The sequence below is a fragment of the Cydia splendana genome, unplaced genomic scaffold, assembly GCF_910591565.1.
Source record: "Cydia splendana unplaced genomic scaffold, ilCydSple1.2 scaffold_10_ctg1A, whole genome shotgun sequence".
Taxonomy (NCBI): domain Eukaryota; kingdom Metazoa; phylum Arthropoda; class Insecta; order Lepidoptera; family Tortricidae; genus Cydia; species Cydia splendana.
Genome location: NW_026946835.1, coordinates 2,739 through 146,917, shown reverse-complemented (window position 1 = coordinate 146,917; position 144,179 = coordinate 2,739). Strand labels below are relative to the sequence as shown.

At 39.7% G+C, this 144,179-nt stretch overlaps 3 protein-coding genes across 3 annotated transcripts; 2 read left to right on the top strand and 1 right to left on the bottom strand.

Moving 5' to 3' along the window:
- Window positions 1-74,068: 74,068 nt before the first annotated feature.
- Window positions 74,069-78,168, top strand: LOC134805435 (uncharacterized). The gene is made up of 2 exons (XM_063778741.1): window positions 74,069-75,071; window positions 77,933-78,168. Exons 1-2 carry the CDS (start codon window positions 74,252-74,254, stop codon window positions 77,944-77,946), a joined length of 834 nt encoding a protein of 277 aa, XP_063634811.1. The 5' UTR covers window positions 74,069-74,251; the 3' UTR covers window positions 77,947-78,168.
- Window positions 78,169-85,805: 7,637 nt separating this feature from the next.
- On the bottom strand, window positions 85,806-117,321 carry LOC134805424 (uncharacterized). The gene is made up of 3 exons (XM_063778731.1): window positions 117,236-117,321; window positions 87,034-88,075; window positions 85,806-86,834 (listed from the first exon to the last, which is right to left on the bottom strand). Exons 1-3 carry the CDS (start codon window positions 117,319-117,321, stop codon window positions 85,806-85,808), a joined length of 2,157 nt encoding a protein of 718 aa, XP_063634801.1.
- A 12,339-nt stretch (window positions 117,322-129,660) lies between these two features.
- Window positions 129,661-131,376, top strand: LOC134805423 (uncharacterized). The gene has a single exon (XM_063778730.1). The coding sequence runs from the start codon at window positions 129,661-129,663 to the stop codon at window positions 131,374-131,376; it is 1,716 nt and encodes a 571-aa protein (XP_063634800.1).
- Window positions 131,377-144,179: the final 12,803 nt, after the last annotated feature.

Genomic DNA, 144,179 nt, shown 5'->3' with positions numbered 1-144,179 from the left:
TTTTCTTGGTATAACTTTAGATTCTAAACTCCAGTGGGGTCCCCATATTGCTACTCTTTCGAATAGACTGAGCTCTGCAGCTTTTGCAGTGAGCAAAATCCGTCAGTTAACTGACGTGAAAACAGCTCGATTAGTATATTTTAGTTACTTCCATAGCATTATGGCATATGGTATTTTACTGTGGGGCGGTGCTTCAGAGATAAATACCATTTTTGTTCTGCAGAAGAGGGCTATTCGAGCAATATACAAAATGAACCATAGAGACTCACTTAGAGATAAATTTAAGGAAATTGACATAATGACAGTGCACTGTCAATACATTTATGAGAATATTCTGTATGTACATAAAAATATTGTAAATTTTAGGAAAAATTGTGAAATTCATAATATTAATACTAGAAATAAACATAAGCTCGCAGTGCCCTTCACTCGGCTCCATAAAATTAAAAAATCATTCATGGGTAATTGTGTAAGATTTTATAATAAACTTCCAAACCATATTACTGAATTATCTATTAATAAATTTAAGAATTATGTAAAGCGTAAACTTATTTCTAAAGCTTATTATACCACACAAGACTACATGAATGATATTACAACGTGGGATTAATTGTTATTCGAAATGATTATTTATTTATTAGGTACATTTGATTATTGATGAGGAAATGGATATTCCGATGTAATACTATCTACTTCTTTTGTTACTTATGCTTTTTTTTTGACATTTAGATTTTATTCTAGATTTCTAGACTAGTATTTTTTTATACAATCTTTTTAATGTTTGACGATCCTTTTGTGAAATTCTTAGTGTTAAATTTGATATGTATAATAATCCAATTTTATTATGGAATAATATTAACATCAATAAATTGCTCTGATAATTAGATTAAGATTAATTACGATTCATAAGAGCTTGTTGCTAGGCCTACATGAATAAAGTATATTTTTGATTTGATTGATTGATTTGAGATCTTGGCACCCTTCCGCCTGTGTTGGAGCAGCGGGTGGGGCTTCGGCTGCGGCTTTTGTGCTGGGGGGGGGGCGTCTTATTCTTCTTCTTTTTCTTTTGGGCCTTGGAGCCTGCAGGCTGTTCTGGTGGTGCGCCCCTTTGGGTGGGGGCGTTGGCCGGCGCCATAAGTGAGGCCGGCGCCGACTCTTCCACTGTGGGCTTCTTCACGCTTGCTTTGGTCTCCGGTCCCGCCTTCTTAGGGACCGTGTGCGCATTGGTGCCCGCCTTCCAATTACGGGCCTCTCTGACGAACACGGGACATCTTCTGTAGTTGGCCGGGTGAGGCCCCGCACAGTTGGCGCACGTGCAGGGCTGGTCTCTCGGCCGGTCACACTCTGATGCTGGGTGGGGGCCAGCACAGCGCACGCACTTTTGCGGCCTGTGGCACCCCTTGGAATGGTGCCTGATCCCCTGGCACCTATGGCACTGCGGGGGGCCAGACTTTCCTCTCCATGCCTCTATTTTAATACAGTTCAGGTATAGTAGCTCGCTGACCCTGTAGATTGCGGTGTGGTCTCGCGGGGGCCCGGCCAGCTGCAGGAAATAGACGCAGCCCGGCCTGCCTCCTCTGGCGTTTATCTGCTTTGTGTATTCCACAGGGAACCCAAGCTCTTCGCATGCTTTCTTGATGTCCTCGAGCGGGGTGTCAGCAGGGAGGCCTCGAAGCGCCACCTTCATCTTCTTTTCGGCGTCCAGTGCGTACACGTGCCACTCGATGGCTTTCTCAAGACGGTCAAGGTGGTCGTAGACCGTCTTGTACTCCTCCTCGGTCCTGGGCGTGAACCGCAAACCGCGTCCCACCGGCTTGGCGTTGACGGCTCGGCCCAGTTTTATTGCGATCTCTTGCACTATTGCTCCCCAATTTGGCAGCACCGGCGCCACGATGCTGGGGTATTTGGTCTTCTTTGGGGGCGGCTGCTGGGTGCTCTCTTTTGCGGCGGGGGCATCCTTTTGTTTCTTCTGGGTGGGTTGAGATGCTGTGGCCGCATATGATGTCTTGGTTGGTGGGGGCTCCGCTGGTGCTGGGCCCTGCGGGGTTGTGGCCAGTGTGATTGTGGTGGCCTGCTGCTTGGAGGTGGAGGGGGGCTCCTCCGACGGGGGCCCCTGTTTCTTTTTGCTGGGATGCTCAGTTGCGGGCTCCAATGGCTTGGGTCCCGGGGTTTAATGCTGTCTCCTGGTGGTGGCTCGCTGGGGCTTGGGCTCCCCCGGTGGGGGGCCTTGTTGTGGTTGTACGGGCTCCTCGGTTGAGGGGCCCGACGGCTGTTGCTGCTGTAGCTCCTCTGGGGGGGGGCTAGGTTGGGGCTGCTGGACCTCGCTGGCGGGGGCTTCCTCTTGGTGGGCTTCCGCGTGTGCGGGGGCTGGGGGCTCCTCTGGTTGTAGCGGGAATACGTTCAGCCTCCTCTGGACTACCCCCTTCAGGCTGCACCTCGCCATGATTGAAGTGGGAGATGGGGCCTTCCAGGGGGCTATCGTTGGTGCGGGCTGTTGGTGTTCTCGTGCGGCTGGTGGTGCGTCGCCTCCTGCCGACCTGGACCGGCGGCGCAATCTTGAATCTTTCGGTGGCGTAGGTTAGCTGCAATGCCTCTTTTCGTGCTGCCCCTGCTCGGGGCTCTCGACGGGTCTCTTTGGCGGCCTCAGGACGGCCGGGTTGGCCCTCAGGAATTCCAAAAACGGAAGGTCCTCGGGCTGGAGCTCGGTGTGCATCCCCATACTATGTGAGGAGATGCGGATGTAGGCGGCCATCCACGCCTTCAGGCCCGCCGATGCCAGTTCAGTCCCCATCATATGGGCTACTACAATCGTGTCTGATTGTAGTAGGTCAATCGGGGACTCGGGGGAGCCGGCGGGCGACACGGGCGAGAAGGGCCGCGTTGTCGGTTCCGGAAGTAGCTGGTCCGCTGTTTCCGTGGTAGCTACGTGCTCAGGCCCCGCGGGCGCGGGGGTAGCAGGTCGGGATGCGGGGGCGTCGCCGGCGGTGAATTCGGCGAAGTCGAAATCCACGCTACCCTCCAGTGAGCCGGGGTCAAATCCGGGGGGGTAGTGGGAAAAATCCCGCTCCCAGACTACCCTCCATGTCCACCGGCGGCATCGGTGAGGCTCCCCGCCTCCGCGATGACGATCTTGATGTTGCGGGTAGACCGCGAGATCGAGATCGCGATCTACCCACATGTTTGCTTCTCTCTCCCTCCATGCGAGGGCTCTTATTTGGGGACTCGTGACGCTCGTCGCCGCCAGCTAAGCCAGTCTCCGCATTCCCTAGCCCGGGGCGTCCGTTTTAGCGGGACCGGGATCGGGAGATGCGGCGAGGGCACACCGACGACGATGGTTCTTGATTAGGAGTAATCCCCTCCGGCGGCTGCCGGGCCGAATGATTCAAAGCCTTATTTCCAACAAATAGGGTTTGAATCTCGAAGTTGTAGTAGACGTCCGAACGCTGCTGTTTCCAAACGCTATCCCAACCCCGCGACCCCTAGCCTGGTGCGTTATATAGGCGCGCTCCCTACCGTAGGCACTTAGGCCACGCCTATTGAAGGCGTGGGTGTTACGTGCAGAGTCAGTAATTGCTTTATTCAACCAATGAGCTTATTCTATTACATGTTTTACATAATTAGGGAAAGGGTAATATGATTTATTAGGAACAATGATTGACTTAAAATTAGGCACATAAACACAAGTTACAGTGATAAAAATAGACACACATTAGTACAATAATTAAATGGGCACACAAAGTAGAAATATAAAAACACTTTAAATTAATACAAAACATACATGATTAAGAGCTATATACGACAATCTCCCCCACGTGTGTCAACACCGTCTATATGCGAGGAGTATATAGGTATAAGCCTGGAAACTGGGCGACGGACGTCACCTGCGCGGGTGCGAACAATGGCTACTCTTACGTGGCCATCAGGGCCGGGAAAGAGTTGTGCGATTACGCCTCTAGGCCATGTTCCTCGTGGCATGGAGCTGTCCGCTACGATGACTACGTCGCCTACATGTAGTTTCTTCACGTTCTGATGAGCACCGGGCCGAGGGAGGAGGCTGGGTCGGTATTCTCGTTCCCAGCGCCTCCAAAAATGGCTAAGGTCTGCGCTGTTTTCCACGACGAGAGTGACATAGTCGCATCTGTGAAGACGCCCAGTGGTGTCATGGAGCTCGATCGACCGATGAGAAAATGGTTCGGCGTCAGCGCTTCGCTGTCTAAGTCTGGATTCACTGGTGTCAACGGTCGAGAGTTGACTATGTGCTCGGCTTCTAGCAGTAATGTATGCAGAACTTCTTCGTGAGGTGCTCTCTCTTTTAGTGTTACTTTTAGTGACCTTTTCACGCTGCCCACGAGCCGTTCCCATGCACCGCCGGCGGAAAGGTTGCCGGGCGGTATCTTTTTCCAGGTTATGGCTCGCTCGATCAAAAATGGCTTTAAAGTGTCGGGCAGCGTCTTTTTGGCCTCTGCCAGTTCCCGTTCTGCGCCGTAGAAGCTGGTGGCGTTGTCAGAGTAAAGAACCGTAGGCGTGGCGCATCGCGCTATCATTCTGCGCAAGGAAAGTATCATAGAGGATGCCGAAAGTGAGGCGGCAAGCTCTAAGTGCACAGCGCGTGTCGTGAGGCATGTGTATAGTAATACACCCCATCTCTTTTCGCGGCGGCGGCCTATAGTGATTTGCATAGGGCCAAACAGGTCTACGGCTGCAGGTACTGGTAAATGGCGGTTGATTTGCCTGGAGCCTCTCTGGCGGGAGGTCGCCTACAGGAACCTTGAGTGTGGTTCCCTTATAGGTCCGACACCATTGGCACTTGTTCGCTATATAGCGAATATTACCGCCAGCCCGATAAAATAATATCTCTGCTTCAACTCGTTGATGACGGTTGCGTGGTTACCGTGGTCGAAGAGCGCATGAAAATGATGTATTAGCAGCTTGACGAAATCTTCTTTCGCGTGCAGAACATGTGCACGTCTTTGTCAATTCTAGCGTTTAGCACGATGACTCTGTTCTTATCAAGTTGTACTGCTATCTTACGCAGCGGAGACTTCTTCGGTAGAGGCCGCCCAGTTTCCAGTAGCTTAATCTCCTCTGGAAATGCAGCATGTTGACTCCGGCGAATTAGCAATATCTCTGCTAAATTTAAATGCCCCTTATTTATTTCTGTATCTGTTTTCTTAGATAGCAATGAGGCTTTGAAAACCTCGGCGGCAACCAGAACCCTGGCGGTGGCGCGAACTAGTCGTACGAACTTTGAGAACCTACATACCTCCGGCAGGTACCCAAACTTATTTTTCGCGACAACTACTGAGCATACGAGTTTGCTAACGCGTTCTTGGCCCGTATCGGCGACGGGCGCAGGCGCTTTCTCGGTCGGCCAATGCTCTTCGGGTTTACGTATAAAATCGGGCCCTATGAACCACCGGTGGTTCACTCCGAATTGCGCAGGTATACCGCGAGTCACGTCGTCAGCCACGTTAGCTGCACTCGGCACCCAGCGCCAGTTGGCGGGGGTGGTAGTGTTCTCGATTTCCGCTAACCTATGTGCTACGAACGTTTTATACCTACGTGGGTCCGAACGTATCCACGTGAGCGCCGTTTTAGAGTCAGACCAAAAATACTTGTCCTTTATTACGTAGTCTGACTCCTTGACTACAGTTTCCGCTAATTTAGTAGCTAGTACGCAGCTCTGCAATTCCCTCCTCGGAATGCTAACTACCCGGAGAGGCGAAACGCGGGCCTTAGCGGCCACTAACGCGGAGGTTCTAGTCTCCTCGGGGTTCACGCTAACTAAATACACGGCCGCGGCATATATTTTTTCGCTCGCGTCGCAAAAAACATGCATATATGCCTCCCTATTAAATGCGGGCACGTGTCGCGGAATTTCTAAGTCTCGTAATGGTTGTACGTTATCGATGAACTATCGCCACGCGGGTGCGAGTGAGACGGGTATAGGCGAGTCCCAACCGATTCCTGTCCGCCATATCTCTTGCATTAACGCCTTGCCTAAGACGGATATGGGGCTTACGTAATCGATTGGATCGAATATCGACATCGCGCTACTCGTTACCTGTCGCTTTGTAGGTAATTTCTGACCGTTAAGTACGTCTTCGGGCGTATTACGAAAGTTCACATTGAAACCTAAGGTGTCACGCTTGTGATTCCATTTCAAACCTAAGGTACTTTCGCTCTCGCTCGCGCCTAACAAAGACGTTTCCTCTTTGCTGTTAACTACGTCAGCAATTACCGCAGGGTGGTTCGAAGCGAACCCGCGGAGTTCGAATGACGCGCGCATGTTTAGCTCGTAAATATCGTTTACTACGCGTCTGGCTTCCTCCTCGGACGTGTCGAGGGCGATTAACATGTCGTCCATGTACGTATTTTTAATTGTTTTTTCAGCTGCGATCGGCAATTCAGTACTATGCGTTTTTGCGTTTTCGTTTTTGACATATAACGCGGTTGTCGGCGACGCTGCTGATCCAAATATAAGCCGCTTCATTCTATATTCTTGCGGTGGAGAGGTGCGGTCCTCCCCCCGCCAAACGAAACGTAACGCATCGCGATCTCGCTCTATAATTTCGATCTGCAAAAACATCTCTTTGACGTCGGCTACCACCGCGATTTTACCTTCGCGGAAGCGCACTAATACGCCAAAAAGTGACTCTAACAGATCGGGGCCGGCCAACAGCGCGCTATTCAGCGAACGTCCGTAGGCTGTGGCAGCCGCGTCCCAAACTAACCGCATTTTACCGCGTTGCGGGTGAAGAGTGGGGAAATGCGCAAGGAACCACATCCGGGGTGAATCGGGGGGCGGTGCATGGCTAGTCCATTTTCTCCGCGTAACCTTTATCGAGCAAATTGTTCATATGTTTTGCATATTCGGCTTTCAACTTTGCGTTGCGGTCTAGTTTCCGTTCTAGACTGAATAGCCGCTTTAATGCTTGCGCTCGGTTATCGGGGAGTTTTTCGTCGTCGGTTCGCCATAATATTAAGCCCGCTCGATACCTATTCTCCCCTGGTATCTTATCACAGGTGGCTTTTAATAAGTCTAGCGCGCGTTGGTCGGGATCGGCCCGAGGCAACTTTTGCGAAACGCCTAACGATTCTATGTCGAAATGCTGTTTCATAAGCTCTAAAGCTTCGTCGTCCGCGGTTTTAGGACGCGTGCCTAGGGCTTGCAATCCGGATATCCGGATATCCGTTTTATCCGGATATCCGTACAATTTAGTATCCGGATTTAAATTAAGTTGATATCCGGATAAAACGAATAATTCGAATAATATAATTTTTAAGAAAACTATTTTAAAAACGTTGAGAATTATAATGCAAACCACGTTGTCGGTTGACTTTATTTATTTGGATACATTTTTACGTTATAAAACTAATTATTCGTTACTCCTTGATTGCCGTCTACTCCCTTATTTCCACAATCGTATGCAGATCAACCTAGCTCCGTAAAAGTAACTTTGAGTGTACGAGTACCGTGTTCCTGTCAAACATTACGTGACGTGATGCGCTGTCATTATTGTTAGCATCCGAATACATTATTAACAAAGTGCGAACAGAACTAAAATGAGTCCAACGGAGGAAGACTTCGGTTGATATTAAACTGCCGATCGAAATGCAGTAGGGTTTAGCAGAATGATGAAGAAGGTTTTAGCATTTTGTATTTGAATAAATAGAAGAGGAAAAATGATCGGCCACCTGCTACGAAACGACCACTTCATCAGAAACATCATAGAAGGGAAAATAAATGGAAGGAGGGGGAGGGGAAGACCAAGAAAGAGTTATATGAGCCAAGTAAAGGAGCATGAGGGGCCGTGTCTTACCAGGACATTAGGGGCTGGCTTCGGATCGACCAAGGTGGAGACAACTTCATCACGCTGCACCGACAAGAGCCCAGCTCTTAAATTGAATGATGATGATTTGAATAAATCTGTAATGGAAACCTTGATTGACTTTAAATGCAATGTAAAATCTCAACAATAAGAGACTGTTCTAACAGTTAGAAAATGTTCGATTCTCTAAATATTATCAAAAACTCTGCCAAGAAATGAATTTCGCAGCGCAGACTGCCAATATTAAATGGAGGGTTGAAGTATCGCCATAACATAGTAAATTATTGCAAATATAGTTTGCGTCACCCGTTCGACCATATCTAATCAAGCAATCAAAGCTTGTGTAAGAAATCTTTGCCGAAAATTATTTTAGTTCTTGGTGAGTATAATTTTTTGACGACCTTGTTAAGGTCGCCGGAGGACGCTGCATGCGGGTCGCTTCCAACCGGTACGAATGGAGGTCCAAAGGGGAGGCCTATGTTCAGCAGTGGATGTCTTATGGCTGAGATGATGATAATTTTTTGCCTAATGGCATTTTGCCATTATCACGTCACGTGGCAACTCAACACAATAACTCGTACCAACTTAACTAACCTAACCTAACCTCACTGTTACATCAGCTGTATGTTTGCACTTGCACATCAACTTAAAAGCATCGGCGAAAAGGTAGAACACCAAAAATAGCTTAAGTACTTGCTGTTACATAGCCTTGTATACGTAAAATTGTATTATATTACACTTTTTATTGAGTTCATGAGAGATTTCTTAAATAAAAAGTAAGTATTCGAATTATCCGTTTTATCCGGATATCCGGATAGTAAAATAATTAATATCCGAAATATCCGGATACGAAAACTGGGCGGATATTGCAAACCCTACGCGTGCCCTACAAAATTTACCGGGGCGCGACGCGTTCGGTCTGGTCTGGGCCATGTAGTACCCATCCCATACCCATCCTAATCTGGTTAGACTCGCGACGGGAAGGTTAGGCGGGCCGTCCATTACTTGCCGAGAAATGATGAGGTGCCAGTTATCTTGGCCTATCACGATAGTAGGTACTGACGTCGGGTAACTTAACTCGTCCCCGATTTTTGACAAATGTTCGCACTTGTCGACTAAGGCGTACCACGTGACACGCCTTGCGAACCTATACCTATATCGCCTATCGTGAGCACCGCCATTAACTCCATATGTCGGCTACAAAAACCCCTAATTGCGTCCTGTAGCGAGTACGAATCGGGGTCTCTAACTACGTCGCCTATACCTTCAATTTCTAACGTCTCTCCGCGTACGCGAGGCGCGATTTTATCTGCTGTCTCGTGCAGTATTAAAGTCATTGCCGCGCCTTCGTCAAGTAGCGCGAGGGTTTGTACGGTACCTAAAGGTCCCGACACCTCTACAGGCATGACTTTGAGATACGTTTGCGGGAGTCTAATATTGTTTACAGATACGGCCGGAGTACTATTACCGTTCGCGGGCGCGGTCGCGTTCAGTCCGTGTAATAGCTTACTATGTCCGGCTTCGTACTGATTTACACCACACGCGACGTACTTGCACTTAAACGGCCTATGGTGATTCGCGTCTAAACATCTATAGCACAATCTAGCACCCTTCGCTAAATTCCATCGCTCAGATATCGTCGCAGCTAAAAACTTTGAGCACGTACTAACTTTGTGCTCGTTCCCGCTCTTACATATGGTGCACGTACTGCGCGAGACAGGGACGGACGATATCTGTTTGGGTCTAGCTCCGATTGACGCGGGTTTTTTTTTATTGTTAGGTATTATTCTCGCGTGGCTTGACTAGTGCGATAGTAGGTTTACTGCGCGATCTAATCTCCGTTTCGCGTGGGTAATTTTCGTGGAAATCTGACTCCGAGTCCGTGCTACAGTCGCGGGAGAACGCGGGGGCGCGGGACCTAGAGGGAGCGTTGCTCGACCGCCTAGGTTCGCACTCAAAAGTCACCGTGTTCACTACAGTTCGCGATCTATTAGCCGGTCTACGGTTTACGCGTTTGGCCGCAGTACTAATTTCGTTGAGAAACTCAGATAACGCGACTAAGCCGTGAGTTTCCGAATTAGTCTGCCTATACTTGGCCCATTCGTAACGCACTATAAAATTTAATTTGTCCACTATTTTGTTCACTAGTTCAGGCGCGTGCAAATATTTTTCTTGACTTAATGATTTTATGGTGGCGACGGCGTTCGCGATATGCGCGGCGAATGACGAGATATTAGCACTGTCTTCAGAGAAACGCGGCATGCGTTTGATATTATGCAGCTCCGTAAGTACAATTTCCTCGGTGTCGCCAAATTGCCGTTCTAGCGCTTCCATAATTTCGTATGGATCCTGAACTGTGTACATTATTGATTTTACGGCCGTCCGGGCCTCACCCTTAAGTGCGCGCCTAATTCGACTTACGTTATTGACGGCACTAAACATGGGCGACGTGTCCTCGAACTCTGCCCTAAATGATATCCATTCGGTGATATCACCGCCGAATGCAGGTAACTCTGGCGGTTTGTGATACATTGGCGAGTAGGTACCGTGCGGTACCTCTAAAAATCGCGGTTGCGGTTTGCTAGCCCGCCGGTCGGCGGCGGCGCGCGGCGCGGTCTCTTTCGGCGGCGGGATTTTAACGTTTTCATCTCGCGCTGTAGCCTAGCTTGTCGTTCTACCCAACTTCTAGTTCGTGCGTCGGCTTCGGACGCGACACTGCCGCTGACAGACTGCGCCTTAACTTGGGCAATCTGCAGCTTCAACTTGGCAGTATCGGACTCTGCCTTAGCGACGACTAGAGCGGCTTTACGAACCTCGAGCTCGGCCATAAGCACGGTTAATTCGTCATCGCGGTCCCTATTTACCGATTCGCGAACAGACCTAACTGAATCGCGAACAGACGGCGCTCGCGGCGGCGGCGCAACAACGGGTGGCACTAAAGTATTCGACCGACTGCGAACTACCACTGTATCGTCATGACGCTTGTCTGAGTGTAGCGACTCATTTTTGTTTTCACCACTAGTTGTCCGGTTGCCACTGGTGCCTTTGCTCCACGTATTGGTCTCGCCGGACGTAGTTTTGCCCGACGAGGGGGTAGGCGTGGGGACAGGCGGGTCCCGCTTGCGTGAGCGAAGAGTTCTTCCGTCCTGTAGCGACATCTTCTTCTTTCTTGATTTTTACGCACACAACACAACACTTGAAACACGCGGGGGGTCCCTAACTATATACAAATTTACCTGCCTAACGCCTATGCTCTGACGCTACCGAGCGCAACGTCAGTGCCCCTAAGCGTGGATCCCTCGGTGCACTGAATCTCCCGCAATGGCTAAGTGCAGTGCCTAGAGCGTTCGAAAGCAGTGTGATGGTATCACCATGTGACAAATACAACGAAAGTTGTCAGCAACGAAAGTTGCCAGGACACTTGAGTGGAGGAAAACCTACAACACTGCACGGTCCGCCGGCAAGCCGGTAATGGTGGGTTATGGAAAGGTAGTTAGGTAGGGCCTGAGCCGAAGCGAACTTCGGGAGGCTCAGCGCGTTCGTTTTTCTTTGTTCTTCTGAATCAAGTATAGCTTTACTTAAAATTCAGCGCGTACGTGTTTCTTTCTTCATTCGGCAACGAAGGACCATAATTGTCGAGCGTAGACTGTATTTCTCGATGATTTCCGAAGTCAGGAACGTACACGGCGACTGGACACGCTGGCTGGACTGCTGCAGGTTACCTCCTTGTTACCGCCACCATTACCGGGATGTGTTGGGATTTAATGATAACACATTATTTAGTTATAAGAAAACTTGTAGAGTGTTGGGAGGCTGTTGCCTCTGTTGATGCTTGTAGATGAGTGTCTAGGCACCCAGGGTGTGGGCGTTATATAGGCGCGCTCCCCACCGTAGGCACTTAGGCCACGCCTACTGAAGGCGTGGGTGTTACGTGCAGAGTCAGTAATTGCTTTAGTCAACCAATGCTTGCTTATTCTATTACATGTTATACATAATTAGGGAAAGGGTAATATGATTTATTAGGAACAATGATTGACTTAAAATTAGGCACATCAACACAAGTTACAGTGATAAAAATAGACACACATTAGTGCAATAATTAAATGGGCACACAAAGTAGAAATATAAAAACACTTAAAATTAATACAAAACATACATGATTAAGAGCTATATACGACATGGTGTATGTGGCACTAGCAGCCCATACAAGCATTATACAAATCTCTGCGAGAAACAGGGTTGCCGGCCGCGTATCCCTATCCGTCTATATCTACTTGGCTTGCAACCCTTCGTTTCCCGGCCTCTATAGTAATGTACTATAAAGTAACATGGTGTTTTTTGAAACTTTCAAGATTTCTCGAGATACTCGAGAAACTCGAGAAATCCTGGTTGAGAATTCCCGTGTCTCCAGAAATAAATAATTGGCCAAGCACGAAGTCAAGACTACGGTGTTCAGAGCACCGTACCACGAATCCCTAGGCGGTTTTAAGTTTGGATACTAATACTAATTGATCCCATACATTTTATTCACGTGGAAATAAGTAATGTCTGGGAGCTCTGGGACCTTGGAGTTTGGATTGTTATTAAAGGCCTCTGGGCTAGGTATGGTATATATAGGTAATGTAGAAGTTATAATTATAAAGCTTCTACCTTAGATATATTTTTTAGAGATTAGAGATTTTATTTACCACCTTGTCGGGTTGATTGATTTATATATCCATACCAAATTACGGCTTTCCAGCACTAATGATCAACCTCATCTTGGAGGTAAAATGAGAAAAAATCGTAAGAGTCCCATTTCGGCCAACCGAAGTCAAGAACGTTTATATAATATAATAGGTCTACCGTTTATCTAAAACGTTCGGTGAAGGCACATTTCTAGTAGAAACAAATTATTCTGAATTTCTCTGTAATTTGTACAAACCATTTCGTAAGCTGACATTCCGCTAAACTGTTGTTTTTACATCTTGCTAGCATCCATAACATATTGAAGTATATTCTTCCACTTGTCTGAACATTTTCAATATTATCTGATACTAGACGGGCCCGCACAAACACAAGCAGGAACTGCGTGTCACGGAAATGAAGATGCTACGGTGGATGTGCGGAGTTTCACGCAAGGATCGCGTCCGAAATTCGGGGTAGTCTTGGCGTCCGTGACATCGCAGACAAACTGCAAGAGTGCCGCCTTCGGTGGTATGGCCACGTCTCGCGCAGACCGGCAAGTTACGTGGGTAACAAATGCCTGGCCATGCCGCCTCCTCCCGGTACGGGAAGAAGAGGCCGGCCCAAGAAGCGATGGCTTGATGTCGTTAAGAGGACATGCGTGCCAACGGACTCACCACCAGGGACGCCGAAGATTGGGCAAAGTGGACACGAAGGAGTCGGAAGGCGGACCCCGGGTCCTCGCGCCCCGCGCGGGGGCACAGCCGGGATTGACGCCAGGATGATGATGATGACTAGACGGGCCCGCAGCTCCGCTCGCGTAAATGAAATAAAAAGTTTGTCTTATGTTTAAATACCGACATTATTATGTATTCAACCCTGCCAGGGTTTAAGTATAAGTGTGATAGGGATTTCTTATTTGTAGCCGTTATTTGGATAACTTAATTCGCAAATTTCTCAAAAAATTATGTGATTTGATAAAAGGCAAGATTGTATTTTTTCATCTACGTAGGTATTTATTTAAAACTTGTTTCAACATAAAATTATTATTTATTTTTATAAGCCTAGTTGCAAAAACGTTAATTAGATTAATTTCCGCCTTAAGACGAATATGGACGACCACCGATCATAAATCGCCTTTTCATACAAACGTAGGTAGTCCCCATTCCCCTTTCTGGATATTAACATTACTTACTACGGCTACGGTGACGCAACGACCCAAAGTGAGTCCTGGCCTCCGACACCAGATCACGCCATGTTTCTCGGTCTTGCGATAGCTCTCGCCAGTCGCCAACGCCATGGTTGAGGTTGAGCAGGTCTTGAGCAACTACGTCGTTTCAGCGGTACCTAGGACGTCCACTCGGGCGTCTCCCATTTTGTTGTCCCAAGTACGCTCTCTTCACGGCACGATCCTCTCCCATTCTCTCGAAGTTTCCGAGCCACTAAAGCGGCTAGCTTTGGTCTCTCAATATTTCGCCACTATATCGGAACACATCCTTGTTTCTATGGCAACAAAGTTATATTAAGATATTTGGCTGACTGCTGACTTTACATTTGCTTATTTTCATCAGGTCGCTCAAAAATATCTGAATCTTTCTTTATCTGCCTACATTATAACTTACTAACAACTTTGTATTTTTGGCCCATCTCGGCAGCCCGTTCCCCGGACGAATAGCAAGTGAAAGTCAATCTGAATAACATAACTTAAAAAGAAATTTAAAAGAACAAAATACAAATTATTAATAATATGATAATATTATTTGATTGATAATGATAAGTCATATATGGCATAAGTCACTCGTATATTAGGCTATAGACTAAGGTTGAGGTTGACGGCACTTTTTATTTTACTTCGTGTAAAAAAACGCCGAAATAACTGTATACCAACATGACAAACATAATTTAGGTTACTTTAACTTACGAATAATTTGGTCTAGTCTGTAGCACCACAGAAACGAAACGAGAAAGAGTTGCCGAGAAACGGCCGATCGTCGTAAAATAAGTAAAATAAAGATTGTTATGAAAATTTCTTTAGCTTATTGTAAATTAAATACGTATCGAAAGCGATAGTTTTTATGCTCTAGTCTATTCCCATATTTAGATAATAGATTGAAACAGTTTTTTCTTATCATACGTGCGTCGTATTTGAGAAACGTGTCAAAAACTTTTTTAGAAATTTGTAAGGCGCCATCTCGCTTCTTCCCTCGTTTTTTATCCCGTTCTGGTTTTTCGATTTTATATATATGATGATTATTGATTCTTTCAAACACCAAAATAGTAGACAATTTAATATACGTCAGAGTTGACAAGCAACTTCGAGCATGAAAAACTAAATCCGTCAAAAATGTATACATACAACCTCATGATAATCTTTGATATAGTCGCAATTGTTGTATTTTAAACTTGTAGACTGGGCAGGCACGACTCAAAAAGGAATAATATTTCAATTAAGTGTGTGATTCGGCATTTCTCGGTTTTTGATGTTTAGGCTTGTTTCTGATACAAAATGTAATTAACGTAAAGTATTACCTAATCAATTTGCTCATGTTTCATATAAGTCACAGAAATAAGTAATAATAAATGTCTAAGTTTTAGTACAAGTAGGGTAATTGCGTCAGTTTACCGTCCAGTACCTGTTTTCGTCCACTTGGCGGAGTTGCTACAAAGAATTGCGTATAATTTGAATATAAACCTACTTTACCGCACAATTTTGTACTTATTGTAAATCAGTTATTAAAAGAAAACATATTTTAGTAGAACTGGGATTCATAATAGTTACTGTCTGTTGTAAAATTCTGAAGTATTTTCTTGCGCGGAATTATTTGTAGTCTCGCCTAAAGTAGGCGGATTGTTGTCTTCAATATAATTCACGGCAGGCTGCCTATAATTACCGCGATAGATGCCACGCGAGTAGCGATTGCCTCGGTACACGTGTCCTCGATAGTGCGGACGCCCGCGGCTGCCCGTACTATTTGTCGCACTCGAATCATTTCGAGTTATGTGTGAGTAGGCGTACCCTGGTTGACCCCTACTTATTTGATTGTGCCATGTGTTCCTGCCGCGGCCTGTAAATGGACGAGTGTAATACTCACCTGGTGGTCTTCCTCGGCCTCCCAAAAACATCTCCTCCTGTGGCTGCGCCCGTGAAGTTGACAACTCCTCGTCCTTGGCAGCTCTTATGGTGTCCTTTAGGGATGTGTAGTCGCGAGCTGTTAATATGAGACTTAAATTACGTGATCTCAGGCCGTCAGTGAAGCATCTAATAGCTAATTTTTCATTAATTGGTTTCAAGACGCTGTAGGCATTGCTGTCGCCGTCGGCCTGCGATATTGTTAGATCTACAAATATTTTTTCTACTCTCTTACCATACTCATCTACTACTCATCATAGTACTGGTCCCCTGCCTTTCTTTAGTAAGTTGAGAGTGAAGCGCGGTTGGGGATTTCTTTGTCAATAGATGCACTTTTATGTCAGCTACGAGGTCCTTACATGAAGTATATGAAGACGATAAACGTAATTTTGCGCTTTCTGTGAGCCGAGTCTTTAAAATGAATTTAATTAAATGTGATTGACTGTCTGCGTCAATCATTTCACTGTATAATTCTATGGAATCGATTAACTTTTTAACGCTGTCCTCGTCGTCTGTTATTTCAGGCAACAAAGACACCGCTGTTTTAAGATTAAATTTCTCCATCGTGTTTTCGCTTTCAATACCCTGTTTCGTACAAAATTCTTCTATTTTATAATATAAGTTTTCTATTCTAATACATATTTCTTTAATCAGAATTATATCACTGCCCTTTATTAAATTTTTTGATATTTGTTTATCTACAGTCTCAGAACATATAAGGTATGTTTTATACAACTCAGTGGCACTTGTTAAATACTTCTGTAATGTTTTAAATGTTCTTTTGTCCTTTGCTAACTTTGAAGTATTGTCCTTAATTTTTTTTAAACTCTCGTACACACCAGAAAGTTCATCGACCATTACATAACATTAGTTTATTTTTTGTATTGTAAAAAAAAAATATTGATTCACTAGTCCGATTAGATTTTTAATTGAGGCACTAATATAAATTGATCACTCACTCACTGTTATGACACCATCACCTGCATAATCACTGCAATCGGGGCGGGTGGGCGCTGCTGTCCTTAAACACCGTCGTCGGCTGATCGCTTGTCTCTCCTTAAAGACCTCCGGAACATGACATGGTGGTTCACTTCTCGTTGAATCATCTTCTTATGACATTTTCGATAAATTTTGTAAATTCCGTATAGCATCACCAACAATGCAATTAACAATATGATGGCTAGTATAATGTTGGTGGTACAGGCGTGAAATTTTAACTGTTCCAAATCGGCATTATTGCTGCCCCCTGCTGCGTTTTGGGCAATAATTACTTCCTCTTTTTTATCCGTCGAAGTCGAAGAGCCCATCTTCAATAGTACGCTGAACAGTTTGTATTTGCGACGATAACCCTGAACACAGTCTATAAAGTGACGCTGCCGATGTTCCACTAAATATCGCCGAAAATATGAATTGTTCTAATGAGGCTGCAAATCGTCTCAATATCTGATCACTCGTGGTGCACATATTTAGTCCGATCACTGACTTTTAAGGGTAACACGCGCGACGCTGTATATGGTCCGATCACTGACTTTCTAAGGAAACACGCGCGGCGCGTGGCGACTGGCTAAGGGTCGCCATGTACGGATGGACGTTTTAATAAATAAAATAGAATATTGATTACATGTGTTTATTGGTCAAACACAACTTACAGACTAACTCGATTACATGATTGATACATAGCTTATATAATAAGAATAAGTACATAAGTACACATACACCACAGTACTCATGAATCCCAGTTCTACCATAATACCAAATCTTAACTGACATTTTTGTCGCTGGCTGTAAGGTTGACGAAATATAAACTTATAAAGTTAGCCGATCTCTCAAACAAGTGTGATCATTGAGATCGGCCTACTTTATATTTCGTCAACTTTACCTTTGTTCCCAAAAACTGAATTTTAACTGTCATATACTATACCGGTCATCCAAAATTATTTTTTCGTCACAGAACTAACAGAACAAAACTACTACTATCAGAACTAACAGGTATAAGTATTGCCTGAATAAAGAAACATTCATTCATTCATTCAGAACGGGATCTGGTTGCTGCTCTCACCGATCCGTTCAAAAATATACAATTATACATACTGTATACAATAATTAATACACACTGTATACAATTAATACATAAATGTAATGGTACCTACTTAATGAAAAGGAATATTGTTTCGATGAATCAGATACTCTCAGTAAAATTTATAGATAGGCCATAGCTGTTAATAAATATTAAATGACTTTATTATCTCTATACGCTTAATAACTCTATGTGCTCTATTGTGAAAAAAAAAAACACAACGACAGTGAAGAACGGAATTCTTAATTTAAATTTTTACAGATAAACTCCAATAATAAATATGATTCTTACTGAGCACACTGAGATAGTCCATTGGTTGGAAAGCCCGTTCGAAATTTAAACTTATTTGCATTATAACAAGGTTGTATTTTGTAGATCTTTTTCTCTTTCATACTTATAGTAGGCTATTCAGAAAAAAAATGAAATATCCCACAAAAGTAAGTAAGTAGAATTAAACTTTGTATCAAACATCAAACATCAAACATCAACATTTATTCAGCAAATAGGCCACAAGGGCACTTTTACACGTCAACATTGAATTTACATACAAGCAAAAATAATAACATCAACAATTTTATAAAATAAAACTAACAATTCAATCTAACGTATTACAATTACTAAGAGATGTATATGGTCTCTTAATGTCGAATTACATACAAAATACAGATACAAAACACAAAAAAAAACTATAATATTTAGAGGTGTAAATGTCTCTAGGTGTCAGAACTATAAGATTATATAGTTTATCAAGTTATCCTTAGAGATGTATAGGGTCTCCAAGAGTCAATATCCTGTATAATTAATACATTCATTATGAGAAAAGAAACATACGAGAGCAGAATGAGGCGTCTCACTGTAATTAATTAATAAAAATAAAGTTACTAAGTATAATAGCTTGTGTTAGCTTAAACAGACCAGTCTCCACAAACAGCACCCGTTCACGAGTATGACGCGTATCTCAGCCATCGCCTCCCTCAACCTTCATTCGGGAAAGTGGCGACCCGATCAACGACGCCACCGTAAGCAAAGACTTTTAAGCGAGCATGACATGTTCAAGCTACCGGCCTATATTAATATTAAAATAGTAATAACATGTAGCTGTAAGACACGGCATTTTGTGCTCGTATGTTACATGTTACATAAAAAGACAGTATAGCTTCACATAATTACTAGCCTAAGTTGACTTAGAGATGTAAAGGTCTCTAAGTGTCAGAAACATTAAAAATATAGGTATGTACAATCAAAAATAAAAATAAAATATATAAATAAATACTTAGAGATGTATAAGGTCTCCAAGTGTCCAAAACTAAAATTAAATTAAACAATTTAATCAAGCGAGAACATGATTGTCTCATGTGTCAATTCTACTGGACACTAGCATATTTAATTCACAATGTAAAAAAAAATCAATATTTATTTAGCTTTTATTATACTAATGAAATCAAGCTACCGGCTTAAAGGCATCTCTATCGTTTATAAAATCATTTACAGTGTAGTACGCCTTACTTAACAAGAAGCGCTTAATGTGCGACTTAAATTTGTGAAGTGGTAAATTCACTACATCAGTGGGGACTTTGTTATAAAAACGTGTACAGTTCCCGACGAAAGACGTACTAACCTTACGGAGGCGGTGGGCGGGCACAGCAAGTTTATGTTTGTTTCTAGTGTTGTTAATAAGACTTAAGATTGTGATTTATGATTGTATTAATACTTGACATCATTTGTTATGTAGGTAACATAGGAAATATTTGTTTGTACACCTGTAAAGGTAGAGTCTTGGTGATTCCGTGAAATATTGTTACAATAGTAATTACTGGCAATGTAACCCATTTCTCACAAGCAATAAAGATTATGATTATGATTATTATGATTTATAGTTATGGATATCACTGTTAACCTTGAATTCGTGGATGTTTTTCCGAACATACATAATATTCTCTAGTATGTATTGAGATGCAACGGTAAGAATGTTAACTTCTTTGAATTTCTCTGTTAGGGATACTCGAGCGCCCAGTCCATAGATGGAACGTACAGCTCGTTTTTGCAGCACAAATATTGTCTGAATGTTTGCCGCTTTTCCCCACAACAGAATTCCATACGACATAACACTATGGAAGTAACTAAAGTACACCAGCCTGGCCGTCTCTACGTTTGTTAGCTGTTTGATTCTCCTCACTGCATAGGCTGCTGAACTAAGTTTTCCGGCTAGAGTGCCTATATGTGCATGCCATTGCAGTTTGGAGTCTAGAGTGACTCCCAGGAAAACAGTTCGATCCTCAAATTCCAGCGTATCACCTTTTATTTTAATCTTGCTGTTATTTACCTGCTTGACGTTAGGTAGCGTAAACTTGATGCATTTGGTTTTCTTGGCGTTCAAAAGCAAATTGTTTGCCGTAAACCAGTTTACTATGGTAGATAGCGCGTCATGAATGCTCTCGAAGCTATTTTCCTTTCTGTCCACTTTAAATATAAGGGAAGTGTCATCTGCAAATAACACTATATCATGTCTATCTTGCACAACTTTTGGTAAGTCATTAATGTATACCAAAAACAGGAAGGGACCAAGAATTGAACCTTGAGGCACTCCGAGGGCTACCGGGGACCCCGCCGATTGAGTTCCATTAATAACTACTCGCTTAGTTCTATCCGAAAGGTACGATGAGACCAGGTCAAGGGCACTAGCTTTTATCCCATAGCGGCTTAATTTTCTCTTTAAATTTTCGTGATCAACGCAATCAAATGCCTTTGACAGATCACAGAAAATTCCAACAGCATCTTGAGCTTTTTCCCAGGCATCAAATATGTGTTTTAGAAGTACCGCACCGGCGTCAGTAGTTGATCGACCTTTGGTGAAACCAAATTGATTGCTATCAAGCAGTTTGTTTCTGTTGAAATGTGACAATAGTTGATTCAGAATAAGTTTCTCGAACACTTTGCTTAATGCCGGTAGTATTGAAATCGGTCTAAAGTTCGTGGGGTCTGTTCTTGTTCCTGATTTAAACAGAGGAATAATTTTGCTATGTTTCATAATATCTGGAAAAATTCCAGCATCAATGCATCTGTTGAAAATCTCAGCTAAGTATGGTGTAATTGACTCAATAATGGAATCTAATACTTTGACAGACAGGCCCCAAAGATCTTCTGTTTTCTTTAAATTTAAAGACCTGTACAATCGCCCTCGAGCAGGGAAATTGTATTTGGCGAAAAATTAAACGATCTAATGCCAGTGAAAGCGAATCAATCGAAAGCCAACTCACCCCGTCTCTGCACGCCGAACTGCTGGTCGATACCGACACTCTCCATTGGCGAGCTGATGCTGGAGCAGCTGGGGCGAGGGTTTTTAGCACACAAAATCGACAGTTTTAGCGTAATTTTGATTAATCACGACGAACGAGCTTGCGCATACGGTCATGACCAGCCATCAAATCGATCTACCTTCAACTGGCTTTTATAAACGTCAAAATATTCGATAAAACTACCCTACCTACTGTCGTTAATTAATGCGTTCCATTTTACGATATATAGAAATGACATGTATCAATAAACTAACAAATAAAACTAAACTAGATAGGTATGGTGTCCGGAACCATCATTCCGCCCACCAATATACGAAGTATTTTACGAATAAACTAGTCTATAGGTAAAGGATACAACTTTACCAGAGGTCTTTGCATTAGACCTGATTGTGTTCGAACCGTAGCTACACGGGAGATCCCGTCTTTGCCCGGATGCAAAGATACTATACGACCAAGAGACCAATGAAGTGGCTTCAGTTGTTCATCTTTAATCAATACTAATGTGCCCACCTTGGGTTCATCAATATCCGAGTGCCATTTCGCGCGCTGATTCAACGTATGCAAGTATTCCAAATGCCATCGCTTCCAGAAATCACGATGGAGTTTCTGTACAAGCTGCCAACGACTCGAAATGGAAGTGTTTGTATCGCTAGTCGAAGTATCTACAAGTGATGTCAAGGGCTCTAAAGTGAGAAAATGTCCGGGTGTTAACACCGACATGTCGTTTGGATCGGAACTCATCTCACAGAGTGGCCGCGAATTAAGGGCCGACTCAATTTGGGCGGTCACCGTAAGAAATTCCTCATAAGTTAGGATTTGATTCCCTACAACGCGAGCAAGATGTGTTTTAAACGATTTAATGTTGGCTTCCCACAGGCCGCCGAAGTGGGATGCGGCTGGTGGATTGAAAGAAAATTCGATACTCTCGCGAGATGCTGCGTCTTGCATGAGAGGTAGTAATGCGTTATAAGCGCCTACGAAATGCGTACCCCGGTCACAATGTATGCGTTGGCAACGGCCACGGCGAGCGATAAATCGACGCAAGGCAGCGAGAAAAGCTTCGGTGGTCAGTCCTATAACAAGCTCTATATGTGACGCAAAACATATAAATAAACACACGTGTGTTTTAAAAGGCCTGGCTCCACGATAGCGTTTAATGTATGTGGGAAAAGGACCCGCAAAATCGATACCGATACACGAGAAAGGCTTTACTTGCGAAATTCGAGTTTTTGGGAGGTCTGCCATACGGGGCATCAAGGGTTTTGGATTAGAGCGGAAACATTTCACACATTTCGATAGGCAAGAACTAACCACGCGCTTAGAAGCGAGGATCCAAAAGTTTTGTGCAATCAAGAAATTTAGCGTGCGTAACCCCGGATATTGATTATCATTGTGTACTTGATCGATGACGAGCTGTGTCATGCGATCCTGACTGGGCAGCAGTAAAGGGTGCTTGCAATCATAATCGAGTTCAGAGTGAACCAGCCTACCGCCCACCCTCAACAAACCGGATTTATCGATAAAAACACTGAGTTTTCTGAATAGTTTAGGCAATTTTTTACCTTCCTTTAGAGATTTAATCTCATTCGAAAATGACTTTTCTTGAGTTAACTTTACTAAACTAGTAAGGGTACCATCGAGTTCTGATTGAACAAGTGGGCCGAAACGTCTTTTGTCAGGGTTACGACAGTTATGTACGAAACGATGAACGTAAGCGACAATACGCTTAGCCTTATTGAGACTCGAATGTCTAGCTAAGAAGTCGTCAAGTTGGTTGACGGCAGTGAACAATACGCTTAGCCTTATTGAGACTCGAATGTCTAGCTAAGAAGTCGTCAAGTTGGTTGACGGCAGTGAACAATACGGTCTGTTTGGGAACCCTTTGTTCTTCCAACAAATCCGATTGTACTTCGATAGACAACGGTGACCTTGGCCAACAGCTACTGTCAAGCGCCAACCAATCGGGACCTGTCCACCATAAAGGATGATTCACGACTTTCACGAGTTCTCGAACGGTGACACCGCGAGAGGCACAATCGGCCGGATTGGTTTCTGACGTGACATGGCGCCAATGACCAGCGGGTATTTTGTCTTGTATGTAACTTACGCGGTTGGTGACGTAAGTCTTCCAGCGATGTGATGGCGAACGTAACCAAGAGAGTGTCACAGTGGAATCGGACCAACAGAATATATCCTCAAATTTGACGTCTCCGCCGTAGATTTCCTTCACGTGTTCAACGAGGTCTGTCAGCAAAACTGCAGCGCACAGTTCCAATCGGGGAATAGAAGTGCGTTTCAAAGGTGAGACCTTGCAGCGTGACATTATCAAATGTATGGTGATGCTATCATCGCCATGTCGAATGCGAAAATAAATGACAGCAGAATATCCCGCCTCCGAAGCGTCACAGAAGCCATGCAGCTGAACACTGCAAGACTTTGTGGTTGGAACGAATCGAGGTATTTCGAGAGACGACAATAAGTCGAGATCTAAACGATAACGAAGCCAATTTTGGCTGATGTTGGGGGGTGCTACCACATCCCAATCTAAACCAAGCGTCCAGAGGTCTTGAATTATGCGCTTGAACGAGAGTGTCAAGGGTGTAAGAAACCCAAGAGGATCGAAGATGCGCGCCAATTCCGAAAGAATATTTCGTTTTGTGCACTTTTCATGAAGCGCGTTGACTGTGAAAGTGAACGCGTCACTGGACGGGTTCCATTCCATACCGAGCACTTTAAGAGGGGATGTCGGTTCCGAATCAAAAGAGAGCGTCTTATTATGACAATGGGTTGGGTCGAGATTCTCGAGCAGACGGGGACAATTACTCGACCACTTGCGGAGTTCAAAACATCCTTTCTCTAGGATTTTGACAACCTGTGACTTAAGATCGAGAGCTGATTCGACAGACTCAGCGCCTGTCACCACGTCATCGACGTAAATGTCTCGTTTGAGGACGTCAACTGCACGAGGGTAATCTTTGCCTTCATCAATGGCCAATTGAATCAGGGCTCGAATTGCGAGGAAACTGGACGAAGACATACCGTAGGCCACGGTGTTCAGACGAAATTCTAGGATAGGTTCATCGAGCGAGAACCTGAACAAGATGCGTTGAAAGTCTCGATCGGGAAGAGAGACTAAGATTTGTCGATATATTTGACGAATGTCGGCTGTGAAAACAACCGCATGTAAACGAAAACGAAGTAATATCGAAACGAGATCAGATTGTAGTTTTGGTCCAACGAGCAACTGATCATTTAACGAAGGGCCTCCAGCAGGCTGAGCAGTACCATCAAAGACGACCCTTAATTTGGTAGTGGCGCTGCTGGGCTTGAGCACGCAGAAATGTGCTAAGTGATAAGCACGCCCGTCTGATTGGGGTGCAACTGGGTCCATGTGACCAGCATCGGGATAATCACGCATGAAGTCATTGTATTCTCTCCGGAGTTCCGGTTCACGAGAGAGTCTCTTTTCGAGGGAGAGCAGGCGACGTTCGGCGAGGGCGCGCGAGTCGCCAAAACGAGGATCGACGGTTCGAAACGGCAAATGTACGATATATCTCCCGTTCGAGTCACGTGCGTGAGTCGAGGCGAATATTTTCTCGCACATGACTTCATCGTCGGTCAAGAGCGATGAGTTAGGGAGACTTTCAATTTCCCAAAATTTTCGAATTTGGGTATCGAGCGAATCCATTGAGCAAAACAATGAAGTTTGGGAATGGGAAGTTGCGCAAGGGGCCTTTCCCATGACAACCCAGCCAAGTTTGGTCTCAAAGATTGTGGGTCCATCGTCACAATCGTGGCGATTACCCAAAAATATTTGACAAAATACATCCACACCCAATAAGGCGTCAATGCTACCAGGTTTATCAAAATTTGAGTCGGCGAGTTCGAATGCGTTGACGCATGACAACCGGTCTATGTCAATTTTTACTGCAGGCTGATTGCTGCAGATTTTGGGTGTAACAAAGGCTTCGACGCACACTTCGAAATCAGATTTCATGCTGCGAATGTTAAGAGTGGTACAAGAAGTTGACATCGTTGATACTTCACATACACCCTCGATAGATGTATTTTTTTGTCGTATCGGAAGTCCAAGCCGCTGCGCGCAACGTCGCGTAATAAGGTTTGGCTGACTGCAATTGTCGATGACAATACGAATTTTTTGATAACTACCGAACTTATACGGCGCCAGCGTTGGTCGCGGACGAAGTACCGACGCTGACCTTGGAATTACCGCTATCGACATCGAAATGAATGGTAGTGTGATGGCGACATTACACTTTTGACAACGAGACTTCGAGGGGCAAGTTTTAACTACGTATCCAGAACGTAAGCAGTTAACACAAAGCCGATTGTCCTTGACAACAGAAAAGCGCTCGTGAGGCGTCTTGTTCCGATATTCAAGACATTTAGCAAGATCATGATTCGACTTGCATAACACGCAAGACGGTTCAATCGAGGTGGCGCTAGTGGTGACTAGCGTTTTATAGGCTGCGCCCGCAGGTGCGCGGTCCCATGGTCTAATAAAACATGGTCTTCTATTCCCAGAGTGACACGGGCCTACGTCACAATAACATTGCCACTTTATTTCAACATAACATGTTACATGGGTACATTATACCTATGGTTAATAAGTTAAAATATTTGTTTATAATTTTACAATTTTCATTTATATGTATTTTATCTTAAATTTTACAATAACACGTCATTTTTAATTATTCGTTAGCAATATCTTCCGATTCACGACAGAAATTTCAGACGTTCGGGTAATTCTGTTTACACTACTGACAACACAGGATAGCTCTGTCACATTTGACAATTCGGATCTAGATAACTTCATGCCCTGACCGTCATCCTTGTCGAACGCGTGTTAATTGTTATTTCCTTCTCGCTCAGTGTCAGCAGTCGCAGTGTTTTCCAAACTTTTCACGCCGTAAGCTTTGTAATTAATGTGTAACTGTGAATTAGTTTTTCAAACGTTTGTCTTGTATAGATAAATAAAGTTTAATTTAATACATTAGATTTGTTTTATTTTACTATGTTTCTACATGAATAACTTAAAATTAATGCCGTTAAAATAATTTTCACCGTTGGTTAAAATTCTCCCACATTTTGAAGTTTGAGAACCTGTAAACAGCATGATGACGTAGGCCCGTGTCAGTTAGGTCATACGCGAATCTCGGAATAGAGTACCAGGCGGAGTATATTATTATACCATGCGCGGTCCTGCGCCGGGCGCCAGGCAGCGGTGCGCGGCGCGGCGGGAGCGCGCGCGGCGCGCCCGGGTGCCGCGGGGGCGGCGGCGCTCTCTGTGAGGTCGGCGAGCTCTAACGCTTGACCGGCCTTACTCACGTATTCCAACAACGAGTCGAATGACGGTACGTCCTTGTTGTCGTTCTGCAGTTCAAAACGACGACGGGTATCCTGATCCAATTTATTGATCAATAAATAAAACAATGGAAAATCCCAATCGTTGACGGGAAATTTCAGGTTTCTCAAAACCGCGATGTTTTCTTTGAAAGTGTCTACGAGTCGGCGCAACTCGCTAGGCGAATTAGATTTCAACGAGGCGTTCTGAATTTCTTCCCAATGACGGAAGGCTAATTTTCGTTTATTGTTATATCGATCGATCAAAGCCGCGTACGCGTCTAAATAATTGTTATCCGATAAAGGAAACCCTTTCAATAACTGCAATGGTTCACCCGAAAGGAGTGAAATCAAAATCGAAAACCGCTCAATATTTGACAATCGTTTGTTTTGATGTACCATTGTGTTGAACATGTCGTAAAATGTTCCCCATGATTTAATGTTGCCATCAAAATGGACAAGATTCAAACGCGGCAACTTAACGGACAAATCGGTTCTATTTGTCTCGCCCTCGATAGTAGTCGCGGTTGACAACTAAGTATGAATTTCGATTATTTGTAAATATTTGTCGTCAAATTCTTGACGTACGTCATCTTCCTGATCTAACTCGTTCACATCTGTTATTTCCGAAATGAGTTTCAAGTGGTGGGTTTCAAAGCTAGAACAATAGCCATCTATTTTGCTAAATCTAGACATAAACAACGGTAATCGCGAGGAATCCACCTTAGCTTGCAACCCGGCCGCTAAACATTCATCGATCCGTTTGATCGATATTTCGCGTTTTAATTGCAAATTGCGACGAGCAAGTGCTTTAGACATGATTAGTTGAGATCATGGTCTAATAAAACATGGTCTTCCATTCCCAGAGTGACACGGGCCTACGTCACAATAACATTGCCACTTTATTTCAACATAACATGTTACATGGGTACATAAGTACCTATGGTTAATAAGTTAAAATATTTCTTTATAATTTTATAATTTTCATTTATATGTATTTTAGCTTAAATTTTACAATAACACGTCATTTTTAATTACTCGTTAGCAATATCTTCCGATTCACGAAAGAAATTTCAGACTTTCGGGTAATTCTGTTTATACTACTGGCATTATCGACATAATACAATGGCTTAAAGCTAATAATCTGCAAGTGAACCTGGAAAAAACCAAATATATTCAATTTATCAACCAAAGGGGGAGAAAGATGAATCTCACTGTTTCTTATAATGGGCACAATTTAAAAGAATGCGATAGTACTACTTTTCTTGGCTTCGTCCTAGATGATCATTGTAGTTGGAAACAGCATGTTGACAAGGTTTGCTCTAAAATTAATCGGTTTGCATATGTCCTATGGCGACTAACAAGAGTAGCGGATAAAAACACCGCCTTAAGAGCATACCATGGTTTTGTAGCGTCCAACTTGCGATATGGGATATTGATATGGGGAAATTCTGTACACATTCATCGTACTTTTCTAGCGCAAAAACAATGTGTAAGAGCAATTGCCAACATTCACATACCAACATCCTGCAAGGAATATTTTGTTAGCTTAAACTTACTAACAGTACACTCAATGTATATTTATGAAGTATGTATATTTGTTAAGCTACACAATGAAATGTTCACAAAGAAAAGAGAGGTAACACACATCAACACACGATATCCGGATAGACTCGTGCTCCCAAAAATGCACACTGCAATGAGGGGTAGAAATTGTTACGCCATGTGCATTAAAATATTTAATAATTTACCAGAGCAATTAAGAGAACTACCCCTCAAAAAATTAAGGTACAAATTATTTACTTGGCTGGTTAACAAATGTTTTTATAGTACCACTGAATATTTTAATAAATAATAAAGTACTTAACATCTAGGTTATTTTAGCGAGTAAAAAAGTAAGATTTGCATGACTTATTTAAGTCTAGATATATGGACCTGTATATCTGTATTAGCCTAAGATCTGTAAAATACTATATCTATTGCAAATAAAGATTTATGTTATGTTATGTTTATGTTAAGTGGCAACACAGGATAGCGCTGTGCACATTTGACAATTCGGATCTAGATAACTTCATGCCCTGACCGTCATCCTTGTCGAACGCGTGTTAATTGTTATTTCCTTCTCGCTCAGTGTTAGCAGTCGCAGTGTTTTCCAAACTTTTCACGTCGTAAGCTTGGTAATTAATGTGTAACTGTGAATTAGTTTTTTAAACGTTTGTCTTGTATAGACAAATAAAGTTTAATTTAATACATTAGATTTGTTTTATTTTACTATGTTTCTACATGAATAACTTAAAATTAATGCCGTTAAAATAATTTTTACCGTTGGTTAAAATTCTCCCACATTTCAAAGTTTGAGAACCTGTAAACAGCATGATGACGTAGGCGCGTGTCAGTTAGGTCATACGCGAATCTCGGAATGGAGTACCAGGCGGAGTATATTATTATACCATGGTTGAGATATAAATCGATAAGTAGAACAAACAAATTTCAACCTTATGTACTATGATATAAGGTCCACCCGACACTATACTATCGAATACGCAACTTAACTTAAAAATATTAAATAATATTTGCGAAGAATAATTTATCTGACTACAACAGGTGCGAAAGTAATTCTTGTGAGAATTAATCTTCTATACATATAATAAAGCTGAAGAGGGTCGAAAGTCTGTACATGGAAGATATTTGAAAAAAAGTTGGCTGGGGAGACTTAGAATTGATAACAGAACACGTTCCAACAGTTTTTAGAATTTTTGTCTGTTTGTCTGTTTATCTGTTTGTCTGTTTATTTGAACGCGCATCACGTGAAAACGGCTGAACGGATTTTGATGAAAACTTTACTAATCTGTCGAGAAAATCCCCGGCCAGGTTATAGGCTATAAAAATTCAACCCCTAAAAGGGGGGGTAGCCACAACACTCGATTGACTTAAGTTTGCCCCTAAATCGTATGGCGCTACTTAGGAAGGAGGGGCAAACTTTTTTCAAATATGTGCTAACACTATAGAGTACCCTGGTAAACTACCAGATGGCGCTGAATTTAATACGATGTGACATAAATAAGTCACCGAGGAAGGATTTTGCCAAATTAACTCTAAGTTTAGAAGACCCCTTTTCTAAAATTTCAATCAATCGTACGGATATCAACAAATTTAATTGAATAATTGTGTTGATTTAATAATACAACAAAATTAAACGACAGTAAATTAATTGCCCCTCATTGCACAGTGCCATCTTTTGGGGAGCTGAGTAAACATTAAGTAACCAAGAAAACTAAAAATGAGTTTACATAGTTACGTAGTGGTAAAATAAACACACATATCAACACGCGTATAATTGCATAAAATTATTTATTTTCTCCGTCATGAATTATACCTAATTGTAATTATATCGCATCCATATCAAATCCATATTCATACGTATCGCCTCCTTAAGCACTTAATAATGGCCACGAAGTTAGGTACTTTGAAAAAAAAAACATTGACCTCTGTCATTTGCAGTGCCGGATTTTCTTTTAAGCAAAATAAGCACTTGCTTAGGGCACCATTGTCTAGGGGCACCAAAAATTATCGAAAAATTTACGCGTTCGCTTCGCTCGCGTTTTCAATAACTTTCTAAGATATGATAAACTAGCTGTGCCCGCGGCTCCGCCCGCGTGGAATTCGGTCTGTGTCAGTAAGCGGCTAATTTCTAATCCTAATTTCTCTCCCTCTCCCCTGGAGGCGGAACTTGAAGTAAAGTTGACAGATGGATATGCTAGAGGACTGTATCCACTGTGTCCCGATAAAATATTTTACAATTACCTTATTAAGCCCCAAGAGCCTAGGCTCTTAAATAGAATTAGGCTCGGGGGCTAAAGAGCTAAATAGCCTTTTAGCCTTTTAGGCGTCAAGAGATGAGGCGAGCCCTAAAAAAAGAGCTAAAAGGCTCGAGTCCTTTGGATCACTACCTTTATCATATGTTAGAAAGTCATTGAAAAGGCGAGCGAAGCGAGCGCGACAATTTTTCGATGTAAAAAAACGCAATTCGATAGACAGTTGTACATGTTTACTTTTAGTATGGAAATCAGTCACATCATTATATCACGAAAATTGAATGTCACCTTTATGATATCTTAGAAAGTTATTGAAACCGCGAGCGAAGCGAGCGCGAAAATTTTTCAATATAAAAAAACGCAATTTGATAGACAGTTGTACATTTTTACTTTTAGTACGGAAATTAGTCACATCATTTTATCACGAAAATTTACAGTGCCGCAACAGTTACGTTGCAACAGAGTACCTAATGCTGCTGCAGTCGCCACCCGAATGTCACCTTTATCATATCTTAGAAAGTTATTGAAAACGCGAGCGAAGCGAGCGCGACAAATTTTCGATTTAAGAAAACGCAATTGGATAGACAGTTGTACATGTTTACTTTTAGTATGGAAATCAGTCACATCATTATATCACGAAAATTGAATGTCACCTTTATCATATGTCAGAAAGTTATTGAAAACGCGAGCGAAGCGAGCGCGAAAATTTTTCGATATAATAAACGCATTTTGATAGACAGTTGTACATTTTTACTTTTAGTATGGAAATCAGTCACATCATTTTATCACGAAAATTGACAGTGCCGCAGCAGTAACGTTGCAACAGAGTAATGCTGCTGCAGTCCCTGACCGAATATCACCTTTATCATATCTTAGAAAGTTATTGAAAACGCGAGCGAAGCGAGCGCCAAAATTTTTCGATATAAAAAAACGCAATTTGATGGACAGTTGTACATTTTTACTTTTAGTATGGAAATCAGTCACATCATTTTATCACGAAAATTGACAGTGCCGCAACAGTAACGTTGCAACAGAGTACCTAATGCTGCTGCAGTCGCTACCCGAATGTCACCTTTATCATATGTCAGAAAGTTATTGAAAACGCGAGCGAAGCGAGCGCGAAAATTTTTCGATATAAAAAACGCATTTTGATAGACAGTTGTACATTTTTACTTTTAGTATGGAAATCAGTCACATCATTTTATCACGAAAATTTACAGTGCCGCAGCAGTAACGTTGCAACAGAGTTCCTAATGCTGTTGCAGTCGCCACCCGGATGTCACCTTTATCATATCTTAGAAAGTTATTGAAAACGCGAGCGAAGCGAGCGCGAAAATTTTTCGATATAAAAAAACGCAATTTGATAGACAGTTGTACATTTTTTCTTTTAGTACGGAAATCAGTCACATCATTTTATCACGAAAATGGACAGTGCCGCAGCAGTAACGTTGCAACAGAGTAATGCTGCTGCAGTCCCTGACTGAATATCACCTTTATCATATCTTAGAAAGGTATTGAAAACGCGAGCGAAGCGAGCGCCAAAATTTTTCGATATAAAAAAACGCAATTTGATGGACAGTTGTACATTTTTACTTTTAGTACGGAAATCAGTCACATCATTTTATCACGAAAATTGACAGTGCCGCAACAGTAACGTTGCAACAGAGTACCTAATGCTGCTGCAGTCGCTACCCGAATGTCACCTTTATCATATGTTAGGAAGTCATTGAAAACGCGAGCGAAGCGAGCGCGAAAATTTTTTGATGTAAAAAACTTATTTTGATAGACAGTTGTACATTTTTACTTTTAGTACGGAAATTAGTCACATCATTTTATCACGAAAATTGACAGTGCCGCAGCAATAACGTTGCAACAGAGTACCTAATGCTGCTGCAGTCACTACCCGAATGTCACCTTTATCATATCTTAGAAAGTTATTGAAAACGCGAGCGAAGCGAGCGCGACAATTTTTCGATATAAAAAAAACGCAATTCGATAGACAGTTGTACATCTTTACTTTTAGTATGGAAATCAGTCACATCATTATATCACGAAAATTGACAGTGCCGCACCACTAACGTTGCAACAGATTACCTAAACGTGCTGCAGTCGCCACCCGAATGTCACCTTTATCATATGTTAGGAAGTCATTGAAAACGCGAGCGAAGCGAGCGCGAAAATGTTTTGATATAAAAAACGCATTTTGATAGACAGTTGTACATTTTTACTTTTAGTATGGAAATCAGTCACATCATTTTATCACGAAAATTGTCAGTGCCGCACCAGTAACGTTGCAACAGATTACCTAATGGTGCTGCAGTCGCCACCCGAATGTCACCTTTATCATATGTTAGGAAGTCATTGAAAACGCGCGCGAAGCGAGCGCGAAAATTATTTGATGTAAAAAACGCATTTTGATAGACAGTTGTACATTTTTACTTTTAGTATGGAAATCAGTCACATCATTAGATCACGAAAATTGAATGTCACCTTTATGATATGTTAGAAAGTTATTGAAAACGCGAGCGAAGCGACAATTTTTCGATATAAAAAAAACGCAATTTGATAGACAGGTGTACATTTTTACTTTTAGTGTGGACACATTATTTTATCACGAAAATTGACAGTCCTGCAGCAGTAACGTTGCAGCAGAGTAATGCTGCTGCAGTTGCCAACCGAATGTCACATTTATCATATCTTAGAAAGTTATTGAAAACGCGAGCGAAGCGAACGCGTAAATTTTTCGATAATTTTTGGTGCCCCTAGACAATGGTGCCCTAAGCAAGTGCTTATTTTGCTTAAAAGAAAATCCGGCACTGCAAATGACAGAGGTCAATGTTTTTTTTTTCAAAGTACCCAACTTCGTGGCCATTATTAAGTGCTTAAGGAGGCGATACGTATGAATATGGATTTGATATGGATGCGATATAATTACAATTAGGTATAATTCATGACGGAGAAAATAAATAATTTTATGCAATTATACGCGTGTTGATATGTGTGTTTATTTTACCACTACGTAACTATGTAAACTCATTTTTAGTTTTCTTGGTTACTTAATGTTTACTCAGCTCCCCAAAAGATGGCACTGTGCAATGAGGGGCAATTAATTTACTGTCGTTTAATTTTGTTGTATTATTAAATCAACACAATTATTCAATTAAATTTGTTGATATCCGTACGATTGATTGAAATTTTAGAAAAGGGGTCTTCTAAACTTAGAGTTAATTTGGCAAAATCCTTCCTCGGTGACTTATTTATGTCACATCGTATTAAATTCAGCGCCATCTGGTAGTTTACCAGGGTACTCTATAGTGTTAGCACATATTTGAAAAAAGTTTGCCCCTCCTTCCTAAGTAGCGCCATACGATTTAGGGGCAAACTTAAGTCAATCGAGTGTTGTGGCTACCCCCCCTTTTAGGGGTTGAATTTTTATAGCCTATAACCTGGCCGGGGATTTTCTCGACAGATTAGTAAAGTTTTCATCAAAATCCGTTCAGCCGTTTTCACGTGATGCGCGTTCAAATAAACAGACAAACAGATAAACAGATAAACAGACAAACAGACAAAAATTCTAAAAACTGTTGGAACGTGTTCTGTTATCAATTCTAAGTCTCCCCAGCCAACTTTTTTTCAAATATCTTCCATGTACAGACTTTCGACCCTCTTCAGCTTTATTATATGTATAGATGTGACATTCGGTTGGCAACTGCAGCAGCATTACTCTGCTGCAACGTTACTGCTGCAGGACTGTCAATTTTCGTGATAAAATAATGTGTCCACACTAAAAGTAAAAATGTACACCTGTCTATCAAATTGCGTTTTTTTTATATCGAAAAATTGTCGCTTCGCTCGCGTTTTCAATAACTTTCTAACATATCATAAAGGTGACATTCAATTTTCGTGATCTAATGATGTGACTGATTTCCATACTAAAAGTAAAAATGTACAACTGTCTATCAAAATGCGTTTTTTACATCAAATAATTTTCGCGCTCGCTTCGCTCGCGTTTTAAAAGACTTCCTAACATATGATAAAGGTGACATTCGGGTGGCGACTGCAGCACCATTAGGTAATCTGTTGCAACGTTACTGGTGCGGCACTGACAATTTTCGTGATAAAATGATGTGACTGATTTCCATACTAAAAGTAAAAATGTACAACTGTCTATCAAAATGCGTTTTTTATATCAAAACCACTGACTTAATATTAGAAATAGACACACAGAGCGGAACAAAAACGTCAACAAAATGTGGGTCAGAATGACAGTAGCGGCAAATTTGCATTGATGATAAAAACGCTTACGTAAATTTTGAGTCAAGATAAATGTTTTGTACGGAAAAGAACTTACTGTCGTAAGCATTAAGTGTCAAATTTGTAAACATTAGTACCAACACTGTTAAAACTTTAAGTCCGATGGCACTAAACGTAACTTCACCTTTGTATTTACGTCAAACAACGTCAAATGAGAATAATGAACGAATGGAGTCCCTTTGGTACATTTTAATAGGTATTACTGTACAGAAAAACCAAAGTAATAAATGAATCAATTTAATTTGATCGGGAGTTCAAATAAAATTAATTCATGGTAACAACCCGTTTAAGTTACATAAAACAAATTTATTTTTAATAAGTAAGTATATATAGGTACGTCTTTAAATACTATTTTCCTTGAAACAAATTCAACTTATTAAATAACTGTGTATTTTAGATCTACATAATCTTCGCACTTTCGTTCTTTGCAATATAGTGCACGGGGATATTCAGGTCGCTACTGGTACTGATTGGTTATGGTCTTTATCAAGAAATTCCTGTGGTTGTCACTGTGTTCAGACAGGTTTAACATTTACAGTTAGTCGATGTAAGCCCTTATTGGTCGTGTATATGTCGGAAACAGGGAAATGCGCCGAACACACAAGTGCCGTTTTGCCTTGTTTAAAACTGCATCACCCCTATCTCTTGCTATAATAGCAGTACACTCAGCACGTCGCATAGGTTTTCTTGGAAATCTTGAATTTAAACATAATATTATATCTTACGAATTCCATATAAAAATAAAAAAAGTATTGACCTCACATCGACTCATTAGATTTTTGTTCCTTCACATCCCTTCTTTGGTACTAACAAAATAATTTATACAAAACCATGAAATTACCACCAGATTACATAAATTATGTAATGCTATCCAAAGAACTAACCGAAAGAAATACATTCCAAGCTTTTTCCTTATTTTATCATTGTTATTTTTGCATATTTTGACGACCATTTTACGACATTGTTGACAACTTCACATTTGAGCGGTCTATACAAGACTAAACGAAAAAGTAACGCGTGATCTGTTTAAACGTTACTTTTGCGGGGCCATTTTTTGCGGCTGATTGGGTATCCAGTTCTTATTCTATATCAATGATCAAAACATTTTCGCGCTCGCTTCGCTCGCGTTTTCAATGACTTCCTAACATATGATAAAGGTGACATTCGGGTGGCGACTGCAGCACGTTTAGGTAATCTGTTGCAACGTTAGTGGTGCGGCACTGTCAATTTTCGTGATATAATGATGTGACTGATTTCCATACTAAAAGTAAAGATGTACAACTGTCTATCGAATTGCGTTTTTTTTATATCGAAAAATTGTCGCGCTCGCTTCGCTCGCGTTTTCAATAACTTTCTAAGATATGATAAAGGTGACATTCGGGTAGTGACTGCAGCAGCATTAGGTACTCTGTTGCAACGTTATTGCTGCGGCACTGTCAATTTTCGTGATAAAATGATGTGACTAATTTCCGTACTAAAAGTAAAAATGTACAACTGTCTATCAAAATAAGTTTTTTACATCAAAAAATTTTCGCGCTCGCTTCGCTCGCGTTTTCAATGACTTCCTAACATATGATAAAGGTGACATTCGGGTAGCGACTGCAGCAGCATTAGGTACTCTGTTGCAACGTTACTGTTGCGGCACTGTCAATTTTCGTGATAAAATGATGTGACTGATTTCCGTACTAAAAGTAAAAATGTACAACTGTCCATCAAATTGCGTTTTTTTATATCGAAAAATTTTGGCGCTCGCTTCGCTCGCGTTTTCAATACCTTTCTAAGATATGATAAAGGTGATATTCAGTCAGGGACTGCAGCAGCATTACTCTGTTGCAACGTTACTGCTGCGGCACTGTCCATTTTCGTGATAAAATGATGTGACTGATTTCCGTACTAAAAGAAAAAATGTACAACTGTCTATCAAATTGCGTTTTTTTATATCGAAAAATTTTCGCGCTCGCTTCGCTCGCGTTTTCAATAACTTTCTAAGATATGATAAAGGTGACATCCGGGTGGCGACTGCAACAGCATTAGGAACTCTGTTGCAACGTTACTGCTGCGGCACTGTAAATTTTCGTGATAAAATGATGTGACTGATTTCCATACTAAAAGTAAAAATGTACAACTGTCTATCAAAATGCGTTTTTTATATCGAAAAATTTTCGCGCTCGCTTCGCTCGCGTTTTCAATAACTTTCTGACATATGATAAAGGTGACATTCGGGTAGCGACTGCAGCAGCATTAGGTACTCTGTTGCAACGTTACTGTTGCGGCACTGTCAATTTTCGTGATAAAATGATGTGACTGATTTCCGTACTAAAAGTAAAAATGTACAACTGTCCATCAAATTGCGTTTTTTTATATCGAAAAATTTTGGCGCTCGCTTCGCTCGCGTTTTCAATAACTTTCTAAGATATGATAAAGGTGATATTCGGTCAGGGACTGCAGCAGCATTACTCTGTTGCAACGTTACTGCTGCGGCACTGTCAATTTTCGTGATAAAATGATGTGACTGATTTCCATACTAAAAGTAAAAATGTACAACTGTCTATCAAAATGCGTTTATTATATCGAAAAATTTTCGCGCTCGCTTCGCTCGCGTTTTCAATAACTTTCTGACATATGATAAAGGTGACATTCAATTTTCGTGATATAATGATGTGACTGATTTCCATACTAAAAGTAAACATGTACAACTGTCTATCCAATTGCGTTTTCTTAAATCGAAAATTTGTCGCGCTCGCTTCGCTCGCGTTTTCAATAACTTTCTAAGATATGATAAAGGTGACATTCGGGTGGCGACTGCAGCAGCATTAGGTACTCTGTTGCAACGTAACTGTTGCGGCACTGTAAATTTTCGTGATAAAATGATGTGACTAATTTCCGTACTAAAAGTAAAAATGTACAACTGTCTATCAAATTGCGTTTTTTTATATTGAAAAATTTTCGCGCTCGCTTCGCTCGCGGTTTCAATAACTTTCTAAGATATCATAAAGGTGACATTCAATTTTCGTGATATAATGATGTGACTGATTTCCATACTAAAAGTAAACATGTACAACTGTCTATCGAATTGCGTTTTTTTACATCGAAAAATTGTCGCGCTCGCTTCGCTCGCCTTTTCAATGACTTTCTAACATATGATAAAGGTAGTGATCCAAAGGACTCGAGCCTTTTAGCTCTTTTTTTAGGGCTCGCCTCATCTCTTGACGCCTAAAAGGCTAAAAGGCTATTTAGCTCTTTAGCCCCCGAGCCTAATTCTATTTAAGAGCCTAGGCTCTTGGGGCTTAATAAGGTAATTGTAAAATATTTTATCGGGACACAGTGGATACAGTCCTCTAGCATATCCATCTGTCAACTTTACTTCAAGTTCCGCCTCCAGGGGAGAGGGAGAGAAATTAGGATTAGAAATTAGCCGCTTACTGACACAGACCGAATTCCACGCGGGCGGAGCCGCGGGCACAGCTAGTATAAGAATAAATGGTTAAACGATTAGAAGTAAGACTTGCAATTTAACTATTTTTCGAATGATTACGAATGGAGGAGACGAAACGAAAATACTAATAGGTAAGTAACCACTTACAATAACAATACAGTTAGCACCGTGTTGTGTTGCCGTTGGAAAATAGACCTTAAGTAACTATAAATAAGTTCGTGAATACTTTGCGCGAATTATGAGTACGTAACGTAAGTAGGCAAGTATTTTAGCAGAAAGTAACAAGTGAAGTATTAATTAGGATTAACTATGTGATTTATGTGAATATCAATGGACAACTATCTGTGGACATTATTCAATAATAATGCACGATATTTGTATAGACTAAATACGTAGGCAAAATATTACTAATTTATCTTAGGTATTATATTCACTTTATAAAATAACAATAACTAAATGTAATTATCGCTATTCTTAAAGTCTCCAAATCAACACTATTGTATACTCAGGTATAGGTTATAATATTACGCAATCAGAAATGGCACGCGGTGCAAATATTATCCGACTAAATTTAGATGTATTCTATTCCGACGGTGTCAATATTAATTCAATACCTATTTAATTTGGTCGTGTAATATGATTGCATCATCAATTCGATCGGTTAAAATTCGATAATTTCAATGTAATATGATAAAATAACTGTATTTCTATAGGATTTTAGGCGTTTTAAAGCAACTATATCTGTAGGCAGCTAAACGATTGCTTATTATTGTACTTTGGAGGAATAATGGCTTCGAGTTCGATGCTTATTACCTTTGCGATATTTAAACAATTACTAAGATTATTTGTACAAGAATGTAACTATGTATTGTGCGATGTAATGTATGTATACGAAAAGCGAAACGAAAATTAACGATATGGTAACGAGACGAAATTAGCGACAGTTCTAACGAAACGAAAGTGGTTCAGCGTCACTCCTGGCCCCGAGACAGGTGAGCTGTTCTCAGTTTTAGGAGGATCCGGTTCGAAGGACCAAATGTACAATCGCCCTCGAGCAGGGAAATTGTATTTGACGAGAAATTAAACGATCTAATGCCAGTGAAAGCGAATCAATCGAAAGCCAACTCACCCCGTCTCTGCACGCCGAACTGCTGGTCGGTACCGACACTCTCCATTGGCGAGCTGATGCTGGAGCAGCTGGGGCGAGGGTTTTTAGCACACAAAATCGACAGTTTTAGCGTAATTTTGATTTATCACGACGAACGAGCTTGCGCATACGGTAATGAGCAGCCATCAAATCGATCTACCTTCAACTGGCTTTTATAAACGTCAAAATATTCGAAAAAACTACCCTACGTACTGTCGCTAATTAATGCGTTCCATTTTACGATATATAGAAATGACATGTATCAAAAAACTAACAAATAAAACTAAACTAGATAGGTATGGCCGGAACCATCAAGACCTAAAAGTCTTAAGAACTATATTCGGAGAGACATACGAAAATTTGAAGATTTCTGTACATTCTGCCACTTTTATCTTCAAAATTTCTTCAGCGACGTCTGGCGATGAATTAAGGGATCTTGTTGTTTCTACCGGGATATTCGAGAAAAACCGATCAAAATGATCTGCCACTTCACGGTCGGAACTTACTAAAGTGTCAGCAATTCGTAGGTTGTAGTGCGGATCCTTCAGTTTACGTTTTCCAGTTTCATTGCTGATAACTTGCCATACAGTTTTGACTTTATCGCTGGAATTTAGGATCTTTTTAGACAAATAATCGGCTTTAGCGGCGACACACAACATCTTAAAAGATTTAGAATAATTCTTGACGACATAAGTCATAAATTTCAATGCCAAAGTTTTAAGTAAGGTTCTTTCTCGCTAAAACTACTTCCTAATATGAATGACCAGTGTAAGCATGAGTTTGCTAGCCCTAAGCAACCAAAGATCAGGCTGCAGTTGAAAAACTAATAAAGTTAAAATGATAATTTTCCCGCCGTCTCCATGCTTGCTTTGGTTGGATATTGACTGGTCAGCTGCCTGATAGCTATAGTTTTCGCGAAAATCGCCAGGACAGGGGTGAAAAATTTTGTATGAAAACTTGCAACTTTAAATGCATTTTTTATCGAAACTACTGCACTCTAAAATGAAGTCAAAATCAGTCCATCGACTCAATTTTTTGCAAGCTTTCTAATGGTACCTCAGACGATTCTTAAAATTGAAAATAAAATTCAGCCTACCCCTCTAACCCCCTAAATTTCCCCCTAAAATCAGAAATAAGCAGTTTTGACTTATTCACAGTGTTAGTGATGGTAATTGCCATAACTATTCCAAATGTTAGGTACCTACATAAAACGGTCTTTGAGAAATAGTAGATTGTACAACAAGGGCATAAAGTGACCTATTTTTACCCGAGGCAATTTTTTGGTCTAAGCGAAGCGTAGACCAAAATAGTAGACGAGGGTAAAAATGGACATTTATGCCCTTGTTGTACACTCTGTTTTTCACTTCGATTGCGAGGAAAATATACAAAAAATCAAATATTTTAGGTTATTTTAACGTATTTATTCAAGACTAAAGAAAATTGTTCTTGGGCCGGTCGGAGGCGCGGGGCACGCCGATCGGGAGAGCGCCGGTCGGGGGCGCGCCGGCAGGGCTGGCAGTTTGTATGGCAGAATTTGGACTTTATTGCTAAGTCAATAAGGGTCGTAATAGATGATTTTACTTTATGCTCTAGAGCATAAAATGCGATTTTATGTCGTCTACGCACGACATAAAGGTGCACTTTTTGAGCATGAGAAGTGAAAAACGCATTTAACTGATTTGCAAGACGGAAGTGATCCCATAAGAGCACCGTGAACAAAGTTTTGTACGGTGCTCTAAAAAGGTCGAGAAACCTAGTTGTCTGTTTAAAAAAGTACGGGCGGCGGTGGGGGCTCGTGCGGAGGATGAGACGCCGGGGAGTCGTTTGAATTGTGAATGAGTCTCTCGTTCGGCCGTTGGGCCGGTTCCCGCCCCCGGCGGCGAGGGCGAGGGTGGGGGCACCCCGCCCCCGCCCCCGCCCCCGCGTCGTCGACATCTCTTCTAAATACCTAAAACTGGTATGGATTTGTTTCTCGTGGTCTGCAGAATACGAATTCACTGGTTTTATGGAGAGGGAAACGGGTCGAAAAAGAGAGGAAAAGATGGCGGCCGACCATCATTGAAAAAAGTATTTTCACTTTGTAAAAGCACTAACCCTAATGCTTCAAGGAAATAATTTAATTAAATATTGGCCATCCATAAATATTAGTGATCGTCTAGTTCAAAATGTAGGACCCTCTACGTTGTGATAAAATATCTTTATGAAATCGACGTATAATTAAAATTGAAATAAATTGATTTTCTCCACACCAGCTCGGAAAGGCTTACTTTGCACTTCAAAAACTGATAGCAAAGTTGCATTTTATTCACATGTGAGGCAAAGTAATCAAATGCAAATGTTGGGTTGTTTTCTTATGTTTGCTGGTAGAATTGACTTTTAAATGATGATTTTGGATGATAAATATTTAAAAACATTCATTTGGATTTGATTTTGTTTGATATTTTACATTTAATATTTGCTTCGGATTGGTGTGGTGAAAAATGTTGTGTTTCACTCGGGGGCAAATTTTGTTTAACCCTCGTGCTTTGAAACACTCGCAACGCTCAAGATTCCATTTTCGAACCACTCGCTACGCTCGTGGTTCAATTTTGGAATCTTTCGCTTGCTCGGGTATCAATATTAGCACGAGTACTCCAGTAAAGATACGCTTACGTTAAACATTAATTAGTAATAGGCAATTTTGTTTTTATTCCTGTTCTTTAGATCATTTTAAGATACTTTATTTTCGAATCCAACAAACTTTCTGTCCGGAAGTAGGTAAAAAAAAATAGTTAAAAAAAAGAGCCGTTCTTGTTTGTTAAAAATAGTAATAGTATTTTTAGTTCGTAAACGTGACGAAAATAATATTTATAATGAGTCGACAATGGAATCAGTCAAAATATTACACGGAAAATAACTAATTCTATAAATGGCGGGGCCTCACGGATATACGTCGTAACTTGATATAAAAAAAAAGTAATAATTAGGTCTTTGATTGAATTACCATAAAACTACCTCATTAAGCTATTTATCCGAGAATCCGACATCAATATGATTTGTATCACTTGTATATATATTTACGCCTTAAACATGCTAGAAAAAATGGTTATAGATATAATTTCTTGCAGACTTTGTTCTGATAACGTTCAAAGTGATATTCAATACATAATCACACAAAAATATGGTCAATGTAATAAATATGTGCATTTTATCAAATTCGCTAAATGAAACTACCAAATTTGAACTCTTTGCGCTAATGCTAAGGATTACATTTCCTTGCGGCGCGCGGGGACAGTTTCAATGCGGGCGGTGGCGGGAGTTCGTGCCAAGGACGCGTGGATAGTATGTAGGTAAGTATGTACTTACCTACAAGTTGCTACAAGTGACAGGCCAATTAGAACGTGCGCGGGCGTCTCGCTCGCACCAAATATTTGTGCGGCCAAGTCTGAGCAAAATGAACGCGCGCGTGAATGATAGCTGATTAAAAATAACTGATATCATTTCCAATATTGTTGGTTGATGTTCAAATTATATTCGTAATTATATACGTCAATTATGACCCACTACAAAAATAAAAATTGCGCATGACTATCTATCGTTCTTATTTAATTTCAGAATGGCATAGTGTGGAGTGGCATTATAAAAGGAATACTTATTATCGTAGTCATTTGACAGTTTTGGTGACACTTTCACATTCTGTCACAGCGAAGTGTGTAGGCCCACTCTTTAATTTGATATTAACGTCTATCCAACAACTTTGTCAGTAGAAAAAGGCGCGAAATTCAAATTTTCTATGAGACAATAACCCTTCGCGCCTAAGCGTCTGTAGACTTTTTTTTTCAACAAACGTATTATATTGACTATTTCGTGCTCTTTCAATTCATAGTTTACGTTCCATAATAAGTATAACATAGTATGTTCCATAATAAGTATAACATAGTATAATAAGAGTCGACGTGAAATATATGTTTACACTTTTGCACCTTACTCCTTTGCAATAAGGCGAAAAGTACGGCTTTAAAATGACAGCGTTTTACACAAAAATAAAACCCTAATTAAATAACTTACCATATTCGGAACCTAAGAATAAATAATATTGAGAGTGGCAACACTGTCGTAGGGGGCTATTCATAAATTTAAGTCATTTCAAATTGGGGGGGGGGGGGGGTCTGGACATCGCATATACCTCCCTCTCTACCCCACACTCCTACCACACAGGCAGGTTGCTTTGTCAGTTATACAAGACAAATTTTCAAGTCATTGTCTCAATATTATACATATTTGCACCATGCAGGATTAAAAATTTAGGTTCCGAATAGAGATGCACCGGATATTCGGTTACTATCCGGTATCCTATCTCGCCCTTATTTTAATATCCGGACGGATACCGGATACTAAAATAAGGGTACTAAATAACTATGCTTGATATCGGAATATAATCGTACTCGATTATTATTTTAAAACAATTTAAACGTTCCATTCACTAGCTCGCGCACTAATTTCGTACCTAGTGATAGACCGCGCGAAAGTTCATTACGAAACAGGCCAAAACTTCCACAATGCGCACCTGAAAAACCTGAATATTTCCGCCGGCCGAATATTCGGCGGCTGAATACTGAATATTCGGCCTATGGTCAGGCCGTACCTCCCGTATCCTGTATGCGGCCAAACAACTATCCGTTGCATCTGTAGTTCCGAATATGATAAGTTATTTAATTAGCGTTTTATTTTTGTGTAAATGCTGTCATTAAACAGCTGTACCGATATTCGGAACCTAAGAATAATATTGAAACATGTTTGTTATCGCCTGGTGGTGGGAAGACGCCAAACCAATGTGATTATACATATCCTATGATATACTTATTATGTGTATGTAATATAATTATATTATGAGTGTTTAATTAATAATGTAGTACGTACACCCTTTATTGTAACACCTGTGAGGAGAGAGATATTTAATAAAGTATACAATTTGATAGGTACATTTTGTAAAATTAACATTTATTGTATTTATTTATTAATTCAAATAACAAATTGCACCTTACAGCTAATGCCAAAGCAGCACAATTTGGAACACATTAACAACATAAAACATTTTTAACATTATTTATAACAATACAATATACAGCTAAGACACATGTATTCATTATGGTATGCTACTCTTAGGCATCTCTCTTTCTAATATCCTCTTGCACTTTCACATCACTATTCCGGATCGTTTTTATTTGCTAGATAATTTAACGGACAACTATAGTACATTGTAGGAGAGGACGGAAAACCGCTAAAAGATGGACGAGTGAGTTTGAGGGCCGACACGTTGGTGGAGGCCCTCGAATAATACGACTCCATCTTTAGCGGTTTTCCGTCCTCTCCTACAATGTACTATAGTTGTCCGTTAAATTATCTAGCAAATAAAAACGATCCGGAATAGTGATGTGAAAGTGCAAGAGGATATTAGAAAGAGAGATGCCTAAGAGTAGCATACCATAATGAATACATGTGTCTTAGCTGTATATTGTATTGTTATAAATAATGTTAAAAATGCTTTATGTTGTTAATGTGTTCCAAATTGTGCTGCTTTGGCATTAGCTGTAAGGTGCAATTTGTTATTTGAATTAATAAATAAATACAATAAATGTTAATTTTACAAAATGTACCTATCAAATTGTATACTTTATTAAATATAGTGATTGCAATCCGGATTATTCGAAGTTCAAAAATCCGGATTTCGGAGCGTTTAAAAATCCGTTTTTAAATTCGGATTTTGAAAAGAAAAAACCGGTTTTTCGGATTTTTTCCCACCAGTACTAATTTGCTCAAAATTAATGCTAATGCGAAATAAAAAGCGGTGCACATGAAGCGGTAACGCGGGAGAGCTATTGCCAGCCGGGCATTACGCGTCGCGCATTCGCTCGCACCTGTATGCTTGCCCCGCGTCCGCTTTTTTTATTGGCGTAGCAGCCCAAGTAACAAAATTTGGTACTATAAAAGTCCTGAGAACGTTTTGGAGCGTGCTAATTAGTGTTCATGATTAGCACTATAATGGTGTTGTAAACGTTTACAAAACCCCAGATAGGCCCTAGTTTTATCACTGATTTATTCTATAAACATTACATAAAGGCTCTCACGGTGATAAATCAGCTCTATGGTTGAAATGTAAAAGTGACGAGAAACGCTCGTTAGTACTAAAATAGTGCTGTCTGCAACGTTTATGTCGCAATTTGGAATTATAAAAGTAACCAATGAAACATTTTTATAGTGCTATTTTGCACCGTAAACGATTCCAGTGATCTTTTTTATCATACTTGCGTCGTGGGTGCCTAAAATATTAAATAAGTTCATTCGCCATTGTTTCTTAAAGTGACATTTGTATTTAGGTAATAAAAAGGATGTACTAAAAAGCATTTGTGGACCGTTACTATGCCGGTACATTGTACATGCGAAAATAATTGTATCGATAGAATCATTATGCTGCTTTCAAATTTGACAATGCGCTCTCATAATTTTCATGTTTTAATTAAATTAAAATGAATAAAATAAGGACTTGTTCCAACTGTGGCTGCTATAGTACACATAGGCTCCAGCCGTGCGGTTATTGTGCTATTATGGCAGAAAACAGCAGCCATTTTTAAAGTTACGATTTAAGTTATTTAGCAACGTACCAGGTAACTTTTATGGTACTATATAGCACTATAGAAAAACTTTCATGACTTTTAGAGAACTCTTCTAGCCTTATAGCGATGTTAAGAGAGCTTTTAAAAAGCTAAAACGTTACGTAATGGTCGTGCAAAGTCCTTTTATAGTGCAGATTGATCCTCTAATAGTGTTTACGATACTGCTACAATACTAGTACTATAAAAGTTACTTTGACGCATTATTAGTGCAAAATAGGTAGATAAAAGCATCAGTAAAGTCGTCGCTAGTATTAAATAGTACCATAATCGCTTTTTGCATATCTATTACAGTGCAGCACTTTAAAGATTCTATTGTATGATCCTATAAGCGTTCTAAGAGCTAAATAATAGTACTTAAAAGGTCTTTAATCTTATAGAAACAAAACGCTTTGTGAAAAACCTTTATAGTACAAGCAGTCACAATGGTTACCATTATAGGCCTACTATATCAGTGTTTGGTGATAAAATGCCTTAGTTATAGAACCTTTTGTTACTTGGGAGTGTACGTATGTATTTTGTTTTTATTGTTTTTTAAAGATTTTGTTATTGGCGTAGCAGTGTACGCATTCTGTTTTTTATTTTTAATAAAAACAACTTAATTTGATTGTTTGTTTCACTTTGCCTTTATGCCACATATTCCTTTCTTAAAATCCGGATTGAATCCGAACTTCGGATTTCGGTCAAACCAAAATCCGAAAATCCGGATTTGAAAAATGTTCACGGATTTGCAATCGCTAATTAAATATCTCTCTCCTCACAGGTGTTACAATAAAGGGTGTACGTACTACATTATTAATTAAACACTCATAATATAATTATATTACATACACATAATAAGTATATCATAGGATATGTATAATCACATTGGTTTGGCGTCTTCCCACCACCAGGCGATAACAAACATGTTTCAATATTATTCTTAGGTTCCGAATATCGGTACAGCTGTTTAATGACAGCATTTACACAAAAATAAAACGCTAATTAAATAACTTATCATATTCGGAACTACAGATGCAACGGATAGTTGTTTGGCCGCATACAGGATACGGGAGGTACGGCCTGACCATAGGCCGAATATTCAGTATTCAGCCGCCGAATATTCGGCCGGCGGAAATATTCAGGTTTTTCAGGTGCGCATTGTGGAAGTTTTGGCCTGTTTCGTAATGAACTTTCGCGCGGTCTATCACTAGGTACGAAATTAGTGCGCGAGCTAGTGAATGGAACGTTTAAATTGTTTTAAAATAATAATCGAGTACGATTATATTCCGATATCAAGCATAGTTATTTAGTACCCTTATTTTAGTATCCGGTATCCGTCCGGATATTAAAATAAGGGCGAGATAGGATACCGGATAGTAACCGAATATCCGGTGCATCTCTATTCGGAACCTAAATTTTTAATCCTGCATGGTGCAAATATGTATAATATTGAGACAATGACTTGAAAATTTGTCTTGTATAACTGACAAAGCAACCTGCCTGTGTGGTAGGAGTGTGGGGTAGAGAGGGAGGTATATGCGATGTCCAGACCCCCCCCCCCCCCAATTTGAAATGACTTAAATTTATGAATAGCCCCCTACGACAGTGTTGCCACTCTCAATATTATTTATTCTTAGGTTCCGAATATTGTAAGTTATTTAATTAGCGTTTTATTTTTGTGTAAAACGCTGTCATTTTAAAGCCGTACTTTTCGCCTTATTGCAAAGGAGTAAGGTGCAAAAGTGTAAACATATATTTCACGTCGACATTTAGCGTTTCCGGCCGAGGCATTACATAGTGCTTTTCACGACTACTGCGAGGAAATAAGGAAACATTTGGATAACTATAAGTACTAGCCCACGATTTCTCTGGTAGCAAATTACTAGCCACTGCCTGTGCTGTCTCTTGAATTTCGGTAGGCGTCAGCGTAAGAATATCATTTTCTTCACTAGAAGAACTCATTTTTATAGCGAGCGTAGATACGTGTTTCTTATATTTTATAGTACTATCCAATTCAGTGAGAATTTTCCGATCCCGCCTTTTTTCTTTTTTATCACATTTAAGAGGCGTTTTTATGTTGTTTGCTTCAAACGGACTCTAAACTTAGAAGCGTTTTTGCTAAAAAAAACACAAACAGCTACAAAAGTAAAAAACGCCTTAAGCGTGAATCGAATGAACTGACTGAATGAATGAATAGTTTGACATTTCGTTTTTTTTTTAAACAAGAAATTGGTCCTATAAATAACCTAAATTTATTTTTGAAGGAAAAAGTTGCGCCAAAAAAGACCTTTTATTGATTTTTATGTTTTAAATTATACTCATTGCTGTAGCGAACTGTCACCAATGACAGATGATGATAATAATGAAACATTGTAGTAGTGGTGGTTCAGGTGCTACAGCTATTGCCTACTTTCCAGCTTGGTTTTAGACCATCTATTGCCACATTTCCGAACAGTGGCGTGAAAAATTTAATTATTTATTTCACACCAGCTCGGAAAGGCTTACTTTGCACTTCAAAAACTGAGAGCAAAGTTTCATTTTATTCACAAGTGAGGCAAAGGAATCAAATGCAAATTTTGAGTTGTTTTCTTATGTTTGCTGGTAGAATTGACTTTTAAATCATAAATATTTAATAAAATTCATTTGTATTTGATTTTGTATGATATACAAACACACATACATTTAATATTTGCTTCGGGTTGGTGTGGTGAAACATTTTGTGTTTCACTTGGGGCAAATTTTGTTTAACCCTCGTGCTTTGAAACCCTCGCAACGCTCAAGATTCCATGTTTCGAATGTTTTACTTACTCAAGTATCAATATTAGCACGAGCGGTTAAACAACAACTTTGCCCCCTTGTAAAATAAATAACTATTTCAATATAGTCAGCTAAACTGAAGTACAAATTCAAAAACTCACCAGCAGTTTAGCTTCACGACCTTCCAGATGGAAAAACAGCATGCCAATGACTTGAAAATTTGCCTTGTATAACTGACAAAGCAACCTGCCTGTGTGGTGGGAGTGTAGGAGCGAGGGACGTATATGCTAGAAAAGGGCAATACGACCTACGATAGTGTTGCCACTCTCAATTAGAAATGCAATGGATAGTTGTTTGGTCGGATAACGGATATTCGGCCCGACCGTCGGCCAAATATTCGGTATCCGACCGCCGAATCTTCGGCCGGCGGAACAATAAAAAAAATAAAAAATCATTTATTTCAGACCTTGGTTCATACACTTACACCAAAAAACTAATTAACTACAAACTAAATTTAACAATACCTACATTTCGGTTTTTAGGTGCGCATTGTGCAGGTTTTAACCTGTTTCGTGGTGAACATTGGCGCGGACTCATTTCTATGTTCGAAATGAGTAGGTACCTACGCGTGCAAGTGAGTGGATGTTTAAATTGTTTTGAAATAATAAACGAGTAATGTACAATATGACCGTGACTGTTTCTTAAATCCAATTTGTTTACTCTGAAATCAAGCAAAGTTACTATCCGGTATCCGGCCGGGTATATTATTCTGAGGTTCCAAATATCGGTACAGTTGTTTAATTGTTGCTTAATTTGGAGATTGACCCCAATTTCATTTCTGATCAAATCGGTCGATTTGATCATCCCGTCTGGACTTCACTTAACAGCCGTAACACATTACCGCGCCGTTCAGGGTCACGGTGCGCCAAACCATAGCCTGATGTCATGTAGGTATGTATAATGTACTTAGTCTAAAATTATGTTATTTACTAATTATGTTATTTATATGCATTAAACGTTAAATCTGAACCAATTCCATTACTATTCTATAGTGAAACACATTCAGCTTGAATAGAAAAAGCGCGGCAAATTTAAAACATGTATAGCGTTAGGTTTCAATAGCGCTCAGAGACCTGACTTTTATCTCGATATCGTAATTTTCTAGCGACAAATCCATTATCTATACAAAACTGTCGCAAAAATGTTATCGCTTGTATATCGTGGTACAGGATAGGATGGAGCCATATACTTTACTACTTGCTTGCAAGTATCGTAATTAAACAGTGCTAAGTAGTTAAATACGCGCAATGTATTTTTATGTCATAAATAATGTATTTATTTAATGTTAATTTAGTATTAATTATAGTATGTATATTGTTTTATCCACAAATATGAATAATTGTAGTTAATTTACCAATAAAACATAATTTATACGGCCACAAATAAAATATTAAATGCTTCTAAAGTCTGTTTGGTTATTTCTACATGGAAACGAAGTCATTTCAAATTATAAAAACATTAACTGAACACCTTATTGCCGCCTGCAGTCACCGCTCGCCGCTCAGCTATCCGCTGTCGTTAATACCACGGCCTTACGTTTTATGACACTGAGTCGCGTCAGGGGAGCGACACGGTTCGGTGCGCTTGCGTTCAGTCGAGTTTTGGAATATTACTGCAAATTTTTGTTGTTTGTTAATTTGTTGGTTATTGTTGTTTGTTAATTTGTTGGTTGTGGTGTCGACTTTTATTGCCCTAGTCGCCAAATGATGTTACTAGTGAAATTTTAACCGACACCACACGATAAAAATAAGTTTAACAATAATTACTTAATTAAAAATCGAATAAAAACGGTATTTCTAATGCATAACTTATATTTTTTGCTATTCAATTTTTATAAAGCTTTATTACTTCCATAGTTTTAACAGTTTTATAAATATATTATTTGATGATAGTTTTATATGGACCCCGTTTGGGTAAAAGCCTCCTCCAACCCATGCCATTTTTCACGGTCTTTGGCTGACTCCATCCAGCTTGCACCTGCGACCTTATGAATATCTTCTGCCCAACGCCTTCGTGGCTTGCCTGGTTTCCTTTTTCCTTGTGCTATAGGCCCTGACCATGTTGTTGTTTTAAGTGTCCATCTTTTGTCATTAAATCGAGCAATGTGGCCTGCCCATTTCCATTTGAGTCTCAATGCATGCTGAAGGGAATCTGTGAGTTTGGTTCTCTTTCTTATATCTTCGTTTCTTACTTTGTGAATTTTCCTTAAATGTAATAGACTTCTTTCCATCGAGCGCTGACAAACTGCAATTTTATGTTTTATTTTGTTGGTGAAAGTCCATGTTTGGCTTCCATATGTTAGGCTGGGCAAAATGCATGTATCCATTACAGTTTTCTTTAGTTTTAGGTGGTAATCCCCTTTCAATATTTCTTTTTGTGCCCAGAATTTTTTCCAACTGCAGTTGACCCTTCTGTCTATTTCCTCCTCGTTACTGTCTGCGTTAAAGGATACTCGTTTTCCTAGATATATATATTCCTTGACATATTCTATGAGATTTCCTGATACGTGTATCTGCTTTCTTTCACTATAATTTGTCATTACTTTGGTTTTTTTGGCGTTCATTTGTAGTCCTACTAATTTGCTTTGAGTATCCAAGGTCTGTAGCATTTGTTCTAGCTCAGTAGCTGATTCGGCGAAGATAACAATGTCATCCGCAAATCTGAGGTGACTAAGGTGACAGTCTTGAATTTTGATTCCCTTGTTAGTCCAGTTGATTTTCTCAAATACTCCTTGCAGTACAGCTATAAATAGTTTTGGTGACAGAGGATCACCTTGTCTGACGCCCCGTCCAATGATTATCTCATTCCCTTTGCTTTCTAGTTTTGCTCTGCTTGTACTTTGTGAGTAGATGTTCTTGATAATGTTTATATAGATCTTGTGTATTTTGTTTGATAGAAGTGCTTTCCAAATTGAGTTGTGAGTTATACTATCAAATGCCTTTGTGTAGTCCACAAAACCAATATATAGCGGGTGGTTGAACTCTTTACATTTTTCAAGTATCTGTTCTAGTGAGTGGATGTGGTCTATAGTGGAAAAACCGGAGCGGAAACCTGCTTGTTCGATTGGTTGGTTGTTGTCGATAGTTGGTGTTAATCGGCTTAGTATTACAGAAGTAAACAGTTTGTAGACGCTGGACAGTAAGCTTATTGGCCTGTAGTTCCCGATGTCTGCCGGGTCGCCTTTTTTGTAAAGAAGTATGATTTCCGAGGAGCACCACTGTTTAGGGGCTATTCCAGTTTCAAGGACCATGTTAAACAGTTTTGTTACGAGTAGGTAAGGAATGAGAGTAGGGGCTCCAATTTTGATGGCTTCATTACTTATGTTGTCCGGACCCGGACATTTCTCAGGTTTTAAGTTCTTTATATGTCTGAGGATTTCCTTCTCCGTAATTGACTCAATTGGATCCAGGTTGAGGTCTTCTGTGGATTCATTCTCGTCATTATTATCTGGTTTTTTGTAAAGCTCTTCATAAAAGGATGTGGCATGATCTATGATCTCTTTTCTCGTCTTGGTTTCATTTTGGCCATTTTTTAGTTTATCAATCCAGTTTTTGTGTGTACTTAATTCTTTATACGCTCTTTTACAGCTTCTGAATTTATTTAAGTTTTTCTCTATGACAATTTTTCTATGATTGTTATAGTCCTGTTTAATTGCCTTGTTAGTTATTTTGAATAGGTGTTTTAGTTCCTGTTTTGTTTCTCTTGTTTTGGTTTTGGTTGCTATTAGTTCATTTCTTCTGTCTATTAAGTCTATAGTTGATTCCTGTAAAATTTCTCTTGTCTTTTTGCTTTCCTGAGTTGATTTTGCAATCTTAAGACTGCTTACCATAGCATATTCCAATTTATTATAGAAAGTTTGGCTGTTATTGTCACATTTTGTAAGGTCTAAATCTTTAGTTAAAATTTCTCTTAATTTTTCTATGTATGTAGATTTTTGTTTGTCTGTTTCAGGCTTTGGGTACAGAAGAAAAGCTTTTTCTATTTAATTTAGGACAATTCATTGTGAAGGTGCATCTCACTAATCTGTGGTCGGATGGAAATGCGAACTTGTTTAGTACTTCTACATTTTTTATATTTTTGGGTTTGTTGCACATTATAAAGTCTATTTCGTTTTTAATTTTTTGATTAGGAGATATCCACGTCCACTTGCAGTTAGGTTTATTTTTGAAGTAAGTATTCATTAGGGACAGTTTTTGTTCACAAGCATATTGGACGAGTCTTTCGCCTCTTTTATTTCTTGTTCCGTATCCATATCTACCCATTACTAGGTTTTCATGTTTTTTGGGCTGGCCTATCTTCGCATTGAAGTCTCCCATGACTATTACTATTTTGTCTTGATTTTCATGAGCTTTTCTTAGGTCACTATAGAATTTATTAACCTCATCTTCGTTTGCTGATTCAGTGGGTGCATAGGTCTGTATTATTGTTATAGGGACTTCTCCAAATTTGAGTTTTAGAACAGCAACTCGTTCTGATATTCCACTATAACTAACAATATTTTCTAAGAAGGTCTTTTTGATAAGGAAACCCACTCCATGGAGCCCTTTCGTTTCTCCTTTGTAGCAAAGTATGTATTCTTGGTGTTCTTCGATTTGGCAACCTAGTTTCCGTACTTCACTGAGACCCAATATATCAAATTTAATTGTGTTAAGGGCATAGGTTAATTGTAGTAGCCGTTCTGGCGAAGATAATGATCTTACATTATAAGTACAGATTTTCAGTTCATTAGTTTTAAAGTTGACTGATTCATTGTCTATTTTTTTCTGTGATGGTTGTTTACTATTTGGAATGTGTACCTGGGGTGTCGTTAAGTCTGTTTCCTTGGTTGGAGGGTGTTGGTCTGACGTCCCACGGGGACCTATGCTATTCAATTAAAGAGTACTAACAAAATCCTAACTCAATTAATTAGTGCAAATATTTAAGGTTTGCGATTCCTGCTCGGCCTTGCGTCGCAAGGTGCCCGGTACCACTGTATTGCAGCATTAACTAGAAATGCTTACTTTGGGGAACATTAGCAACTGTCGTTTTTGATAATTACATTTTAGTGGTGAGGGGTGGTACTTAAATGACTGCTATTGAAACCTAAAGTTTAAACTTATAGGCGCGAAGATTTGATTTCCCTAAGAAAATTTTAATTTCGCGTCTTTTTCTGCTATCAAATTGGGTGTGTGTCAGTATAATAGCCCTATATAATTGGCCTATTATTGTATTAAATTTAACGCGCACGCAAAGACGGAAAGCCTGCAATTACGTAAAATTTACTTTCTTATTTACAGCACTCTTGCCCAGATTAAAGCTGATAATTAGTTCGAATCTAGTCTCCCATATTTTTTACGTTCACTGGTACATATGTTTTGACCGAGTAAATAGTAAATATACTAAATACTTTTTTAAATATTCGCGCTCGGGGCGATGGAAGTTTCATCGTTCCGTCGCCCCGCTCCATGCAACGACCAATCGCGTTAGCTCGCTGGCTCGTGCGCGGCAACTTTAAAGCAACGATAACGTTTTTGATGGTTTTTTGTGTTACGAATCATATTTCAAGCCGATTTTTACAGTATTCGATGAAGGAGAACTCATAATAAAAATCCCATATGATATTGATCTATTACCATTTTTAACCAGGCAATTAATGCACAACCCCATAAAACCTCCCATACGGTATTATTTAGTGTACGATTAAATTGCAACGCTTGTACTTATTGTAATTTGGAAATAATGAGAGAAAAAATAGCCTATTACCATTTTTGAGGACGGAAATATACTGAATTTAATAATAACCGTAGGTTACTTACTTTAAATGTAGGATACAGAATTATTTTTTGTGTGATTCATGCTTAATGTCATAAAGCAAATATTTCTCTATGAGTATAAATTTAAAAAATGTTATTAATATTTTTTACAAACTTTCTGTGATTTTTTATATTTTTACATTTTTTTTAAATACCTAAATGTAATATATTTATTTGGATTATGTGTCGACGTAATCACTAGATTTATTATCTGTCCCATACACCGAAAATTTCAGCTATTACTAATTATTTCCATTCCGCCATACTAGCCGAGCGTACCTTTCTTGGCCTAGAGCGGTTAAACAACAACTTTGCCCCCTTGTAAAACAAATAACTATTTAATTTTCTATAAATAAAACGAATGAAGAACAACAAATTTAAAAAAATGAAACAACCGTTAAATAAAATAAAATTGTCGCAATAGACATCCGTTTATAAAAATGTAATCGCAAGTACGTAATAATAATAATAATAAATATTGCATAAAAAAATGTTTATACTGACGCAAAATAAACCGTCAGTATTAACCATCCATACTTAATTGAAAGATCATCCGTATTTCAATAAATTTGTACGTAAATAAACAAAACGAAGTAAACGTAAAAAAATAAATTACCCGTAAGCTCAAAAGAAATAAGAGAATAAAATCTAACTACATAAATGAACATGCAACTCACCGAAAACAGCATGGCTAAGGAATAAAATTAATTAGTTGATTTAATTACCTGACTTTACATGTAGATTTACAATGTTGTAATTTAATAACTAGTAACTTACTTCTAACTTAAATATAAGCCCGTCACACAGCAAAGCAACAACAATCTGAAATAAAAGCCCGACTTCAAAGGGACCTTGTGAAACAGACCATAGGTCTAGAATGGGGAACCTAAGTTATTACTTTATTTTTGAATGTCCAGGGCTCCCTGCCATCCTACACCCCTGCCTCGCGTAACGTTGAGAATGGAACATGCCCGTCTACGCGCCCTTCAAAACCGTCAGGAAACAAACCTAGCTAAACCAAATAACAACCAAACCATCACACCTACTCATACTTCTTCATTCTTCGCTTTCCTGACGTTCTTAAAATATATTTTCTCAAAAATGGACGGCAAAGTCAACTTTGCCGTTTAAAAAATAGGTCGCGAAGTGCGGAGTTTATGGTCAGTCGAAAATTAAAAAGTTAAAAACATTGCAGTCTTGATTTTGGGACTGCAATGTTGCATACAAATTCCATTATTTGTCGAATTCCAAAGTTTTTAAAAGTTTATATGGCCATATCAAATGAAGGCACAGGCCCAGAGTTCTGTTTTGACCGTCACCGAGGTCGGACGCGTCCCGGGAAGGTTTTTCAATGGTGTACGGTGCAATACCATTTTGTCGCCAGATGTGCGGGCCGGACCGTGTTTCTTTTTTTATTTAACTGACCGCGCGGGTTTCGTTTGTTTCGGTTTCGATTCTATTAAAATATCTTATCCCGAGAAATGCCGGTTTGAAGTATAATGATTTTAAAATGTGTAAAATCCCTGCGCATACGCCGAAGTTAAACCTCAGCGAAGTCAAGACAAGAGTACAAGTTACCTGGTGAGAGCTTTCCATTTTACCTCTAAATAACATGCTCATGTGGTTAGAGTCTGCATAATTGCATATGTTTGTTTTAAGCAGGTAGTAGAAGCAGTGTTTGAACTATGTTGAGTACCTATAATATGCTGTCTTTCAACGAGCAAATGTAGATAACTATCTTTACCCTTGCCCAAAAACAGGCAACTATTAGTCTACCGAAAGACGCAGGTTAATAAACGAACTCTATGTTAATTTCGTCGTTAAAATACCATCCTAATTTTATTCTAAATTAACGATTTATAGGGCTCTCACGAGTCACGAGGGACGGTGCATATCTGGGACAAGCTCGGTGGGTTCAGTACACGAATTATTTTCCTTCGCACAAGTTTGGTTGGTGGAAGTTGTTACTTTAGATACTGTTGTGGCGGTCTCATGTGCGTGATGTATATAGCGGCAACCTTATTTTATTCCTCCCTACTCGTACTTGACTGGGTTAGGATAGAGGCCATTGAGTAAGGGAACGAAGGGACCTCTTACGGAACCCACTGATCTCAATGTATAATACAACGAGTGTGAGGCATATTGGGCGATTGTAAAGGGTTGTAAAAGGCGAGCAAAATACGGAAGAGAGTCGGCTCAAACAAACGAATCAAAATACAAAGCCCCGCAAAAGTCAAAGCGGTCACCGCTTAAAGGGTCTTAGCCCATCACAACATGTGCAGTTGCAATAAATGCAAAAAAAGGGTACGCGGCGCGGCTACTTTCACCACGCCGGGGCGCAAGGAATATTATAGAGATGCTGGTAGAGACTTCAAATAATACCAAACAATTGTTTTATAATATCGATACGAGTTGCAAACAAAGAGATACCAAGTATGACCGTAAATGGATAAGATAGGTACCGGAACGGGAAGAGGGTGTCATGGGTCTTTAGCCCTAACTACCAAATCACATTCAAATAACAGTCAATCCAAGTGACACTCTATTAAAATATTTTTCTCTATTTTTTATTGAATTCGTGTTTTTTAAATTAAAGTGATAGTGCAAGTTTCTTATGCTTGAAGTAAATTTGTATGTCCGTGTGCAATCTCGATGTGTTTTTGCGGTTTTATGTGTCCTAGCGTGCCCTAGCGTGATTAAACTACTGTCGACATCTGATGCTGTAATTGTCTAAAATAATGTAAACAATTTAATGTGTTAATTGCTACGTTGAAAGTGTTGAGTGCGTGTGTATACTCTTTATTATTATTTTATATTAAGTTTATTGTGTCGAGTGCTATTTAGGTGTCCGTGCCTTCGCTTGAACCACATTATGAGATAACACCCTTGTAACTCAGCCCTAATCAAGCGAATTCATCAACTAGTAGCGCCATCTATCGCGCTAGCCAAGTAGTAATGTCACCCGGTTGCCAGCGCGCGGCTGCTTTCTCTTCAACACGTTTACAAAGCAAGTTTAAAAAGATCAAGAAATTTAAATCGTAAAAACATTTTGAAAACCTCCGACTTCGTGACATTCCGCTCGGTGCCCATGGCCCAGCGACGAGACGCAGTGACCTTCCTACAGGCACCGTCACAAAAAGTACACGGGTACTTACGCCTCATGGCCTCGTCCTGTGGGACAACAAGCGTCGTCCCGTGAGACGACATGGCGTCGTCCCGTGAGACGACATGGCGTCGTCCCGTGAGACGATATGGCGTCGTCCCGTGGGACGACATGGCGTCGTCCCGTGAGACGACATGGCGTCGTCCCGTGAGACGACATGGCGTCGTCCCGTGAGACGACATGGCGTCGTCCCGTGAGACGACATGGCGTCGTCCCGTCAGACGACAAGCGTCGTCCCGGGAAATGACATGGCGTCGTCCCATGAGACGACATGGCATCGACCCGTGAGACGACGAGGCGTCGTCCCGTGAGAGGACAAGGCGTCGTCCCGTGACACGACATGGCGTCGTCCTGTGGTATCGTCCTGACAATGGTATTGTCCTGACAGACGACATGGCAGCGTCTTGTAAGACGACGAGCATCATCTCGTTAAAAGACCTTGTGACATTCCGCTCAGTGCCCGTGGCCCAGCGATGAGACTAAGTGAGCTCTAGCCATCACCATAAATAGAATACCTACGGGTATAAATGGCACACGGCGTCGTCCCGTTGGACGACAAGCGTCGTTGCGTGAGACGACATAGCGTAGTCCCGTGACATCGTCCTGTGGGACATCAGGCGTCGTCCTGTAAAACGATAAGGCGTCATCCTGTGATACGACAGGCATCGCGATGAGTTACGTCCTCATGTGAGAAGACATTGCGCCATCCTGTGGTATCGTCCCGTGAGAGGATATTGCGTCCCATAGGACTACATTGCATTGTTCCATAAGACTACATTTTGTCGTATCGTGAGACATTAATGCGTCGTCCTATGAGACGATATCGCATCGTCCTATGAATCGTCCATTGAAATGACGTTGTCTTGTTATACAAAAACCGTTGTCTCATGGTCTACCTTTAATACGGTAGCGGACGTCTTATTGGTCGCTTTATCGTTCGATGTCTGCACGGTGGGCCTCGCATTTAAGATCTGCATGGTCATGAACAATGCACGACTTAGTTAGTGGCGTCATCATCAATGTAGCCGACCAAATGGTGTGTCACCTTTTAAACCGACGAGCAGCAGAATTTCTATTAGAGGGTTTGGCGCGAAATTGATAACGAAATGCAGTTACAGTAATTGTCTCAACCTGCCAGGAAAAAGGAAGGTTTCCGTCTTGGTCGTGTACAAATGTTGGTCTGGGTCGATAACAAACAATTCTCGTGAGATACCAAACAAACCAAAAATATACATTCTGAGGATCATAAACTGTATGACTAACCGGCCATGAAAAATAGCAGTTAAGAAACTGTGAAAAGGGAAAAGTACGAAGTGAAAAACCTTGTGTTATACTTTGCCCAACTAGATCCTATACCAAAAAGAGAGAGGGGGAGGCAAGAAAATTGACGTTAGCCTTAAAGAAGGAAAGAAAACTAAAACTCTCTCTTCTGAATAGGAATACCAATTCATTTACGGCTCTGTCATAGGCTAACAAGAGATATCTCTTTATTGCGGCTCTAAGCCTGAAAAGAATAGAGTTTATGATACTCATATATATTAGTGAAAAATCATCGCACTAAATCCCTCTTTTGAATGATGAATGACTAGTCAGGTTGATAGTATCTTTGGGAATACTGAAGCATCTCCTGTATACTCTCTAAATATTGACCATTAGCTAAAAAATTGCGGCCTGTTACAAAGAGAAATCTTTTACTTACTTTAAATCGTCTACTATGTAGCTGTGAAACAGAGACCACTAAACTAAGAGTAACACGTAGAAAACAGCAAGTACCTTCCATCGCATTCCGTCCAATAGACCGAACTGACAAAGGCATTTATAATGTAATTAGTGCTCTATTCACATCAGTCAGGTAGAAACTTGTGAAATTAGGTTCAAAATTCAAGTAACAAGCTCCACTTCGGAAGATTATCTAAGCAGTGGGTTGTCAATCGACCTGCCGTTGGTATAACAATCATACATCATAAAACGTTGACCATAAACGTTACATAGTTCAATTTCAAAGGAAATGAACTCTTACTGGTAATATAGCTATCGGAAACAGACGGTATTTGTAGGAGGTGCTTTCACAGAATGTCTAAAAGGACCAACTAGTAAAATATTAAATTAGTATGGTAATCCGCATAGTTACTCATGATTGTTCAATAGGTGAAACATCGGTTTCTTTAGTGGTAAATGTTATGCCTATGTAGAAGATGAAGCGCCCCTTCAAGTTATGTAAATAAATAAAGAATTTATGAAAAGATTTTTCGGTAGTTTAGTTAGAGTGGAGTTACTGATTCTGTTTCGAAAAATCGCGAATTGAATTAGAGGTGAAGCCGCCTAAGAGAACTAAGGTGTCGAACCAATAGCCACGGTCCACGGCTTTACATCTAAACGATGATTGTTTAATTTCTCCAAATATACAAATTAAAATGAAGTCACTTCAGAAACTTTGAAACCATGTGGACTGCGGGGCAAGCCAACGTACATACAAACGTACAACGTACGTAAACGTACACACATGCGTAATATGTAGAAAATATTTGCAGGCAGTCACCGATAGCAGATACCGGATTCTGAAAGAACACGGATCAGAAATATGCTTCTTTCGATTTCCAGATGAGAGGTTTCCTTTGCAGATAAGGAAGTACTCACGTGATTTTATAAAAGAACAACAACATACGGTGGTTCAGGAAAAAATGCAAGATCTAAGTGAAATATGATCCCAGTAGTGACTCATGACTACAAATATGTTCGCCGGTTAAATAGAGCCTGCAATTTACTCTGAAAATCAACACTGGTTCTGCTGTCATTGCCGGATCTAAGTACAATAAGCTTAGCTGAAAGGTAGTAGTCCAGGGTTTACAGAATACTGTTGTAACAGGTCTCGTAGGGCATGTAATTGGAAACGTCATCGTCAATGCAATCAATTAGAGTTCCAGGTGTAGTACCCTACAAAATCATCGTGTCTTGGTTATAGGGCAGATGCGCTGCTAATCGAATTACAGCATTAGTTGTGAAGACAACTACAATTCATATATTTATATATTCATGATAATATGCTTATATCATTAAATACAGTAAATATGAGATGTCAGTAGACATATATCAACGTTACGTCAGGCGTAGCTCACTCCGCGATTTCGTCGCGTCGCTACAAGTACATGCGGCCCACACCAATTTTGGTACCTAGCACTAATAGTTACCGCGCACCGCTATGGAACGGACGCGTGCTCGCGCTTGCGCCACCTTGCGGTCATAATCTGTCGTAATAGTACATACTATTATTTATTCTATGGTTACGTCAAGGTAGTGACATGAATATAATATGTCGCAGAAAGGCCTAGATCATCAATTAATTGTTTATTTGTGGGCATCATGATGCCTAATTAACCCTAGGGATCCCTCAAGATCATCAAATGATACACAACTTGATTGCACGAAAGCCGATAAACAACATACAACGTCCTTGTATTGCTAAATTTCTAATCAAAAGTACCTACAAATTAATAATAATAATAATTCAGCCTATATACGTCCCACTACTGGGCACAGGCCTCTTCTCACTCGCGAGAGGGCTTGGGCTATAGTCCCCACGCTGGCCTAATGCGGATTGGGGCTTCAAAGTACAAATTAAATAATCAAATTAATATTTGGTAATGAACGCGTCTACACGTGTTAAGGTTCGACAGGAATTGTGCCACAGCATCACCCGCGCGCGCCGGTGCTGGCAGCACTTGAGATTAGATGACATCATGAGACACCCGTGGTTTGTGCCACTGCAATGGTATAATGCCAAGAACTTACTGGTTCAGACCAATATACAAATAATAATAATGTTTTAATTTGTCTGGGTGTTACGAAAGTTCCGCAATTGGTTTGAAAAGGTTGCACTACAATTTAAAGTAGATAGGTCCACCTCCACTACTCTTACTCAAAGATTATTTCATCGTCAGTCAAGAGGTTTTACACTCTTATTAGAAGATCGTATGTATACGAAAGCATTAAATACTCACAAATCGTGCTAAGTCTAACAATAAAGCACAATCCATTACCAGCGCGCGAACCATAAAATCTTCAGTTTGGGAATCAGCTTGCCACCGGAAAGAGTGAACATTAAACAACCTACAATTACAAGCCTTTATTATAATTAGCCTAAAAATTATGGGTGAAGGCATTGGAATTATTCAAAGATTAAAAAATCTTCTAAAATATCCTACTTGGTAGACGGATCTTCAGTCTACGCACAACATGGTGAGATGCCACACAACAACTGGAGTTGTCAGCATCACTTTAAATTCATAATCATCGCCTCCATACGATTGTAACCTTCGTGTCAGTGATTCTGTTCATTCGTTACATTCGCTTGCATGACTGACAAGTGACAAGCATATAATATAAGCTTGGTTGACCCGGCACCAGCCTAATTGGCAAGTTTTCAGTTATCTGTGGGGAGTAATAAATTTAGCAGCATAATTGACACTTAAAATAGGTAGGAGCCTACCATTTCATATAAGAATTAATATCTATTCATGGCTTACTATTAATATGGTTGTTTTTAAAGCAACCCTCACCTAAAACTAATCAGTAAGGAAGGATGTATTATCGCCTCAGTTGAAACTACTGCTAGGTTGTTGAGAGTTGTTACTTGTTAGTAACGCATACATTAAATCATGAAGTGTTGTATTTTCTTCTTCACTTTCTGACGCTATTACTTTCAGGCAGAGGAGCACTTGATTCGAAATAAATCTCAATTGCTTCCACAAATAAGAACATCATGTTTATAATTTTTAACACATTTACGGAATATGTTGTCCTTATGTAATGATAGCCCATTAACAAATAAACCTGCTATACCTAGTCAATAACTATGTATTAATATCTAAATAATGTCAATATCGTATTGTAGTGGGTACCTATACAAACCTTTGGTTATTTGTCCACATTAAAAGTCATATTACATTACATCTGGCCTATGATGCAACTTACCAATTTACATTAAATTGTTGGAAAATACGATAAATCAGAGAGGACCCAAGCTTTTCCAATTAGTTACAAAAATTTTAAACAGTGGATGGGCCGACAGTGCTTTATTTGTGTTAAGCAGTAGATAAGTAGTAGTATCATGTAGTGGTAGTAGTAATATCATGACATCATACAACAAAACCTTTTTATCACCTAGTGGGCTATTGTAAGGAAAGAATCAGGTAATTTGGACGGGTTTAATGTAAAACTCACTCGATGAGGTTCACGTTACACGCATCAGAGCTACTACTTCAGATAGTGGTTACACTTAAATTTGTACGACCTACAAGTACCTACTTATGTCTTTAATTATGTTTTTAGGGACAGTCTTTCAACTAATAGTCACACAGTTTTGTTTTATATAAAAAGTTAAGTAGTTTTATAGTCGCAATGGATAACTTATGTTGCCAGTCAGTGCTAACAATTGTCTCGTCTATCGGTAATTACAAATAAGGAAAATCTAGTTAAGGTTTGACGTAAACAATCCTTTAGTATATCAATACGGAATAAATTTCAAACCCATATTCTTATTAAGTGATTTTTGCATAAATTTAAATATTATCAGTCACAGTACGCCCGGGCCAGCGCCGGCAGAGGTTTAAACACGTCTCATAATGTGGTTCAAGCGAAGGCACGGACACCTAAATAGAACCGTTTTTCCCCCGAAGGGTAAAAAACGGATATTTAGGTTCCTGCCGAAGCTTGAACCACACCTAAGGGCCTTGCCGGCTTATGTGGTACTGAAGAGAAAGCAGCCGCGCGCTGGCAACCGGGTGACATTACTACTTGGGTAGCGCGATAGATGGCGCTACTAGTTGATGAATTCGCTTGATTAGGGCTGAGTTACAAGGGTGTTATCTCATAATGTGGTTCAAGCTTCGGCAGGAACCTAAATATCCGTTTTTTACCCTTCGGGGGAAAAACGGTTCTATTAATGCATTCACTGCCAGTGGCCTAGGAACAAACTTGTATGACGGTGGACGCACATGTGAGTGGATCAACATGGCAGACGACAAAGGCGAATTCATCAAAGCAGCAAGAGAAATATATCAACTGGACGAAATCGACAGCGAGCAAACGGCACCTCAAGACGACATCGACCCTACTTGATACAAGATATCTCGAAGACCGAAGCGGAAACGACGCGCAGCATGTCACCAACGCTCTCCTTGGACGACATAACCTACCCCTCTTACATTCCAATATTGGCTTGAGGCTGCATAGCCGGCTGATTCTATCCCTCTCCCATCCCAGAGCGTGTCACTCCTCACAAATTTCGTCCCCTGGTATGCCGGTTAGACTGGAGCGGGCATGTCCCCGGCTGGGTGTGGCGCAGTCTTGTCTTGCCATATCAAATGAAGGCACAGGCCCATTAAACAGCCAAACAGATGATTAGTACTTATTATTATAATGTTGGTACCGCGACTATTTAGCTGTCTCAAATAGGTTGGCGTATTTTCGGCAGAAAAATACACTTCTATTTTTAAATTTAAAAAATAAAAAGGTGGCAAAGCAATCTTTTTCAATTCTTTCTACTTTTTTCTGTGAAAATATATATAGATGGTCAAGCAAATCTTGTCAGTAGAAAAAGGCGCGAAATTCAAATTTTCTATGAGATGATATCCCTTCGCGCCTACATTTTTCAAATTTGCCGCCTTTTTCTACTGACAAGATCTGCTTGACCAACTATACGTAAGAATGTTGCTTCTGTAAAATATTTCTATTATATTTATATTTCTTGCACCATTTTTGAGAAAAGCACTATATATGACTCGGCTGGAAGGCTACTTGCTGGCTTCGGATTCAGTTAAACGGACTCCCAAGGTCGTCCGTTTAAAACGAATCCTCAGCCTGCAAGTAGATACTTCCGAGCCTCGACAATAATGTACTATTACGCACAATGCAATTTTAAATTACGCTAAGCAATCTACGCGCTGCGGTATTTACGCTTCCCTAAAACGGCATGAAGCTCGCGTATTTGTGACAAAGCTAGTGAGTGTGTTGATTTGTACAAGGTGCTCTGAATATCATTTATACTCTACAACATTCACTGTACTGCGGATCCCTTAAATTGGCCTGCATTGTCACTCTACTTCCACTAATCGACGCAGATGCCGAAGGTCCGTATAATCGAGTGATTACATCCCAGAACCCACAGAGCGATATGTTACAGAAAATATAAACAACTCAGGCCTTGGTTGTGTACCTAGTGTGTGGTGTAGAGGCTTCGGACTTCTGAAGCACTGACACGTCAGATACTTCAGGCCAAAGCCAGTTTCGGCGTCCAGCCGGCAGGAGCTACTCTCAGCCACCGACCTTATTCCGAGTGTACCTAAATGTGTGTATGCAGATAGACTAAACGTGTGGTGTGTCAGCTGTGTATGTGTTAGTGTAATGTGGTGTGTTTCGAGTGTGTGTACATGTTTTCTGTGTGTGTGATGCACAAAATACATGATGTGTGTTAAATAGTTTTTTATTGTGGTTCACTATCTCATCACAAATAATAGGATCAAAGAAGCAATCAAATGCGTGACACTACAATTTCGTCATTCTGTCGGAAAGAGCCAAATTATGGATTGTATTGTATGGTATATGGTGTTAAATTAAGCTCTTCCTTCAAAACAACTTCACTGCAATGCCAACATTCAATTCATGCAAGCAGATCATGATAAAAGTGATTTTATGAGTGTTTTATCCGCTTTCATACCAAATGTAATAAATACTATCTAAATAAAGAGATACGAATGTAGCCAGAAGGGCTCCCTATAATCTTCTTCTCGTTCGCTCGCTCGCTCAGCTCAGGAACATTGCAGAAGAGATCTATTATGTCCTACGTACAAATCGTCCACTGCATGACGACTTCCCTAACCCTTTGAAACACGCTGTACTCAGCTAAAACATACAACGAACACATGACGTGACGACCTAAGGGGATAAAAGGATTAAATTACTCTTAATAACTAAATTATAGATAAATATAAACACTTCCTGACTTCACTGACTCTATTAGACAATAAATACACTTTACTCTATTATAAAATAAAAACACCTTATAAAAGAAATAGAGTTTTAACACTTAAAATCTTTACACAGAGTTTATTGTCATTATAAACCACTTTTAGAACTTTACCTATTCTAGCTATGAAAATTTTACCTAGCAAATATTTAACTACTGAATCGCACAATTTAATTAATTTCTGGCTAAATGTCACGACGCGTATTCAGCCAGTCCTTTCGAGCTTCAAATCCCGGCTGCCCTCCTAGAGGTCTATTTTTTAAAACAATAATATTCACACGAATTAGTTAACGTAACAGAAAGACATTATGTACATACATTTTGCATTAACATACGTAATTTTTGAGTTCGATTAGTAAAAGATTTTAACTAGACGACGTATGTGTCACCTTATTATAATTAACCTACGCCCTTTTAATACGCACTTGCAACAGAACTCTTTGTTTTAGTTAACGTACTTATGATAAGAATCAAATATCCTAAGAGCGGCGCGCCGAAAAAGTGCAACATGAAACCAAACCTATGATTTTGTGTTTATATTAGGTCGATTTCAAAGAACTTGCGACGTGTGAATATATTTTTAGAGTTCCGCATTAAAATACTAGCTCTTTTAAGAAACCTATCCTAACCCTGTAACACTGCTGTTACAACTTCTCATGCTCAAAAAGTGCACCTTTATGTCGTGCGTAGACGACATAAAATCGCATTTTATGCTCTAGAGCATAAAGTAAAATCATCTATTACGACCCTTATTGACTTAGCAATAAAGTCCAAATTCTGCCATACAAACTGCCAGCCCTGCCGGCGCGCCCTCGACCGCGCCTCTCCCGATCGGCGTGCCCCGCGCCTCCGACCGGCCCAAGAACAATTTTCTTTAGTCTTGAATAAATACGTTAAAACAACCTAAAATATTTGATTTTTTGTATATTTTCCTCGCAATCGAAGTGAAAAGCAGAGTGTACAACAAGGGCATAAATAGAACCGTTTTTCCCCCGAAGGGTAAAAAACGGATATTTAGGTTCCTGCCGAAGCTTGAACCACATTATGAGATAACACCCTTGTAACTCAGCCCTAATCTAGTGAATTCATCAACTAGTAGCGCCATCTATCGCGCTACCCGAGTACTAATGTTGCCCGGTTGCCAGCGCTCGGCTGCTTTCTCTTCAGTACCACATAAGCCGGCAAGGCCCTTAGGTGTGGTTCAAGCTTCGGCAGGAACCTAAATATCCGTTTTTTACCCTTCGGGGGAAAAACGGTTCTATTTAGGTGTCCGTGCCTTCGCTTGAACCACATTATGAGACGTGTTTAAAAATCTGCCGGCGCTGGCCCGGGCGTACTGTGACTGATAATATTTAAATTTATGCAAAAATCACATGATAAGAATATGGGCTTCAAATTTATTCCGTATTGATATACTAAAGGATTGTTTGCGTCAAACCTTAACTAGATTTTCCTTATTTGTAATTACCGATAGAAGAGACCATTGTTAGCACTGACTGGCAACATAAGTTATCCATTGCGACTATAAAACTACTTAACTTTTTATATGAAACACAACTGTGTGACTATTAGTTGAAAGACTGTCCCTAAAATCATAATTAAAGACATAAGTAGGTACTTGTAGGTCGTACAAATTTAAGTGTAACCACTATCTGAAGTAGTAGCTCTGATGCGTGTAACGTGAACCTCCTCGAGTGAGTTTACATTAAACCCATCCAAACTACCTGATGCTTTCCTTACAATAGCCCACTAGGTGATAAAAAGGTTTTGTTATATGATGTAATGATATTACTACTATACTTATTTACTGCTTAACACAAATATAGCACTACCGGCCCATACACTGTTTAAAATTTGTAACTAATTGGAAAAGCTTGGGTCCTCTCTGATTTATTGTATTTTCCAACAACTTAATGTAAATTGGTAAGTTACATCATAGGCCAGATGTAATGTAATATGACTTTTAATGTGGACATATAACCAAATGTTTGTATAGGTACCCACTAGAATACGATATTGACATTATTTAGATATTAATAGTTCTTGACTAGGTATACCAGGTTTATTTGTTAATGAGCTATCATTACATAAGGACAACATGTTCCGTAAAAAAAAGTCCTAAAAATTATAAACATGATGTTCTTATTTGTGGAAGCAATTGAGATGTATTTCGAATCGAGTACTCCTCTGCCTGAAAGTAGCGTCAGAAAGTGAAGAAGAAAATACAACACTTCATGATTTAATGTATGCGTTACTAACTAGTAACAACTCTCAACAACCTAGCAGTAGTTTCAACTGAGCCGATAATACATCTTTCCTTACTGATTAGTTTTAGGTGAGGGTTGCTTTAAAAACAACCATATTATACTATTAATATGTCCTGAATAGATATTTAATTTATTCTTATATGAAATGGTAGGCTCCTACCTATTTTAAGTGTCAATTATTCTGCTAAATTTACTACTCCCCACAGATAACTGAAAACTTGCCAATTAAGCTGGTGCCGGGTCAACCAAGCTTATATTATATGCTTGTCAGTCATGCAAGCGAATGTAACGAATGAACAGAATCACTGACACGCAGGTGACAATCGTATGGAGGCGATGATTATGAATTTAAAGTGATGCTGACAACTCCAGTTGTTGTGGATGGCATCTCACCATGATGTTGTGCGTAGACTAAAAATCCGTCTACCAAGTAGGATATTTTAGAAGATTTTTAATCTTTGAATAATTAAAATGCCTTCACCTATAATTTTTAGGCTAATTATAATAAAGGTTTGTAATTGTAGGTTGTTTAATGTTCACTCTTTCTGGTGGCAAGCTGATTCCCAAACTGAAGATTTTATGGTTCGCGCGCTGGTAATGGATTGTGCTTTATTGTTAGACTTAGCATGATTTGTGAGTTTTTAATGCTTTCGTACTTATACACACGATCTTCTAATAAGAGTGTAAAAACCTCTTGACTGACGATGAAAGACTCTTTGAGTAAGAGTAGAGGAGGTGGACCTATCCACTTTAAATTGTAGTGCAACCTTTTGAAACCAATTGCGGAACTTTCGTAACACCCAGACAAATTAAAACATTATTATTATTTGTATATGGTCCGAACCAGTAAGTTCTTGGCATTATACCATTGCAGTGGCACAAACCACATCATCTCATGATGTCATCTAATCTCAAGTGCTGCGCCAGCACCGCCACGCGCGGGCGATGCTGTGGCACAATTCCTGTCAATCCTTAACACGTGTAGACGCGTTCATTACCAAATATTAATTTGATTACTTAATTTGTACTTTAAAGCCCCAATCCGCATTAGGCCAGCGTGGAGACTATAGCCCAAGCCCTCTCGCGAGTCAGAAGAGGCCTGTGCCCAGTAGTGGGACGTATATGAGCTGAATTATTATTATTATTAATTTGTAGGTACTTTTGATTAGAAATTTAGCAATACAAGGACGTTGTATGTTGTTTATTGGCTTTCGTGCAATTAAGTTGTGTATCATTAGATTATCTTGAGGGAACCCTAGGGTTAATTAGGCATCATGATGCCCACAAATAAACAATTATTTGATGATCTAGGCCTTTCTGCGACATATTATATTTATGTCACTACCTTGACGTAATCATAGAATAAATAATAGTATGTACTATTACGACAGAATATGACCGCAAGGTGGCGCAAGCGCGAGCAGGCGTCCGTTCCAATGCGGTGCGCGGCAACTACTAGTGCTAGACACCAAAATTGGTGTGGGCCGCATGTACTTGTAGCGACGCGACGAAATCGCGGAGTGAGCTACGCCTGACCTAAAGTAACGTTGATATACGTCTACTGACATCTCATATTTACTGTATTTAATGATATATAAGCATTAATATGCTTATAATAATTCATGAATATATAAATATATGAATTGTAGTTGTCTTCACAACTAATGCTGTAATTCGATTAGCAGCGCATCTGCCCTATAACGATGATTTTGTAGGGTACTACACCTGGAACTCTAATTGATTGCATTGACGATGATGTTTCCGATTACATACCCTACGAGACCTGTTACAACAGTATGCTGTAAACCTACCTACCTACTACCTTTCAGCTAAGCTTATAGTATATATCAGGCAATGACAGCAGAACTAGTGTTGATTTTCAGACTAAATTGCAGGCTCTATTTAACCGGCGAACATATTTGTAGTCATGAGTCACTACTAGGATCATATTTAGCTTAGATCTTGCATTTTGCCTGAACCACCGCATGTTGTTATTCTTTTATAAAATCACGTGAGTGCTTCCTATCTGCAAAGGAAACCTCTCATCTGGAAATCGAAAGAAGGATATTTCAGATCCGTGTTCTTTTTGAATCCGGTATCTGCTATCGGTGACTGCCTGCAAATATTTTCTACATATTACGCATGTGTGTACGTTTACGTACGTTGTACGTTTGTATGTACGTTGGCTTGCCCCGCAGTCCACACGGTTTCAAAGGGTCTGAAGTGACTTCATTAAGTGAAGTTCATTTTAATTTGTCTATTTTGAAAAATTTAACAAACATCGTTTAGATGTAAAGCCGTGGACCGTGGCTGTTGGTTCGACAGCTTAGTTCCCTTAGTCGGCTTCACCTCTAATTCAATTCGCGATTTTTCGAAACAGAATCAGTAACTCCACTCTAACTAAACTACCGAAAAATCTTTTCATAAATTCTTTATTTATTTACATAACTTGAAGGGGCGCTTCATCTTCTACATAGGCATAACATTTACCACTAAAGAAACCGATGTTTCACCTATTGAACAATCATGGCTAACTATGCGGATTGCCATACTAAATTAATATTTTACTAGTTGGTCCTTTTAGACATTCTGTGAAAGCACCTACTTACAAATACCGTCTGTCTCCGATAGTTATATTACCAGTAGGAGTTCATTTCCTTTGAAATTGAACTATGTGACATTTACGGTCAACGTTTTATGATGCATGATGCGTTATACCAACGGCAGGTCGATTGACAACTCGCTGCTTAGATAATCTTCCGAAGTGGAGCTTGTTACTTACAGCATTTGAACCTAATTTCTCAATTTTCTACCTGACTGATGTGAATGGAGCACTAATTACATTATAAATGCCTTTGTCAGTTCGGTCTCTTGGACGGAATGCGATGGAAGGTACTTGCTGTTTTCTACGTGTTACTCTTAGTTCAGTGGTCTCTGTTTCACAGCTACATAGTAGACGATTTAAAGTAAGTAAAAGATTTATCTTTGTGACAGGCCGCAATTTTTAGCTAATGGTCAATATTTAGAGATAATACAGGAGATGCTTCAGTATTCCCAAAGACACTATCAACCTGACTAGTCATTTACGATGCAAAAGAGGGATTAAGTGCGATGATTTTTCACTCATATATATCATAAACTCTTTATTCTTTTCAGGTTTAGAGCCGCAATAAAGAGATATCTTTTGTTAGCCTATGACAGAGCCGTAAATAAATTGGTATTATACGTGTATTGGTATTCCTTTTCAGAAGAGAGAGTTTTAATCTTCTTTCCTTCTTTAAAGCTAACGTCAATTTTCTCGCCTCCCCCTCTTTCTTTTTGGTATAGGATCTAGTTGGGTAAAGTATAACACAAGGTTTTCTACTTTGTACTTTTCCCTTCTCACCGTTTCTGAACTGCTATTTTTCATTGCCAGTTAGTCATACAGTTTAGAATCCTCAGAATGTATATTTTTGGTTTGTTTGGTATCTCACGGTAATTGTGTGTTATCGACCAAGACCAACATTTGTACACGCCCAAGACGGAAACCTTCCTTTTTTTTTTTTTTTTTTTTTTTTTTTTTTTTTTTTTTCCCCGGCAGGTTGAGACAATTACTGTAACTGCATTTCGTTATCAATTTCGCGCCAAACCCGCTAATATAAATTCTGCTGCTCGTCGTTCTAAAAGGTGACACACCATTTAGTCGGCTACAATGATGATGACGCCCACTAACTGGGTCGCACATTGGTTCATGACCATGCAGATCTTAAATGCGAGTCCGACCGTGCAGACATCGAACGATAAAGCGACCAATAAGACGTCCGCTACCGTATTAATGGTAGGCCATGAGCATGAGACAACGGTTTTTGTTTAACAAGACAACATCATTTCAGTGTCATTTCAGAGGACGATGCGATATCGTATCATAGGGCGACGCATTAATGTCTCACGATACGACAAAATGTAGTCTTGTGGAACAACGCAATTTAGTCATATGGGACGCAATATCCTCTCACGACGATACCACAGGATGGCGCAATGTCTTCTCACATGATGACGTAACTCATCGTGATGTCTGTCGTATCACACGATGACGCCTTATCGTTTCACAGGACGACGCTTGATGTCCCACAGGACGATGTCATGTCATCTCACGGGACTACGCTATGTCGTCTCACGCAACGACGCTTGTCGTCCAACGGGACGACGCCGTGTGCCATTTATACCCCTCTTCTTTTTATGATGATGGCTATAGGAGCTCTCTTAGTCTCATCGCTGGGCCACGGGCACTGAGCAGAATGTCACAAAGTCTTAACGAGACGATGCTCGTCGTCTCACAAGACGCTGCCATGTCGTCTGTCAGGACAATACCATGCCGTCTGTCAGGACGATACCACGGGACGACGCATGTCGTCTTACGGGACGACGCCATCTCGGCTCACGGGACGACGCCATGTCGTCCCACGGGACGACGCCATGTCGTCTCACGGGACGACGCTTGTTGTCCCACAGGACGAGGCCATGAGGCCTAAGTACCCGTGTACTTTTTATGACGGTGCCTGTAGGAAGGTCACTGCGTCTCGTCGCTGGGCCATGGGCACCGAGCGGAATGTCACGAAGTCGGAAGTTTTCAAAATATTTTTACGATTTAATTTCTCGATCTTTTTAAACTTGCTTTGTAAACGTGTTGCTCGGCTGAGTTACAAAAGCGTACTGAAGAGAAAGCAGCCGAGCGCTGGCAACCGGGCAACATTAGTACTCGGGTAGCGCGATAGATGGCGCTACTAGTTGATGAATTCACTAGATTAGGGCTGAGTTACAAGGGTGTTATCTCATAATGTGGTTCAAGCGAAGGCACGGACACCTAAATGTCCATTTTTACCCTCGTCTACTATTTTGGTCTTCGCTTCGCTCAGACCAAAAAATTGCCTCGGGTAAAAATAGGTCACTTTATGCCCTTGTTATACAATCTACTATTGTACGGGCGGCGGAAATTGTAGGTCCAGAAAAATATGAATTTTTGGATTCGACTCTTGGGTCAAAAAATGTTTGACGGCCCGGCCAAACGGTAAGAGTTAGAGGAGGTGTGCTCGACCAAATGTCATAGAGGACCCTGGGCAGTTTTTGAAGCCACCATTTTTTTTTTCAAAATGGCGGATTCAAAATATCGGCCAATTTTCAAGTTTGTCCTAGCGCGCTCAAATATTGGTCACGGAATTTCGGGGTCTTCTAAATTCATACGAAAAAAAAAATCCAAGATGGCGGACAAAATGGCAACTTTTAAACGGTGCGAGATAGGTTGAGGGTGCTCGACCAATTAATGTCATAGACATATAGATATTGACATTGACACATAAGACATTGTCATGCCCCAAGACAAAACAAACTGCATCAAAAAAAAATTAAAATGGCGGACTTTTTTTTTAGTTCGTCTGATCGCGCTGAGATTTGGCATGCGGCGAGCCTGGGGGCCCAAGATTACTACGACAACAATTTTTTTTGGAAAAATCCAAAATGGCGGCGGACACGGGCAAAGTCAAATTTCCAAGTAGGTTAAGCGACCCCGAAGGGCGAGCTTCAGGCTGGGAGGCCGCAGCAGGCCGACCCCGCGACGGGCCGTTAGGCTTGGTGCTTCACCCCGAATGTCCTTGTCCAAGCGTGCCCAAACTCCAGTAATTTTAAGCGAGGCCAAAGGCCGAGCTGCGGGAATGACGAACAAAGCAAAACCCTATACAAAACCTGTGTTAAGCGAGCCCGAAGGGCGAGCTTCAGGCTAGGAAACCGAAGACCGACCCCAGCGGAGGGCTGAAGGCCCGGAGCCTTCACCCCGGCTCCCAAGCGTGCAACCCCAGTAATTTAAAGCGAGGCCGAAGACCGAGCTGCGTGAATGCAGTGCTTCCAAGCGTTCTATCAAGTTAACTGTCTTGATAAGCGAAGCCAGCGGGCTAATTCCGTAAATTTATCTAAAATAGCTTTATATATTATTCCTGCTTATGACGGAAACCCAAACCAATTACATCGGTTTATTCATACTAGTGAAGTGATATCAACTCAATACTACCAAGTAGCAGATCCCGACAATTATCATAATAAGGTTGTCTTGCAAAATATATTAGGTAAATTGAAAGGAAAAGCTGAATACGCCGTTACTATAAATGGTGTCACATCATGGAATGAGATAAAACAGGTTTTATTTAAAAAATTCGCTGACCAACGGGACGAAAACTGTCTTAAAAGGGACTTAATTAATTTGCGTCAAGAGAACGAGACACTCCAGGAATTTTATAACCGCTGCATGCAATTGTTATATATGTGTAGTATTTTGGTAATGTAGGTAGCTCGTAAAAATATGTCAAATGTCAGTTTGCCGTGAAATACATGACCGTTACGTTGCTATCCGAGTGTTTTAATCCTAATTAAATCCCAAACACAATAATTGGCGACGAGAAGTACCTAACGCGTTATAATTAGTGATAAACTAGTGGAATAATAGTTAAAAACGATGGCGGCGAGCGCTAACGTGATTTATGGCGGCAATCTCACGTTCGACCACAACGCGCAAGAATGGAGGATTTTTAAGGAGCGGTTTGAAGCGATGTGTTTTGCAAATGATTTGACGGAAACCACCGACAAAGCGGGCACAAAGCGGCGTTCCATACTCCTTACGACGTTGGTGGAAGAAACTTACCGCGTTGCAAAAGATTTGGTGTATCCAAAAACGTTGAACACCATTGAATATTCTACCCTCCTTGAAAAGCTGGATGCTCATTTTGAGTCACCTAGGTGTTCGTTTGCTGAACGATATAAATTTTATAAAGCGGAGCAACGGACCGGCGAAGATCTGGGGGAGTGGGCAGCGCGAGTGCGAAGTTTGGCACAGTTCTGCGGGTTTACGACGGAGCTCGATACAGCGCTGCGGGATCGTTTCGTTCTCGGGCTCGAGAACGCTAAAGAACGAGAGAAGTTGTTTGCGGAGAGCGTGGACAAGCTGACCTTTAGCAAGGCGTTACATCTGGCCCAGGCTACTCGCAGCGCCCGGCAGGGCTTGCAAGCGACCGGCTCGGCCAGGCAGACGGCGGGAGCCAGCGGCGGCGAGGTGTTCGCGGTGCGCGCGGGCGCCGCGCGGTCCCAACCAAACAACTCTAATAATACAAGACAAGCCTGTGCAGTATGCGGATACAAAAACCATACCAAGGACAAGTGCCGTTACATTAATTACTCGTGTAAAAAGTGCAACACTAAAGGACACCTAAGTAGGATGTGTAAAATGAGTGATAAAAAGTTTAACTTCATTGCTGAGGAAACCGATGACATACATGAAGGTATCGTAGATGTTTATTTATATAGTATCAGATGTGATAACGGGGAGCCTATGCAGCAGGTGGTGTCGATGGCTAGCGAGAGCGTATTATGCGAGGTAGACAGCGGAAGCGCTGTTTCAGTGCTACCTGTTAGTGTTTATGACGCTTTATTTAAAGGAAAATATGCCTTAAAGAGATCCAATGTACGATTAAACTGTTATAATGGTAGCAAAATATTTCCTTTAGGCCGAGTTTTATTACCGATTACTTTTGAAACTAGAACAGAGGAAATTGACATGTTTATTATCGAGGATACAGCGGATCAGCCAATTTTGTTAGGAAGAGATTTCATTACCAAGTTTGATTTACATCTGTGCAGTAAGAATTGTAACCATTTGAATAGCGAGGATGACGTCATCCGGTCATTAAAGGATAAATATTCGAAAGTTTTTTCTAACGAGTTGGGCAGGTTTAATAAATATAAAATAAATCTAAAACTAAAAGAGGATGCGCAATTTAAATTTTTTAAACCTCGAACCGTGCCCTTGGCCTTAAAACCTAAAGTCGAGGAGGAACTGAACAGATTGGTTGATTTAGGTATTTTGGAAAAGGTTAGTCATTCCGATATGGCTACACCCATTGTCCCTGTTTTACGCCCCGACGGCAATATACGAATTTGCGGTGACTATTCCGTGACCTTGAATAAATCATTGTTTATCGATAACTATCCATTGCCGCGTATCGAAGACCTATTTTCTAGGTTACATGGGGGGGAAGAATTCTCGAAATTGGATTTATCTAGGGCATACAACCAGTGTGAGCTGGATGAGGCATCAAAGAAATTGACGTGTATAAACACACACAAAGGGCTTTATTGTTACACACGCCTCGTTTTTGGCTTATCCTCTGCGCCGTGTATTTTTCAGCAAATTATCGAAAAATTACTTTCGGGAATCGACGGAATTTGCATTTTTCTCGACGATGTACTTATAACTGGACCGACCCGAAAAATACACGTCGAGAGGCTCGAGCAAGTCCTTAGTCGACTTAATGACGCCGGTTTGTGCTTAAAACAGGATAAATGCGAGTTATTTAGGAGTTCTGTGGAATACTTAGGGTTTGTAATCGATAAAGATGGATTACATAAATCCAAAAATAAAGTTCAAGCCATTCTTAATGCTAAAAGTCCGAAAAATGTATCTGAGCTTCAATCTTTTCTAGGTTTGTTAAATTACTATCGGGCATTCGTACCTAATGCTTCGGGTATTTTAAACCCGTTGTATGCGTTGCTAAAAAAAGATTGTAAATGGTATTGGGGCGTCGAGCAAGAGGAGTCATTTCTGAGAATAAAAAAGGAGTTAGCGAGTGAGCGAATGTTAGCACACTACAACCCGGATTACGTCACGATTTTGACCACGGATGCCGGACCGGCGGCTTTAGGGGCTATTTTAGCTCAAAAACAGCCGGACGGCTCCGAGCGCGTTGTCGCTTACGCCTCCCGCTCGCTCACGCCTAGCGAAAAAAACTATGCTCAGATACAAAAAGAAGCGGCATCATTAATTTTTGGAATAAAGAAATTCCATTATTATTTGTACGGCAGATCGGTGCCTTTTGTTTTAAGAACGGACCACAAACCCTTAGTATCAATTTTCGGATCCAAAAAAGGTGTTCCCGAATTAGCAGCAAATCGGTTGCAGCGTTATGCTATATTTCTGTCGGCTTATAACTATGAGATCGAATATGTAAAAAGCGAACATAACGTTGCAGACTACTTGTCTAGGGCCACACTGGATGAAACGCAAGGGTGTCCCGAAGGAGATATAGTTGATCGGGCAACGTACATAAATTTTATATCTGATTCATTGAAACCAGTTACCGCGAAAGATATTTGTTTAGCAACAAAAAAAGATGCGGTATTGTTGCGCGTTAAGTCTTATATAGAAAATGGGTGGCCACGAAAATTGAAGGATAATGACTTAAAAATGTTTTTTAACTGTCGTACAGAGTTGACTTTAGAAGAAGGCTGTATTTTGCGCGGCCATAAAGTTGTCATACCTTCAATTTTCCGGGAGCAACTTTTGAATGAGTTGCATGATTCTCATCTCGGTGTGGTAAAAACTAAATCGGAAGCTAGAAAACGAATGTGGTGGCCTAATATAGACCAGCACATTGAACAAAAAATTGGGTCATGTAGCGTGTGCATTACACTAAGAAACGCCCCGGCGCGGTCTCCGCTAGTTTCGTGGCCGTACCCGGCACGCTGGGAGCGCGTGCACCTGGACATGTGCGCGGTGCAGAGTCGGCAGTTCCTTATCGCCGTAGATGCGCATTCCAAGTGGGTCGAGTGTTATGTAATGCCACAGACGGACACCGCTAGTGTAATTATGAAATTAGCAGACATGTTTAGTAGATTTGGACTTGTTCGCACCCTGGTTACAGATAATGCCTCAAATTTTTGTTCTACGTTGTTTACAGAATTTTGTACGTTAAATGAAATTAAACATATAACTATTGCACCTTATCACCCGAATTCGAACGGCCAAGCCGAAAATAGTGTAAAATTCGTAAAAAAAGGCATAAAGGCAATACTTGCGCAAAATCCTTCTCAGTCTAGTTTTAATATTAAATTAAGTAAATTATTGTTCGACTATAGGAACTCGGTTCATTGTACTACTGGATTCTCACCGGCTCAGCTGTTGCTAGGCCGATCGTTACGCTCTCGACACGACTTGCTGCGTGCGCTGCGCGGGCGCGGTACCGACGGCGACGCCGACGCTAGTGCTCACGCCGGCGCCGACGCCGACGCCGATACCGACACCCAAGCTCCTCGCCATCCGTTGTCATTGGCTTCCTCGGCTAATCAAAATGTTATCTCCAAACAGATCTCACAATGTAAACAATACGGCGGGCAGAGAAAATGTAATTTTAAAAGGGGTGATAATGTTTTAGTAAAATCATTTTTTAAGAATGGTACGAAGTATACATGGAAAAGAGGTACTATTGAGAATAAAGTGGGATCCAGAATGTATATCGTAAATATAACGGACTTGAAAATAAAAGTAAAGAAACACGTCGACCAATTGTTACATTACAAAGGCTGTGACGACACCAACGACACAAATTAAAGCATCATTATAGATGTTGCTAAAGATAGTACATATGTTTTCATAGAGGATCAATGGGCAATCGATTGTTAAAAGATCGTTCCAGTTAATTAATTTTAACTTTTCCTCAACTCGCCGGTTACTCAGTACATACCGCGCCGCAGGTTTATTTAGGTCAGTATCACTTGCTCCGAAGTCCAGCCGTAACCCTGTCATATGATGGTCCGAGAGCTTGCAGGTGAGCATATGCGCCTCGGCGCGCGATACACTGCGCCGGCGCACCCACACGTGATCGATGCACGACGACTGCAGCCTGCCATCTACTATCGCCTCCCGCGTTATCTCGGTCATCGGTATAGCACATTGGAGGCCGTATCCACACAACATGGTTTTATAATTTGAGATAATCGTATTCGTGCTGTCTCCGCGCAGATCCAGGTTCATGTCACCAATCACTACTATGTCATCCATTGACGGAATCTGTTTAAGTAGGCATCTTAATTCTTCTATAAATTTTATTTTGTTAGTCCTCGGCGGCCTATATAGAGATAAAACATGTAATGTTTTGCCATTAACCTTTAGTTGTCCATGCAGTATTTCTGATGCTGTAATATCCCTCGTATGACACATAAAAACAAGACTCTCTTTTGCATATAATAGGACTCCACCTCCCCTACTTTCTTCTCTAGTGTTCGAATGTAAGATATATCCGGGTATCGAATAAAAAGATAATTCTTCTCGCTTGACGTTCACTTCCGACAGTATGATTACGTCTATATTTTCCTCGCATTGTTTTAATAAAATAAGGAACTCTCCGAACTGCTTTCTCAAAGACCTTATGTTTAAATGTATGATATCCAATTCTTTTTGTTTGTCTTTAATGCTATTACTCCATGCGCTGGTGTTGTCGTATTTAATGTATTCAATATCTTCATATATACCATCGAGTGCAGTATTCATGAGTTGGTATTGGTACTAAGTTAAATAAACAGGTAGTGTGTATACGCAATCTAGCGAGCCGTAAAGTATGTAAATTGTTTACTCGTCTGGAGTATTATCGTTATCAATTAAGGATTTAATATCCTGTTCGCTTCTTATGTTATAGATTTTACCTTCTGTTTCGTTCTTCTTCACTAGTATATTCGACCTCTGAAACCACACATACTTGTAAGCGGGTTTTAGCTGACTTCTGGCCGACCAAAATAGTTGTCGCTTATACTTCGTCATTTCCTCATTTATATAGATCCTCTGATTGCTATTATTTCCGTAAACTGCACCATTAGTGAGGCGTGTCTTACGTTGGCTTATCCACTGGTCCCGGGCTGCCTTCGTGCGCATAGCAACAACAATTGGACGCGCGCGGCGCGGGCGCTGCATATCGCCGGATCCTGCATCTACCGTCTTCTTGTTTGGGGCGCCTACCCTTTTAGCATGCTCAATATCCTCTGTTTTGAGGTTTAGGCTATCAGCGATAATTGCCACCACATCTTCCAACTTTTCATTTTCCATCTCCTCCACGCAGGCTAGCTCAACCAGTTTCTCCTTCTCTCTTTGCTCGAGAATTTCAACCCTTTCTTCCAACGCAGCATTACATTTTTGTAGATACACATTCTTCCTCTCTAAAGCTTCTATTTTCTTCTCCGCCTTTGCTTTAAACTCAGCTAACTCACCGTACTGTTCTGAGTAAAAATCGATCAAAGTCGACATTTCTCCCAGTTTAGTCTCAATTTTAAACACTACGTCCAGCTTATGGTCTACCTGCTTCAGTAAAGACTCGACCGTAAGGTTACTTGCATCAAGTGAGATTCTAGATGTTGTAGGAGACCCTTTTTTTTCGCAGTCTTCACACAGCTCACTTTGACCCATCTTCCGTGCACATTTTTTATGGAAAACTCCACCACACACACCCTTACATTTTATAACATCATCCTTTGAAACCGATATAAATAATTTACATTTTCTACACTGCACCATGTCCGATTTCTTTTATTACCACCGCGTACAGTAATTAAACAGTTTAACACGTCCGCACTCAGAGCGCGCGTAGCGAGTCTGTCTGTCAGCTCTCCGCAGAGACAATCAGTACAAGAGAACACAGATACAATAATGTCGTCAGCACTGGACACACAGCCGTCCCCAAAAAGACGTGCGATCGACCGCCCCACAAGGTGGGGCGCGACCGGATACAGCCTCCGCAGCCGGAAGGCGGAAGAGGCCACTCGCACCCCTTCAAAAGGGTGCCGAATGACAACACACACACAATGTCGTCAGATTGTCCGTTGGAGGTTATGGAGGCGGACGACAACGGTGTTGAGCCTGACGCTCCGACTGAAGGTCATGGCCTAGTCGACCTTGACAACAGGCGACAACGGCCAATAAGGAGTACTAGGAATAAGGAGATTAATTATAAAATTTAATGGACCTTAAAATAAAAAACGATTGTAGTAAGTAGGTAATTAATGTATTCTCTAGTGATTAAGTACTAAAACTGTTTTTGTTTTGGATTTTTTTTGTAACTTGTCGCTTGAATCCTGCCAACCGAAACTGTACTATTATGTCTTTCAATTGGGTTGAAAATTGCATAGAATTGAAAACTTAAGACTAGTATCATAATTGATGGGGGAGGGTATAGAAGGCGATAGGTATGTCCTTATTATTTGCTAGCTTTTTTGGCAATAATTTATTATTGCTTATTATTTTATTTTAAAATCTAAATAAGTACATTGTTTGGATAAATATTGGTGGAGGGATTGTAGTATTTTGGTAATGTAGGTAGCTCGTAAAAATATGTCAAATGTCAGTTTGCCGTGAAATACATGACCGTTACGTTGCTATCCGAGTGTTTTAATCCTAATTAAATCCCAAACACAATAATATGTTACGGGTAATCTTAGAAGGTTGAATAAACTTAAGTTTACCCGCATATAACTAGTATTACCCAAGCCTTTTGGGTAAAGTCCGAAATTTTTAACAACATTAATCTGTATTCGGGGTTTACCCGTACTAGTAGGAGATCCCGCATATATGGTCGACCTTCACCAATACGTCTGACGGATGAAACTTATATTTTATAAAAGAAAATATGTTCCAGAACATAAACAAATAGGTTTGCCTAAAGAAATATGGTCAAGGCTATAATCAATTTTTGAATAAATTTTTGAAAAAAAAAATTTTGCGTTAAATTTCACCGATTTGTCTGACGAACGAAATAAGTTTCAATGGAAAGTATACAACTTGTACAACATAAATCAAGTAGGTTGCCTATCTTTTTCCCTAGGTATACCCAGGTAAACTTAAGTTTACTTAAATTAAATATACCGCAAAAAAGCGCTGGTGGCCTAGCGGTAAGAGCGTGCGACTTGCAATCCGGAGGTCGCGGGTTCAAACCCCGGCTCGTGCCAATGAGTTTTTCGGAACTTATGTACGAAATATCATTTGATATTTATCAGTCGCTTTTCGGTGAAGGAAAACATCGTGAGGAAACCGGACTAATTCCAATAACGCCTAGTTTACTCTGGGTTGGAAGGTAAGATGGTAGTCGCTTTCGTAAAAACTAGTGCCTACGCCAATTCTTGGGATTAGTTGCCAAGCGGACCCCAGGCTCCCATGAGCCGTGGCAAAATGCCGGGATAACGCCAGGAAGATGATGACTTAAATCAAATATTCCCATGTACGGATGGTACGGGTAATGCCAGAATATTAGGTAAACTTAGGTTTCGCCGGAGGCGAATTTACAAAGCCTATACTGATAAGGTCCAGATGCAAACTGAACTGGATTAGCTTTTGTTTGGACAAAACTTGACCAAACCCTAATCCATTACAGTACAAAAATTTACTGAAATCGTATAGACTTTGTTGGCTAAATTAATATGGATATTGTTGCTACAAATGCTAGTTTGTTGCGATCTAAACTTGAATAATATTTTAGTAATGACTCCGATTGTATTGTATTAATTAACCGTTCGTGCTAATTACTTAAAAATGCCTAATTTTTTTTTTCATTTAAGAACTATATCAGGTGAGATTTCTTATTAGGACATGTTTAATGTGAAATCGTAATACAATTATAAGTCGACTGTATTTTATAATACATTGGTACATAACGAAGTAGATGATTTATTTAAGGACCAAGATTTACTACGGTGTTCTGCCTTTTCTCCGAAGTTTTATTGTCCGAATTTCACTTGCCAGACAACTTTTCGCAGATGATTTACTTTGGCAACCAACATTCGCCAAATTTTCATCATGACAACGTTTTACATTATAGAATTATTGTTAAGTAGATTATTACTACATAGTACAACGTTTGGAGTACATTTCTTTGGTCAAATCATTCAACTTGCTAGATATTTATTAATACGATATCGTCTAGTCATTTGACGGAGTTCAAGATAGGTGCGACGACGAGCGAAGCGAGGAAGAGCGTGTTAGGTGAACTGCGACCAAACAGCGACCCGACTTTTTTTTTACATAGAACGACTTTTCTGGCAACAGTTCATTTTCCTGGGGGTTGCAATTCTAACCTAACCTAAGCCACTTTTCTGGCAACAGTTCATTTTCTTGAGGGCCGCAGTTCTAACTTAACCTAACTTACCTAACCCACATTTTTGGTAACAGTTCGTTTTCTTGGGGGTCGCAGTTCTAACCTAACCTAACCCACTTTTCCAGCAACATTTCGTTTTCTTGGAGGTTGCAGATCAAACTTACCTAAACTACTTTTTTGGCAATTTACATGAATACTAGGTGAAAAGTAATTTAGTAAAAAAAATATTGTTGAAATCAATATTCAGTGAACTTTAGTGTCATACAAATAATACTCGATGAATAATATTGAATAATGACGGCGAGACTCCGCTCGACTAGGTATTGTGAGAGCATTAATGTTTAAATATATCGCGACAAAATCTAAACCATTTGAGTAAATGAGTATTATTAAAATTTAGATATCACATTCAAACGTGCCTGAACTTACTAAACTCGACTAGGTTTTGGCGTGAATAATATTTGAAAATATGTATGCAAAAAGCTAATCCATTTCAGTGACTACTTTTTACCGAAACGGTATAGATATTGTCAAGTAATATGCATAAACAAAAGCTCACCTATTAAAATCTGCGTCGTGACTGAAATAGTATAGCTTTTGTAAATTCGCTACCCGCAGTTACTTAAGCTTTTTGGGTAAAGTCCGATTATGAAATAAAAAATAATATAAATAAATAATAAATAAATTAATATAAATTGTAGCAAGAAATTTCTTCGTTTTTAATTTTAGAGCGTTAATTAGAAAAAGCGTTATAGTCAGCTAACCGTCCATATAATTTCCATGTTTTGTGTATCTTGTCTTTTTTCTTAATTAACATGATAAGATTACGGGAATGGAACGGTGACGGTTTTGGAGGGAATTAATTCTTGAATTATATTATTTACAGTGGTGTAAAAGTCATCCCAACTAGCAAATTATGTCGTAAGAAAGGTACCATTACGTTTCTCTTTCAGCTATTTGGTTGAGAGATAGATCCATAAAAGGTCGAAAGAAGGATCCGACGACGTTCTCTCGACGCGATTTGGGCGCACTTCTTTCAGCTTTTTAGTTGAAAGAATATCGTAAGAGTGCACCCAAGTAGCACAGATAGCTCTATAACTACTCACTTTTAGTTCTATCTAACGCTCTGTGCGTATTAAGACACTTATAAGAGCATACTCGTGGTCCTACAGCTGTATAATAGATCTCAGTGATATTTATATAGCTTAGGGCTGATTAAAAGCTGCATTACGGCTCTGAAAACTACCATTAATACGCAAAGAGTGATATATAGGTATATTTGCTACGACCCTATACAGCTTTAAGGGTTATCAAATGCTTTAACCGTTATAAGGTCTGTTTAGTGGATAAAATTACGCCATGTGCTGTATAAGGAGGTAATTGTGGACTTTTATTACGTTGACTTATTAAGGGAACACAAGTGAACTATTATGAAGCTAATAGACGTATAATGGAACACATGTGGCACATAATACAGCTTGTCGCTTAACATGTTTACCGCTAAGCAGCTTTTATTACACTGACTTTTAAGGGAGCACGAGTGAACTAATATGAAGCCAATAGACGTATAATGGAACACATGTGGCACATAATACAGCTTATCGCTGAACGTGTTTATCGCTAAGCAGCTTTTATTACGCTGACTTTTTAAGGAAGCACGAATGAACTATTATGAAGCCAATAGACGTATAATGGAACACACGTGGCACATAATACAGCTTATCGCTGAACATGTTTACCGCTAAGCAGCTTTTATTACGCTGACTTTTAAGGGAGCACGTGTGAACTAATATGAAGCCAATAGACGTATAAATGGAACACATGGGGCGCATAATACAGGTTATAGCTGAACATGTTTACCGCTAAGCAGCTTTTATTATTCTGACTTTTTGAGGAAGCACGAATGAACTATTATGAAGCCAATAGACGTATAATGGAACACATGGGGCGCATAATACAGCTTATCGCTGAACATGTTTACCGCTAAAGCAGCTTTTATTTCGCTGACTTATTATAAGGGAGAACGAGTGAACTATTATGAAACCAATAGACGTATAATCGAACACATGTGGCGCATAATACGGCTTAGCGCTGAACATGTTTACCGCTAAGCAGCCTATTATACTGCCATTGGGACTGTCTGCATAGCGGCTGTTAAAACGTTCACAAGATGCCTTATAACTGTTTAGAGGTTCACTAGTGTATCGAAATAACGACTTGGACTTTATAGTGGTTCTTTATCAGATATATAACAGTCGTATGCTGCATATAAGAATTTTAACGGTTCACGTTGCTTTTTAACATTGACCGCCATTTTATTGTATATAACCTACAAAATTGAAATTGCATTCCAACTTTTAAGGGTAACAATAAGGTTTTGTGCCTGAGTTCTTAACCTAAATCATTAGTTTAGTACTTCCTATAACGTATTATTAACTTTTTATTTCATAATTCTGTCCAAACCACTGAAATAGTTTTTACACATAGCTTATTTAATTTATTTATATCATTAATTTAAATAAATACTGATTATTTTCGTGGCGCACTGAAATTTTCTTAGATAATGTATATATATAATGTCAATAAACTTGCATTCCCAAACATCTTTCTCGCATTAATATATAAAAGATCATGTACAAACATTTAACTAAACACTTTAACAAAATGACTTATGGTGTCGTTGCGCTTAACGTTTTTGCTTCAATATAAATATGTTCACCTCTGCGTTCGTCGTCACTATACTAAATATAATAGCTGATTTTTAAGGCAGAGGTGTAAAAATATGTTATAAATTATCTTTTATTCAGCCCAACGTCAATCTTTCCCAGTATTAGGGCGCACATGTGACATATTAGCTGAATAAAGGGTAACTGGTGGTCTCTTACCCAGTCAATATACACCTCTTATAACTGCTGTTACCCCTTATAATTCCGTTAAATTGCTGCTACAACGCTCTTAAGTAGCTATGTGAACTTAAGGCTGCTTAATTTGTGCCCATTTAAGAGTTATAAAAGCTGAAAAGACGCTTATACACTTATACAGCTCTTGTGCAGCTTTTATATTCCAGCTTCAAGCGTATTCGTACTTCATTATGCGGCTGCTATACAGCTAATCTGTGCTACTTGGGCATCGACCTGGGTCGCCTTTTATCCATGACAGTACAACTTGTGAATCTGACCAGGCAAATACTTGATGTTTTTCAACTTTTAATATGCTTACAACATGTTTCAGAAGTCTACACAGCAGAACCGCAGCGCACATCTCCAATCTTGGCATGGATATTTGCTTCAAAGGCGCTGTTTTCGTTTTAGCCGTGAGTAGAGATACTTGTACTTGCCCGTCTGTGTCGATGGCTCGGACGTATATTACTGCTGCGTAAGCGCTCATCGAGGCGTCAGCGAATCCATGAACCTCAATCGAGCTTCTGTCTGCATTGGTATGTATCCAGCGATTTATCTTTACTTCTGTCAATGCAGGAATTTCTTTTCTAAACTTCAGCCACTCTTCCTTCACGTCATCTGCGAGTTCTTCGTCCCAACCAACACCTAACTGCCATAATTCTTGCATGAATGTTTTAGCGATGACTACCGCAGGCGCCAGCCAACCCACCGGATCAAATAATGATGCTATATCTGCTAAAACATTCCTCTTCGTGACTGGTTGTTCAGGTAAGTCTTTCAAATTATTCGTTATTTGTAATTTATCTTCTTTAGTGTTCCAAATTATACCCAAAGTCTTAATACTGTCTCTTCCATCTACTTCTCTTTGGGCCTTTGGTGATCGTTTTACAGGTTCAATCTCTTGCATGAATGCTTCACTATTTGAACTCCACTTTTGAAGTTCAAACCCACCCTTTTTGAGAATTGCTGTGATTTCTTTCTGATTTCTTTTAGCTTCATCTTCTGTTTCATGCCCCAGGACGTCATCCATGTAGAAATCCTCTAGTATTATACGCTGCGCTTCAGGATACTCTTGACCCTCATCTATCGCAACTTGACGTAAGGTTTTGATGGCCAGGTAGGGAGCGCAAGAGGTCCCGAAGGTAACGGTAAGTAGTTTGTAGTCTTCTACCGGTTTTTGAGCATCACTTCTCCAAACAATTCTTTGATAATTTGTATCTGCGTCATTAACTTCAATCTGCCGATACATTTTAATGATATCTGCGACATATGCGATTTTGTGCGTTCTCCATCTCAGCAGTATATCACGTAAATCTTCTTGCAGAGTAGGACCTACGAGTAATGCATCGTTTAAGGTAACCCCATTAGTTCCAGCACATGAAGCATGAAATACAACTCTAACTCGTGTGGTTTGTTTGTCGTCTCGTACAACAAACAGCATGATGTGGTAGGTACACGCAATTCTCGGCTCTTTCTTCATCATCTACTTTCGTCATGTGTTGCAGATCTATGTACTCTTGTAAGACGTCGTTGTAATCTTGTTTCAATTTTGGATTCTTATCTAATCTTCTTTCTAGCGACATCCATCTCTTCACTGCTATCTCTCGTGAGTCACGTGGTAGCACAGGTGGTTCTTCTCTAAATGGCAACCTGACCACGTAACGACCATCTTCTTTTCTTTTGTGTGTCTTCTCATAAATGTCTTCTGCCTTCTTTTCGTCTGAGGTTAGTGTAGTACTTTCTTCTTCTATGGTTTCTAACTCCCAGAACTTCTTCAGCATGTTGTTAAGATCAACGTTAAGATTCATGCTGACGATGTTTTTTGTGGCAGTGTTCTCTGTCCTCACATTTCCGCAAACTATCCACCCCAGGTGACTATCTTGTGCTACAGGTGTTCCTGAGGGGCCATTGATCACTCCAGGTTTAATAACTTCGCTCCAAACTTCGACTCCTAAAAGCAAGTCGATGTGACCTGGAGTGTGACATGTTGGATCTGCGAGGCACAACTTCTCGACATGCTTCCAGTTTTCCATCTTGACTTCATTCTCCGGCATAATGTCGGTGATGTGACGTACAACGTAAGTAGTTGCCTTCATCTTCATCTTAAGCTCGATTCTTGATGAGAACTCTATTTCTGTTACATACTTGAGCGTAGTCTTCATTTTCTCAACTCCCGTGACATGCCCACTGACTGAGGTACGTCGTAAACGAAGCTTTTGTGTTGCGGCCTCAGTTATAAAAGACTCTTGTGAGCATGGGTCCAACAGCGCTCTCATCAAGTGTTTTTCTCCGTTCTCAGCGTATACTTGCACTAATGCAGTTGGCATCAGCCGCGCGTGATTCCCAGTAGTGAGGTGAGACATAATATTCTTTTTATTTTTATCTTCTTTTTCTTCCTTTGTATCTTCTTTTTCCTCTAAAATCTGCGCGGATGCCTCCGGAACCGGCGCAGAGGTCTGAGACTGCGGGCTCCACGTCCTGTGTAGCAGAGAGTGGTGTTTTCTCCCACATTGGCGGCAAGAAGATCGATGTTTGCAGAACTTGACTGAATGCCCCGGTACTAGGCAATTAAAACATAGCCGCCAGCCTTGCACATATTCCACTCTCTTATCTACTGCCAACTTCGTAAACTCCTTACAAGTGTATAATAGGTGGTCTTGGTTACAAAAAATGCATTTCTGTTCGCTTTTATTTACATGAAAACTTCTTTTATTTACAGGTGCACTCGGCGACGGAGCTTGTATCATTTCTAAAACACGAAATCTTTTTTCCAGGAACTTGTTTAACATGTTTAGTGTTGGTAATTCACTAATCTCTAGGGACCCGAGCTCAAGTTCCCATTCTTTGTGTGATTCGGAGTCTAATTTATTGACAATTAAATAAATTACCAGTGTATCCCATGTATCAACTTGTATATCTTGATTTTTCAATTTATTCATACATTCACTTGTGGTGTCTAACAAATCTCGTAACCCTTTCGATGTTCCCGTAGCCAATTTTCGTTGATTCACTAATCGTGCCAAAATAGTGTTTACAATAATTCGTTTGTTGTTGTATCTTTTTAATAAAATATTCCATGCCATATCGTAATTACTCTCGCTGACAGGTATATGCTTAAGTAATTGTTCCGCCTCACCTGATAAACAACCTTTCAAATAATGCATTTTTTGCACTTTATTGAGTGTGGTTTTATTGTGTATTAGCGATGTGTACATATCGTGAAACGAAGTCCATTCATGATAACTGCCCGAATACTGTGGAATATTAATTTTCGGCAACCGGACTTCCTCACTCACACTAGTGGCAGTTGGAGGGTTATGTGAACTCAATGTACTTTCTCCGCTTCGTGAATTTAACTTCAATAACAAGTCCATCATATTTGACCGTATTTCGATGTATTGTTCTTCGACTTCCATAAAATGTGGTATTATCTATGAAAAGGGACCTTATTGTCGATGGCGCTTACGACACTAACATCGATGAGCACAAAACGTAGTAGTTTAAAATTGGGGATTCTGGCCCAGTTTAGTTATTTTGATTTCCAATTTAGCAATTAAGTTTCTTTGATTACTGGAACATTCAATGTTGCTGTCTATCCAATGCGGAGGTCAATTTATGTTATGTGACGCTGATGAACTTATCAGTCATCGGGTTTAAAGGTCCCTTTGTAGTTTTTTATAAATAACTCGTAAACGGTGACCTGTAGCAAAAATGTTCTGATACATAAGTAATCTGCGTAAAATTGTCTACATTAAATATTCTATACACTTTTTCGCTAGGATCAGTATTTAAAAAAATATTTAAGGTAAAAAGTTAAATATGATCAATTGTTAATATTTTTTGTAAATAACTCGTAAACGGTGGCCTGTACCAAAAAATGTTCTGATACATAAGTAATCTACTTAAAATCTACTCACACCAGAGGATGCTGAAGACCGGACGCTTAGCTAAAACGCTAGGTTGAAGGAGAAGAAGATTGATCCTAGCGAAAAAGTGTATAGAATATTTAAGGCGCTCTTATACTCGAGTTTTACGTTTTCAAGGGGGTGAAGCAGACGAGTGGTAGAACGGGCAGGCGGGCGCCCCGCACGGCGCACCGCACCATTCCCGCGCAGCACGTCTACGTCCTTATTCTGACGACATCGGTATTCTGAATCGTCAGTTCCGGGATTTTTAGTTCGGCAATTAATATTGAAAAAGATTTATTAGTAAATTCGAATTTTGATGAGTACTTAATGAAATTAAAAACCGGACAAGCGCGAGTCGGACTCGCCCACTGAGCCCACCGAGGGTTCCGTACTTTTTAGTATTTGTTGTTATAGCGGCAACAGAAATACATCATCTGTGAAAATTTCAACTGTCTAGCTATCACGGTTCGTGAGATACAGCCTGCTGACAGACGGACGGACGAACGGACGGACAGCGGAGTCTTACTAATAGGGTTCCGTTTTACCCTTTGGGTAGGGAACCCTAAAAATGGTAGGTAAGACGGTGAGGTCGGTGAGTGTACCTAAACAATTATTAATTATATGTTATACAATATGAGTGTATACTTGACTGATCATGTTTTTGTAAAAATCGATTTCGACTGGCAAAACATATTAACCGGGCAACCGGGTTTTTTAACCTAATTAGACCCCGCTGAATCCGAAATTGCCGGTTGATTGATCGAATTCTTGACTGGAAGTGAGATAGTTGATATTAAAGGTCCCTTTTTTTTAGTTTTTCGTAAATAACTCTTAAACGGTGACGCATAGCAAAAATTTTCTTAAACATAAGTAATCTGCATAAAATTGCCTACAAGAAAGATTCCGTACAATTGTTCGCTAGGATCAATATTCAAAGAGATATTAAGGCGGGAAAGTTAATTATAATCAATTTTTGAAGGTCTCTTTTTTTAGTTTTTCGTAAATAACTCGTAAACGGTGGCCAATAAAAAAAAATGTTAAACGTTAATAATCGACACATTTTCAATAAAAAAAGATTTAGTACATTTTTAGCAGGGATCAATATTTAAAAAGATAATAAAGAGGGAAAGTTAATTATAATAAATTCTAAGGTTCCTTGTTTTTATTTTTTCGTTAATAATTTGAAAAGTATGACTCATAGCAAAAACAAATTTTACACAAATAATAAACATAAAATTTCCTACAAGAAACATGTAGAACACTTTTCGCTAGGATCAATATTTAAAAAGACAAAGCATCCGGTAAGTCAATTATAATCAATTTTAAAGTCACTTTTTAGTTTTTTGTAAATAACTCGTAAACGGTGTCCCATAGCACAATAGGTTTTTATGAATAAATAATCTCCATAAAATTTTCTGCAAAAAACATCTGAACACTTTTCTCTAGGATCCATATTTAAAACGATATTAAAGGAAGAAAGTTAATCACATTCAGTTCACAGGTCGCTTTTTTTTCGTAAATAACTCGTAAACGGTTGCAACGGGGGCAGTTGTAAAAAATATTATACGTAAATATTGAACATAAAATTGTCCACAAAAAAGGTTTTGTACACTTTTTCGCTACGATCAATATTTAATGAGGTATTAAAGGGGGTAAGTTAATTATAATCAATTTCCAGGTCCCTATTTTAAGTTTTTCGTAAATGACTCGTAAACGGTGGTCCATAGCAAAATAGGTTCTTAATGTTAACTAACCCCCCTTGGCTAAAAAGTGGCCTCCATGTTTAAAATTCATTTGTTTACGTAAGATGTCCGTCTTTGGGTCACGAATTTACATGTGTGTACCAAATTTCAACTTAATTGGTCCAGTACTTTTGAAGAAAATGGGCTGTGACAGACGGACAGACAGACAGACAGTCGCACGAGTGATCCTATAAGGGTTCCGTTTTTTCCTTTTGAGGTACGGGACCCTAAAAACTAAAAAAAGTGACATGTGAATTGATTGTAATGAACTTTCTTCCTTTGATATCGTTTTAAATATTGATCCTAGAGAAAAGTGTTCAGATGTTTTTTGCAGGAAATTTTGATGTAGATTATTTATTCATAAAACCTATTTTGCTATGGGACACCGTTTACGAGTTATTTACAAAAAACTAAAAAGGGACTTTAAAATTGATTGTAATTAACTTACCGGCTGCTTTGTCTTTTTAAATATTGATCCTAGCGAAAAGTGTTCTACATGTTTCTTGTAGGAAATTTTATGTTTATTATTTATGTGTGATCAACAGGGTAAAGACCGGTAGTGATCACCGAATCGTAAGAGGCACACTGAATATCAATATTAAACTTGAAAGGTCCAGCCTGATGAAGTCTACGCTCCGACCTACTCGAGCTCATGTTCAAAACCCCGAAAGCTTTCAACTCGAGCTCTCTAACCGCTTTGCTTGCCTAGAGAACTTGGCTTCAGTGGACGAAATCAACGACGGGCTAGTGGAAACTGTCCACACAGTAGGGTCTAAGTTTTTTAGACCCCGCCGTAAAGATAGACCTCAGAAATTGACCGAGCAAACCTTAAACCTCATGGCTGAACGACGCTCGCTACAGTTGCAGTCTCCCGATGACGCGGAGTCATAAAGGCAGCTCAATAGACGTATATCTAAGTCCTTGCGACATGATCTGCGTCTCTTTAATACTAACCGTATTAAAGAGACTATTGAGCGAAACCAAGGCTCCAAAGTGTTCGCAAAGGACAAAGCAACGCAAGCAAAGCAAGGGTCTATTGGGCAAAGCCAGCTGACAAAGCTGAAACGGGAAGATGGCAGCATAGCGTCGAGCAAAGCGGAGGTTTTAGGTGAGATCGAGAGGTTCTATGGACAGTTATACACTTCGATCGCAAAGCCCGTTGACAGCTTGGTAGGAGGTCCAAGAGCCAAGCTGTCCCGACATTATACCGAAGATATCCCGGACATCAGTCTGTACGAGATTAGGATGGCCCTGAAGCAGCTTAAGAACAACAAGGCGCCGGGCAAAGACGAAATCACTTCAGAGCTTCTGAGAGCGGGTGGAACACCGGTACTTAAAGTCCTCCAGAAGCTCTTTAATTCCGCCTTGTCCGAGGGCATAACGTTAACGCCTGAAACATGGAATAGAGGCGAGGTGGTGTTGTTCTTCAAAAAAGGTGATAACAACCTATTGAAGAACTACAGACCCATCACGCTTCTGAGCCATGTCTATAAGCTGTTTTCAAGGGTCATCACGAACCGTCTCGAACACAGACTTGATGACTTCCAGCCTCCCGAACAAGCCGGTTTCCGAAAAGGCTATAGTACCATAGACCACATCCATACGCTGCTGCAAGTTATACAGAAGACCGAAGAGTATAACTTGCCATTATGCTTAGCGTTTGTGGACTATGAGAAAGCCTTCGATTCGGTGGAAACATGGGCGGTGCTTGTCTCTTCAGCGATGCCATATTGACTATCGGTACATCGAAGTGTTGAAGTGTTTGTATAATAACGCCACCATGTCGGTCCGAGTACAGGAGCAGAACACGAGGGCGATTCCATTGCAAAGAAGCGTAAGGCAGGGAGACGTTATCTCTCCGAAACTGTTTACTGCCGTAATGGAAGACGCCTTCAAGCTCCTGGAATGGGAAGGACTTGGCATCAACATCAACGGCGAATACATCACTCACCTTCGGTTTGCCGATGATATCGTAGTCATGGCAAAGTCGATGGAGGAACTCAGCATGATGCTCGATGACCTCAACCGAGTTTCACAACGGGTGGGCTTGAAAATGAACATGGACAAGACGAAACTTATGTCAAATGCCAATGTTGTGCCCATCCCAGTCTCTGTTGGGAACTCGGTACTCGAAGTTGTTGACTCGTACATCTACCTAGGACAAGTAGTCCAATTAGGTAGGTCCAACTTCGAGAAAGAGGTCAACCACCGAATCCAACTCGGTTGGGCAGCGTTCGGGAAACTACGTAATGTCTTTTCGTCCGACATACCTCAGTGCCTCAAGACGAAAGTCTTTAATCAATGTGTGTTACCAGTGATGACTTACGGCTCCGAAACGTGGTCTTTCACTACCGGCCTCATCTCAAAACTCAAAGTCGCTCAACGAGCTATGGAGAGGGCTATGCTCGGAGTTTCTCTACGTGATCGAATCAGAAATTAAGAGATCCGTAGACGAACTAAAGTCACCGACATAGCCCACCGGATTAGCAAGCTGAAGTGGCAATGGGCAGGCCACATTGCACGCAGAGAAGATGGCCGATGGTGTAACGTAGACATTTTCTTAAATTTTAAATTAATATTTTTGGGTTGAATTCCTTTTCTTATTTCGATGATTTTAACAATATCCCAAACTAACTCGATTGGTTGCACTTATTTGCATAATCTGTTGCATTCAGATGCACCTCTTTATGCTTATCTGTTGTTGGGGTTGTCATACGAGTAAAAATAATTAAAACTTGAGATATTTAGGTTGTCACTCCAGGAAAACTTTGTATGATTTAGATATGTTTTTTAGGTAAGAGAGAATTTAGATGTTAAATAAAACATAGGAATTACAGACTCCAAAAAATCTGCTCTGAAATGAAACTTTATTAGATTTATTGGTAAAATATATTTCTTAGGCTCAGGAGTGAATTGTTAAATAAATCAGTCAGAATTTTCGTAGGATTTGTGTCTTCAAGGGATTGGCACCCTACTTTTGTTTTGGCCTTTTGTACTCAACATATGAGGAGGTCATTTTGAGATGACATGCACTTTTGATGTGTGGACCCCTCCGGGGACGCACGCTCGCATGAGTACTATTTGTGGGGAGACCAGACCACACATTCGCCATGTTGGTCGAAATGCTGGAAGCAGCTCGAGTCCTTCGGTGTGCTCCACTGAGTAAGTACAAATGGAATTTAGGTGTGATCAACTCCACAATGGCGCGAAACGTTGTGGGTTCGTCCTTAACCAGGTTTTTGGTTCTTTACAGAGTTGACTCCTGCTCGAGGGTTGGGAGTGCTCCGCCAGAAGTCCTAACAGCTTCCAGTGCGGTGAGCTAAATTTCCAATTGTTTCATATTTTCTTTAGCGGCGATTAAGGCGTCGGCTAATGTATCCATTTCTCGGTTTACAGGAGCCGGGAGCTTGTGAATTTTTTTGGAAGAGCTTTCGATTTCTTTTGGAATTCATTTGAAGATGTTTAGAAGTTGTAAAATGAGGCTGTGGGATCTGTACCACGCCATCTGCAGCGGCCGGCTCCAACCAGGTTAGCAGCCAGCTTCCCGGGGAAAGGCGAGTTCGCTCCCCGCTGCTGCAGTTCCAGCAGCAGTTTTTGAGGTCGGTCTGTTTCATAACTTTTGAGTGGCATTCGCCACCAACTACAAATTTAAAATGGTTAATTATAATTTAATTTTATTCAGTTTGAAGTTTTGAAAGTTCTGGTGCATAAAACTTAGGTATTTCGAAATTTAGTTTTTAGTTTTTAATTAATGGGTGTAATCCCTTATAACTAGAACCTGTGAAGCGACCCAGCTTACCACTGAGCATTTAACAGTAAATGATTAGATTAATAAAGTTTGTTAGATATAAATTTGTTTAATTGTTTCTCCTCCTAGCTTTCCTGCAGCAAGGTTTCCGTTTAGTCTATTTAATTTAATTTTGATTTTATTTTATTTTGTTAACATGGCTGTTTCCATTTTCCACAAGCCGGAGCTTTTCATTTATTATTTTACCCCCTTTCAAAACAGCCGTGTTACAATGGGGTCGAAATGTGCTCGAGTAGAGACCACGGACTAGCAAGCGCAGCGTAGGACGTCCACCCACAAGATGGACAGACGATCTTGTTAAGGTCGCCGGAAGACGCTGGATGCGGGTCGCTTCCAACCGGCACGTATGGAGGTCCAAGGGGGAGGCCTATGTTCAGCAGTGGACGTCTTATGGCTGAGATGATAATGATGATGATGATTTATGTGTAAGATTTGTTTTTGCTATGAGTCATACTTTTCAAATTATTAACGAAAAAATAAAAACAAGGAACCTTAGAATTTATTATAATTAACTTTCCCTCTTTATTATCTTTTTAAATATTGATCCCTGCTAAAAATGTACTGAATCTTTTTTATTGAAAATTTTGTGTAGATTATTAGTTCATTTTTTTTATATTGGCCACCGTTTACGAGTTATTTACGAAAAACTAAAAAAAGGGACCTTTAATATCACATATCTCACTTCCAGTCAAGAATTCGATCAAGCAACCGGCAAATTCGGATTCAGCGGGTCTAATTAGGTTAAAAAACCCGGTTGCCAAAAAGTAATATGTTTTGCCAGTAGAAATCGATTTTTACAAAAATGTGACCAGTCTAAATTATTCAATTTGATTAATTTTATAGCCTTTTAAAATATGTTTACACAATTTATCAATCGTGACTGAATTCCGGATTGGTTAGATGGGTGTGTGCCTTTGCTGCCCAACTTGTTATAAAATGACAATATGACGGACGAATGTCTGAAATGTCACCGTATTTAAGAATTATTTTGCTTTTCTTCGTAAGTATGTTGAAAAACATTGTGTGTATAACATATTTGCATATTTATACTGTGATTACCCATTTTATGAAACGTCCGCTAAACTAGCAGAGGTCCGACGCTGACAGTGGTCACGGGCGTACTGGCGTGAGGAATAGGCGCAAGGTATTGCCGCGTAGGGTGTAATTTAGTAGGCAAAATGTTGAATTCATCAAATGATGAATGAAAAAATTAACGTATCGATAAAAGGACAAGCAATAATGAAGATTTACTTAAAAGCTATCGACTGAAGTAAGTTTCATATACATTTTCGTCCTAGTACTTCTAACATAAGGAAATAAAGACAGTGTTAGGCATGTTTTCAACTTAAGATTCTATCGAGAAAATAATAAGCCGTCGTGTTTCTGACAAGCAATAACGTAGTTCAAGGACTTATACATACTAGAAAATAATGCATGAAATCCTTGTAAAAGTCTGTAAATATGGTGGTGGTAATCAAAGAAACTTAATTGCTAAATTGGAAATCAAAATAACTAAAATGGGCCAGAATCACCAATTTTAAACTACTACGTTTAGTGCTCATCGATGTTAGTGTCGTAAGCGCCATCGACAATAAGGTCCCTTTTCATAGATAATACCACTAATCTTTTGTGAAATATTCATACTGTCCGCGATCTTGTTTAGGTACCAATTTCAACATTTCCATATGATTGTTGTGAAACTGATTCCAATATTCGGTCAATATTTCCATCCGTAACTGTACATAATCACTAGTTAATCTTTGTTTCGGTGATTTCTTATAATTTGAAATAGTTTTCGTCAACAACGCGTACACGTTTTCTTGTTCCTTTATATAGTCTTCCATAGTGAAGATATACACACACCAACGTTTGTATACACTTATCAAGTCTATTTATCACTTATTATACAGTTTTTTCACTTTAATTTCTACTTAAAACCATTTAAATTTGTAAAAACGTAAACAGCATTTGAGGTTAATTTCGATGTCACACTAATATAGTTCTTATATCCGTTCGGTAAGGACCACTTTTGTACCGGTCGATGAGAGGTGTGGGAGAATTAAAAATGCAGCGTTCATGCAGATAGGTAGTGCAAGACAATTTATTAAAGTAAACAACTATGCTTGATGATTTTTAGGACCCGTAACGCCATCTATTCGCAGTAATGAGTTTTAATACATAAGATTGATATGTTCAACGGTTCACATGCAAAATTAAGACTTTAAAATTATTGTGATTACATAGTAGATGGCGTAAACATCCAATCGTATATTAATTAACTTGAACAGATATATAATAGTCGTATGCTGCATATAAGAATTTTAACGGTTCACGTTGCTTTTTAACATTGACCGCCATTTTATTGTATATAACCTACAAAATTGAAATTGCTTTTCCAACTTTTAAGGGTAACAATAAGGTTTTGTGCCTGAGTTCTTAACCTAAATCATTAGTTTAGTACGTCCTATCACGTATTATTAACTTTTTATCTCATAATTCTGTCCAAACCACTGAAATAGTTTTTACACATAGCTTATTTATATCATTAATTTAAATAAATACTGATTATTTTCGTGGCGCACTGAAAATTTCTTAGATAATGTATATATATAATGTCAATAAACTTGCATTCCCAAACATCTTTCTCGCATTAATATATAAAAGATCATGTACAACCATTTAACTAAACACTTCAACAAAATGACTTATGGTGTCGTTGCGCTTAACGTTTTTGCTTCAATAATGGTATTATCTATGAAAAGGGACCTTATTGTCGATGGCGCTTACGACACTAACATCGATGAGCACTAAACGTAGTAGTTTAAAATTGGTGATTCTGGCCCATTTTAGTTATTTTGATTTCCAATTTAGCAATTAAGTTTCTTTGATTACCACCACCATATTTACAGACTTTTACAAGGATTTCATGCATTATTTTCTAGTATGTATAAGTCCTTGAACTACGTTATTGCTTGTCAGAAACACGACGGCTCATTATTTTCTCGATAGAATCTTAAGTTGAAAACATGCCTAACACTGTCTTTATTTCCTTATGTTAGAAGTACTAGGACGAAAATGTATATGAAACTTACTTCAGTCGATAGCTTTTAAGTAAATCTTCATTATTGCTTGTCCTTTTATTGATACGTTAATTTTTTCATTCATCATTTGATGAATTCAACATTTTGCCTACTAAATTACACCCTACGCGGCAATACCTTGCGCCTATTCCTCACGCCAGTACGCCCGTGACCACTGTCAGCGTCGGACCTGTGCTAGTTTAGCGGACGTTTCATAAAATGGGTAATCACAGTATAAATATGCAAATATGTTATACACACAATGTTTTTCAACATACTTACGAAGAAAAGCAAAATAATTCTTAAATACGGTGACATTTCAGACATTCGTCCGTCATATTGTCATTTTATAACAAGTTGGGCAGCAAAGGCACACACCCATCTAACCAATCCGGAATTCAGTCACGATTGATAAATTGTGTAAACATATTTTAAAAGGCTATAAAATTAATCAAATTGAATAATTTAGACTGGTCACATTTTTGTAAAAATCGATTTCTACTGGCAAAACATATTACTTTTTGGCAACCGGGTTTTTTTAACCTAATTAGACCCCGCTGAATCCGAATTTGCCGGTTGCTTGATCGAATTCTTGACTGGAAGTGAGATATGTGATATTAAAGGTCCCTTTTTTTAGTTTTTCGTAAATAACTCGTAAACGGTGGCCAATATAAAAAAAATGAACTAATAATCTACACAAAATTTTCAATAAAAAAGATTCAGTACATTTTTAGCAGGGATCAATATTTAAAAAGATAATAAAGAGGGAAAGTTAATTATAATAAATTCTAAGGTTCCTTGTTTTTATTTTTTCGTTAATAATTTGAAAAGTATGACTCATAGCAAAAACAAATCTTACACATAAATCATCATCATCATCATCATCTCAGCCATAAGACGTCCACTGCTGAACATAGGCCTCCCCCTTGGACCTCCATACGTGCCGGTTGGAAGCGACCCGCATCCAGCGTCTTCCGGCGACCTTAACAAGATCGTCTGTCCATCTTGTGGGTGGACGTCCTACGCTGCGCTTGCTAGTCCGTGGTCTCTACTCGAGCACATTTCGACCCCATCGGCCATCTTCTCTGCGTGCAATGTGGCCTGCCCATTGCCACTTCAGCTTGCTAATCCGGTGGGCTATGTCGGTGACTTTAGTTCGTCTACGGATCTCTTAATTTCTGATTCGATCACGTAGAGAAACTCCGAGCATAGCCCTCTCCATAGCTCGTTGAGCGACTTTGAGTTTTGAGATGAGGCCGGTAGTGAAAGACCACGTTTCGGAGCCGTAAGTCATCACTGGTAACACACATTGATTAAAGACTTTCGTCTTGAGGCACTGAGGTATGTCGGACGAAAAGACATTACGTAGTTTCCCGAATGCTGCCCAACCGAGTTGGATTCGGCGGTTGACCTCTTTCTCGAAGTTGGACCTACCTAATTGGACTACTTGTCCTAGGTAGATGTACGAGTCAACAACTTCGAGTACCGAGTTCCCAACAGAGACTGGGATGGGCACAACATTGGCATTTGACATAAGTTTCGTCTTGTCCATGTTCATTTTCAAGCCCACCCGTTGTGAAACTCGGTTGAGGTCATCGAGCATCATGCTGAGTTCCTCCATCGACTTTGCCATGACTACGATATCGTCGGCAAACCGAAGGTGAGTGATGTATTCGCCGTTGATGTTGATGCCAAGTCCTTCCCATTCCAGGAGCTTGAAGGCGTCTTCCATTACGGCAGTAAACAGTTTCGGAGAGATAACGTCTCCCTGCCTTACGCCTCTTTGCAATGGAATCGCCCTCGTGCTCTGCTCCTGTACTCGGACCGACATGGTGGCGTTATTATACAAACACTTCAACACTTCGATGTACCGAACTACCGATAGTCAATATGGCATCGCTGAAGAGACAAGCACCGCCCATGTTTCCACCGAATCGAAGGCTTTCTCATAGTCCACAAACGCTAAGCATAATGGCAAGTTATACTCTTCGGTCTTCTGTATAACTTGCAGCAGCGTATGGATGTGGTCTATGGTACTATAGCCTTTTCGGAAACCGGCTTGTTCGGGAGGCTGGAAGTCATCAAGTCTGTGTTCGAGACGGTTCGTGATGACCCTTGAAAACAGCTTATAGACATGGCTCAGAAGCGTGATGGGTCTGTAGTTCTTCAATAGGTTGTTATCACCTTTTTTGAAGAACAACACCACCTCGCCTCTATTCCATGTTTCAGGCGTTAACGTTATGCCCTCGGACAAGGCGGAATTAAAGAGCTTCTGGAGGACTTTAAGTACCGGTGTTCCACCCGCTCTCAGAAGCTCTGAAGTGATTTCGTCTTTGCCCGGCGCCTTGTTGTTCTTAAGCTGCTTCAGGGCCATCCTAATCTCGTACAGACTGATGTCCGGGATATCTTCGGTATAATGTCGGGACAGCTTGGCTCTTGGACCTCCTACCAAGCTGTCAACGGGCTTTGCGATCGAAGTGTATAACTGTCCATAGAACCTCTCGATCTCACCTAAAACCTCCGCTTTGCTCGACGCTATGCTGCCATCTTCCCGTTTCAGCTTTGTCAGCTGGCTTTGCCCAATAGACCCTTGCTTTGCTTGCGTTGCTTTGTCCTTTGCGAACACTTTGGAGCCTTGGTTTCGCTCAATAGTCTCTTTAATACGGTTAGTATTAAAGAGACGCAGATCATGTCGCAAGGACTTAGATATACGTCTATTGAGCTGCCTATATGACTCCGCGTCATCGGGAGACTGCAACTGTAGCGAGCGTCGTTCAGCCATGAGGTTTAAGGTTTGCTCGGTCAATTTCTGAGGTCTATCTTTACGGCGGGGTCTAAAAAACTTAGACCCTACTGTGTGGACAGTTTCCACTAGCCCGTCGTTGATTTCGTCCACTGAAGCCAAGTTCTCTAGGCAAGCAAAGCGGTTAGAGAGCTCGAGTTGAAAGCTTTCGGGGTTTTGAACATGGGCTCGAGTAGGTCGGAGCGTAGACTTCATCAGGCTGGACCTTTCAAGTTTAATATTGATATTCAGTGTGCCTCTTACGATTCGGTGATCACTACCGGTCTTTACCCTGTTGATCACACATAAATAATAAACATAAAATTTCCTACAAGAAACATGTAGAACACTTTTCGCTAGGATCAATATTTAAAAAGACAAAGCAGCCGGTAAGTTAATTACAATCAATTTTAAAGTCCCTTTTTAGTTTTTTGTAAATAACTCGTAAACGGTGTCCCATAGCAAAATAGGTTTTATGAATAAATAATCTACATCAAAATTTCCTGCAAAAAACATCTGAACACTTTTCTCTAGGATCAATATTTAAAACGATATCAAAGGAAGAAAGTTCATTACAATCAATTCACATGTCACTTTTTTTAGTTTTTAGGGTCCCGTACCTCAAAAGGAAAAAACGGAACCCTTATAGGATCACTCGTGCGACTGTCTGTCTGTCTGTCCGTCTGTCACAGCCCATTTTCTTCAAAAGTACTGGACCAATTAAGTTGAAATTTGGTACACACATGTAAATTCGTGACCCAAAGACGGACATCTTACGTAAACAAATGAATTTTAAACATGGAGGCCACTTTTTAGCCAAGGGGTTACGTTTACGTTAAGTTAACATTAAATTAAGAACCTATTTTGCTATGGGCCACCGTTTACGAGTCATTTACGAAAAACTTAAAATAGGGACCTGGAAATTGATTATAATTAACTTACCCCCTTTAATACCTCATTAAATATTGATCGTAGCGAAAAAGTGTACAAAACCTTTTTTGTGGACAATTTTATGTTCAATATTTACGTATAATATTTTTTACAACTGCCCCCGTTGCAACCGTTTACGAGTTATTTACGAAAAAAAAGCGACCTGTGAACTGAATGTGATTAACTTTCTTCCTTTAATATCGTTTTAAATATGGATCCTAGAGAAAAGTGTTCAGATGTTTTTTGCAGAAAATTTTATGGAGATTATTTATTCATAAAAACCTATTGTGCTATGGGACACCGTTTACGAGTTATTTACAAAAAACTAAAAAGGGACTTTAAAATTGATTATAATTGACTTACCGGATGCTTTGTCTTTTTAAATATTGATCCTAGCGAAAAGTGTTCTACATGTTTCTTGTAGGAAATTTTATGTTTATTATTTGTGTAAAATTTGTTTTTGCTATGAGTCATACTTTTCAAATTATTAACGAAAAAATAAAAACAAGGAACTTTAGAATTTATTATAATTAACTTTCCCTCTTTATTATCTTTTTAAATATTGATCCCTGCTAAAAATGTACTAAATCTTTTTTTATTGAAAATGTTGTGTCGATTATTAACGTTTAACATTTTTTTTTATATTGGCCACCGTTTACGAGTTATTTACGAAAAACTAAAAAAAGAGACCTTCAAAAATTGATTATAATTAACTTTCCCGCCTTAATATCTCTTTGAATATTGATCCTAGCGAACAATTGTACGGAATCTTTCTTGTAGGCAATTTTATGCAGGTTACTTATGTTTAAGAAAATTTTTGCTATGCGCCACCGTTTAAGAGTTATTTACGAAAAACTAAAAAAAAGGGACCTTTAATATCAACTATCTCACTTCCAGTCAAGAATTCGATCAATCAACCGGCAATTTCGGATTCAGCGGGGTCTAATTAGGTTAAAAAACCCGGTTGCCCGGTTAATATGTTTTGCCAGTCGAAATCGATTTTTACAAAAACATGATCAGTCAAGTATACACTCATATTGTATACATATAATTAATAATTATTTAGGTACACTCACCGACCTCACCGTCTTACCTACCATTTTTAGGGTTCCCTACCCAAAGGGTAAAACGGAACCCTATTAGTAAGACTCCGCTGTCCGTCCGTTCGTCCGTCCGTCTGTCAGCAGGCTGTATCTCACGAACCGTGATAGCTAGACAGTTGAAATTTTCACAGATGATGTATTTCTGTTGCCGCTATAACAACAAATACTAAAAAGTACGGAACCCTCGGTGGGCTCAGTGGGCGAGTCCGACTCGCGCTTGTCCGGTTTTTAATTTCATTAAGTACTCATCAAAATTCGAATTTACTAATAAATCTTTTTCAATATTAATTGCCGAACTAAAAATCCCGGAACTGACGATTCAGAATACCGATGTCGTCAGAATAAGGACGTAGACGTGCTGCGCGGGGCGCCCGCCTGCCCGTTCTACCACTCGTCTGCTTCACCCCCTTGAAAACGTAAAACTCGAGTATAAGAGCGCCTTAAATATTCTATACACTTTTTCGCTAGGATCAATCTTCTTCTCCTTCAACCTAGCGTTTTAGCTAAGCGTCCGGTCTTCAGCATCCTCTGGTGTGAGTAGATTTTAAGTAGATTACTTATGTATCAGAACATTTTTTGGTACAGGCCACCGTTTACGAGTTATTTACAAAAAATATTAACAATTGATCATATTTAACTTTTTACCTTAAATATTTTTTTAAATACTGATCCTAGCGAAAAAGTGTATAGAATATTTAATGTAGACAATTTTACGCAGATTACTTATGTATCAGAACATTTTTGCTACAGGTCACCGTTTACGAGTTATTTATAAAAAACTACAAAGGGACCTTTAAACCCGATGACTGATAAGTTCATCAGCGTCACATAACATAAATTGACCTCCGCATTGGATAGACAGCAACATTGAATGTTCCAGTAATCAAAGAAACTTAATTGCTAAATTGGAAATCAAAATAACTAAACTGGGCCAGAATCCCCAATTTTAAACTACTACGTTTTGTGCTCATCGATGTTAGTGTCGTAAGCGCCATCGACAATAAGGTCCCTTTTCATAGATAATACTATTTGTAGCCGATTTGTAACATCTATAATTGTCACAAAAAATTACATAACATTTTCATTTTTTGTACAATTTTTTTTTTTTTGTATGGAAAGGTATACGTCACATTCTAAATTCAAATTCGAAAAGATTGCGTTCACAATATACTTTATTCGTTGATTAGCCTACTTACAATTAGCTTTGCTTGTATGAAGAGAAAGTATTATGGGATGTTACAAATTCGAGTTTTTCACACTGTTAATCCAGATTTTAAGTTTTGAAAAAAATATAAGTATGTTAAACATTATTAAATTCTACATGAAATATCTATGTAAAGGTCATTGGGCGTTTTGTTCGGATATATGACCCACAGCGTACACAAACGAAATAGGGCTAGGTATGTAGGTAAATGTATCTGCTACACAGTGGTATGAGTCGCATTCTTGCAAGCCATGGGAGAATTGAGAAAAAAATAAAAATCATTTCTTATCATTATAGCATTTTTGCAATGAATTAAGTCAGAACTATTGGAATTATTTCAGAAATACTTTGAATAGCTGCTGTTATATTGCGCTGCTGTTGTTATATTGTTTAACATCAAGAGGAATGTTATATTGTTTAATACCAAAGGGAAAAAAAAATAAAATCCAGTTCTAAAAAAACAATATTTTTATTCTGCTTGATCAAAATCAATTGTTAATTCGTCTAAAACGGCAGCAGGCGCGAAATAAAGGGGGAATCACCATTCACCACACCGCTGGGGGCTGGGATACTCTTCGAGCCCCGCTCCGAGGCGGAGTACCGCAGGGGTCTCCCCTCCTTCACACCGATTAAAGATATCAAGAAAACCCTGGAGAAGCTGGGCCACACGCCAAACGGATAGACGCAAGACGGGGCCGCCCGGGCTGCACATGGGCATCTACGGGATGTCGGAGCTTCTCCACATGAGGGAGTGTCAAGGTGGAGGCATGGCGCGGAAAGAAGGGGCACGCGCAATGTCACTGCTGCTAGGGCTTCCGGCACTCATCACATGGATGTCACAGACAGCTCGCCTGCGTTCGCTGCGCCGAACCACACTGGGCCAGCCAATGCACGCCCCCTCTAGACCAGAAGGCCACCTGCAAAAACTGCAGAGGAGACCACCCCGGCAACAGCCGCAATTGACAACATTTCATTTGCCATTGTGCTATAAAACGTTTATCATGCTGCATGAACCACACTTTTGCACAATGCTGAAAGAAAAAACATTAATAACACTATCTCGTACTGTTGAATAACTTTTTTCTGCCGGGTGATACATAAAAAAAAAAAAACATATTTAGAAAAGTGAGATTAAATTCTCTATTTTAAAACCAGTTTGGTCTCTGTACGCGAAAATTCGTGAAGCGGGTCAAAAACGCCCAATGACCTTTGGCAACTGTCGCAATCTAGCACGTAATTTTTTTTTATTTTTCTAAAAATTCAACTCAATTTTTTACTACTTCTTCAAGTGATAATTCAATATTTATTTTTTTAGAAAGCGACCTAAATTGTATATACAACATACCAAATTACAAAGAAATCGAATTAGTACTTTGGCTGTAATAAAATAAAAATGTTTTTTCTTTTTTTGCTATTTTTTTAAACCTGAAGCATTTGAAGCTTACTTTTTGGTGAGAGTCCTATATATATATATATATATATATATATATATATATATAGGTTAATAATCCAGTAAAAGGAAATTAATTATTTCGCTACGGGCAAACGGCCGTGCTTATCCGGCTATACCCTTTTCTAAGATCACATATTTCACAGTCAAGAATTGACCCATATATATGAAGTTAAGGTTATCAGTTAAACTATGCTTGTAGTTGTAGATCTTGGTCTAGCAATCAGAATCTACAAAAAAAAACAGTTGCTTAAATTGTATGTATACATACTTATTTCTAACTAGCTGTGCCCGCGGCTCCGCCCGCGTGGAATTCGGTCTGTGTCAGTAAGCGGCTAATTTCTAATCCTAATTTCTCTCCCTCTCCCCTGGAGGCGGAACTTGAAGTAAAGTTGACAGATGGATATGCTAGAGGACTGTAGTCCAGATAAAATATTTTACAATTAGGTACCACTAAATAAAACTACACTCCAAAATCAATATTTTTTTTCGCCCTTATTCAAATTTTACACGTGATTTAAACGACAGAGTAGTAAGTAGTTGTATATCGGACGATACAGTAAGGTATACGCGCGCGAGCGAAAGCGAAGCGGCCTGCCTGGCTAGAGCGCCACCCACTCACCGTGGTCTTCTTCAGACTCCTGAGGAAGACCACGTGCCCCTTGTAAGCCAATGCATTGCGAGACTTTCGCGAATGATTCGATTTTTTTCGGGAAGGCATGGTAACGCGTATAAAATGCGAGTCCCAAATCGTTTGACTCCGCAAACGACCAGTGCCGGATTAAGATATTTTGATGCCCTAAGCATTTCTAGACCATGGTGCCCCCTCTCCCTAGGGTCATCGAGATTACATTGATTTTTTTTGGTAAGTTGAGTGACGTTCATTGCCGCATTACAGCTGAGAATGGAAATCAGTCACATCATTTTATCACGAAAATTGACAGTGCTGCAGCAGTAACATTGCAACAGAGTAATGCTGCTGTAGTCGCCATATCATAGAAAGTGAATGAAAACGCGAAATTTTTTCGATATAAAAACGCAATGTGATAGACAGTTGTACATTTTTACTTTTAGTATGGAAATCAGTCACATAATTTTATCACGAAAATTAACAGTGCTGCAGCAGTACTGTTGCAACAGAGTAATGCTGCTGTAGTCGCCATATCTTAGAAAGTTTTGAAAACGCGAGCGAAGCGAGCGCGAAAATTTTTCGATATAAAAACGCAATTTGATAGACAGTTGTACATTTTTACGTTTAGTATGGAAATCAGTCTCATAATTTTATCACGAAAATTTACAGTGCTGCAGCAGTAATGTTGCAACAGAGTAATGCTGCTGTAGTCGCCATATCTTAGAAAGTTTTTGAAAACGCGAGCGAAGCGAGCGCGAAAATTTTTCGATATAAAAACGCAATTTGATAGACAGTTGTACATTTTTACGTTTAGTATGGAAATCAGTCTCATAATTTTATCACGAAAATTTACAGTGCTGCAGCAGTAATGTTGCAACAGAGTAATGCTGCTGTAGTCGCCATATCTTAGAAAGTTTTTGAAAACGCGAGCGAAGCGAGCGCGAAAATTTTTTGATATAAAAACGCAATTTGATTGACAGTTGTACATTTTTACGTTTAGTATGGAAATCAGTCTCATAATTTTATCACGAAAATTTACAGTGATGCAGCAGTAATGTTGCAACAGAGTAATGCTGCTGTAGTCGCCATATCTTAGAAAGTTTTTGAAAACGCGAGCGAAGCGAGCGCGAAAATTTTTCGATATAAAAACGCAATTTGATAGACAGTTGTACATTTTTACGTTTAGTATGGAAATCAGTCTCATAATTTTATCACGAAAATTGACAGTGCTGCAGCAGTAATGTTGCAACAGAGTAACGCTGCTGCAGTCGCCATATCTTAGAAAGTTATTAAAAAACGCGAGCGAAGCGAGCGCGAAACTTTTTCGATTAAAAATGCAATTTGATAGACAGTTGTACATTTTTTCTATTAGTATGGAAATCAATCACATAATTTTATCACGAAAATTGAGAGTGCTGCAGCAGTAACGTTGCAACAGAGTAATGCTGCTGCAGTCGCCATATCTTAGAAAGTTATTGAAAACGCGAGCGAAGCAAACGCGAAAATGTTTCGATATAAAAACGCAATTTGATAGACAGTTGTACATTTCTACTTTCAGTATGGAAATCAGTCACATCATTTTATTACGAAAATTGGCAGTGCTGCAGCAGTAATGTTGCAACAGAGTAATGCTGCTGCAGTCGCCATATCTTAGAAAGTTATTGAAAACGCGAGCGAAGCAAACGCGAAAATTTTTCGATATAAAAACGCAATTTGATAGACAGTTGTACATTTTGTCTTTTAGTATGGAAATCAGTCACACAATTTTATCACGAAAATTGACAGTGCTGCAGCAGTAACGTTGCAACAGAGTAATGCTGCTGCAGTCGCCACCCGAATGTCACCTTTATCATATCTCATAATGTAATTGTAAACGCGAGCGAAGCGAGCGCGAAAATTTTTCGATATAAAAAACGCAATTTGATAGACAGTTGTACATTTTGCTTTTAGTCCCAACCAGGCGCGAATCCAGGATTTCATACAGAGAAGGGATGGGACAGTTTTCTATCAGCCTAGCTTCGCATAGGGCTCGATATTTAAGGGTCTCAGCGAGGTTGTTTTCATACAGAAAAGATACAAGAAAGCAGAGCTTGGAATTGACCAAGTGAATGTGAAGTGTGAGCAAGGCAGAACGCCCAGCTGCGAAAGAGGAAAGCTTGGATTTGGATCCACGCCCAAGTGTAATTAAGGCAGAAGATCAACTTTTCCATAAGGCAGAAGACCTCGCATAAGACCTTACGCCGAACTGCAAAAGAGTGGCTTGAAATAGAATCTATGCATGTGATCACGACTCTTCTACTGCTCGCTCTTTGGCTTCACTCGAAAGCGCTACTTGATAGGATGCTTTTAGTTTTCGGCCTTCACGGGGCCCCTTATAACACTTTGACAGTTAGGTCTCAGGATCGCGGCTAAGGAGCAACTCGGCTTGGCCGACAAATCTGGCGTGCAAGAGAGCAAAATTCGCTATAAAATCAGTAACCTATGTCGAAAAAATCGGCTGGCCGCAAGCCCGAAAGCAAGATTTTTTTCCATGACTTTAAGGGCCTCCGCGTTAGGTCAAATCGAAAGCCTACGTTGGAGATGTTCTTACGTACCCTCACTCTCTTACTTGATCCCTACGACCCTTCGTTATTAGATGGGTACATGTACACGTATAAAAGTTTCATGTAGGTACAGTCAACGGTAAAAAGATGGGTGTAGACAACTTACTCAGAAATATGTCCCATAGTTCTTAATTCACTGACATAAGAGTTATGGGACATATTTTTGAGATGATTTGTACACCCATATTTTTACCGTTGACTGTACCTACTCCACGACGACTGCAATGCTGATGCAGCCTGCCCGTTTTTTTTTGCCTACGGTTTTGGTGCCCCGGTATTTTGCTTAAAAGGGTTAATCCGGCACTGCGAATGACAGAGGTCAATGTTTTTTTCTCAAAGTACCCACCTTCGTGGCCATTATTAAGTGCTTAAATGAGGCGATACCTACGTATGAATATGGATTTGATATGGGTGCGATATAATTACGATTAGGTATAATTCATAATAGAGAAAATTTATAATTTTAAATAATTATGCAATTATACGCGTGTTGGTATGTGTGTTTATTTTACCACTACGTAACTATGTAAACTCATTTTTAATTTTCTTGATAACTTCATTTTTACTCAGTTCCCCAAAAGATGGCACTGTGCAATGAGGGGCAATTAATTTACTGTCGTTTAATTTTGTTGTATTATTAGTTTATTAAATCTACATAATTATTCAATTATTTTTGTTGATATCCGTACTCCCTCTGAAACTTAGAGTTAATTTGGCAAAATCTGTCCTCGGTGGCTTATTCATGTCACAATGTATTAAATTCAGCGCCATCTGTTAGTTTACCAGGGTACTCAATAGTGGTAGCACATATTTGAAAAAAGTTTGCCCCTCCTTCCTAAGTAGCGCCATAAGATTCAGGGGCAAACTTAAGTCAATCGAGTGTTGTGGCTACCCCCCCTTTTAGGGGTTGAATTTTTATAGCCTATAACCTGGCCGGGAATTTTCTCGACAGATTAGTAAAGTTTTCATCAAAATCCGTTCAGCCGTTTTTACGTGATGCGCGTTCAAATAAACAGACAAACAGATAAACAGATAAACAGACAAACAGACAAAAATTCTAAAAACTTTTGGAACGTGTTCTGTTATCGATTCTAAGTATCCCCAGCCAACTTTTTTTCAAATATCTTCCATGTACAGACTTTCGACCGTCTTCAGCTTTATTATATGTATAGATAGATAGATAGATAACACTGCTGTTAGGATCCTAAGAACACTGCGCCTGGGCCCCGCGCGCCGCTCTTCTTATGAAGTTAATTTCGATCTCATTGGCAGTTATTTAGGGTCCGTTGCACCAAACCGTTTTAAGTCAAAAGTCAAGTCATGTCAAAATATACTTTATTCATGTAGGCCTAGGAACAAGCACTTACGAATAGTTATTAGGTACATATTATCTTAATCTAATTATCAGATAAAGATGGCCGATGGGGTCGAAAAGTGCTCGAGTGGAGACCGCGGACTAGCAAGCGCAGCGTAGGACGTCCACCCACAAGATGGACAGACGACCTTGTTAAGGCCGCCGGAAGTCGCTGGATGCGGGTCGCTTCCAACCGGTACGAATGGAGGTCCAAGGGGGACGCCTATGTTCAGCAGTGGACGTCTTATGGCTGAGATGATGAATTATTAGAGCAATTTATTGAGGTTAATATTATTCCATTATGTCAATTTTATGGAGCCGAGTGAAGGGCACTGCGAGCTTATGTTTATTTCTAGTATTAATATTATGAATTTCACATTTTTTACTAAAATTTACAATATTTTTATGTACATACAGAATATTCTCATAAATGCATTGACAGTGCACTGTCATTATGTCAATTTCCTTAAATTTATCTCAAAGTGAGTCTCTATGGTTCATTTTGTATATTGCTCGAATAGCCCTCTTCTGCAGAACAAAATAGGTATTTATCTCTGAAACATCACCCCACAGTAAAATACCATATGCCATAATGCTATGGAAGTAACTAAAATATACTAATCGAGCTGTTTTCACATCAGTTAACTGACGGATTTTGCTCACTGCAAAAGCTGCAGAACTCAGTCTATTCGAAAGAGTAGCAATATGGGGACCCCACTGGAGTTTAGAATCTAAAGTTATACCAAGAAAAACTGTACTATCATCTAATTCCAATTCCTCATTCTTCACAATGACTCTTGTTTGCACATGCCTTACGTTACTACTAGTGACAAACTTAATACATTTAGTCTTTTTCTTATTTAACAATAAATTATTAACATTGAACCAATTTACTACTTTTGAAATAGCATTGTTTATATCATTGTAAGCTTGTTGCTGTCGTTTGACTTTGAAAATAAGTGAGGTGTCGTCTGCAAACAATACTATATCATGGTGGGTCTTAACAAGGAATGGCAAGTCATTTATGTAGATAAGGAACAGGAAAGGCCCCAATATTGACCCCTGTGTTACACCCATAGGGATCAATGACCCAGGTGATCGCTGTCCATTCACATCGACCCTTTGTATTCTACCATTTAAGTAGGACTTAAGTAAATTAAGTGTGTCACCGTTAAAGCGTTCGCTAAATTTTAATGTATGGGAAGTTGATGGGAAGTTTCATAGATCTCTGCTGCGTGACGTTGATCAGTCTAAACTGTGTATGGTGCAACTGGCCCTTAATCTACAAATAAGAGTGCTGGGGTAGAAAAAACACACAATTTTCTTTATTTATGTAGGTAACAAACATTTTGTAAAACAATGAGAAATATATTTAATAAGGCTTCATATACACAACCCACGTTTTATTGTAATATTCGAGGAACACGCGGTAGGTACTTGTTTACGAAATAAAACACGTGAATCATAGAACTTGGCCGTTGTATTGTCCATTGTCAGTAAAAACGATTATTAAATTGATTACGCCGTTTAAGTCAAATGTAAAATGTAATAAAGTTTTCAACACCAATTTGATAAACATGGTAAAACTCACGTATTTGAGTCACAAGTGTTGAAACTGTCAAATTGGTCGCGCTGGACGATCTGCCTGCAGCGGCACTAGACATACTTTACCGACTAGACCGGCGCAGTTTTGGCAATATCGACATTGCTTGAGTCTTTAACCGTTGATTTTTTTATTTAAAGTTAAAATTAAAAGTCAGTTAATCGCATTAAATCACACACTATCAGTTCCATTTCAAGTTTCGGCCTGACGACTAATACAAACCGAGTGAGGCCGTTTGACGATTCGCGTCTGATCAGTAGCGACTGATCAGCGTCGACATATATCAGCCGGACAGTCCGTGTTCTTAAGGTGAAAATTGACGACTCTCATCTGCTAGTGTGTAGTTGAGGTGAAAGCACGCAATTGCCTTATTAATCTTGTATTTGCAATTTTCAGAATGTAATGATTACAGCCCTCTCGCGTATGAGAGGAGGCCTGTGCCCAGCAGTGGGACGTATATAGGCTGAAATGATGAATGATTACAATGATTTGATGCGTATTTATTTTTAAACATGACCCACTGGTCATGACTTTGAGCACTAAAGTCTTATTATAAAATGATTACGAACAATGTCGCTACGCAACTGAGTTAAAATTACGACACCTCTTTAACATCAATCACTCCCAAAAATTGACATCATTATATAAACGTAACAAATTTAGACATTCATTAGGGCACGAGAGCACGGGGGAAAATCGCTTGAAACGAGCGTGTCATGAGTGCAAATAAATTACATTAAATCCTCTTGGTCCGTATATTTGTCTCTGTTCCACCTGATGGGATGACAAAGCTGGTAAAATAAAATATTAAGACTTTTCTCTTGGTTAGTTTGTAAGCAGGCCATGATAATTTAATTACTGATATCAAACGAAATGTGATGATTTTATTACAACATGGATTAAACAGAGAACAGACGTTTTAAGACTTATACACATATTTAATAAATATCTACCTGTGTTCTTTGTTTTGCTAATTAATTATTTTCAGCCAAATAGGAAAAAGTCATTGAAACGAATTTACTGAAGTCCATTAATTAATATATTAAATTTCCAGGAAACAGAAACGGTACTGAAACAATATGCCTTTAAAAGCGTCTCTCTAAATTGAATTTCGAGAGTAAAAATCGCAAAATTGGTCAAAAAATAAAGTAAATTTCTGGAGTCGTTCCCGGACAAGCCGCAAGTTATCGCTGTTTACGGCTCAACGGGTAAAATAAATATGACTGCTGTCTATTTCTTTTTGTTTCTGCCTGTATGTACGATTTCAATAAGTACCTTTGTTGTAATGATTTACGTTATAGGACACAAAAAATTCGAATAGAATAGAATAGAATAGAATAGAATAGAATAGAAACACTTTATTGACAAACTGTGTACAGAAGATGACATTTATACAAGAACATTGTCCCAACAGTTACCCGACATGGGCGTGCAATGTTTACTTACATCTACTTAATACCTATATTTACATGCAAATTATGTCTTAAACTAATTAGTTAGGTACTACCTAGAACTAATAGTTAGTTTTCGTGACTTAAAAGCTAGTTGTTATACATATCTCTATCATATTCAAAATATTCTTTAATGTTGTAAAATGCTCTATGTATCAGCCAATGTTTTAATTTATATCTAAACTGATTGCCCTCTAGACATTTAAGTTCATCGGGGAGATTATTAAATATATCTATTGCATCGAATTGGTTTAACGTTTTAGATAATGTGACTTTCGGCACATTGTTGTCATACCACTATTGAGGATAATCGCCACCTTTTTCCGTTCAGGTGATAAAGCAAAAAATAAGCAAAATAAAACAAGTGACAAAGACCAAAAGTTGGGGAAGTATTAGGACAGCAATAGTAATGTAAAATATACAGAAATTAATTGGTTTATTAGAAAACACATTTCCCACACAATGCGCCAGTGGACGGTCGATGCAGTCTTAAGTGCAGAAGAAGGAGAATAAAGGCCTGCGCAAACCGGTGGAGCGCAGCGCAGATCACTATAGGAGGATTTACTCCACGCAGCGCACACCAACGAGATAAAATCCCTCGCTATATCGCGAGCGCGAGAGCACTTCGGCGCAGGCCGGGGGATGCTGCGGCATGCCGCCGCCTGCCGCAGCGTGTACTCTATCAAAAGGAATTAGAGCCTAGTGTGCATGAGTTCTCCCCCGTCATCCAGGCGCTACCCCGGCGCACTCGGGAGGCCTCGGCGCATACCGGGGGATGCCTAGGCATGCCGGCGCCTACCGCCGCGGTATCCTCTAACATGGTCCTCGCATGCTGCGGAGTAACGATCCACCGTGATGCTCCGAGGTCAGTCTCAGACCATTCAAATTTATACCTGAATGTAATTGAAGAGAGAATATACATCAATGTATATTGATAAATTTAAAGTGATCTGCGCTCGCAGCGAGCGCAGATCGCTTTACGCCTTTAGTGTGTATTGGAGTGGTAGGTATTCGATCTGTCCAATATCTTTGTCCAATGTATATTTGCGTGTCACATTTTGCTTAGTGAGAGAGTGAGACGCAAATGCACATTGGACCAAGAAATTGGACAGTATACGTCATGGTACAGTCAGCAGCAGAAGTTGCTAAGCGGTCGCGGTGGTCAAAATGATCTTGACGCGACTTTATTGTTAAGAGAATTTGAACACCTCGCCCGCTTATCAGCTCCTGCTGCTGACTGTATGTCTAATTTTATTATTTCTGTAAAAAAATGCTACCTATCTAATTATTTCATTCTTATGTCATAAACTTTCATAAATATAGGTATGTACTTACTGCAAACTGCAACCAACTGCAACCAAAGAGAATAGATAGTATAGAGGGGTCCTGTCATAGTAAATTTTGTAGTCACAGTAAATTTACTGCCATCTATCGACACACGACTAAAACTCAAAATAAAAACGTATAAAATTATCTATATATATGCATAAATGATTTTATTATTTTTATATCATTTTGACCCATGTTCATTCACTGATATCTATGTGTTAAAATAGTTAAATATGAAACGGTGTCGTCACGCCATCTAGCCGAGAATAGGCTAAAGGTGTGTGCGCCATCTATCCGAGAATGACTTTTTCTTGATTTCCGAGGCACGTTTTTTCCTTAAACCTTATTCATCTTATACGAAGTTACATATGTCTTTGCTGCAACCAACTGCAACTAATACGGATGGCCCACTTTAAAGAAAATTGAGAACCTGAGTCATAAACACGCGATAAGCCCTACCCCCTACATCTTCATACCATCTTCTTGACCCCATAGCAATTAGCAAGTAAAAATAAAAATAGCTTGGTCCGAGATGTTCAAATAAATATTATAGCGACATCTCTTCATCAGCCATGTAACTAACAAAGTAGACGTGTAGTGTAAATAAAATAGCTTGGTCCGAGATGTTCAAATAATTATTATAGCGACATCTCTTCGTCAGCCATGTAACTAACAAAGCAGACGTGTAGGGGTGAGTTATCACCAAGTTACCCCCAAATTGTAGCCGAGCGCTCTAAGACCCTCGGCATCCACTTAAAAGAGGGCGCTGTAATCAATGAGGGAGACTATTTTCTTGAAAGCTGGAGTAATGATTTCAAGAGGTAACGCTAGATGTCTCTATTTTAAGAATATCTTTTAATATTATATTTGGACTTGTTTTTCCTTATTTATTTACTAGATAAAGCTCAAAACAAAGAGTTATGATTTCAGCTCCATTTTAGTTTTTTTTTTATTTATTTAAATATGTGTGCGTGATGTTGGATATTTATCGACAAAAACGCACTCAACGTGGGAAAAATTTAAACTTTTATGGGACGACATTTATATTTATTTCTCTACCAGCTGGTCGTTTCTAGATCTATTAATTGACGTATGTTAAAGTTCGAATTGGGCAGTAAGGGGGTTATTAATTAACCTCTTAGGGCCACTTGCAACATCCCATTAACCCTGGGTTAACCGGTTAAACCCGTTAACCCAGTGTCAAATTGTACTGGTAACCATGGTAACTCTAAGTTTAACCGGTTAATCCCGGTTTAGAGGGATGGTGCAAGTGGCGCTTAGTAAGTTCTTTCTTAAAGATTATTTCTGGTGATTCTTTGAAGTTGTCCAACGGTAGCTTATTATACATTTTTATGCACATGCAGTAAGATTTTTTCCTGCAGGTAAATGTCTGTCTTCTGTAGAGGAATGTAAAATGTAAAGTGCATGTTTCTATCTCACTTGGAAATTGTCTCACGTTTTAAATACTTCTGAGCTTTACTTTTTGAACATGTGTGAGTTTGTATTGACAAAATGTCCATGCATTGAAGAGGTAAAATTTCCATTTAATTGAATGGTCTACAACTTTCTGAGAACCATGCTCCACAAATCGCACGTATACATTTCTTTTGTAGTCGGAATAAGGCTCTAGTTACGTCGGTTTTAAGTTATTTGGTCAGCGACTTATAAAAATAACGTGTTTTGTGTTCACACAATTCACACACACACAATGACCTAATTGTACCACAATGTACCTATTGAGAATTTGGTTATGACGATGGCGTGCATGGAAGATAATATTTATTTTGTATGAAAAATAGGAAGTCTGAAGACTTCACCATTTTTAAAAGTTATTGAACAAAAGTGTCACCGTTTGAGGAGTGCAATCTGTTTGTTTGGATTGGTTACGCCGAAATGTGGCAAAATCCAAACGGGCGACTTGGCGCTAGGCTCTTCGGTGCACAGTTCAGCATAACCTTTCCGAAACATGTCGTGTATGTTTTCACGGTAACGCTCTGCATGCTGAAAATCACGGGCCATCTTTTTCTCGAGACTAAGAAGCCTAGACAAGGCAAGCTTGCGACTATCAGGCACAGATAAATTGTCCGACTTCCGAAGTAAACCGACTTCAAAATGCCCGTTAGGCAGGCGACGCGCAGTACGTTCGAGAATTTGGATAGCGCGATCATCATCAACGCTGCGCGCTTCGTGTTTCGAAATGCCGATTGAGTCTAAATTATATTGCTCGCGAATCAACTGCTCTAAAACTGCGCGATCGCTCACATCCGCGACCGCGGGCTCACTCACTATAGCGTGGTTGACAGTTTCGGCAGGAGCGGTTTTAACCAAAGGCGAATAGGACCCAACCTAACGCGGTATTAATCGCGACTGGTTCTGTCCTAGTGCCCTCGCGTATAGCCCTAGGAATAGTGAGGTGCCAGTTATCGAGACCGACTATAATCGACGGCTGTATGTTTCCATAACAAAACTCATGCGCGATGTCTGAAAGGTGAGGAAATTTAAGTACGCTCGACCTATCGGGAGTTTGAGTAGCAAGACCTAAACCTTTCATCGCCCGCGCTTTGCTAATATAGTGCGTATCCTTACCACGGCGACCTTTCATTTGGAAATCGACATACTGCACACACGTATGCTTTCCTAACCCGCCGACACAGTCTAACCTCATGCGTCTCTCGGGTCCACAGGCACCTATTTGCGCGGCGATATCTTGCTCAATAAACGAACCTGTGGCCCCGTCGTCTAACATTACGTATTCACGGAACCTAACGGGCCGCGGACACGGTTACGGCTACGATCTTCAATAGCGGGCGAGCAAGCAACGACTGAGCTGGAGATCCCGCGGCAACCGATGTCGATGTGTGGGTCAGAATCTCCTTTGATTCGACATCGTATGAAGCGGAGTCGCTCACAACAGTAGATGCTGCGGCGTTGTCAGCAGGAGCTCGCGGTGCAGTGCCAGAAGTTCCCGCTACCGGCTCATCATCTTCCACCTCAAAGTGCGCAGCTGCGGAACGCTCTTAATTCGGGTTGTGCAGTAATACGTGGTGACGGAACGTACATCCGTCAACGTCACAAACTTTCTTCGCCTTACAAAAATTAAACCTATGCCAACCTACTTTGAGACATCGATGACAGACTCTTTTCTTTTTAATCAAATTCCATCTGTCATCGACTGACATTGACTTAAATTTGTCACATTGAATTAAATCATGCGATTTTTCACACACGACGCATGATTTAATTTTAGGTGCAGTTGCCGATGAATTCAATTTAGCGTTATTTCGCGATGTTGAATTTGAATTGACAGAATGATTTTCAGCGGCAACGTGCACATTATCCCTGGCCCGCCTACTATCTACCGCTTGTGACGCAGTAGTCGGCTCAGGGATTACGCCGAACCGAGACTGCAGGTCGACTTCGTTAGCGAGGAAACCAGCTAGATTTTCTAGTTTTGACAGACCGGCATAGTCTAGTCATTTAGCTCGCAACAGTGGAGATATTTTAGTAATTAAGGCCTGAAATAGTTCAGGCGAGGCCAGATATTCCGTATGACCCAATAAACGTATTATTTCGACGCAGTTGCGAACTCGACTGGCAAACACAGCTAAATCCTTACCTTCAGTGCTCACGCGCGGCAATGCGCGCACCGCAGCTACTTCGTGCGCCACCACCATCTCGGGGCGGCCGAAGCGCGCGTCGAGCGCGCGCACCACGACGCCGGGGTCGCGCGCAGACACAAGCAGCGCGGCGACTGCCTCGCGCGCCGCACCCGTTAGCGCGGTATTCAGTCTTGACAGATTATTCGCAGCTGTGTAGGAACCTTGTGTGTTTTCAAAGGCTTTTTTCAAGCTAAGCCAATCTAAATGCAACCTGCCATCGAAACGGGGTAAAGGAACACGATTGATTGCGTGGCCAATGCCTCCTGGCCACTACCATGGATGAAGAGCGAGATGACATACTTACGGGACGGGATTGTGAAGGCGCCGGTGGTGCGGTTGTCGGGTCGACAAGAGGGGTTGAGGGCACGGTCGACGGCCCAGCCTCACTCTCCGCAACGGTCTTACCTTCATTACCATCCTTACCCGCTTTCACCGATCGTGTGACGACCATATTTACCAATATTTAATACAGCTTCTTTATTTCTTAAAGTTGGTTCATGATTCACATGGTATAATAATATACTCCGCCTGGTACTCCATTCCGAGATTCGCGTATGACCTAACTGACACGCGCCTACGTCATCATGCTGTTTACAGGTTCTCAAACTTTGAAATGTGGGAGAATTTTAACCAACGGTGAAAATTATTTTAACGGCATTAATTTTAAGTTATTCATGTAGACACATAGTAAAATAAAACAAATCTAATGTATTAAATTAAACTTTATTTATCTATACAAGACAAACGTTTAAAAAACTAATTCACAGTTACACATTAATTACCAAGCTTACGACGTGAAAAGTTTGGAAAACACTGCGACTGCTGATACTGAGCGAGAAGGAAATAACAATTAACACGCGTTCGACAAGGATGACGGTCAGGGCATGAAGTTATCTAGATCCGAATTGTCAAATGTGCACAGCGCTATCCTGTGTTGCCAGTAGTATAAACAGAATTACCCGAAAGTCTGAAATTTCTTTCGTGAATCGGAAGATATTGCTAACGAGTAATTAAAAATGACGTGTTATTGTAAAATTTAAGCTAAAATACATATAAATGAAAATTATAAAATTATAAAGAAATATTTTAACTTATTAACCATAGGTATAATGTACCCATGTAACATGTTATGTTGAAATAAAGTGGCAATGTTATTGTGACGTAGGCCAGTGTCACTCTGGGAATGGAAGCAATTTATTTTATAGATGTATCGAAACAGGCACTTATCCTAGCAACTTAAAAGATATTAAAGTACAACCGATCTACAAAGGTAAAGGTGAATTAAACAGATTAAAAAATTACAGGCCTATATCTCTTATACCTCTGTTTTCTAAAGTTTTTGAAAACCTTTTATGTGACAAACTAATGTCTCACTTTAACTTAAATAATTTAATAAATAGGCAACAATACGCCTACCAACCAGGCAGGTCGACGATTGATGCCGCGCGGGACGTGGTAACCAGAGTGACCGGCCATCTCGACGCCGGGCGACAGGTGGCCGCCATATTCTGCGACCTGTCGCGCGCTTTCGAGCTGGTCGCCCATCCTCTGATTCTGGCTAAGTTAGATCACTACGGCGTTAGGGGAAATTACCTAAATATAATCGCTTCCTTTTTAGATGGTCGCAGGCAACTAACTTCTGTCCACGGAGCTAGATCTGACCTGTTGGAACTCGGTGACTGTGCCGTACCTCAAGGCTCCGTTATGGGCAACAACCTGTTCTTAATACTTATGAACGATTTCACAACCGCCACCGATGATGCAGATTTTGTCATGTTCGCCGATGACGGTTGTGTGATCGTCTCAGCCTTAAATCAACAGGAACTTAGATCTAAACTTACCAAGGTAATGAACGACGTCGCATCATGGTTCTCAGTGAATGGAATGATACTGAACGTAGAAAAAACAAATATCGTACAGTTTTGCTTACGTCGGAAAAAAGAACACAACCTAAATATTTATTGCAATAACGAACTTGTTCCCCAGGTGGACGAAGTAAAATACCTAGGTCTCATAATAGATTCTGGATTAACATGGAATCCCCATACTGACGCACTCTGCGACCGTTTGTCTTCTGCCTGTTTCGCGCTCAGCAGACTGCGCCCTAGTCTACATCCTACGAACGTGAGGAAAGCCTATTTTGGCTACTTCCACGCCTTACTAACCTACGGCATAGAACTGTGGGCAACTTCAGCCAACCGCGACCGAATATTCAGACTCCAAAAGCGGGCAGTTCGTTGCATGCGTGGCGTCTCCTGGGATCACCCCGCTCGTGAATTGTTCAAGGATGCCAAAATCCTCACCCTCCCGAGCTTGTATATTCTCGACGTAGCCAAGTATGTGAGAGGTAACCTTGAACAATTCCCAACGCGCGGCGACTCGCACAACTATAACACTAGGCGACGAGGCGAACTGCGTCCACCGAGTACTCGTCTAGCCAAGTCTAAAAAGTGTCTCCACTCAATAGGTCCTAAGATATATAACCACATAACCTTAGACATTAAAAGTGCCACTAGTAATAAAGGTTTCGTGAATAAACTTAAGGCTAAACTTACGTCTGAAGCGTACTACTCTGTTGACGAATTTTTCAACGGCGTGCACTCTTAAACTGGTTCACACCACAATTTAACTTTATGTGCCAACATTTATAATTTGAAAATGTAACATAAATTGAAAATGTAAATTGTACTTAATATTAAATATATAAATGATGTGTTATGTTATGTAATATCGATGTAAATAGTTGTAAATATGAAATACTGTAATTGACATGTAAAACTATGTTTTATAAAGGAATAAATGAATGAATGAATGAAGACCATGTTTTATTAGACCATGATGATTCACTATCAGACTATAACTTTTAAATCCACGAAGGATCACAATTTTAATGATAAAGGCGCACTGGTTCAGTATAGTAATTTATTTCATGAAACCTGAGAGAAGACAGAACAAAAATATGGTGTCAAAAGGAACATAAAATTAAAAGAACAAAGGAATTCAAAATTACAATAAAATTATAAAAAGTAAACGTATAAAAAGGTGCGTCGTCCACAAACATATTACTAATTTGCATTTTGTTGTTTTAAATTTCTTTTCGAGTTATATTATTCATATTGACTTTTACGGCTTCGGCAACCATTGCCATTCGTCCGGGGAACGGGCTACCGAGAACGGCCAAAAATACAAAGTTGATAGCAAGTTAATATGGGCTTCACATGGGCTTCACCATCAGTTCAAGGGATGACTTTAGAGATATAATCAATTCGGGAACTGTTTTCTCGCGTAATACGATACGACTGGAGCAGGTAAGATTTTTCTTCTTGCTGAACAGTCACCGTCAGATATATAATTCGCTCCTTGAGAAACACAGTGTCATTAAGCGAAAAACGTGTTTTTTGGGTACAGAGCTTTAAAATTTCATGAAACCTGAGAGAAGACAGAACAAAAATATGGTGTCAAAAGGAACATAAAATTAAAAGAACAAAGGAATTCAAAATTACAATAAAATTATAAAAAGTAAACGTATAAAAAGGTGCGTCGTCCACAAACATATTACTAATTTGCATTTTGTTGTTTTAAATTTCTTTTCGAGTTATATTATTCAGATTGACTTTTACGGCTTCGGCAACCATTGCCATTCGTCCGGGGAACGGGCTACCGAGAACGGCCAAAAATACAAAGTTGATAGCAAGTTAATATGGGCTTCACATGGGCTTCACCATCAGTTCAAGGGATGACTTTAGAGATATAATCAATTCGGGAACTGTTTTCTCGCGTAATACGATACGACTGGAGCAGGTAAGATTTTTCTTCTTGCTGAACAGTCACCGTCAGATATATAATTCGCTCCTTGAGAAACACAGTGTCATTAAGCGAAAAACGTGTTTTTTGGGTACAGAGCTTTAAAATTTTCGAAATCTTCAAACGTCTAAAACTGCCGTACTAGTGATAAAAGTAAGATTCTTTTGATGTGTTTTGTTAGATTTTTAACTAAACTTGTTAACCATTAGAGTAAATTGTGTTTCTTTTGTTTAATTTCTAAGATAATTCAATTAAAAGAAAATTGTAATGTCACTTTTCCGTTTATTTTTGCTTAATATTGCGTCACATGACGTCTTCGCAATATTGATTAAATTTCTGGAAAAGTGACACTATATCCAGTTATTTGAAATAACTTAACCTTTATTTCAATGAAAAAGCGCAAATAGAACCATTTTACATAGATGTCAATTAATATTTATTAAAGTAAGCGACTTTCAGTCCCAAAAATTAGCAAGTTAGGCTATTTTTTCTTTAAAACTAGAATATTCTTAGCTTGTTTTGTTTGGCCATATTTTTACGATCTAAAATTACCAAAGTAAATAAGCAAAGGGGAGGATACTAATTGGGGGATGAGATGTAAGGCCGCAGTACCGTCTTTACCATAAGGGCACACGGGGCCCACATGCCCAGGGCCCCCATCCTGAGGGGGCCCCGAAGGACAGACAGTAACAGTATATTTAATTACCCATAATAAATAGAAGATCATATTAGAAAAAAGTTAGTTTACTTAATTAGCTTTCTTTACTTTCCAAAAGGGCCCCAAATTCTTATGTGCCCAGGGGTCCCAGCATAGTTTAAGACGGCCGGAGGCCCTGTGTAAGGGACTCGAATGCCATGTTACGGATCCCAAACCAGCCTCTCCTGCTCGTGGTCACCCTGTTGAATAACAAACGAGCCTCTGGCGATCTAACAACCCGCACTGGACCAGCATGGTGGGCTTATGGTCCAATCTCATTTGACATGTACGACTCCTCGTTACGGCTCTAAGTGCCCTGTAAAAGTGGTGCTATGAATCCCCGAGCGGAAGATACCCACAAAAAGATTTTAATGACCCATGCAAGAAAAAAGAACTCCAACACCTATAAAGGCCGCACTTTGATTAACGAAGAGCGTCTCACTGAACTGAAACACGGCGTAAAAGTCAGAAGTTCGACGAGAAGGCGTGAATCGTTTACCATTTTGGAATAGCCAGCGGACAATATGGAGAAGGCTTTGTCGTCAAAAAGAAGTGGAAGGACAACATTGTCGGATTATCAAATTACTCCGACAAGGTTGTGTTGACGTTAAGTATATCCCAAAGCCAAAGTCATATACATTTAGCCCAATCAAAACCTAGGCATCAACATCTACACATTGCGATGATAGGATTGAAGAATATTACGAGATTTATGACCCCCTAAATAAATCTAACGAAGAACAGCAGGAAACATGGACCATTGTTCTTGGTGATTTCAACGCTAAAGTCAGATCAAGCACAGATTGGATAATGCCGACATGTGGACCACATATGGTCTTGGCAGCAAAAACGACCGTAGTTCTCGGGTTATTCCATTTGCCTTTGGTCAAAACATGAGCGTAAGTAATTCCTTCTTTCTCAAAAACCCTCAAAATCGCTGGACCTAGACTTCACCTGGTGGAATATCACACACGAAGTTAACTACTTATACAGGATGATTCATGAGACGTGAGCAGGACTAATCCTGCACACTCAGTAACTGATAATTGATCGATCACCGTCGTATTTAGGAGAATCAACCACACTATTTCCTATTTTTTTACTTTTTGGTGAGGGCAAATTTAATTCTCAGCAATCATGGTCACCCTACAGGACCTAATTAATAAACATAAAACCTCTTTAACCGTAATGGCATTTTGATTACGAAGAAAATAAACTGTCAAACTTGAGTGAGATACTTACGAGTTTTCAAAAGTAACCAGACCGTGATGACACTGATGACATTCAATTTGACACAGAATATCGGTAGCTTAGAATTCTAATTTTAGGGTGACCATGCATGTCGTGAAAAAATTAATAACCCCTTTTTTTAACACGACTAGAAAATTAACGTTAACCTCACTAATACTGATACGAAACAGTTGCTTATAATTAACGATATGCGCAGTGTTAGTCCTGCTCACGTCTCCTGAATCACCCTGTATATTTTCATCTGACAAAAGTTTAATTAGAGATTTATTTAGGTAGGTACGTACAATCAATAGGTTTAAATTTAGTTCCAATCACAGACCCGTGAGAGCAGAAATAAAGAGACACACTCTTATTTGTATCCACGATCAGTTTAACTTAGAATTACGAAGTCATTTTGACACCATGCAAGAAGACGTCCACAAATACACATTTAGAAATTCAAATTCAAAATAACAACATTATAAATACATAGTTTAGAAACAGCCAGTAGCAAAATTAAACCAACCCGGAAAAACAACAAAAAACTCACAAGCGACACATTACATTATTGAATGCATATAGAACTAGCTCTTCTGATGGGGGTACGAATTCTTCGTCATCGTCAGTATTAACTTTACTACTAAAAGAGTAGTACATATTAACTTTATTAAATAGCTTTGAATTTTGTTGTCTTGAATTGCATTGAGACATTTTCTACTGTAACAGAACTTCTTTTGTTACTTATGCTTTTTTTTTTGACATTTAGATTTTATTCTAGAAATTCTAGACTAGTATTTTTTTATACAATCTTTTTAATGTTTGACGATCCTTTTGTGAAATTCTTAGTGTTAAATTTGATATGTATAATAATCCAATTTTATTATGGAATAATATTAACATCAATAAATTGCTCTGATAATTAGATTAAGATTAATTACGATTCATAAGAGCTTGTTGCTAGGCCTACATGAATAAAGTATATTTTTGATTTTTTTTTGATTTTTGAACAATAGTTTTATGGGAAATGAATAGTGATAATAATAATTAATGTGTGTTTTGTGTCACCTTGTCAGAAATAAAATTGGAACATAACAGACATCTCAAAAATAACTTGCTATTTTTTATTAATGAAAAAGTATCACACAACACATATTATAATACTAGCTGTGCCCGCGGCTCCGCCCGCGTGGAATTCGGTCTGTGTCAGTAAACGGCTAATTTCTAATCCTAATTTCTCCCTCTCCCCTGGAGGCGGAACTTGAAGTAAAGTTGACAGATGGATATGCTAGAGGACTGTAGTCCAGATAAAATATTTTACAGTTAGGTACCACTAAATAAAACTACAGTCCAAAATCAATAGTTTTTTTCGCCCTTATTCAAATTTTACACGTGATTTTAACGACAGAGTAGTAGGTGTATATCGGACGATACAGTAAGGTATACGCGCGCGAGCGAAAGCAAAGCGGCCTGCCTGTGGCTAGAGCGCCACTCACCGTGGTCTTCTTCAGACTCCTGAGGAAGACCGCGTGCCGTTTGTAACCTCAATGCGTTGCGAGACTTTCGCGAATAATTCGATTTTTTCGGGAAGGTATGGAAATGCGTATAAAATGCGAGTCCCAAATCGTTTGACTCCGCAAACGACCAGTGCCGGATTAAGATATTTTGATGCCCTAAGCATTTCTAGACCATGGTGCCCCTTCTCTTAGATTACATTGAATTTTTTTGTTAAATTGAGTGACGTTCATTGCCGCATTACAGCTGAGAATGGAAATCAGTCACATCATTTTATAACGAATATTGACAGTGCCGCAGCAGTAAAGTTGCAACAGAGTACCTAATGCTGCTGCAGTCGCCATATCTTAGAATGTTATTGAAAACGCGAGCGAAGCGAGCGCGAAAATTTTTCGATATAAAATCGCAATTTGATAGACAGTTGTACATTTTTACTTTTAGTATGGAAATCAGTCAAATAATTTTATCACGAAAATTGACAGTGTTCCAGCAGTAACGTAGCAACAGAGGAATGCTGCTGCAGTCGCCACCCGAATGTCACCTTCGCCATATTATGTAAAGTAATTGAAAACGCGAGCGAAGCGAGCGCGAAAATTTTTCGATAAAAAAAACGCAATTTGATACACAGTTTTACATTTTTACTTTTAGTATGGAAATCAGTCACATCATTTTATCACGAAAATTGACAGTGCTGCAGCAGTAACGTTACAACAGAGTAATGCTGCTGCAGTCGCCACCTGAATGGCACCTTTATCATATCTTAGAAAGTTATTGAAAACGCGAGCGAAGCGAGCGCGAAAACTTTTCGATAAAAAAACGCAATTTGATAGACAGTTGTACATTTTTACTTTTAGTATAGAAATCAGTTACATCATTTTATCACGAAAATTTACAGTGCTGCAGCAGTAACGTTGCAACAGAGTAATGCTGCTGCAGTCGCCACCTGAATGTCACCTTTATCATATTTCAGAAAGTGATTGAAAACGCGAGCGAAGCGAGCGCGAAAATTTTTCGATAAAAAAAACGCAATTTGATAGACAGTTGTACATTTTTACTTTTAGTATGGAAATCAGTTACATCATTTTATCACGAAAATTAACAGTGCTGCAGCAGTAACGTTGCAACAGAGTAATGCTGCTGCAGTCGCCACTCGAATGTCACCTTTATCATATCTTAGAAAGTTATTAAAACGCGAGCGAAGCGAGCACGAAAATTTTTCGATGTAAAAAACACAATTTGGTAGACAGTTCTACATTTTTACTTTTAGTCCCAACCAGGCGCGAATCCAAGATTTCATACAAAGAAGGGATGGGACAGTTTTTTATCAGCCTAGCTTCGCATAGGGCTCGATATTTAAGGGTCTCAGCGAGGTTGTTTGATGCAAGAGAGGTGAAAAGATGCAAGAAAGCAGAGCTTGGAATTGACCAAGTGAATTGAATTGGCGAAGTGTGAGCAAGGCAGAAGGTCCAGCAGCGAAAGAAGAAAGCTTGGATTTGGCTCCACGCCCAAGTTTAATTAAGGCAGAAGATCAACTTTGCCGTAAGGCAGAAGGCCTATAACACCTAACGCCGAACTGCAAAAGAGTGGCTTGAAATCGAATCTATGCATGTAATCACGTCTCTTCTACTGCTTGCTCTTTGGCTTCACTCGAAAGCGCTACTTGATAGGTTGCTTTTAGTTTTCGGCTTTCATGGGGTCCCTTATAACACTTTCGACAGTTAGGTCTCAGGATCGCGACTAAGGAGCAACTCGGCTTGGCCGCCAAATCTGGCGTGCAAGAGAGCAAAATTCGCTATAAAATCGGTAACCTATGTCGAAAAAATCGGCTGGCCGCAAGCCCGAAAGCAAGATTTTTTTCCATGACTTTAAGGGCCTCCGCGTAAAATCAAATCGAAAGCCTACGTTGGAGATGTTCTTACGTACCCTCACTCTCTTACTTTATCCCTACGACCCTTCGTTATTAGATGGGTAGGTACTTGTACACGTATAAAAGTTTCATGTAGGTACCAGTGGCGGCGCGTCAGACATATCCATAGGCAAGCCGGGTCTAATTTGGCTTACATATTTCCTTTACAACTCTGCTCAAACGTCCAAAAACAGGCAAGCCGGTGGGAATCGGCTTTTATGGACACGCCGCGACTGGTAGGTACCTACTCCACGACGACGTAATGCTGATGCAGCCTGCGCGTTTTTTTGCCTACGGTTTTGGTGCCCCCTAGACGTGGTGCCCTAAGCAAGTGCTTATTTTGCTTAAAAGGGTTAATCCGGCACCGCAAATGACAGAGGTCAATATTTTTTTTTCAACGTATGTATGAATATGGATTTGATATGGATGCGATATAATTACGATTAGGGATAATTCATGGTAGGAGAAAATTAATAATTTTAAATAATTATGCAATAATACGCGTGTTGATATGTGTGTTTATTTTACCACTACGTAACTATGTAAACTCATTTTTAGTTTTCTTGATTACTAATGTTTACTCAGTTCCCCAAAAGATGGCACTGTGCAATGAGGGGCAATTAATTTACTGTCGTTTAATTTTGCTGTATTATTAAATCAACATAATTATTCAATTAAATTTGTTGATATCCGTACCCTCTCTTCTAAACTTAGAGTTAATTTGGCAAAATCCTTCCTCAGTGGCTTATTCATGTCAACACGTATTGAATTCAGCGCCATCTGTTAGTTGACCAGGGTACTCTATAGTGGTAGCACATATTTGAAAAAAGTTTGCCCCTCCTTCCTAAGTAGCGCCATAAGATTCAGGGGCAAACTTAAGTCAATCGAGTGTTGTGGCTACCCCCCCTTTTAGGGGTTGAATTTTTATAGCCTATAACCTGGCCGGGGATGTTCTCGACAGATTAGTAAAGTTTGCATCAAAATCCGTTCAGCCGTTTTCACGTGATGCGCGTTCAAATAAACAGACAAACAGATAAACAGATAAACAGACAAACAGACAAAAATTCTAAAAACTGTTGGAACGTGTTCTGTTATCGATTCTAAGTATCCCCAGCCAACTTTTTTTCGAATATCTTCCATGTACAGACTTTCGACCCTCTTCAGCTTTATTATATGTATAGATTATATTATAATTAATAAATACGGGAATCTTACACCATACCAACCTAGTTCCACAGTGAGTTCAATAGGGCTCCTAATGTGGCTATATCTATCTTATTATAAATAGTCGTCTAGTAGGTATCAATAATACAAGCCCATTATGAACCTTATTGAACAAATACAACACAATGACATTAAACAACGAGTGACATTCATTAACCACGCCGTTATAAGCGTTCTGTACCAGTTGTAGTGGCTTTAAACTTAAAATGTCATTTTTCATTTAACCCCTGGAGCGCCCCAGAATTACCGTAGTATGGAACTCCTATACTAGTTACCAGCACACGTGTCTGTTTAGGGCGCTCCACGGGTTAAGTACGCCAAGTGTCGCTATGGTAAACTAAGCTAGCAAATTGACACTACACAGATAATGACGATGGACTTGCTAAAACTCCTGTCAGCTACTTAAAATCACAATGTCACTTAAAGTAAAAGAACAGTACGTTTTTATTTTCAGTCAGCATTATGGCTTTGAGTTTTAAGCAAAACCGTCATTATAGGTATAATGTCACTTTACTTATCTCAAAATGTTAAAAAATGCAAAAGTACAAGTGTCCTTAAAGGGAAAAGTACAATATTGCTTTAAATTGAGTTTTGATTTTGATACCATATTATAAGTTCAAAGTGACATAGTACGTATAGATACACTATTTCATATGAAAATTGACGTACTTACTATTGAATATCATAGATAATCGTCACTAAGCAAAAAAATACAACTTACTTCCCTTTAATGACATTGTTCCCATGAGGCAGGCGCCTATTCCCTCTATTCGCCATAACGACATTAGCGCCCTCTGGCGGCTCTAATAGAGCTAGGACGATAGGTGTCTTCGTATTGCGTGCGTTACGATTATATGAGCTAGATGGCGTTAATAACTCAAAAACCCCATTTTTTGGATAATGACGTTATGTTTCTCAAGGAGCGATTATGTATTCACAAATATCTGAACAATGTAAATTATAATGTAAGACCTCCAAGACCGCGTAGTGGACGTCACCCGGGTTAGCGATCGTATAATCGCTATCAAGTTTGCTCTGGATGATCAATCCTGTATGAATATCATAAGCGCATATGCGCCGCAAGTGGGATGCTCAAACCATGAGAAACAAATATTCTGGGAGGAATTTAACGATCTTTTACAATCCATACCCCCGAACGAAACAAAATACATAGGAGGAGACCTGAACGGCCACGTCGGAAACACCTCAACTTCCTACCGTAGAGTGCACGGCAACTTCGGGATAGGCCAGATGAATGCGGAAGGTGAGAACATACTGCAGTTTGCAATAACACATGACCTTGCTATTGTTAATACCTTTTTTGCCAAGCCACTAAATCATCTCATAACCTACAAAAGTGGAGGTGCTAGTACCCAAATAGATTACATCTTAGCTGATCGTCCCCGGCTGAAAACCTTCAAGGACTGCAAGGTGATCCCGGGCGAGCCACTAACCTCACAGCATCGTATTCTTGTTGCTGAGTTTACAATGCCTAAACCTGTTAAGGTTGTCAAAGATAAGGTCACCAATATACGTTGGCATAAACTGGACAGGCAAGAGGGTAATTATCTAACGGAAGACATCACTATCCATCTAAAAGAAATGCAAAAACTAGACTCGACGAACGCAAAATGGGACCATTTTCGGAAGCTATGCACTGAAAGAGCCATTCATCATCTAGGCATGTCCAAGGGTCCCATTCACGACAAAAAAGACACTAAGTGGTGGCAAGGAGATGTCAAACAAAAAATCGATCAAAAGAAAATCTTTTTCAAAATCTGGCAACATAGCAAGGACGATAAAGATCTTGACTTGTACAAAGTAGCAAAAAAGGAAGCAAAACGAGCAGTTGCGCAAGCCAGAGCATCATCAAGGGACGATTTCTATACCAAACTCGAAGCAGCCATAACTGATAAAGAGATCTTCCAAATCGCTAAGCAAAGGCATAACAACTCAAAAGATACCAAAACCATCAAATACATTAAAGACAAAAGTGGCCGACTACTAACTTCGAATAAGGAAATACAAGAGAGGTGGAAGGAGTATTACTCGAATTTACTCAACGAAACCTATCCTTGTAAACCACTACCAGAAATCCCCTGTGTACAAGGGCCAATACCGAGCATCAGCAAAGAAGAAGTCGAGACCGCTATAAAAAAGATGGCCAATCACAAAGCTACTGGGCCTGACGAAATTCCAGCGGAACTGTTGAAAAGGCTTGGCGATGAAGGAGTTTCTTTTCTGACGGATTTGTTTAATGGTATTCTGACAGATGGTATTCCGGACAAATGGAGGCGTAGCTACTTGGTACCGTTTTTCAAAAACAAAGGTGATCTGAGAGACTGTGGGAACTACAGAGCAATAAAGCTAATACCACACTCTTTCAAAATTTGGGAACGCGTTATAAGCAAAAGACTTAGCCAGTTGACCAATATCAGTGAGAACCAATGTGGTTTTGTAGCCGGAAAGTCCACTACTGATGCTCTCCACACACTCAGGTTACTGATTGAAAATTACAGAGATAACAAAGCCGACCTCCACATGGTATTCATCGATCTGGAGAAAGCTTTCGACCGCGTGCCCAGAAAACTCATTTGGCATTCACTACGCGCCAAAAATGTTCCAGAATACTATATTTCTATAGTGATGGACATGTACAAAGACGTGAAGTCAACCATCCGAAGTCCTGCTGGCAATAGGATGAATTCCATGTGGGGGTGGGTGTCCACCAGGGATCAGCTCTCAGCCCGTTATTATTCAATTTGGTGATGGACCACCTCACGTCGCACATACAACGTCCACCCCCATGGGATTTGCTCTACGCAGATGATATAGTTTTGATAAGCGAAGACGTAAAAGAGCTGCAAAACATTCTAGAAACCTGGAGAGCAGCCCTGGAGGACGGCGGACTGCGAGTAAGCCGACAGAAGACTGAAGTGATGCACTGCAACTTCAGTGGTGCCAACATCCGCAGCACAATTAACTTGGACGGCAATCCTCTGAACGAAGTAACGAGCTTCAAATATCTTGGTTCGAACATGCAAAACGACGGATCTATAGATGCAGATATCGTTAACCGTATCAACACTGGATGGGTGAAGTGGCGTGAGCTCACGGGCGTTCTTTGCGATAAACGAATGCCAGTTCGTATTAAGGGCAAAGTTTATAAGGCAGCTGTGCGCCCGGCAATGACATACGGCTCTGAGTGTTGGCCACTCAAAAAAGACCAAGTCGCTAAACTGCATGCAGCGGAGATGAGGATGCTGAGATGGGCTGGCGGAGTAACGCTGTTGGGTCATGTTAAGAATATCCACGTTAGAGGCAGTTTCAGAGTAAGGCCAATCGAAGAAAAACTCACCGAAAATCGACTCCGATGGTATGGCCACGTCATGAGGCGCCCACCAGACCACATGACGAGAAAGGTGCTAGAGATGAGTGAGAAGCCTAGGGGTCGCGGGAGGCCCAAGATAACATGGATAGGTCTTGTAAAAAAGAACCTTAAAGAAAAAAGAATACCACCAGAGACGACCCAGGACAGACGCTCCTGGCGACGCCATATAAGGAGAGCCGACCCCAAGTAAATGGGATAAGGCTAGGAAGAAGAAGAAGAAGAAGTAAATTATAATGTAGTTAAAGTGCATGTTCAGATATTTTTGAGCGACCTTGGTGGCTCCGATATATATCTAATGGCGACTACACATTCATGAAGCAAATGTAGTCAGTGGGTTGGCATTTGAATCACGCATTACAGAGAGGGGGGGGTGGCATTTTATAGGGGTTGGTCACCCCTTTCAAATGACACCCGATTTGTGTCTAGGAGACGCGTAGTTTTTTTTATACGTGTTTGAAGTTACGAAATACAGTTGTCGAAAACGAAATACAGTGCCAGAGTCACCGTTAGGTACGACGACGAGCGAAGCGAGGAGGAGTGTTAGGTATCTTGCGTTCACAACACACCCGACTCGCTGTCAAAAAATAAATACAGTGGTCAAAAACATGTATACGGACAAAGTGCTCAAAAACATGTATACGGACAAAGCGCTCAAAAACATGTATACGGACAAAGTGCTCAAAAATATGTACACGAAATTTTTCAAAATTGGTTATTGAACATAACCTAATTAACTATTAATTGATTTCCTAACTTTGGGGAGGGGTCGGGGGGGTTCCTACAACAAAATGGGAGACGCCTGATTGGACGTCCTAGGTACGGCTGAAACGACGTAGTTGCTCAGTAATGTTAAAAATATCCAGAAAGGAAAATGGGGACTACCTACGTTTGTATGAAAAGGCGATTTATGGGCGGTGATCGTCCACATTCGTCAAGGCGGAAATTAATCTTATGAACGTTTTTGCTGACTGGACTGGGCTTATAAAAATAAATAATATTATTGAAACAAGTTTTAAATAAATACCTACGTAGATGAATAAATACAATCTTGCCTTTTATCAAATCACATCATTTATTGTGAAATTCGCGAATTAAGTTATCCAAATAACGGTTACAAATAAGAAGTCCCTATCACAGTTATGAACCTTGGCAGGGTTGAATACATAATAATGTCGGTATTTAACTAAACTTAAGACAAACTCTTTATTTCATTTACGCGAGCGGAGCCGCGGGCCCGTCTAGTGTTATATATTTGTGATCTACTCCAAAGCCCTTTCATTTGGTACCCCACATGGTATGTTTAAAAGAAAATAAAAAAAAGTTTGTACTGCAGACTTTATGACTGTAGTGTATAGACGTCTCGAGCGCTTACGTCATGGTGACGTCACTGACAGTTAGGGGCGGTCGATGCGAACAGTGCCGGCTGCGATCATATATAACCATGGATGCCGCCTTTAGGAACATTACCGTTCAAATTCTCGGGCCAAATTAGCACACATACACAATTACGCCTACATTCAAATAAGACGACGCGTTTACAGAGCCTGTAATCAAAGCTCGTAAACAAAATAAGAGTCATCTTTATTACACTAATGGTACATAGCTAAGTGTAGATGAAATGCATATAATGTCAATAACTACCAATCAGCGACATTAATCCGGTAATAACCTTCTTGCTGTACGTACTGGCCGCTGAGAGTTCGCGGTTCATATTTGATTAGAATATGACTTGGACAGGGATAGGTTTATGCCATACAGTGAAGAACCAGTCAAATAATTCACGTATAATAATTTAATGCAGATTAAAAGATAACTAGTTAAAATGTTGTTATGACATGACAGACTAACTCAACATAAGTAAATATATCATTGTTGTATAAATGTATTCCGCTATAATAAGTATTTTGTATATTTTATTATCAATCTGCATGGCAGTGCGAAGTCACGTTCAGGTATAGTCTGTCCGTTTTTCTAAGATCAAGTACGCCATAGTAAATGTATGGCGAACTTGATCTTAGAAATCGGACTGGCTATACAGTCTGCAAAATTTACATGGGTACACGAATCGGGTCAAAAATATTTGAACAGGCGGAGTCACAATAAATCCCCACTTTCAGTTCAGAATATTTTATATGTATATAGCCGGTCAAGCAAGTTTGTCAGTAGAAAAGGTGCAAAATTAAAATTTTGTATAGGACCACAGCCGTTCGCGCGCTTACATTTTCTAAATTTGCCGCTCTTATAATATTTTACACTTTCGCGTTTTGAATACATATTAACTCACATTATACGAAATGAAACTGATTTACGTCGGTAAATCAAGGTAATTGAATATAATTCGCGTTAGACCCGTCTATAATGTGAGTTAATATGTTTGCCGCTCTTTTCTACTGACGGAAATGGCTTGAGAGAGAACCTACATATATGTGACAGTAGAGGGTGGATTCAAATGATCATCATTTTCAGATAATGTGTGTATTTGTTAAATTAATTCAGTGAAAGGGTGATAGGAAAAATGTATCTACATATAGGAGACCGGGTATGATTATCTCACGGGTTATATCTCATGAATAGAACATATTCTAGATATCTTGCCAGGCATCCACTCAATTTCATGTCTCTCTAATTGGACAGCTTTTTTCCACAGTTCTCTGCGAATAGCATCTTGTGGGAATCTGAATGGAAAGTAATGTAAAATGACAATACCAAATTTGATTATTAATTTGAAATAACTAGGTAGTTTTTTTATAGCTCCATCTCATGAAATAAAAAAGGAAAATACAAATCTGTAAGAAGGAATTTATTACTACATTTATAATTATATAGAAAATACCTAAACCAAACACAAGTTAATAAAATAGTCTACTTCATTTAGCATAACACCATCCCTATTATCCTCGCAATTTAAAAAGTCGTATGTTGTTATGAAAGTCGTATGCAGTTGTTATGTTTTAGCTTAGCACGGTAGTATTGAAAACAAATCGTCATGTTTTTTCCAAATTCTACTGAAGTTATCTGTTTACTACAAGTGAAAAGTGATTCCACTGTCCTTGGTATGAACTAAAATAACTTCTGCACCACTTCACGACACATGAATATATTTTTAATTACAAAAAAACGTTGTTTTTATAAATCAATTTAGCCATTTGTCACTGACTGTCATCTCGGTGGTACTGAGATTGCCAATCGAGCAGTTTGTAAGTACCGCCTATCGCGGGGTAGTTTGCGTTGGGTCATAATTGAGCGGACAGAATACTTCCATGTATAGCATTTCGCTGAGTGCCGGTCATACCGCGTGATGTTTGTGTATTAGGCGAACCATTGGAAATACATTACATCGTATGATTTACTGAGGTAAATACAGTACTTAACATGTGGCGACGAGGATGGGATAAGAAGAAAAGAGGAAAGGGAAGACAGGTTAATCGATCTCGATTAATTAGCAAGTTTTGTCAATGTGCAAAAAATTGGTTTAAAATCAAATCCACTGTTTCAAACAAGTGATAAGTGTGAGTAACCTACACCTGTAGTCCTGTACCACTCGTAGTAGTTTTCGAAAAAAAAAAAGAAAACAATATTTCCATTCGGTAACGCCATCCAGTAGTAATCCCTAACGGAATCTTTGAACTGTTGAACGTTGCAATTATAACTATAGGTTTTAAAGTCTAATGTGCAACTAACAACAATACAATCTACCTACAAATAAAAAAGTCATCTCAGACTTCTTAGAGGCAGCCAGTGTTAACAGCACTGTTTAGAAAGAAAGAAAATACATTTTTCACTTCTCATGCTCAAAAAGTGCACCTTTATGTCGTGCGTAGTGCCATAAAATCGCATTTTATGCTCTAGAGCATAAAAGTAAAATTTTCTTCTAAGACTAAGGTAATCGGTCTCAACAGCCAAACAGTTAAAACATATTGCACAATTTTACTGAGCAATAAAATTGTGTAGATGACAAAACTTGTTATATTATTTTATTTTTGCTACAATTTATTAGAAATCCGTATTTTCTGTCATTAAATTTAGTAGATCACATAAAATAGGAGTCCATTATCGTTCATAAATGGTCCGAAATGTTTGACTTGGCAGAAACAATTTCAAAATTTAATTTCACTATTTGAAAATTAAAAAAAAAATTAATAAGTTAGTTGGCGGGAATTGGTTATGTATTATGTTCTTTCGCTTTACGACAATTTCGTGGTGTAAATTCCCGTGATAAATATAATTATTTTCCTCGCAATCGAAGTGAAAAGCAGAGTGTACAACAAGGGCATAAATGTCAATTTTTACCCTCGTCTACTATTACAAAAAAATTGCCTCGGGTAAAAATGGGTCACTTTATGCCCTTGTTGTACAATCTACTATATTTACGTCAACCAACCAATTAAATTACAAAATTTATATAGACACATAAGACGTTAAATTTTAGGTGGATGTCTAGGGATGGGATGCCGATTATCAGCCAAAAGATGGCGTCAGTGTGCACGAATTGTGGATTTTCACCATTTCTCCCAAAATACAAAGTTTCATAAGATGTGTTGATATTGGCGAAAACTATAAAAAATATTAGGTACATCCAAATCGAAACATGTTTAACTCAACAGTGTCTCATTTCGTTATTATCGGAATCCAACTGCAAAATATTGCAATTTCTTGCATTCACGCACACTTACATACCTAAAGTCCGTGTCAAATGTCAGTAGATTTGGAATGTTACAGTAAAGTATCCTAGAGGGTGCAGTGCAGCGAACGAAATTTTATTTTTTGGAAAAACAATTTAGAATTTAAATTCTTATTTGAGACATTGACAAGTAACTTAGAAGCCAACTGATATTTTCAGACGTTGTTTGTCATGTGCTTGTGGCACCCACAACATCTGTTTTGAATAAATTTAAGCTAATAGTGACATGGTTCTGGGTTCAAATCACGACGGTGCTTAATTTTTTATTTTATGAAAAGTTTTATAATTTATATATATATTATATTTTGTTATTATTTATTTGTTTATTTATTTAAACTTTATTGCATAGTAAAAATTGTACAAAAGGCGAACTTAATGCCAGAAGGCATTCTCTACCAGTTAACCCTCGGGACAAACAGAGAACAAGTCGTAATAGGTGCAAGAAAAATTAAAAGTATGAAAAATTATCAATTGAAAATGACGCAAATTATTTTACCTAGAATTACAAAAACGCTTTTAATGTTAGCTTAGTACTAACGTAACACTACTAACTAAGCTGGCGTGTGAGTCACATTTTTGGGGAAGTGATGAGAAACAGAAAAAATCTAAATATATTATTTAGGTGTCCGTGCCTTCGCTTGAACCACATTATGAGATAACACCCTTGTAACTCAGCCCTAATCAAGCGAATTCATCAACTAGTAGCGCCATCTATCGCGCTACCCAAGTAGTAATGTCACCCGGTTGCCAGCGCGCGGCTGCTTTCTCTGCAGTACGCTTTTGTAACTCAGCCGAGCAACACGTTTACAAAGCAAGTTTAAAAAGATCAAGAAATTTAAATCGTAAAAATATTTTGAAAACCTCCGACTTCGTGACATTCCGCTCGGTGCCCATGGCCCAGCGACGAGACGCAGTGACCTTCCTACAGGCACCGTCACAAAAAGTACACCGGTACTTACGCCTCATGGCCTCGTCCTGTGGGACAACAAGCGTCGTCCCGTGAGACGACATGGCGTCGTCCCGTGAGACGACATGGCGTCGTCCCGTGAGACGACATGGCGTCGTCCCGTGGGACGACATGGCGTCGTCCCGTGAGACGACATGGCGTCGTCCCGTGAGACGACATGGCGTCGTCCCGTCAGACGACAAGCGTCGTCCCGGGAAATGACATGGCGTCGTCCCATGAGACGACATGGCATCGACCCGTGAGACGACGAGGCGTCGTCCCGTGAGAGGACAAGGCGTCGTCCCGTGACACGACATGGCGTCGTCCTGTGGTATCGTCCTGACAATGGTATTGTCCTGACAGACGACATGGCAGCGTCTTGTAAGACGACGAGCATCGTCTCGTTAAAAGACCTTGTGACATTCCGCTCAGTGCCCGTGGCCCAGCGATGAGACTAAGTGAGCTCTAGCCATCACCATAAATAGAATACCTACGGGTATAAATGGCACACGGCGTCGTCCCGTTGGACGACAAGCGTCGTTGCGTGAGACGACATAGCGTAGTCCCGTGACATCGTCCTGTGGGACATCAGGCGTCGTCCTGTAAAACGATAAGGCGTCATCCTGTGATACGACAGGCATCGCGATGAGTTACGTCCTCATGTGAGAAGACATTGCGCCATCCTGTGGTATCGTCCCGTGAGAGGATATTGCGTCCCATAGGACTACATTGCATTGTTCCATAAGACTACATTTTGTCGTATCGTGAGACATTAATGCGTCGTCCTATGAGACGATATCGCATCGTCCTATGAATCGTCCATTGAAATGACGTTGTCTTGTTATACAAAAACCGTTGTCTCATGGTCTACCATTAATACGGTAGCGGACGTCTTATTGGTCGCTTTATCGTTCGATGTCTGCACGGTGGGCCTCGCATTTAAGATCTGCATGGTCATGAACAATGCACGACTTAGTTAGTGGCGTCATCATCAATGTAGCCGACCAAATGGTGTGTCACCTTTTAAACCGACGAGCAGCAGAATTTCTATTAGAGGGTTTGGCGCGAAATTGATAACGAAATGCAGTTACAGTAATTGTCTCAACCTGCCAGGAAAAAGGAAGGTTTCCGTCTTGGTCGTGTACAAATGTTGGTCTGGGTCGATAACAAACAATTCTCGTGAGATACCAAACAAACCAAAAATATACATTCTGAGGATCATAAACTGTATGACTAACCGGCCATGAAAAATAGCAGTTAAGAAACTGTGAAAAGGGAAAAGTACGAAGTGAAAAACCTTGTGTTATACTTTGCCCAACTAGATCCTATACCAAAAAGAGAGAGGGGGAGGCAAGAAAATTGACGTTAGCCTTAAAGAAGGAAAGAAAACTAAAACTCTCTCTTCTGAATAGGAATACCAATTCATTTACGGCTCTGTCATAGGCTAACAAGAGATATCTCTTTATTGCGGCTCTAAGCCTGAAAAGAATAGAGTTTATGATACTCATATATATTAGTGAAAAATCATCGCACTAAATCCCTCTTTTGAATGATGAATGACTAGTCAGGTTGATAGTATCTTTGGGAATACTGAAGCATCTCCTGTATACTCTCTAAATATTGACCATTAGCTAAAAAATTGCGGCCTGTTACAAAGAGAAATCTTTTACTTACTTTAAATCGTCTACTATGTAGCTGTGAAACAGAGACCACTAAACTAAGAGTAACACGTAGAAAACAGCAAGTACCTTCCATCGCATTCCGTCCAATAGACCGAACTGACAAAGGCATTTATAATGTAATTAGTGCTCTATTCACATCAGTCAGGTAGAAACTTGTGAAATTAGGTTCAAAATTCAAGTAACAAGCTCCACTTCGGAAGATTATCTAAGCAGTGGGTTGTCAATCGACCTGCCGTTGGTATAACAATCATACATCATAAAACGTTGACCATAAACGTTACATAGTTCAATTTCAAAGGAAATGAACTCTTACTGGTAATATAGCTATCGGAAACAGACGGTATTTGTAGGAGGTGCTTTCACAGAATGTCTAAAAGGACCAACTAGTAAAATATTAAATTAGTATGGTAATCCGCATAGTTACTCATGATTGTTCAATAGGTGAAACATCGGTTTCTTTAGTGGTAAATGTTATGCCTATGTAGAAGATGAAGCGCCCCTTCAAGTTATGTAAATAAATAAAGAATTTATGAAAAGATTTTTCGGTAGTTTAGTTAGAGTGGAGTTACTGATTCTGTTTCGAAAAATCGCGAATTGAATTAGAGGTGAAGCCGCCTAAGAGAACTAAGGTGTCGAACCAATAGCCACGGTCCACGGCTTTACATCTAAACGATGATTGTTTAATTTCTCCAAATATACAAATTAAAATGAAGTCACTTCAGAAACTTTGAAACCATGTGGACTGCGGGGCAAGCCAACGTACATACAAACGTACAACGTACGTAAACGTACACACATGCGTAATATGTAGAAAATATTTGCAGGCAGTCACCGATAGCAGATACCGGATTCTGAAAGAACACGGATCAGAAATATGCTTCTTTCGATTTCCAGATGAGAGGTTTCCTTTGCAGATAAGGAAGTACTCACGTGATTTTATAAAAGAACAACAACATACGGTGGTTCAGGAAAAAATGCAAGATCTAAGTGAAATATGATCCCAGTAGTGACTCATGACTACAAATATGTTCGCCGGTTAAATAGAGCCTGCAATTTACTCTGAAAATCAACACTAGTTCTGCTGTCATTGCCGGATCTAAGTACAATAAGCTTAGCTGAAAGGTAGTAGTCCAGGGTTTACAGAATACTGTTGTAACAGGTCTCGTAGGGCATGTAATTGGAAACGTCATCGTCAATGCAATCAATTAGAGTTCCAGGTGTAGTACCCTACAAAATCATCGTGTCTTGGTTATAGGGCAGATGCGCTGCTAATCGAATTACAGCATTAGTTGTGAAGACAACTACAATTCATATATTTATATATTCATGATAATATGCTTATATCATTAAATACAGTAAATATGAGATGTCAGTAGACATATATCAACGTTACGTCAGGCGTAGCTCACTCCGCGATTTCGTCGCGTCGCTACAAGTACATGCGGCCCACACCAATTTTGGTACCTAGCACTAATAGTTACCGCGCACCGCTATGGAACGGACGCGTGCTCGCGCTTGCGCCACCTTGCGGTCATAATCTGTCGTAATAGTACATACTATTATTTATTCTATGGTTACGTCAAGGTAGTGACATGAATATAATATGTCGCAGAAAGGCCTAGATCATCAATTAATTGTTTATTTGTGGGCATCATGATGCCTAATTAACCCTAGGGATCCCTCAAGATCATCAAATGATACACAACTTGATTGCACGAAAGCCGATAAACAACATACAACGTCCTTGTATTGCTAAATTTCTAATCAAAAGTACCTACAAATTAATAATAATAATAATTCAGCCTATATACGTCCCACTACTGGGCACAGGCCTCTTCTCATTCGCGAGAGGGCTTGGGCTATAGTCCCCACGCTGGCCTAATGCGGATTGGGGCTTCAAAGTACAAATTAAATAATCAAATTAATATTTGGTAATGAACGCGTCTACACGTGTTAAGGTTCGACAGGAATTGTGCCACAGCATCACCCGCGCGCGCCGGTGCTGGCAGCACTTGAGATTAGATGACATCATGAGACACCCGTGGTTTGTGCCACTGCAATGGTATAATGCCAAGAACTTACTGGTTCAGACCAATATACAAATAATAATAATGTTTTAATTTGTCTGGGTGTTACGAAAGTTCCGCAATTGGTTTGAAAAGGTTGCACTACAATTTAAAGTAGATAGGTCCACCTCCACTACTCTTACTCAAAGATTATTTCATCGTCAGTCAAGAGGTTTTACACTCTTATTAGAAGATCGTATGTATACGAAAGCATTAAATACTCACAAATCGTGCTAAGTCTAACAATAAAGCACAATCCATTACCAGCGCGCGAACCATAAAATCTTCAGTTTGGGAATCAGCTTGCCACCGGAAAGAGTGAACATTAAACAACCTACAATTACAAGCCTTTATTATAATTAGCCTAAAAATTATGGGTGAAGGCATTGGAATTATTCAAAGATTAAAAAATCTTCTAAAATATCCTACTTGGTAGACGGATCTTCAGTCTACGCACAACATGGTGAGATGCCACACAACAACTGGAGTTGTCAGCATCACTTTAAATTCATAATCATCGCCTCCATACGATTGTAACCTTCGTGTCAGTGATTCTGTTCATTCGTTACATTCGCTTGCATGACTGACAAGTGACAAGCATATAATATAAGCTTGGTTGACCCGGCACCAGCCTAATTGGCAAGTTTTCAGTTATCTGTGGGGAGTAATAAATTTAGCAGCATAATTGACACTTAAAATAGGTAGGAGCCTACCATTTCATATAAGAATTAATATCTATTCATGGCTTACTATTAATATGGTTGTTTTTAAAGCAACCCTCACCTAAAACTAATCAGTAAGGAAGGATGTATTATCGCCTCAGTTGAAACTACTGCTAGGTTGTTGAGAGTTGTTACTTGTTAGTAACGCATACATTAAATCATGAAGTGTTGTATTTTCTTCTTCACTTTCTGACGCTATTACTTTCAGGCAGAGGAGCACTTGATTCGAAATAAATCTCAATTGCTTCCACAAATAAGAACATCATGTTTATAATTTTTAACACATTTACGGAATATGTTGTCCTTATGTAATGATAGCCCATTAACAAATAAACCTGCTATACCTAGTCAATAACTATGTATTAATATCTAAATAATGTCAATATCGTATTGTAGTGGGTACCTATACAAACCTTTGGTTATTTGTCCACATTAAAAGTCATATTACATTACATCTGGCCTATGATGCAACTTACCAATTTACATTAAATTGTTGGAAAATACGATAAATCAGAGAGGACCCAAGCTTTTCCAATTAGTTACAAAAATTTTAAACAGTGGATGGGCCGACAGTGCTTTATTTGTGTTAAGCAGTAGATAAGTAGTAGTATCATGTAGTGGTAGTAGTAATATCATGACATCATACAACAAAACCTTTTTATCACCTAGTGGGCTATTGTAAGGAAAGAATCAGGTAATTTGGACGGGTTTAATGTAAAACTCACTCGATGAGGTTCACGTTACACGCATCAGAGCTACTACTTCAGATAGTGGTTACACTTAAATTTGTACGACCTACAAGTACCTACTTATGTCTTTAATTATGTTTTTAGGGACAGTCTTTCAACTAATAGTCACACAGTTTTGTTTTATATAAAAAGTTAAGTAGTTTTATAGTCGCAATGGATAACTTATGTTGCCAGTCAGTGCTAACAATTGTCTCGTCTATCGGTAATTACAAATAAGGAAAATCTAGTTAAGGTTTGACGTAAACAATCCTTTAGTATATCAATACGGAATAAATTTCAAACCCATATTCTTATTAAGTGATTTTTGCATAAATTTAAATATTATCAGTCACAGTACGCCCGGGCCAGCGCCGGCAGAGGTTTAAACACGTCTCATAATGTGGTTCAAGCGAAGGCACGGACACCTAAATAGAACCGTTTTTTCCCCGAAGGGTAAAAAACGGATATTTAGGTTCCTGCCGAAGCTTGAACCACACCTAAGGGCCTTGCCGGCTTATGTGGTACTGAAGAGAAAGCAGCCGCGCGCTGGCAACCGGGTGACATTACTACTTGGGTAGCGCGATAGATGGCGCTACTAGTTGATGAATTCGCTTGATTAGGGCTGAGTTACAAGGGTGTTATCTCATAATGTGGTTCAAGCTTCGGCAGGAACCTAAATATCCGTTTTTTACCCTTCGGGGGAAAAACGGTTCTATATTGTTCTTTAAACACAATAAAATATTGTGATTATGATGGGATGGGATGCGAACTCGTTTACTTAGGTACCTTATATATTGTTGTACATAATTATAATTATGTTTCCTTACGTTTATACAGCAGTCAGCCTTACTTTCTGTACCTATCGTAAATATCGTAGTCATTGTTGGTCAGTCCTAAAAACTATACCTAACTAAAGTAAGTACCTAAGTAAGTATACCTTAACTTAAGGTGGTTCTACTTGCTCGAATTTCATACAAACTTTCTTGTTAACTCACTACTATTCTGTAGGGTGTCTTCACTTGAATACGTAATGTTTGGGTAGTATATATATTTCTTACTGCGCCAAAGTAACAAAATACTAGAAATTGATTAATATTTTAAAGAAAAAAGCCTTTGAAAATTAGTAAAATTTTGCCCCATTTCTTGTTTGTGTGAGTGATGCTTATAGTATAGGTGTAATTCTAACATGGCGACTTCTTTGACAAACAATGATTTTTAATTTATCAAAGGTGTAACAGATGGCATTTTAAAACCGGAACACAGGTTACCTGTGTATTTTGTTTTATCTTTACTCAATAGAGGGAGATAAATTTAATGTACAAGGCATGTTATGAGTATACTCATTTAAGAGTCTCC

Bases quoted from the DNA above. Each gene is read 5' to 3' on its own strand.
- LOC134805424 (XM_063778731.1), bottom strand. From the start codon at position 117,321: ATGTTAGACGACGGGGCCACAGGTTCGTTTATTGAGCAAGATATCGCC. The intron at 88,076-117,235 runs GTTAGACTGTGT...TCTGCTACACAG, and splicing joins GGACCCGAGAGACGCATGAG to GACGTGGAGCCCGCAGTCTC. The intron at 86,835-87,033 runs GTTTGTTGTACG...ATGTATCGGCAG, and splicing joins TGTACCTACCACATCATGCT to ATTGAAGTTAATGACGCAGA.
- LOC134805435 (XM_063778741.1), top strand. From the start codon at position 74,252: ATGGCGGCGAGCGCTAACGTGATTTATGGCGGCAATCTCACGTTCGAC.
- LOC134805423 (XM_063778730.1), top strand. From the start codon at position 129,661: ATGAATATCATAAGCGCATATGCGCCGCAAGTGGGATGCTCAAACCAT.